At 34.3% G+C, this 144,179-nt stretch overlaps 1 long non-coding RNA gene across 1 annotated transcript; it reads left to right on the top strand.

The window, feature by feature from the left end:
- The first annotated feature begins 43,774 nt into the window (after positions 1–43,774).
- On the top strand, positions 43,775–128,800 carry LOC309630472. The gene is made up of 2 exons (XR_014245687.1): positions 43,775–52,901; positions 124,710–128,800. It is a non-coding gene; the product is annotated as an uncharacterized lncRNA (long non-coding RNA).
- The last annotated feature ends 15,379 nt before the right edge of the window (positions 128,801–144,179 follow it).

Here is a 144,179-nt window from a genome sequence, read left to right as displayed (position 1 = left end):
GGAGCACAAGCTCCAGACGCTCAGGCTCAGTAGTTGTGGCTCACGGGCCCAGTTGCTCTGCGGCATGTGGGATCTTCCCAGACCAGGGCTCGAACCCGTGTCCCCTGCATTGGCAGGCAGATTCTCAACCACTGCGCCACCAGGGAAGCCCCCAACTCTGTTTAATTTTTAATAATTTTTTCCACTGAAAGCAACTGTATAGAAACGCATGCAGATTTCAGAATTATTTAATGCATCTCTATACTGTGCCTTTGTGGGTTGGTTATTCATTTTTCATTTGACCTTTAACCTAATTTCACTATTTGGGCTATCCTGCTGTAGTATCAAGAAGCTTGTATTACCTCTCTTTGAAAAATGAGGATGTATATAATGATATATAAAATGAGAATCATTTGTTAATTTAGTTTATATCTACATATATAAATGAATATTTACACACTTATTTATAACCATAATCATATCAGAATTTGGATTTTTCTTAATTTTCTATGAGCCAAGCTATTGATCTTGACATTTAAAGAATCTCTAAAGTAGGGAGAACTTGGAACCACTTTTGTGACTAATATCTTTTGTTCATTTAGGTGATTCATGCTGGCAAATATTTCATGCTAGGCTAGAAGAATGAATTTTTTAAAAATCCATAGCTTGAAAAATTTAAATGCGGTAGTATATTTTCTAACACAAAATTTTAAAATTCTATTTAAAGGATAGTTAATGCCCAGTTTTTAAGAAACATATCTAGAAACTACACATAACACTTAACAGGACATTTATTTTTCTCCATTTTCTACACATGTATATAGAATTCTTTGTTCCACAAAAGGCTAGATTCAATCAATTTAGTACAAAGTAAAGTGTTGAGAAGCAACTCAATGTTATTCCACATGGGTTTTTAGCCCAAGGAGCTATTTTCTTCAAGGCTTGCCATTATTTGATATTTTTCTTCAACTCCTTAGTTCATTTTAATATTTTAAACATCTTTCTCAACCTTTTAATCCTCTGCCTGTCCAATATTTGTGCATCTCCAGTTTCATGTACTGTGTGAATTTTTAAAGCAAGAAAGTTGACAATAAACCCTCTGAGCATGATTCTATGTTTTGATCAAATTTCTATCTTTCAAGAACTCTTAAATTTTTGTGGAATACTTTCTCCTAAGCAACACTTGCAACTGCATTTGAATATATTATGTCAAACAACATGAGCATAAATCTTCTTAGATGAATATAATACCTCCTCTTGCCATTGCTTTTTTTCCCTTCAATTTATCTATTGAGTGTCACTCTTTGGAATAGCTAGGGGATGCTCAATAAAGCAAGAGACGTTTTGTTGTCACTATAGGAAGGAGAAACCAACAGAAAATATTCTGCAGCATGAAGACTTTAAATTCAGTTCAGCCCATGGTCTAAAGTCACTGTCCTCTAGCAGCTGTTTTTAGATATCTCCAGAGACAGGGGGCAGAAAGTGGTATGACACAACTGGGGATCTGAACTATAAATAATTAGGATACAACAGAAGTGTGAGCAACAATCCTCAATGTAATTATTAACTGTTAAAACAGAAAACAGCACTTGATGCCTACCCTTCCCACAGCCCAATCTTCAATAAAGCTGTTACACATATATGTATATCTATAGACATCTCTCTTTCTAACTATCCATCTATCTATCATGACTTTCAGAACAAATGTCATGGTCTAATAGGCCCAAGCATTTGACACCCATCTGTTTTCAGTTTCCTAACTGAAACAGGCAAAAGTCTTTATTACTAATGAGAATTGGAGAAATGTCCCACTCACTGGACACCCCAAAAAGAGAAGGTGAGAATGAAATGGTCTCTGAGGATTCAGAGCAGTCTAGGTATAGATAAATTTGGATGCTTTCTCTGGCCAGGGAATAAGAAGGACCTGCACTTAGGCTCCACTCCAATCAAATAGTCATTGCATAGCTGGAATGTGGATAAGAGAGTAACAGACAACAGCCTGATAGAAAAGAACTTAGGATGGCGGCCAGGCACAGAAAAGGAATGGAGTATGTCCCAGACTTCCAAATCAACTATGACCTGCAGTAAGCAGTTACTCCTCAAAGAAAACAGGTGTGTAGGGGAAGACCAATGGAGAATGGAATCCTCCAGGTCAGCTGCCGAAGTGTAAAAACAAACAAGAACAACAAAAACCTAATTTTTCTACTTGATTTCAGGCTTTCAGCATAAACATTACTCAAGTTCCTACCTATGTCTTTGTGGCTGTGGCTTTGACATTTTCTTGTATAAATTGTGACACTTCGATGCTACCAAAGGGAAAAAAGTCTAAATTTTCCATGTTTCAGTAGCCTAGGTTTGAAAGAAGTGAAAGAAGTCCAATCAAATAAACTACAAGTACTGATTAAGATATGCTCTACACACTTAGAGAAAACGGACTTCAGTGAAAGAGAATCTCTGTAGGAAACAGGTTAAGGATTATTTTGCATGAATTATATAAAGGCAGACTTTCATGATACAAGGGAAATGATTTAAAACATGATAATAATGAAAGAGAAATACAAAACAGGGTTGCCAGAATAGAGTGGCAACAGATACCATACTGAGTACTTTAGGGAAGCATGTTAGTTACTTAGAAAGACACTTGAATAAATTATTTCAGAACTAGGAGCAAAAGGGGAAGAAAAAGCATAAATTAGGAAATAAAACATAAATGACATGAGAAGTTTGATATATCCAATATAATTGTACTGGGCATTCTAGATATCCAGATGACAGAATAAGTCAGATAGAGAAAAGGATATAACCAAAGGTATTTGGGGAGAAAAGTTTTCTGCTCTGAAGAAGGACTTGAGAAGTGTTGCAACATCAGCGCTGATGGTGCTTCATGGCTTCTCGCTCTCGGGCTCCCTCCTGGCACCACTTATGCTCCTCAAGTCCCCTTACTACCCAGCTACATTTTATTTCTTCTATTCTACTCAATAGCAACACTGCCTGGTACAAAAACTGGGTGGTATTTGTGGGAATTAGGGAGGATACTTCTGTGAACCTTATGCTATTCTCTTTTAGCAATGTCTTTAATGTCTTAAATGAATAATGTTTGGGGTTCAACATTTTATATATTTCAGCTTTTACTTACAGTTCCTCACACCACTGGGCTGGGTAAGAAAAATCTGACTAATAGGCACCAAGGTTTTTTCAGAATTAGTGTTTCTATCTGTAATTTTGTGGGTGTTATTGTTAAAGGGCTAAGTCTGTAGGATCCAGGTCTTAATCACTTTAGCATGGATTTTTTTTTTTTTTCAGAAGAGAACTCAACATCTCCTTCTATATGCAAATAGACTATTGTTTGTCTAGCTAACTAATCCAATTGACAGCATATTTATATTCAGTCATCCCTTGGTATTCTCAGATTCTGTCTCCTCAGATTCAACCGTGAATGGTGAATATTTGAAAAAAATTCCAGAAAGTTCCAAAAGAGAAATTTGAATTTGCTGAGCACCAGCAACTATTTACATAGCGTTTATAAAGTATTAGATGTTGTAAGTAACCTAGAGATGATTTAGAATAGTTTATAAACTTCCAAAGAAATTCATAACACAGAGCATACTTAGGGATTATAATTAGAATTATCTTGGTTAATTAATCATTTTTCAGTTTGGAAATATGGTCAGATGTGTCTTTTTTAGAAACAGCATTGTGACATTTGCCGTTCAATTGCATGGATCTGTGGTATCTAACTGGATTTTCAGGCGTGACTTAAAAATTGTAATGTCTACTATTTAAAATAGCTGTTCTGACATTCCTTCAAGCATTTTTATTTAGTAGTTCAAATAATGATTAATTGCTCTTTGTATAAGGAAGGGGAAAACTTCTAGAAAGAAAATATAAAATTAAATCACACATTTGATTCATAGGTAGTTTTGTTTTATAACAAACACATCTTTACACACTCATTTACTCAGAAATGGCCACACACCACCCCCTTCATTTCTGTGTTTTCATTACTTCCTCTGATCTCACATTATGCTCTTTTTTTCTCCTAAGGACGTAGCTGCCTTCCTTCAAAGACACTACCCCCACCCCATACCAAATATCACCTTCTCCACAGAGCATTTCTGGTGCAGCTGAATCCATACAAGATTATACTAGTAAAACATCGTCACCTAACAAAAAACTAAGGTGTATCGGGAGAGAATATGGTGTAATTGCTTGGGAATTTCAGTGTGGTTGCTGATTTCTTTATGTGGTAACATGCTTCACTCCAGAACTTGTTACCAAAATATTTATTTCTTCAACTTTGAAAAAAAATTATTTAAAAACCTACCACAAACTCTAAAATTCCGGGTATGTTTTATTAATCAATAGAAGGACAACTGACAAAATCCTAATGATTTCAAGTATTTTACAAGCTTTGTAACGGTAGATCAGAACTGCATATTGAAAACTTGTTTTCAGCCCTTCAATTATCCCCTGAGGATGTAAAAATTCTTTCAATGTGGGGGAAATACGGCAGGTGAAGTTTCACTCAGTCATGAGGTAGTGTATGTTTATATCCACCTAAAGCCAGATTCAATAAGTCCGCAAATGGATAGTCATTTAAATAAGAACAATCAGTTACTGTACCTTTGATTGTTATTCTTTATGGCAACAAATTTTACAAATCTAATTTCATAAATGTACAAACTGTTTGTCTTATAAGTTAGCAACGAAACTTTTTTGTTATCAACTTCCATATAAGAGCTTTTTGAGCTTCAACATGGCAGAGGAGTGAGACGTGGAGATTGCCTCCTCCAAACAAATACATCAGAAATACATCTACATGTGGAACAACTCCTACAGAACACCTACTGAACGCTGGCAGAAGACCTCGGACTTCCCAAAAGGCAAGAAACTCCCCACGTACCTGGGTAGGGCAAAAGGAAAAAAAAAAAAAAAAAGAGACGAAAGAATAAGGACAGGACCTGCACCTTGGGGAGGGAGCTGTGAAGGAGGAAAAGTTTCCACACACTAGGAAGCCCCTTCACTGGAGGAGATGGGGGGTGGCGGAGGGAGGAAGCTTCGGAGCCACGGAGGAGAGCACAGCGACAGGGGTGCGGAGGGCAAAGCGGAGAGATTCGCGCACAGGGGATCGGTGCCGACCAGCACTCACCAGCCCGAGAGGCTTGTCTGCTCACCCGCCGGGGTAGGCGGGGGCTGGGAGCTGAGGCTCGGGCTTCGGTCGGATCCCAGGGACAGGACTGGGGTTGGCGGCGTGAACACAGCCTGAAGGGGGTTAGTGTGCCACAGCTAGCCAGGAGGGAGTCCGGGAAAAGGTCTGGACCTGCTGAAGAGACAAGAGACCATTGTTTCGGGGTGCACGAGAGGAGGGGATTCAGAGCACCACCTAAACAAGCTCCAGAGATGGGCGCGAGCCGTGACTATCACCACAGACATCAGAGATGGTCATAGACGCTAAGGTTGCTGCTGCCGCCACCAAGAAGCCTGTGTGCGAGCACAGGTCACTATCTACACCTCCCCTCCCGGGAGCCTGTGCAGCCCACCACTGCCAGGGTCCATGATCCAGGGACAGCTTCCCCAGAAGATCACATGGTTTGCCTCAGGCTGTTGCAACGTCTCGCTAGCCTCTGCCACCACAGGCTCACCCCGCATCCATACCCCTCCCTCCCCCCACCTGAGTGAGCCAGAGCCCCCAAATCAGCAGCTACTTTAACCCCATCCAGTCTAGGTGAAGAACAGATGCCCCCAGGCAACCTACACGCAGAGGCAGGGCCAAATCCAAAGCTGAACCCCAGGAGCTGTGCGAACAAAGAAGAGAAAGGGAAATCTCTCCCAGCAGCCTCAGGAGCAGTGGATTAAATCTCCACAAAAAACTTGATGTACCCAGCATCTGAGGAATACCTGAATAGACTAGGAACTATCCCAAAATTGAGGCGGTGGACTTTGGGAGCAACTATATATATAATTTTTTCTTTTTCTCTTTTTGTCAGTGTGTATGTGTATGCTTCCTTGTGTGATTTTGTCTGCATAGCTTTGCTTTTACCATTTGTCCTAGGGTTCTGTCTGTCCATTTTTTTTTTTTAATGATAGTTTTTAGCATTTGTTATCATTGGTGGATTTGTTTTTTGGTCTGGTTTCTCTGTTCTTTCTTTCTTTCTTTTTACTTTTTTTTTATTACATTTTAATTTTTTCAAGAATTACTTTTTATTTTAATAACTTTATTTTATTTACTTATTTTTCTTTCTTTCTTTCTTTTTTTCTCCCTTTTCTTCTAAGCCATGTGGCTGACAGGGTCTTGGTGCTCCAGCCAGGTATCAGGCCTGTGCCTCTGAGGTGGGAGAGCTCAGTTCAGGACATTGGTCCACCAGAGACATCCCGGCTCCATGTAATATCAAATGGTGAAAGCTCTCCCAGAGATCTCCATCTCACCGTGAAGACCCAGCTCCACTCAACGACCAGAAAGCTACAGTGCTGGGCACCCCATGCCAAACAACTAGAAAGACAGAATCACAACCCTACCCATTAGCAGAGAGGTTGCTTAGAATGATAAAAAGGTCACAGACATCCCAAAACACACCACCAGACGTGGTCCTGCCCACCAGAAAGACAAGATCCAGACTCATCAACCAGAACACAGGCACCAGTCCCCTTCACCAGGAAGCCTACACAACCCACTGAACCAACCTTAGCGACTGGGGACAGACACCAAAATCAACAGGAGCTACGAACCTGCAGCCTGTGAAAAGGAGACCCCCAAAAAAGTAAGTTAAGCAAAATGAGAAGACAGAGAAACACACAGCAGATGAAGGAGCAAGGTAAAAACCCACCAGACCAAACAAATGAAGAGGAAATAGGCAGTCTACTTGAAAAACAATTCAGAATAATGATAGTACAGATGATCCAAAATCTTGGAAACAGAATGGAGAAAATACAAGAAACGTGTAACAAGGACCTAGAAGAACTAAAGAGCAAACAAACAATGATAACACAATAAATGAAATTAAAAATTCTCTAAAAGGAATCAATAGCAAAAAAAGTGAGACAGAAAAACGGATAAGTGACCTGGAAGATAAAATAGTGAAAATAACTACAGCAGAGCAGAAAAAAGAAAAATGAATGAAAAGAATTGAGGACAGTTTCAGAGACCTCTAGGACAACATTAAACGCACAAACATTCAAAGTATAGGGGTCTCAGAAGAAGAAGAAGAGACAAAAAGAAAGGGACTGAGAAAATATTTGAACAGATTGTAGTGGAAAACTTCCCTAATATGGGAAAGGAAATAGCTAATCAAGTCCAGGAAGCACAGAGAGTCCCATACAAGATAAAGCCAAGGGGAAACACGCTAAGACACATATTAATCAAACTATCAAAAATTAAATACAAAGAAAAAATATTAAAAACAGCAAGGGAAAAGCAACAAATAACATAAAAGGGAATCCCCATAAGGTTAACAGCTGATCTTTCAGCAGAAACTCTGCATGCCAGAAGGAAGTGTCAGGACATATTTAAAGTGATGAAAGGGAAAAACCTACGACCAAGATTACTCTACCCAGCAAGGATCTCATTCAGATTCATCAGAGAAATGAAAACCTTTACAGAAAAACAAAAGCTAAGAGAATTCAGCACCACCAAACCAGCTTTACAACAAATGTTAGAGGAACTTCTTTAGGCAGGAAACACAAGAGAAGGAAAAGACCTACAATAACAAACCCAAAACAGTTAAGAAAAAGGTAATAGGAACATACATCTTGATAATTATCTTAAATGTAAATGGATTAAATGCTCGAACTAAAAGACATAGACTGGCTGAATGGATACAAAAAACAAGACCCATATATATGCTGTCTACAAGAGACCCACTTCAGACCTAGGGACACATACAGGCTAAAAATGAGGTGATGGAAAAAGATATTCCATGCATGGAAATCAAAAGAAAGCTGGAGGAGCAATTCTCATATCAGACAAAATAGAGTTTAAAATAAAGACTATTACAAGAGACAAAGAAGGACACTACATAATGATCAAGGGTTCAATCCAAAAAGAAGATATAACAATTGTAAATATTTATGCACCCAACATAGGAGCACCTCAAAACATAAGGCAACTGCTAACAGCCATAAAAGGGGAAATCAACAGTAACACAATCAGTGTAGGGGACTTTAACACCCCACTTGCACCAATGGACACATCATCCAAAATGAAAATAAACAAGAAAACACGAGCTTTAAATTATATATTAAACAAGATGGACTTAATTGATATTTATAGGACATTCCATGCAAAAACAACAGAATACACTTTCTTCTCAAGTGTTCATGGAACATTCTCTGGGACACATCATATCTTGGGTCACAAGTCAAGCCTTGGTAAATTTAAGAAAACTGAAATCATATCAAGTATGTTTTCTGACCACAACACTATGAGACTAGATATCAAATACGGGAAAAAATATATAAAAAATACAAACACATGGAGGGTAAACAATACACTACTTAATAAGCAAGAGATCACTGAAGAAATCAAAGAGGAAATCAAAAAATTCCTAGAAACAAATGACAAAACACGATGACCCAAAACCTATAAGATGCAGCAAAAGGAGTTCTAAGAGGGAAGTTTATAGCAATACAGTTCTACCTCAAGAAATATCTCAAATAAACAACCTAAACTTACATGTAAAGCAATTAGAGAATGAAGAACAGAAAAACCCCCAAAGTTAGCAGAAAGAAAGGATCATAAGGTTCAGATCACAAACAAATGAAAAAGAAATGAAGGAAACAATAGCAAATATCAATAAAGCTGAAAGCTGGTTCTTTGAGAAGGTAAACAAAATTGATAAACAATTAGCCAGACTCATCAAGAAAAAAAGGAAGAATACACAAATCAATAGAATTAGAAATGAAAAGGAGAAGTAACAACTGACACTGCAGAAACACAAAGGATCATGAGAGATTACTACAAGCAGCTATATGCCAAAACAAATTGACAACCTGGAAGAAATGAACACATTCTTAGAAAAGCACAACCTTCTGAGACTGAACCAGGAGGAAATAGAAAATATAAACAGACCAATCACCAGCACTGAAATTGAAACTGTGATTAAAAATCTTCCAACAAACAGAGGCCCAGGAGCAGATGGCTTCGCAGGTGAATTCTATCAAACATTTAGAGAAGAGCTAACACCTATGCTTCTCAAACTCTTCCAAAATATAGCAGAGGGAGGAACACTCCCAAACACATTCTACGAGGCCACCATCACCCTGATACCAAAACCAGACAAAGATGTCACAAAGAAAGAAAACTACAGGCCAATATCAATGATGAACATAGATACAAAAATCCTCAACAAAATACTAGGAAACAGAATCCAACAGCACATTAAAAGGATCATACACCATGATCAAGTGGGGCTTATCCCAGGAATGCAAGGGTACTTCAATATATGCAAATCAATCAATGTGATGCACCATATTAACAAGCTGAAGGGTAAAATCCATATGACCATCTCAATAGATGCAGAAAAAGCTTTTGACAAAATTCAACACCAATTCATGATAAAAACCCTCCAGAAAGTAGGCATAGAGGGAATTTATCTCAACATAATAAAAGCCATATATGAGAAACCCACAGCCAACATGGTTGTCAATGGTGAAAAACTGAAACCATTTCCACTAAGATTAGGAAGAAGACAAGGTTGCCCACTCTCACCACTATTATTCAACAAAGTTTTGGAACTTTTAGCCAAGCAATCAGAGAACAAAAAGATACAAATGGAATCCAAATCAGAAAACAAGACGTAAAGCTGTCACTGCTTGCAGATGAAATGTTATTATACATAGAGAATCCTAAAGATGCCACCAGCAAACTACTAGAGGTAATCAATGAATTTGGTAAAGTAGCAGGATACAAAATTAATACACAGAAATCTCTTGCATTCCTATATACTAATGATGAAATATCTGAAAGAGAATTTAAGGAAACACTCCCATTTACCACTGCAAAAAAATGAATAAAATATCTAGGAATAAACCTACTTAAGGAGACAAAAGACCTGTATGCAGAAAATTATAAGACACTGATGAAAGAAATTAAAGATGATACAAACAGATGGAGAGATATACCATGTTCTTGGATTGGAAGAATCAACATTGTGAAAATAACTCTACTACCCAAAACAATCTACGGATTCAATGCAATCCCTATCCAAATACCAATGGCATTTTTCACAGTACTAGAACAAAAAATTTCACAATTTGTATGGAAACACAAAAGACCCCGAATAACCAAAGCAATCTTGAGAAAGAAAAATGGAGCTGGAGGAATCAGGCTCCTGGACTTCAGACTATACTACAAAGCTACAGTAATCAAGAGAGTATGGTACTGGCACAAAAACAGACATATAGATCAATGGAACAAGATAGAAAGCCCAGAGATAAACTCACACACATATGGTCATCTTATTTTTGAAAAAGGAGGCAAAAATATACAATGGAGAAAAGACAGCCTCTTCAATAAGTAGTGCTGGGAAAACTGGACAGCTACATGTAAAAGAATGATATTAGAACACTCCCTAACACCATACACAAAAATAAACTCAAAATTGATTAAAGACCTAAATGTAAGGTCAGACACTATAAAACTCTTAGAGGAAAACAAAGGGAGAACATTCTATGACATAAATCACAGCAAGATCCTTTTTGACCCAGCTCCTAGAGCAATGGAAATAAAAACAAAAATAAACAAATGGGACCTAATGAAACTTCAAAGCTTTTGCACAGCAAAGAAAACCATAAGCAAGACGAAAAGACAACACTCAGAATAGGAGAAAATGTTTGCAAATGAAGCAACTGACAAAGGATTAATCTCCAAAATATACAAGCAGCTCATGCAGCTCAACATGAAAAGAACAAACAACCCAATCCCAAAATGGGCAGAAGCCCTAAATAGACATTTGTTCAAAGAAGATATACAGATAGCCAACAAACATATGAAAGAATGCTCAACATCACTAATCATTAGAGAAATGCACAACAAAACTACAATGTGGTATCACGTCACACCAGTCAGAATGGCCATCATCAAAAAATCTACAAACACTAAGTGCTGGAGGGGGTGTGGAGAAAAGGGAACCCTTTTGCACTGTTGGTGGGAATATAAATTAGTACAGCCACTATGGAGAACAGTATGGCAGTTCCTTAAAAAACTAAAAATAGAACTACCGTATGACCCAGCAATCCCACTCCTGGGCATATACACTGGGAAAACCATAATTCAAAAAGAGTCATGTACCACAATATTCATTGCAGCACTGTTTACAATCACCAGGACATGGAAGCAACCTAAGTGTCCATCGACAGATGAATGGATAGAGAATATGTGACACATATATACAATGGAATATTACTCAGCCATAAAAAGAAACAAAATTGAGTTATTTGTAGTGAGGTGGATTGACCTAGAGTCTGTCATACAGAGTGAAGTTAGTGAGAAAGAGAAAAACAAATACCGTATGCTAACACCTATATATGGAATCTAAAAAAAAAAAAAGAATTATTCTGAAGAACCTAGGTGCAGGACAGGAATAAAGATGCAGCGGTAGAGAATGGACTTTAGGGCAAGGGGAGGAGGAAGGGTAAGCTGGGATGAAGTGAGAGAGTGGCATGGACTTATATATACTACCAAATGTAAAATAGATAGCGAATGGGAAGCAGTGGCATAGCACAGGGAGATCAGCTCGGTGCTTTGTGACCACCTAGAAGGGTGGGATAGGGAGGATGGGAGGGAGACGTAAGAGGGAGGAGATATGGGGATATATGTGTATGTATAGCTGATTCGTTTTGTTATAAAGCAGAAACTAACACACCATTGTAAAGCAATTATACTCCAATAAAGATGTTAAAAAAAAATAAATTTCCGTAAGAGATGTCTTCTTACAGTCTTAGATGTATCTACTGCCACAAAGAGAAAATAAAAACTCTTACTCTTGTTTTTGCCTCTGGTTAGATTCACCTTCTACTCACAGAAAAGACCACCCACACATGGCCCTAACTGCAGAAGAGATTACAGAAGCAAAAATTTTTACGTAGGCTTTCCTAGAGCCTGTGCTTATTGGCATTGTATAATGACCTACATAACCTAACACATTCATGACTCCATCTTGGCTGTTTTTATCTTATGTCAGCTGACTCTGGGTTCCCAGAGTTTGTTTTTGACTACTGATACCTCTCTCATCTTTCTCTAGATTTCTCTATATCAATCAATCTATCTATCTATCTATCTATCTATCTATCTATCTATCTATCTATCTATCTACCTATGTATCCATCTTTCAGCTCTCTATATCTAACATTTTTCCTCAATCTTGGTTTTCAGTCTCTGATTAATATTTCCCTAGAGCAGCTTGAAACCAAATCTGTCAATCTCAATTTAAGATATTCTCTAGCTCATGCATACACTTGGCCAGTCCCTTAGTAGTTGCTCAGTGTGTCAGAGTTTTTATGAAGTCAGTGATTGACTTCTAGGCCTTTCCACTATAATTTCATGTAAACTGCTACCATATATCATAGTGCCTTGTTTATGGTGCTATAATCTTTATACATAGATTCCAATTTATTCATCCATTGTTAGTTGCTGTGCTAGTAAAAAAAAATTGCATAGGCAAAAATAAATAAATAAATTTGTGCCTTAGGGAGCCTAGATTTTAGAGTGGAGAAAAGATATATGCAAAAATATTACAAAGTGAAATGCTGCACAGTAGTACCTATGGGCTACCTAGGAAAAAATCCTGTATTATGCACTTACTAGTGAATGACTTTAAACATATTAAATTCTACACATATTTACTGACACATGATAAGAATTCAATGAATATTTATGGCTAGAGTTGTAGAAAGTCTTAACGCACAATGAACTCCCAAAACGTGGGGAAATAAGTGTATGTTAACATAATTTTTAGATTGATATATCTTTTTATTATCTTTGTCACTAACAGTTGTATTCTCAGTATGAACTATCTAGACTTTGATTTGTTGATTGCTCCTTTATTTGAAACTATCTCTCTACCTAGATTTATGGCATTTCCTCGTTCTTCTCTTATAGAGTAACATTGTTTCCTTCATATTAACTCTTGACTTATCCTCTCTAGCAATTCTTATGAATAGGATCAGATATCATTTTCCAGAATAAAATTTTAATATACTAAGGTATAAAATATCTTTCTCATAGTACTTATAATCAAACCCATAATTAATAATTTGAAATACTATCTGGAAATTTCTCTAAAATGATTTTCAGTGAAAATACAGTTTATAATTAATAGATTTTAGTTGACAATTTCATTGAAGACTTGTAACTTAAAATCAGAAAATAAAAGAGAGAAAAATACCTTGTTGAATGATCTGACATATTAAAAATACTAAGTTTACTTCTGAGTTCTTGGGAAATGCGATTACATTTAGAATTGATGTAGCCATGGCTCCATATTTATGTAGGCATGGTACTATCAAATTAGAATAGCTCATGTGTAGTTTGTAGAATAATGGTTTAATCTTTTCTTTTCCTTTTCTCTGATGAGAAAGGCAGGGTTTGGAAGGCAGTAGGGATAGAATCCACTATTAAAATCTTCTCCTCCAGCAAAAAAAAAAAAAAAAAAAAACAAGGATAAAATGAGATAAACAATGCAGTTCAACTGAAGCTAATTCTTCATTTTAATCATAAATTATTTTGAAAAATGTTCATGTAATACGGTTTAGATTCCTTCAGCTTTGAGTAAAATCACGGCCTTTTGTAGTTTTCCACCTGCAAATCTTGTGAAGATCAATAATACTCTTCTCACAGTCAAAAGTCAAAGGTCGATTTTCAGTTTTGATTCTCTATGTCTTCCACATTTAGGACACTGTTGAGTGGCACTACTGTAAACACTCTCCTTTCTTGGTTTCTATAGTGATGTTCTATCTATCATCTCTCTCCCTCTCTCTAATCTACCTATCTATCATCATTTTACCAACATCATCGGTAAGACCCAACTCAATGGTAGTAAAAATTTCACTACCTATTGAACTTTATTTCCCGGAATTCGCCAGCATTTAGAAATGTTTCTGTAATAGCAATTGCAATGTGGTTCTTAATACAATGCTGTATTGCATCTTTTTATCTAACATAATGCCTGTCACATAAAAACGTTTGTTGAAGGGATGAGTGGATAGATTGAGTCAACCAGCTTACCTTGCTCAGTGGCCCATATGACCTCATGGTTAGTCTTTTTTAATGTTTGACTTTCCGCTGAGTATTGGCAGGCAAATTGGGGAGACAGGAGAGCATGACCAGGATGTTTATCCTAGCGACCTCCGCCCTATCATAGTTTCCTTCTACCAGGGTTGCTTTGGTCTGAAGTTGTTTCTCTTAATGAAAACTAAGTCTCTCTCAGGGGTCATTTCCATAAGGTTGGGGTGAGAGATCCTAGGACATCTATATTTGTTAATCAGCCTTACCCAGAGAAAGAGTAAATTTTCTTGTACCTTTATAACAGGAGGTAATATTACAATTTAGAGCAAGGTTCCCACTGAAGTGAGGCTCCCACCTCCCACAGAGACTGGAAGATAGAGGTGCTATCTTCCTTGGTGATTACATTTCCAAGAGAGGGCTCCCAGGTCCTTGAGAAAAACTGTCCTGTGATATAAAACTGGTAAAAGTCTTTTTAAAAGATTTATTCCTCAAAGGAGCAGAGAAAGAGTTTTCAATTACCAATTTTCTAAAGTAAATGCTTTAAGGAAAAGGAGGTAATGGACTTCTGTGGTTAGGCCATCTGGATTCTGTAAAGGACCATGTGGGAGGGAGATCAGGGGCTTAGAGGCAGGAGGAAGCCTGTTTAAAGTTTAGTCAAGCTGAACTAAGGAAACTTTAAGGTCATCTTGCTGAGTATAATTTAGAAGGAAAGTACTAAAAACCCCTTAGAGAGGATGGCTCACACAAATGTGATGTACAGGCAAATGAAACAAGCTCAGTTAAGTCTGAAGCATATAATGTGAAAGCAAGTGTTTTCAGATATGAGTCCATAAAAATTACAAAGTGAAAAGTCTTACAAGTACGTTGAAATATAATCTGGTTCAGCTAATTAAAAGGTAATTTAAAACCTATTGGAGGCACAAATGTATGACATAGAAGCAAAACAAAAAAAAAAAGACAAAAATGATGCCAGAGTTGATGAGGGAACAGCATTTCATTAATAAAAGTACGAGTAAATAATGCCAAATGTGGTCACTTAGAAATAGCTTATGGAGGTAGCAATTAGAAGTCTGTCCATGGCCTTTAAGACAGAAATCTTCATAGAGTAGTGGAGAAAGAAATTAGATGTAAAGAGTTGAGAAACTAGTGAATAGAAGTAGAAAATATAGAGGAAGGCCATTTTATAGAACTTTCAAGTAATCTGGCAGTAAAGAGAAGGAAAGGTAAAACATTGTGATTCTTTACATTAAGCAAAGTTTTTAGAAATATTTCTGTATTGGTATGTATTAGGATAGTTTCCATGGCTTAACTATTTGGGATTTTTCCTCTTTACTTGTTCAGTCTACGTGCCTGGTCCAAAATTTGCTTGGTGAAGAAAAGAAAATGTCTCATCAGGCATATGTCTGACTCAGATGGATTTATCCCTACCTGATCCTCATTTGTCTGGATTAACCATCTCTAGACCCATTTGTTATATGTCTTGATCTTTGGCCTGCCTCACACCCCTGGCTTAATTGATTTGCCACAGTTAGAAAATAGTTTTCTTAGTAAGACTTTATAAATGTAAATGATTTTATGTTGAGATCTATGGTTGATGTAAACAATGTTGAAGTTATTATTATCTCTACTACCCAGTGAAGAACTTAAAGTAAAATTAATTTAGCTACAATAATATTGCCAGTTAATGTAGACTTAACGTTTAAATCCAGCAAGGCTCATGCTCTATTCTAAATCACTGTATTTAAGGTTTGAAAAAAAATAGAGTGGAGACTAAAATGCAAGTGTAAGTATTTTGGTCACCAAGAAAAGTTATATAATCTGTATAAATAGATAATTTATTATAATTTAAAATTATGTGGGATAGTCAGGTCCAATATAGATAAATATCTTATAATACAATAATAGAACAAAGAATTCAAATATTTTTAGTTTTCTTAAAGACAGAATTAATACACATTACTACCCAATTTGTCTTATTCTATTCGATCAACTTAGATTTATGTTAAACAGACTAGTAGAATATTAAATCATTGCTATCTTTTAAAAATACTTAAGAATAATGCATTCATTATTATTCAATTGATCAATAATAGCTTTAATATTACTGTTCTCCCAAGATAAATTTCTCTCTGATCACTGCCCACTATTTAATCATACTTTCAATATTAGCAATATGTTGGTCTAAATGTTTCATGTTGAGCTATTATTACACCTGTATTGTCTTTTCTCTTGCCCAGTAAGCCTGTCAAAATGCAAATTGCTTTCTCTGACCAAAACTACAGCAGGAGCTCAGCCTGGCTCCTTTTTGCACAAAACCAGCAACAGATTTGTTAACAGCTGCTCTTGGGGTCTGTACACATAATGGCAACTTCAGAACCTTGCAGGACCCACAGTTTTTCTGTCTGCAGCCCAGGAATCATTTAACAGTAGATGACACTTTTGGCAATGTATAATTAAAGAGCTTGTTTTAGCGACACTACACACTGTGAAACACATAATAAAAGAGAGGTGGGGGGAAGGTAACATGCATGAGTGTACAATTTAGATTGTGGCAGAGAATGTGAGTACAGCTGGGAGCTTGACAGTTTTGGCTGTGGTTGCTGAGATCAGATTTGGAAAAACAAATCACTATATGTTTCAACATTATCTAGGTGACGAATGAATCAATAAGCTAATTAAATATATCTTTCCTTCCTTATTCTCCTAATTGAGACTGGAGAAGATTATAAACAGGTCCACAACATGACAAACCAGAGGTCGTCATTTAATTTGGATACCAGCATCACCTTTCCAAGGTATTGATATTTGGTTTACAGGGGAATAAAATAAGGAGAATTTAAGTGACTCTGACTTGCATTATTCTGAACACATATGATGCTGCGATTCAGATTGATGGGATGTAATAGATCTTTAAAACAGGACAGCTTTGGATCAATGGGGCTAGCATATTGGGTTATATTTCTTTTACAATCAGCTTGTTAAGTGTTCTTCATCATTTGCTACTAAAAGCAAAGGCAATCCTGTAGTTTAGAAAGATGATTTAAAAAATAAATTAGAAACTGAAGAGAAGAAATGTATTCTATTCCATTCCTGACAGTTGTACATCCCATTACTCATTAATAACTTACCATGATTAAATGTGTTTTACAGTCATTGTTTTCACCATGGATGACATCCTTCTACATGTCTGTTACCATTGACTACTTTTGCTTACATCTGAAATGTATGTAAATGAAATCATACTGTATGGGCACATTTTGATCAAGCTTTTTAAAGTAACATTATATTAGTGAGATTTATCAAAGTTGTTACACATAAGTGTAGTTCATTCACTTTCATTGATGCAAGGCTTTCCATAATAATTCCTATTATTCTGTGCCATGCCATATGTGGTTAATATCGATGGACATTTTAGTTATTATAAATAATGCTGATGTAAAGATTGTTTTACATGTATTTTGATGACCATGTGTAAGCATATTGATAGATACATACGTAGAAATAGAATTTCTGCTTTACAAAATATATGTATATTTAGCCTCTCTAATATTGCCAACAATTTTCCAAAGGGGATGTACAAAGTTATACTCCCACTGTCAGTATATAAGTTTCATATCCTCCCCAAAGCTTAGAAATATTAGTATTTTGTTATATTTTAGTAATTCTAGTGAGCATAGTGTGGTATTTCATTATTGTTTTCATTTTCATTTTCCTGATAATGAATGATGTTGAGCATCTTTTCATGTTATAAATCATTTGGATGACCTTTATTAAAAGTACCTGCCCAAGTCTTTAGGCTGTTTTTTATTGGGTTGTCTATCTTGATGTTACTGATCTGAAATATTTCCTTTTGTATTCTCAATATCTTTCATATATATGTGTGTATACAGACACATGTATACATTTCTATACACTCTTCTCTCTATGGCTTTCCTTTTCTAAGTCTTAATAGTGTCTTTTGGGACTTCCCTGGTGATGCAGCAGTTATGAATCGGCCTGCCAATACAGGGGACACGGGTTTGATCCCTGGTCCGGGAAGATCCCATATGCCGTGGAGCAACTAAGCCCATGCATGATAACTACTAAGCCTGCGCTAGAGGGCCCACGAGCCACAACTGCTGAGCCCACGTGCTGCAACTACTGAGCCCTCGTGCTGCAACTACTGAAGCCCATGTGCCTAGAGCCCATGCTCCGCAACAAGAGAAGCCATCACAATGAAAATGGCAACAAAGAGTAGCCCTTGCTCACCACAACTAGAGAAAGCCCATGCACAGCAATAAAGACCCAATGCAGCCAAAAAAATAAATAATAAGTAAATAAGTAAATAGTGTCTTTTGAGAGAAACAGAATGTCTTAATTTTAATGAAATCTAACTTTTCAGTTTTTCATTTTTTTTAACATCTTTATTGGAGTATAGTTGCTTTACTATGTTGTGTTAGTTTCTGCTGTATAACAAAGTGAATCAGCTATACGTATACATATATCCCCATATCCCCTCCCTCTTGTGCCTCCTTCCCACCCTCCTTATCCCACCCCTCTAGGTGGTCACAAAACACTGAGCTGATCTCCCTGTGCTATGTGGCTGCTTCCCACTAGCTATCTATTTTACATTTGGTAGTGTGTATATGTCCATGCCACTCTCTCACTTCATCCCAGCTTACCCTTCCTCCTCCCATTGTCCTCAAGTCCATTCTCTATGTCTGCGTCTTTATTCCTGTCCTGCCCCTAGGTTCATCAGAAACTTTTTGTTTAGATTCCATATATATGTGTTAGCATATGGTATTTGTTTTTCTGACTTACTTCACTCTGTATGACAGATTCTAGGTCCATCCACCTCACTACAAATAACTCAATTTCGTTTCCTTTAATGGGTGCGTAATATTCTATTGTATATATGTGTCACTTCTTCTATATCCATTCATCTGTCGATGGACACTTGGGTTGTTTCCATGTCCTGGCTATTGTAAATAGAGCTACAATGAACATTGTGGTACACGACTCTTTTTGAATTATGGTTTTCTCAGGGTATATGCCCAGTAGTGGGGTTGCTGGGTCGTATGGTACTTCTATTTTTACTATTTTAAAGAACCTCCATACTGTTCTCCATAGTGGCTGTATCAATTTACATTCCCACCAACAGTGCAAGAGGGTTCCCTTTTCTCCACACCCTCTCCAGCATTTATTGTTTGTAGATTTTTTGATGATGGCCATTCTGACCACAGAGAGGTGATACCTCATTGTAGCTTTGATTTGCATTTCTCTAACGATTAGTGATGTTGAGCATCCTTTCATGTGTTTGTTGGCAATCTGTATATCTTCTTTGGAGAAATGTCTATTTAGGTCTTCTGACCATTTTTGGAATGGGTTGTTTGTTTTTTTGATATTGAGCTGCATGGGTTGCTTGTATATTTTGGAAATTAATCCTTTGTCAGTTACTTCATTTGCAAATATATTCTCTGATTATGAGGGTTGTCTTTTCATCTTGTTTATGGTTTCCTTTGCTGTACAAAGCTTTTAAGTTTCATTAAGTCCTATTTGTTTATTTTTGTTTTTATTTCCATTTCTCTAGGAAGTGGGTCAAAAAGGATCTTGCTGTGATTTATGTCATAGAGTGTTCTGCCTATGTTTTCCTCTAAGAGTTTTATAGTTTCTGGCCTTACATTTAGGTCTTTAATCAAGTTTCAGTTTATTTTTGTGTATAGTCTTAGGAAGTGTTCTAATTTCATTCTTTTACATGTAGCTGTCCAGTTTTCCCAGCACCACTTATTGAAGAGGCTGTCTTTTCTCCATTGTATATTCTTGCCTCCTTTAGAAAAGATAAGGTGACCATATGTGCATGAGTTTATCTCTGGACTTTCTATCCTGTTCCATTGATCTATGTTTCTGTTTTTGTGCCAGTACCATACTGTCTTGATTACTGTAGCTTTGTAGTATCGTCTGAAGTCAGGCAGCCTGATTCCTCCAGCTCCATTTTTCTTTTTCAAGATTGCTTTGGTTATTTGGGGTCTTTTGTGTTTCCATACAAATTGTGAAATTTTTTGTTCTAGTTCTGTGAAAAATACCATTGGTAGTTTGATAGGGATTGCATACAATCTGTAGATTGCTTTGGGTAGTATAGTCATTTTCACAATGTTGATTCTTCCAATCCAAGAGCATGGTATATCTCTCCATCTGATTGTATCATCTTTAATTTCTTTCATCAGTGTCTTATAGTTTTCATACAGTTCTTTTGTGTCCTTATTCCTAGGTATTTTATTCTTTTTGTTGAAATGGTAAATGGAGGTATTTTCTTAACTTCTCTTTCAGTTTTTTCATTGCTAGTGTATGGGAATACAAGAGATTTCTGTACATTAATTTGGTATCCTGCTACTTTACCAAATTCACTGATTAGCTCTAGTAGTTTTCTGACAGCATCTTTAGGATTCTTTATGTATTGTATCATGCCATCTGCAAACAGTGACAGTTTTACTTCTTCTTTCCCAGTTTGGATTCCTTTTATTTCTTTTTCTTCTCTGATTCCATGGCTAAAACTTCCAAAACTATGTTGAGTAATAGTGGTGAGAGTGGGCAACCTTGTCTTGTTCCTGAACTTAGAGGAAATGGTTTCACTTTTTTCACCATTGAGAACGATGTTGGCTGTGGGTTTGTCATATATGGCCTTTATTATGATGAGGTAGGTTCACTCTATGCCTACTTTCTGGAGAGTTTTTATCCTAAATGGGTGTTGAATTTTGTCAGAGGCTTTTTTTGCATCTATTGAGATGATCATATGGATTTTATCCTTCAGTTTGTTAATATGGTGTATAACATTGATTGATTTGTGTATATTGAGGAATCCTTGCATTCCTGGGATAATCCCCACTTGATCATGGTGTATGACCCTTTTAATGTGCTGTTGGATTCTGTTCGCTAGTTTTTTGTTGAGGATTTTTGCATCTATGCTCATCAGTGATAGTGGCCTGTAGTTTTCTTCTTTTGTAGTATCTTTGTCTGGTTTTAGTATCAGGTGATTGTGGCCTCGTAGAATGAGTTTGGGAGTGTTCCTCCCTCTGTTATATTTTGGAAGAGTTTGAGAACGATAGGTGTTAGCTCTTCTCTAAATGTTTGATAACATTCGCCTGTGACGCCATCTGGCCCAGGGCTTTTGTTTGTTGGAAGATTTGTAATCACTGTTTCAAATTCTGTGCTTGTGATTGGTCTGTTCATATTTTCTATTATTTCTTCCTAGTTCAGTCTTGGAAGGTCATGCTTTTCTAAGAATTTGTCCATTTCTTCCAGGTTGTCCATTTTATTGGCATATAGTTACTTGTAGTAATCTCTCATGATCCTTTGTATTTCTGCAGTGACAGTTGCTATTTCTCTTTCTTCATTTCAAATTCTGTTGATTTGAGTCTTCTCCCTTTTTTTCTTGTTGAGTCTTGCTAATGGTTTATCAATTTTGTTTATCTTCTCAAAGAACTAGCTTTTAGTTTTATTGATCTTTGTTATTGTTTCCTTCATTTCTTTTTCATTTATTTGTGATCTGAACCTTATGATTCCTTCTGCTAACTTTGGGGGTTTTTCTGTTCTTCTTTCTTTTATTGCTTCATGTGTAATTTTCAGTTGTTTATTTGAGATTTTTCTTGTTTCTTGAGGTAGGATTGTATTACTATAAACTTCCCTCTTAGAACTGCTTTTGTTGCACACCATAGGTTTTGGGTTGGCGTGTTTTCATCATTTGTTTCTAGCTATTTTTTGATTTCCTCTTCAATTTCTCCAGTGATCTCTTGGTTATTAAGTAGTTCATTGTTTAGCATCTATGTGCTTGTATTTTTTACAGACTTTTTCCTGTAATTGATATCTCGTCTCATAGTGTTGTGATCGGAAGAGATACTTGATATGATTTCAATTTTCTTAAATTTACCAAGGCTTGATTTGTGACCCAAGATATGATCTATCCTGGAGAATATTCCATGAGCAGTTGAGAAAAATGTGTATTCTGTTGTTTTTGGATGGAATGCCCAATAAGGTTCAATTAAGTCCATCTTGTCTAATGTGTCATTTAAAGCTTGTGTTTCCTTATTTAATTTCATTTTGTATGATCTGTCTATTGTTGAAAATGGGGTGTTAAAGTCCCCTACTATTATTGTGTTACTGTCGATTTCCCCTTTTATGGCTGTTAGCATTTGCCTTATGTTTTGAGGTGCTCCTATGTTGGGTGCATAAATATTTACAATTGTAATCTTCTTCTTGGATTGATCCTTTTTTCATTATGTAATGTCCTTCTTTGTCTATTGTAATAGTCTTTATTTTAAAGTCTATTTTGTCTGATATGACAATTGCTACTTCACCTTTCTTTTGATTTCCATTTGCATGGAATATCTTTTTCCATCCCCTCACTTTCAGTCTGTATGTGTCCCTAGGTCTGAATTGGGTCTCTTGTAGACAGCATATATACAGGTCTTGTTTTTCTATCCATTCAGCCAGTCTATGCCTTTTGATTGGAGCATTTAATCCATTTAAATTTAAGATAATTATCAATATGTACGTTCCTATACCATTTTCTTAATTGTTTGGGGTTTGTTATTGTAGGTCTTTTTCTTCTCTTGTGTTTCCTGCCTAGAGAAGTTCCTTTAGCATTTGTTGTAAAGCTGGTTTGGTGGTGCTGAATTCTCTTAGTTTTTGCTGTCTGTAAAGGTTTTAATTTCTCCATCGAATTTGAATGAGATCCTTGCTGGGTAGAATAATCTTGGTTGTAGATTTTTTCCCTTTCATCACTCTAAATATGCCCTGCCACTCCCTTCTGGCTTGCAGAGTTTCTGCTGAAAGATCAGCTGTTAACCTTTGGGGATTCCCTTACGTGTTACTTGTTGCTTTTTCCTTGCTGCTTTTAATAATTTTTCTTTGTATTCAATTTTTGATAGTTTGATTAATATGTGTCTTGGTGTGTTTCTCCTTGGATTTATCCTGTATGGATTCTCTGTGCTTCCTGGAATTGACTATTTCCTTTCCCATGTTAGGGAAGTTTTCAATTATAATCTCTTCAAATATTTTCTGTCCCTTTCTTTTTCTCTTCTTCTTCTGGGACCACTATAATTCGAATGTTGGGGTGTTTAATGTTGTCCCAGAGGTCTCTGAGACTGTTCTCAAGTCTTTTCATTCGTTTTTCTTTATTCTGCTCTGTGTCAGTTATTTCCATTATTTTATCTTCCAGGTCACTTATCCTTTCTTCTGCCTCACTTATTCTGCTATTGATTCCTTCTAGAGAATTTTAAATTTCATTTATTGTGTTGTTCATCATTGTTTATTAGCTCTTCAGTTCTTCTAGTTCCTTGTTAAGCATTTCTTGTATTTTCATTTCTATTTCCAAGATTTTGGATCATCTTTACTATCATCATTCTGAATTATTTTTCAGGTAGACTGCTTATTCACTATTCATTTGTTTGGTCTGGTGGGTCTTTACCTTGCTCCTTTATCTGTTGCATACTTCTCTGTCTTCTCATTTTGCTTAACTTACTGTTTTTGGGGTCTCCTTTTCGCAGGCTGCATGTTCATATTTCCCATTGTTTTTGGTGTCTGCCCCCAGTGTGTGAGGTTGGTTCAGTGGCTTGTGTGGTCTTCCTGGTGGAGGGGACTGGTGCCTGTGTTCTGGTGGGTGGGAGTGGATCTTGTCTTTCTGGTGGGCACCTCCACATCTGGTGGTGTGTTTTGGGGTGTCTGTGAACTTAGTATGATTTTAGGCAGCCTCTCTGCTAATGGATGGGGTTGTGTTCCTTTCTTGCTACTTGTTTGGCATAGGGTGTCCAGCACTGTAGCTTGCTGGTCATTGAGTGAAGCTGGGTCTTGATGTTGAGATGGAGATCTCTGAGAGATTTTCGCCATTTGGTATTACATGGAGCTGGGAGGTCTCTTGTGGACCAGTGTCCTGAAGTTGGCTCTCCCACCTCAGAGGCACAGCCCTGATGCCTGGCTGGAGCACCAAGAGCCTTTCATCCACATGGCTCAGAATAAAAGGGAGAAAAAATAGAAAGAAATAAAGAAAGAGGATAAAATAAAATAAAGCTATTATAATAAAAAATAAGAAAAAAAATTATTAAGAGAAAATTTATTAAGAAAATTTTTTTTTAATTTTTAAAATAAATTTATTTATTTATTATAATAAAAAATAAGAAAAAAATTATTAAGAAAAAAATTATTAAGAAAAAATTTTTAATTTTTTTAAAATAAAAAATAAAAGACTTATTAAGAAAAAAATTTTTTTAATTTTTTAAAATAAGGAAAAAATTATTAAGAAAAAAAAATTTTTTTAAGCAAAAAACATAAAAAACAAAAAAAAAAATGGACAGACCGAACCCTAGGACAAATGGTGAAAGCAACGCTATACAGACAAAATCTCACCCAGAAGCATGCACATATACACTCACAAAAAAAGGAAAAGGGGAAAAATTAATATATCCTGCTCCCAAAGTCCACCTCCTGAATTTGGGATGATTCGTTGTCTAGTCAGGTATTCAACAGGTGCAGGTACATCAAGTTGTTTGTGGAGCTTTAATCCGCTGCTTCTGAGGCTGCTGGGAGAGATTTCCCTTTCTCTTCTTTGTTTGTACAGCTCCCAGGGTTCAGCTTTGGATTTGGACCCGCCTCTGCGTGTAGGTCGCCTGAGGGCGTCTGTTCCCCGCCCAGACAGGACGGGGTTAAAGGAGCAGCTGCTTCGGGGGCTCTGGCTCACTCAGGCCAGGGGGAGGGAAGAGTACGGATGCGGGGCGAGCCTGCGGCAGCAGAGGCCGTCATGACGTTGCGCAGGCGTGACGTTGCCCCAGCGTGAGTCGTGCCGTGCATTCTCCCGGGGAAGTTGTTGCTGGATCACGGGACCCTGGCAGTGGCGGGCAGCACAGGCTCCCGGGAGGGGCGGTGTGGATAGTGACCTGTGCTCTCACACAGGCTTCTTGGTGGCGGCAGCAGCAGCCTTAGCGTCTCCTGCCCGTCTCTGGGATCCGCGCTGATAGCCACGGCTCGCACCTCTCTCTGGGGCTCGTTTAGGCGGCGCTCTGAATCCCCTCTCCTCGCGCACCAGGAAACAAAGAGGCAAGCAAAAGTCTCTTGCCTCTTCGGCAGCTGCAGACTTTTTCCTGGACTCCCTCCCGGCTAGCTGTGGTGCGCTAACCCCTTCAGGCTGTGTTCATGCAGCCAACCCCAGTCCTCTCCCTGCGATCCGACCGAAGCCCGAGTCTCCGCTCCCAGCCCCCGCCCGCCCCGGAGGGGGAGCAGACAAGCCTCTCAGGCTGGTGAGTGCTGCTCGGCGCCGAGCCTCTGTGCGGGAATCTCTCCGCTTTGCCCTCCGCACCCCTGTGGCTGCGCTCTCCTCCGTAGCTCCGAAGCTTCCCCCCTCTGCCACCCACAGTCTCTGCCCGCGAAGGGGCTCCTAGTGTGTGGAAACCTTTCCTGCTTCACAGCTCCCTCCCACTGGTGCAGGTCCCATCCCTATTCTTTTGTCTCTGTTATTTCTTTTTTCTTTTGCCCTACCCAAGTACATGGGGAGTTTCTTGCCTTTTGGGAGGTCTGACATCTTCTGCCAGCGTTCAGTGGGTGTTCTGTAGGAGCAGTTCCACGTGTAGATGTATTTCTGCTGTATCTGTGGGAAGGAAGGTGATCTCCGCGTCTTACTCTTCCGCCATCTTGCCCAGACTCCATATTTGTACTTTATATGAGGCTCTAAAAAGATTTCAAGAGACCAAAATCATAATATGGCAGTTGAAAATCAGTTCTAGAATATATCTGAGTAATTAAATTCTAACTAGTGCTACACAATGCTCAGATTAGATGAGAAAGAACTGCAAAATTATATAATTTATCATCTTAATAATATTTACAGAGCCCTATGGAGAAAAATAAGGATTTAAAAAAATTTATTTGTAATATTTACATATGTTTAATTATGTATTGAAACCATAATTATACATTATACAAATATATTTAAAATATAATACTAATTTTCCAATGATTGATTTTGATTCAAATAAATCAGGATTATGGGAAAAGTGTTAGACTTAAGTGTTAAGGTAAGATTAATAATAAATTTGAATTATTGGAAGAGCTCAAATAAATAATTAACATTTGGTGAACTGTTAATCTACCTTTCAAACTCTGTACTAAACACTTTGCATACCAAATCTTATTCAATTATTGTAAGTATTCTATGAGGTGGGTAATTTATCATCCTCATTTGAGAAAGTCACGTTTCTGATCTGCTAAGGGACTTCCAATATCACAGAGCAAATAGATGGAGAAACTAGGATTTAATGTGTTTCTGTCTGTCCTGGGAACACAGTATCTACCAACTGAGGTAAATTTTTCTTAAGAACAAGGGCACTGTTTATTTTTCTTATAGTATAAGCTCTTATTTACTATAATCTTCAGATTCTTCTTTTTAGAATTCTTAACAGTTTATAGACACTAGTAATATAAGTATCCAAATATAGAATCTGAAGTTGCTTTCAAATCGTAGAGGAGTCTGAGCCTAAGAGGCTGTAAATAATTAGATCAAACCCCCAGGAAAAAAATTCATGTTAGATTTCATGAGGTTACACATGAATTAAGAGCTGGGTCTGAATCTTTTCTCCCAAGGTTTTGTTTCCATGTTAAACACTTGGCACTAAACTCATAATCCATAAGCGTTGTTCTTCTCTTTGTTTAAGTTATGGGCTTTTATTTTTTTCTTCAGGTAAACATGCAGGCTTAAACGTCTTTTAGGAATAGAATATATCTAGCTGATATACAGTGAAGTATCCCTTTATTGTCCTTGTCATTCTTTTCCTTTGTTATTCTTTCTTCCTCTGGTTGGTTGTCCAGGAACCAAATGCAATTCTTTCTCCACTACTAAAGTATATCCATACTTTTTATTATGCAGTGCATTGCTTTCAATGGAATCAGTACTTACCTGTCACTGGGGTTGCTATTTAGATAGAGTGTTAATCCAAATCACCTCCTGACAATAAACTAATGAAAACTATTGAACTACTGTGTTTACTGTGTTTGAGAGCATATTACAAAGAGTGACTTTGTGTGTGTGATTTCTAGGAACGATGAAAGGGTAACAGGGAATGCGAGACCTTCGTATATCAGTTTCACCTGAATAAATATGGAAAGATGTAATTGACTTAACTGTCTGTACTTACTAATATTTAAAAATTGTTGGGAATAGTAGAGCTTTCAGAAATGTTTCCTATTAGAAATGCATTACTTTACATGATTACGCACAATTATTTCTGTCATGACTCTTCCATTTCCTATTGGTATAGCTTTTTCTACCTCACTATTCACTTAAAAAACAAACAAACAAACGAAATAGAGGTTTGTGGATACAATGTGGTTGAAGAGATATAAGTGCTTTGAGTTGGGACTGAATCATTTGTCACAACTTCTTTTGGAATTCGTGTCGGTTGGTTTCCTTAGGGAAACAGACTGAAAATCAGGTTTGCAAGCAAGAGGTTTAATAGGAGGTGTTTCCTCATGCCCCTCATGTGAGGAAAGGGAAGCAAGACCTGATGGACAGTAGCAACAGAGGCCTCAATCACTCATTCAGGGGGCTCCGGAACTGTAGCACTCTTCAGATTTGTCATTTTTGACACCAGGGGGCCTGGGCATTTATTTTTTAAATTAAAGTATAGTCAATTTACAGTGTTTCAGGGGTACAGCAAAGTGATTCAGTTATATATATATATATATATTTTTTCAGATTCTTTTCCATTATAGGTTATTACAAGATATTGAATATAGTTCCCTGTGCTATACAGTAGGTCCTTGTTTATTTTATATATAGTAGTGTGTATCTGTTAATCCCAAATTCCTAACTTATCCCACCCCAAGTCTTTCTCCTTTGGAAACCATAAATTGTTTTCTATGTCTGTGTCTATTTCCACTTTGTAAATAAGTTCATTTGTATCATTATTTTTAAGATATAAATGATATTGTATGATATTTGTCTTTCTCTGATTTACTTCACTTAGTATGAGAATGTCTAGGTCCACCAATGTTGCTGCAAACGGCATTATTTTGTTCTTTTTTATGGCTGAGTAATACTCCACTGTATATATGTACCACTCTTCTTTATCCATTCATCTATCGATGAACATTTAGGTTGCTTTCATATCTTGACTATTGTAAATAGTGCTGCTATGAACATTGGGGTGCATACATCTTTTCAAATTAGAATTTTTGTCTTTTTCAGATATATGGGCCTGGGCCTTTTGAAACCCTCATAAGAACTACCTTGGGATGCTGGTTGCCCTTGAAAGAGCATGTCACTGTGGAAGAGGTAGCTTCCTTTGGCTGCAGGAAATTCCTGAAGAGGACTGGGCTGTGAGTTGTCAGGTAAGGTCTCAGTTCTGAAGGAGGATCTGAATATCAGGCCTCAGGATATATGAATCTTTAAAAACCATGTTTGAAATTAATATGCTACCTACCTCTATCTATTTATATATGTTATGTTCTGAATGGGGCTTTCCATTTTTTAAAACTCAATCTTTTCTTCACAGCTTTCTTTAAGTTTCAGTATTCATTATTTTCTCTCAAAACATGTGAAAAGTGTTCTCTTATTTTGAATATATTTATATACTTTTAATCAAATAAGAGGCTAGACATGTCTGAAGGAAACAGAGTACCATATAAAATGCAAGATTAAATATATTCAAATTTAATATTAGAATAATTTCAATTTTAAAGCTTAATGATCCCTCAAATATAATATGAAATAACAAAATCATAAAAATAAAATATTCTGAAAGTGTATGTAAGCTTTCTCCCAAGTGTTCCTTGATGTTTTGACTCAAAAGTAGATGAAAAGAAATGTTGATGTACCTTTATCAACAAGAATTATATTAAATAACATTATCTAATATAAGCATTCTCTCTTCTGAGTATTAAATTTAACTGAAATTTTAACTAAGTTTTTAGGTAAATCTATTATATCACAAAAGGACATTTAAAAACCATGTGTTCATTTCCTCACATATAGCACAAGCCTGAATTCATGATTTTCAATTCTATGATGTGCTCAGAAAGAATTTTAAATGAATACTATACAGAGCAATGACTTTCAGAAAGTATTCAGAAAGGGCTCTCAGCAACTGCTAGCATTTATTGAATGCTATGTTCTAGAAACTGGGTTGTGTACTTAATGTATCTTATCTCATTTAATTCTCTGCAGGACAAGAAGGTAAGTCCATTAAGGCTGTTTTCCAGATGAGAAATCTGAGACTCAGAGTTTAATGAAGTTACCTAAGGCTACAAAGATAGTAAACAGAGAAATCAAGAAATAGATCTATCTTTATTTGGATCCAACACACAGGCTCTTTCTACTATTACCAAGCTACAGGGGTTCAACAAAATTGGTAGTCACTGAGTTGGAAGTTGAGTACTAAGCAGAATGCATAAGATAAGCAGTCAAAGTTCTTGAAACATAGTACTCAGAGACCATTTCTACCCATTTCCACAATTAATGATAACATAGACAGGAAATCAACTTAGATCTAGGGATGGTTGTTCCAAAGTTTATTATGTAGAACAGTATAATAACTATTATACACTCCCACAAAAGAGGAGAATAGGGTGGTTCCCTTCCAAAGTTTCCCAAATAACTTTGAGACATAATGGTTTAAACAAATATATATATTTTTTAAACAGGAGGATCTTAATATAATAACGTGCATTGTAAACACCCCCAAAAGAGTGGGGTATATGAATCATAACTCCAAATGCTTTTCTCCAAATAATCTTTTTCTTTTTTTTAAATTGGCCATCTCTCAGCACTCATTTCTTCAGGATACAGTTCAGTTGATTCTGTGATATTATGTTAAGTATAAATATCCACTCCAGAAGAACAAGTACACTAAAATTATAGCTACAGGATGACTATATTGTCATTATTTAGAACTACATAAACTAAAAGAACAAAATCAGACAAAAACTGTACAACAAATTAGGAAGTTGGGCTGGACTTCATTTACAAAACCTGCTTAATATACAGTCAGTTCAGTGTTAACTGAATTACTCTCTCTTTTTTCTTTTATGTTTTTCTTGTCTTACAGTTTTATTAAATAAAAACTCCACTAATAAAGAATATAGTGTTACCTTTGGCTCCTATTCTGCAATTATTTTTTAAACATCTTTATTGGAGTATAATTGCTTTACATTGTTGTGTTAGTTTCTGCTGTATAACAAAGTGAATCAGCTATACATATACATATACCCCCATATCTCCTCCCTCTTGCATCTCCCTCCCACCCACCCTATCCCACCCCTCTAGTTGGTCACAAAGCACCGAGCTGATCTCCCTGTGATATGCAGCTGCTTCCCACTAGCTATCTATTTTACATTTGGTAGTGTATATATGTCAATGCCACTCTCTCACTTCTTCCCAGCTTACCCTTCCCCCTCCCCAGATCCAAACATCCTCAATTCTTTTTCATGCCAACCCTCCCTACAACTTAAATTGTCTTCACTAAAGCAATCTACAGATTTTGTCAAGCTGGGACTTAGGAGGCATCAGGACAGGACTGATGGGGATTTGAGGGACAGAAGGGGGAACCAAGGCCTAAGTTCAGACACATAGAAATGGGCAGGAGTTTCTCAAGATAAGAGAAGCAAGCATGTGGGCAGCATAAAGGAGACAAAAGGGAAGTCACAGGCTAATTTTATAAAACTGGGCAATGAAGGGCAGGTCTAAGAAGTCAGCTGAAATAGTGGTCCATGGCACAAATTGTAATGTGGATAAGCATGTTTCTGGTACTCAGACAAAAAAAATTGGTTAAGAAAAGAAGCAAAAAAAAAGTGAAAGAACCCAGACTAATTGCATGCTCTTTGAGGTCAGGACCTAGGCACAGGGCACTAGAAACAACTTGATACCAACTCAAGGACTTTCTGAGAATGGTGGGTCTCCTAATTTCCTTCTGTCCAGAATCAGCTCCTCTGAAGTGATACCCAAATGGAGAACATTAAGCACACGAAATTGAGGGAGTCAGATGAGGGGATAAAAGCAAATGGTTACAATAGTTGTCTCTGTACCTGGAAGGATATCTTAAAGTAGGGGGGCAGGAGATGTCTAAAATGAAGAACTAAGAGGAAGAGAGGAACTCACATTATTCAAAACAATATAGTTGACCTGTGGCTGCATGTACAAAGTCAGATTCCTGTTTCTTTTTTCTATTAATTACTGAAAACTGTTCCCAAATTATTTCATATTTTGCCAGTTTAAGAAGAACCATTATCAGATTTACATGAAAGAAAATTTCATTGAAAGCATCTTCTCAATGATACAGAATTATAAACTGGGAGAGTTAATGTACTAGGTATTTCCCCATTATCCTATTTACTAAGATCACTGCAAAAAAATATGTTAACTAATAGACATAGACACTCTCTGAAAAAAATGTGAAGTTCTTATAAGCAAATATTACTTATTACTTTCAGAAGCATAGTTTTTCAATTTAAGTAGCCCCATTATGAGTCTTTTCTCTGGTCACAAATATTTCTGAGTTTCAGGATATGGCCAATGTCATGTTACATATGTTTTAAAAAGTGTATGATTTTTTTTAATAGGATAATAGTTTGGTTAAAACTTCTACTGACTATGTGCAGAGATTAAGGAAAATATCATTCATTAATTATCCTTGGGGAACAAAATTAATCTGGTGCAATAGTTTGGATATATAAGCTATATAAAGAAACAAAAAACCTTTGCCTAAATTAAAATAGAAGAGATTGTGTGCGATTGTGCACATATGCTTTTATCTACTAAAAGATTAGCCAAAAGAATCTGATTTCCTTGACGGTCTAATTTCAATGTCTTTGTTAAAAAGACTAAACCTAGTGACAATGGGAGCAGTGATCATTTCAGTGACAATGGGAAATTTGTTTATGATGGATTTTATGAAATGAATGCAAGTTTTATGGCATACTTACCTTTGAAAACACTTTTAAAGTTTTATTTGCTGTAACGCACAATTAGTTAAGATTCAAGCCAAAGTACTGCCCTTGTGCATACAGCATATGTTGTAAATGCTTCTTGGCTGACTTTGCTGAAGAAGTTTATAAAGTCGTTGCAGTATATTTTCCTTGCCAAAAGAGAAAATAAATAATACTTCTGTGCTGTTATTTCAGGGACATCATTTTAAAGTTAGTACCATTCCTAATGGAAAACCTTTTGCAATTCAACAGTGGCAACATTGAGATAAGGCTAAAAATACCAAGTGGAAAGAATAAAGATGATTTGTGAAGCATTTCAAAACATAAAAAAATGTAGTTTTGGAAATAGCTTTAGAAAATTTACCCTGTGGGGAAATGACCAGATGGTAAGAAGATGAAGAGGTATAATTAGGGAATGTCATAAGTTATTATGTGATATAGAGGTTAGATACTGTTTGCATAAATCAAGGATATATCACCTTCTAACTCAAGTCAAGCTTCAAAATGATAAGTTAACACAAGTCAAAACTAGCTTATCATTATAAATGTAGTGAAAAGGGTAAAGAAGGCAAAGTCTTTTCCTCTTTTCCTCTTTTTTCTATTGGCTATCACAAAGAAACTTCTTTGAATTCTGTTCTCTATTAGTAAACATGAGTTATTGTATATTGCATTAGTAGGTACAATGACTTTGAGCTGAGAAAAGAAGCCAAGTCCAGGCAAGTCAATCATGTTTCAAAATATACAAAAGCATGCAAAATAGGGTAGTAATATCTGCCCTATTTAATATATAGGAGATGGGTGTAGTTATAAAATCAAATGAGAATATGCGTATGAAAATGCTTTCGGTAAAGAGCTATTAAAGATAAGAGTAGTAGGATAATAACTGAGTGACTCAGACCTTGAGAAGATATATTTCCTGGATCTTAAACCAACTTTATTGAGAAATAATTCACCTATGATAAAATTCACAGATTTAAGTGACTCCAACCCAATCAAAATGTAGCATTTCTATCTTTGCAGTTGATTTTCGCACCTTTACTTCCCCACTCCAGGCTATCATTAATCTGATTTATACCACCGTAACTTTATTTTGCCTGATCTAGAATTTCATGGAAATGGAACCATACATTGCATATTCTCTTGTGTCTAGCTTTTTTTACTCAATATGATGCTGGAGAGATTCACCTATATTAATGCAATTTCAAAAGTTCATTTATTTTTATTTCTGAGTTGATTTCTACTGTATGAATGGACTACATTTTTTAAAATCCATTCTCTAGTCAAGAGATATTGTATTGTTTCCAGTTTTTTTATTTTTTTTGTTTGTTTTTTACTGTGATAAATAAAACTTTCATGAACATTCATATAGAAGTCTGTCGACAAACATATGTTTTCATTTCTCTTGGGTAAACACCTAAGAATAAAATTACTGAGTTGCCTACCTAGTAATTACTCCTGAGAAATGAAAACATATGTCCACAAAAAAAAAAAAAAAAACAAAACGAAAAGGAAAAAAATCCTCATGCAAACGTTCATAGCAGCTACTTTATTTATATTTTAAGAGTCTCCTTTGGGCTAGAGGATGAGATTGAGTATTAATGGATGAGGCACATACTCTTTTTTCCTTGTTAAGGGGTTCAGTGATTCCGTAGTCAAACACTCTATGAACTAGTTAATTCTGGGGAGAACAATGAGACTGATATGATACAGGGAGGGATTTCTACCTGTCTCTGGGGTTTTAATGTATTAACTTAGGCTCTGAGACTTGAAAAACCTGAAGTGTACCTGGAGTGGGGCTGGAAGAAGAAACAGTAAGCTACTATTATTATATCGATGTGGAGCTAGTCTAGGCATAATTATGTAATTATGTAATTATAGTGTGGCAGTGGCCGTGATAGCAGCAGCTCAGATATCAACTCTGAGTCCTGAGGCAAAAGTAAGAACACGGGTGGTGCTAGTCAGCTGAGGACAGATCTGTCCAGGACAGTGGTCATGGCATGAGGGTCGGCATTGGCACAAACAGCAAAGAGGGCCAGAATAAAGGAATCTATTCAGAGATCTATATCTTGAGAAAGTCCCAGAAATAACTTGAGAAATGACTCTTTTGTAGGATATTGATGTCTGGCAAGTAAGTAAGTATTCTAATAATGTGAATATAAAAATTACATATGTTTTATTTTGTCCTCACTGCTTCAGGACAACAGTGGAAATGGATTTTGTTTTTGTTAAATCACATATCTCATATGTTTAGGGCTTATAGTATGTGACCTTACTAACATTAGACATTAACCTAAATTAAACATTAACCTAAAACTAATTGATTTGGGGCATATTCTTATTGAATAATTCTAAGTCCATTCAGCTTTGGAAATGCTCAGAAAATTAGTGGTAAAACTCTGCTGGAATATTTCTACCATGCAGCTTGGATAACTATATGAGGTTGTACTTACCAGTTTCAAAGATTATTTCCTTGTCTCTGTGTACTCCATTACACTAATAAAAATATTGAGATTGTCCACTGATCACTGGAACTAATGTTTCTTCTGGAAAAGTCCAAAATTTTTCTCCTGTTTTTCTGGTTTTAGGGAACCTTCCCACATTTCTCAATTAAGAATTCCAGCTATAATGATTACTTATCATTTCAGTAGAATTAAAGTTAAAGTATCGCAAGACAGATATTACAGTTATACATTTTGAGTTGGTTTTAACCATGCTTTTACACCCACAAGGTAACTGAGAATAAGAAATCCATTGCCGGGTGTATCTGAACTCGCATGCTTAAATTATAGATGTAGAATGTAAAAAGAACATGGTTCCATCTCTTTTCTTTAAGTGGGTATAATTTAATTTTAATTTTGGCTTATCCCCTGTCATATAAAGCTTACCAGGCCTTAAAATGGTAGAGTCTCCTCTGTAATTACAATTGGTACATTTGAAATCACTAAACTGTAACAAAGAGCATCCTTCTAAAAGCCTCCATAGAGTATAGGTTATCACTGGCCGGGCAGGCTTACCTCCCACTCTCCTCATGAAGCCATGAATAACTAAAAAGGATCCTCTAATATGTGGCTGCTGTAACTATGTGTAGAAACGGCTGTTTTTAACTCTTTGGTTTGAGAACTGGCCAGAAATCATTACTCAAAACAAAACACCTTCTTTCCAATTGCTGCTTGCCAGGTGCAGTTTTCTGCAGTTCTTATCAAGGTCCCTCTGTGTTACATTTAAAATATGCTTAAAACTTCCTCTTTTATCCATATGTGTTCCTCTTCCACTCATGTAAGTTCCTTGAATATCAATCTTTCACCTGGTAATAAGAAAATGAATTATTAGGCCATAATTTTTTTAACTCTTCACTAGGCATCACAGATCTCCTATATTTAGTATATATCATTAGCTACTTAGCATCCTAAGTAAGGAAGTTTTCATTCTACCTCTCCGTTCCTATTGAAAGTAGATGCCCTGTCAACTCAATGTATCTGATTCATTAATTATATTTCTGAGATAATATTTGTTCCTTATTGTCCTAATTTCAGTTTTATGAGGGGATTTGAAATTTCTATTAGTACATTGAAGTTGAAGAAAAAGTCTTAGAGTTCCACATGTTACATATGGATCATACAAAGGATTTCTTGGGCATCTGGTAACTAAGAGGAGTACTCAATATCGATGTCAGATAAATTCAGATCCCTGGAGAAGAGGACATGAAAAATATATGATACTCCCAGGATTTTCCTATAGAGAGCAGTTATGTATATGTATTTGTATAGCTTTTTTTTCTAAATAAAGAAAATTAGCTAAAATATATTAGATGACTTCAGATATGCTACCAATATCACCACCTTGACAAAAATTAAGAAGACCAGACATCTTACTTACAATAAATTATTTCACATTAGGAATAAGTTGTTGTGTATGCTAATGAACTTGAAAAACTTGAGGAAAAAAAAAGAGTTCGTTAACCTTAGAATGGTGTGGAAAACTCTCCATTGTTCCATCTCAGCTTCTCTCTTCTGTTCATCTCCAGCATCACTGAAATGAGCTCTTTGCCCAGCATGGCAAACAGTGTACAATATGTGGGTGCCTGGTCCTTCTCATGGCTCCATAGATTGACAGATGAAGTTACATTGCTCTGGAATGCTGTTTCCAGTCCCATCCACCTCACATACTCTCACTCCTGACATCATTTCTCTGAAGATTCCTTTATACACTGCAGCGTAAGTGTGCTCCTTCCCTCCAATTTTTTACTTTTTTTATTTTTATTTTTATTTTTTTGCTCTTATGACTTCCTAGGCAGTAGTCTACCATATAGAACATCTCACAGAGTATGCTGTCCATTGGGCTGTCCCTCTTAGCAGACTGAAAGAATTTTTCATGCAAAGCTAGATCTTATGTGCATATTGATCTTCAATACCTCACATATTCCTGACACACTGTATATAATCAGTAATTATTTGTTAATAAATAGAATTATACCACCAAGTTGTTGGGCAGAGAAATAGAATTTAGTTTTTAAAAATTGAGGTTGTCTTCAGGGCTAGCAGTTCAAATTTATATTATTACACCAACCTTGGTTCAGACTGAAGAACTTTTTGGTAGTTTTTTTTTTTTTTTTTTGGTGTTAGTGTGATTCAAATGTTACTAAGGTATGAGCCATTTGCTTAATACTACATAGCAAGGGAATGCTGTGATCTGATCTGTGATTAAGAAACATAGCAACATTGTGAGGGAAAGAGAGAAGTGGAGAGATTAGACTCTTTACATTGGTGTTAAACTATCACAAATCTACATATCAAAGAATTTGTAATATTTGGTGCTCTTCCTCTTTCTAATAACACATGACAGAAGCTTGGTAATACTTTAAAAATATTTGTTCCTTTAGGAACCAGATGAAATGCACTGCTTTTTGACTTATCTCAATGGATCTTCATGGTGTAATATTTGAAAATCTATATTTTAAGAAAATAAATTCCAAATATAAGGTTTTAAAGAAAGCTAGAATTTTTTTACAAGTATTAGAGAATAAATAATATCAAATGGAATCAATATCTTTAAACTTACTATCTTTTACCCCAGGAATCAGTAGACACATATAGCTGAAATTTCACTTGAATGTGTTTTGGCATAATTTGATCAACTATTATAAAACCAAAAAAGTGTGATTTCCAGAATTAAACATAATAAAACATTCATAATTCAATGTTCACTCATTTTTAAAATATTTACAGAAAAATAAAGACATACCTTTGAGTGTAGCAGAGAAATTAACATCCAACTCATAATAAAGGTAGACTTTAATATAAAATTTAAAAGCACTCCTATTTTCCCCATAATTGATGTATTTGTTTTGTTTTTCAATAAGTACAAATTTGTTTGGCATATATAACAATTTAAAAATTAGAGAAAAATAGGATATTTAAGTAAACCAATAGGTTTTACCATTGTTGAACAACTTGGAAAAACACCTGGAGTATTTATGTAAGATACGATTAAAACCAATTACTCAATAATTAACCCCAAATAATTATGCCCTATTTCAAACAGAAAGAACTTCCTTCAAAACAGAGACACTGATAATAAAAGAATTGCCTTGGGTCAAATTTAGAAGAACCAGCTGAATGAGATGTTGCAGCGTTCTGTGTGTTGAACAAGTTAGCCCTAATCTGAAATCTGAAAAATGATTAATCCCAATGGTATTAAAGCATACAGAGTATAGGCATGATATGTTATAAGGAATATCTTAGACCGAAGATCAAAGACAAAATACCAAAAAAAAAAGCAAAGCACAAGGGAAATTTGCATTACTAAAATAGGTATACCATGACTAAGCCTGGAGACATGAAGAAAAGAGAGAAGATGAAAGCAGTAGCAGAAGTCCTGGAGACTGGAACAGTTACGTACCACTGGGACTTGCCTTTTCAACTCTGCACACAACATAAAAAGAAATCTTGTCTGCAGTAGATTCCACAGAGAGACCAGGAATGCTGAAAAAGTTGAGGCTTTTACTCTCTCAAAGTATTGCCACAGCTAGAAGAGGAGTGAGAAACACACACATACATAGAGATAAATATAACAAACTCATGAAAATTGGGTGAGAATTGCACTATGTTATACTTTCGACATCAAGTATTTCTGACTCCTCATCAATACTGACAACAGACTGGAATTGTAATGAAGTAGTCATAGGACATACAAAAATGGAGTTGAGCAACTATTGAGGACCTGGTTTCAGACATGTCCCTGCACCACTGAGAACTTGAAGTTTCTGTGAACTATACCAAACCCAAGGATACCGGCTGTTTTTTAAAACAACACCTGCAGTCTCTTCAATAGACGGTGCTGGGAAAACAGGACAGCTACAATGTAACAGGAGGAAATTAGAACGTTTTCTAACACCATATACAAAATAAACTCAAAATGGATTAAAGACCTAAATGTAAGACTGGAACCATAAAACTCCTAGAGGAAAACATGGCAGATCACCCTTGACATAAATCATAGCAAATTTTTTTGGGATCTGTCTCCTAAAGCAAAGGAAATAAAAACAAAAATAAACAAAGGGAACTTAATTAAACTTAAAAGCTTTTGCACAGCAAAACCACTGACAAAACCAAAAAACGACCTACTGAATGGGAAAAATATTTGCAAATGATATGACCAATAAGGGGTTAATATCCAAAATATATTAACAGCTCATACAACTCAACACCAAAAACACAAACAAACCAATTAAAAAATAGGCAGAAGACTGAATAGACATTTTTTCAAAGAAGACATACAGATGGCCAACAGCCACATGAAAAGATGCTCACTATCGTTAATCATCAGAGAAACGTAAATCAAAACCACAATGAGATATTACCTCATACCTGTCAGAATGACTATCATCAAAAAGACCACAAATAACAAATGGCGAGGATGTGGAGAAAAGGAAACCCTTCTACTCTGTTGGTGGGAATGTAAATTGATGCAGCCACTGTGGAAAACAATATGGAGGTTCCTCAAAAAACTAAGTAGAACTATCATATGACCCAGCAATTCCACTCCTGAGTATATAGCCGAAAAAACCAAAAACACTAATTTGAAAAGATACATGCACCCCAATGTTCATAACAGCATTATTTACAATTGCCAAGATATGGAAGCAACTTAAGCATCCATCAATAGATGAATGGATAAAGAAGATGTGGTATATATGTATAAAGAACTCAGGTAACTAATTGTGGCCTTTCAGTTTTTTGCCTTTATAAGCCTCCTTCATTTTGTAGTCAGGTAGAACACAATATAAGAACTTCTTGAATCTATGTCTCCCGAGCTGCCGTCCTAACATACCCCAAATAAACACCTTTTTATTTCACTCAGATCTCTGTTTCTGAAATTTTGGTTAATAATACAAAATGGCCTGACTTCAGAATGTGATTCAGATGTTCTACACTTCCCTTAGAGGTGGGTTTCATTTAAGTGTTTCAGCCAAATCAAAACTTCGGGGAAAAAAAAGGGAAGGAACAGAAACTGTTAAAATACAGGAAATGCTAATAGACTACTCTTACTTTCCTAGTTCATAACTTTTCTTGTATAAAACTAAAACAACAATGAAATGAATGATTACATTTAAAGGCTGATCAATGATATTTTTTTTCACTAAGGTTTGAAATGCTCATTTGGGACTGCCAGGGATGACAGTCTAGGGAGAATGTCAAAGTTTCTGCCCTCCTGACTTCTTACCAGAACTTGTGGGCTCATTTGCTGATCTAATCCTTAGATGTGCTGAGCTATCTCAACACTGCCATCCTGCCATTCTCTTCCTCAAAAACTCTCATTTCCTACAAAACCCCTCAAAAATACACTTTCAATTTCATTCTCTTGCTATTTCCCTAAATCTCACTAAACTGCAAACTCCTTGAGAGCATGAAATATGACTTGAGTTTGTATCCACAGGGTCTAACTTATGCCATTACATTTTAAATAATTTGATGCAAATTACATTTTAAATAAATAACTTGATGTGCCCTCCCTGAATGGATGATATATCAGTAGAGGCATAAGAATATTTCCAAAGACCTAAGGTATTTTCTGGACACACCTTGTATTTTCAAGCTTCTTGAGTTTTTATTTTGATCTCTGATTACTTTACCACCTCTAACCATTACATCTTCCCTCTATCACTGTTATCCAATATGAAAATTCTATTCAGTTTTAAGGTCAAGCTTAATAATAAATAGCACTTATTGAGGCTGTGCGATATACCTGTCATTTGCATAATTATATGTAATTCTCAATGTAAGCATGTTATTAAAAATGGAGTTTTATTATTACAATCATAGTAATCTATCTTCTATAGCAGTACATCTCAATCTATCTGGATTATAGGCCCTTTGAGACGCTCCATAGGGGAACAAAACAGTTATACATATTTTCAATGTAATTTCTTTAGGACTTATTCTTAAACAGAACGAGTCCCCTGCTTAAACAAATTTTGAGGATACACCTTTTGCCCCCAAAATCGAGAAAAAAATAATCTTACATTTGAGAAACAATTAAAGTGTAACCATTTGAAGTCAGTACACTGTGAATATATTTCATGTGAATAGCTGTTTCTTTGTTTTTGTGATTTTACTTCATTCTATTTCATTTATTTGTGGGCAATTAACTTCAGTGCCATCCTAACACTAATTTTGTATACAAATTCTGTGAAAAAAATTCAGATGCCCAGTTTCTAGATCTCAACGTTCTGCAATGTTTCAGAAGCAGCATTTCAAGTCTCAGAGTTTTGGTCCATCACTTCTCTGAAACTACTCTGGCCAAAGTTACAATACCTTTGTTACTAAAGACAAAGGACACATATTTTTTTCTCATACGGTAACTTTTGAAAGTGTATTTTACTTCTGGTTTTTACTTCTGCTCTCCAGAGTGCACAGCTCTTAGCTTATGGGGAGCAGCTACCTTAGATTTTCTCCTACACTGCTCTCACCTGCTTTCTAATCTCTTAAATATCTTGCTCATTGGTATTCCATGATAGCTCTTTTCTCTCTTTACATCCTCACCATGGCTGGCTTCATCCAGATGAGGTTTTCTGATTATTTAAATGTTTATGACTCCATCTGGTATTTATTTCAGAATGGAAATTGGCTATGTCAACATCTAAGTTTATGGAATAAAATTCTTTTCAGTACCTGTAGCACTTGTCATTAGAGTTCATATGTTAAAAAAATGGTAATTTAAATGTGTGGAAAATAGATTGCTCAAAATATAGGACAATTAGCAATCTATTAAAATAAATATAGATTTCTATCTCAGGTCATACATAAAAATAAATCTTATATGGATTGAACATTAAAATATTAGAAATTATGACTGAGTCATATAAAAATAGATAAAGCTAAGGTTAGGTTTCTTTTATAAATGGTGAAAGAAAGAAGTTTAATTTTTAAAACCTCATTAACAACCTTATTTACTTTTAGAGTAATTATTTTAAATTGGTAATTTTAAAGCACTGACACAAATAGAAGACTACTATTTAGTACTGAAACATATTTGTAAATTTGAAAATATTAAGAAGATTCATATATTTGGTGCTCTTTATTTTAACACAATCATGTCTGTCTTAATTTAATAAAATGTATTTCAGTGGCAATTATATGTTACTTTTAAGAATTTGAAGAAATATGTGATCACAACACATATAGTAAACAAGCATAATAATTGCTTTACAATAAATATCAATGATGAAAGTTTTAAAACTATTGATCTATAAATAAGATGATTATTTAATAAATACCATGCTCAATAATCATGTGCAATGCATATCTTCCCATTAAACACATTAGTGGAAAGAAATAGTCTAATATTCTACAGCAGTAAAATATTTTCAATAGTTTTGACCTTGAAAACCTTTCAAGCGACAAATTTTAGTAAGATCAATAAAGCAGACAGATAAAAGTAGAATTGCTTTTGTATCCATTCAGCCAGTTTATGTTTTTTGGTTGGAGCATTTAATCCATTTAAATTTAAGGTAATTATCAATATGCATGTTTCTATTACCATTTTCTTAATTGTTTTGGGTTTATCATTGTAGGTCTTTTCCTTCTCTTGTGTTTCCTGCCTAGAGAAGTTCCTTTAGCATTTGTTGTAAAGCTGGTTTGATGGTGCTGAATTCTCTTAGCTTTCACTTGTCTGTAAAGCTTTTAATTTCTCTGTCAAATCTGAATGAGATCCTTGCTGGGTAGAGTAATCTTGGTTGTAGGTTTTTCTCCTTCATCACTTTAAATATGTCCTGCCACTCCCTTCTGGCTTGCAGAGTTTCTGCTGAAAGATCAGCTGTTAACCTTATAGGGATTCCCTTATGTGTTATTTGTTGTTTTTCCCTTGCTGCTTTTACTATTTGTTCTTTGTATTTACTTTTTGAATAGTTTGATTAATATGTGCCTTGGTGTGTTTCTCCTTGGATTTATCCTGTATGGGACTCTCTGTGCTTCCTGGACTTGATTAACTATTTCCTTTCCCATATTAGGGAAGTTTTCAACTATAATCTCTTCAAATATTTTCTCAGTCCCTTTCTTTTTCTCTTCTTCTTCTGGGACCCCTATAATTCTAATGTTGGTGCATTTAATGTTGTCCCAGAGGTCTCTGAGACTGTCCTCAATTCTTTTCATTCTTTTTTCTTTATTCTGCTCTGCTGTAGTTATTTCCACTATTTCATCTTCCAGGTCACTTATCCATTCTTCTGCCTAAATGTAAGGCCAGACACCATCAAACTCTTAGAGGAAAACATAGGGAGAACACTCTATGACATAAATCACAGCAAGATCCTTTTTGACCCAGCTCCTAGAGAAATGGAAATAAAAACAAAAATATACAAATGGGACCTAATGAAACTTCAAAGCTTTTGCACAGCAAAGGAAACCATAAACAAGACCAAAAGACAACCCTCAGAATGGGAGAAAATATTTGCAAATGAAGCAACTGTCAAAGGATTAATCTCCAAAACATACAAGCAACCCATTCAGCTCAATATCAAAAAAACAAACAACCCAATCCAAAAATGGGCAGAAGACCTAAATAGACATTTCTCCAAAGAAGATATACAGATGGCCAACAAACACATGAAAGAATGCTCAACATCATTAATCATTAGAGAAATGCAAATCAAAACTACAATGAGATATCATCTCACACCGGTCAGATGGCCATCATGAAAAAATCTACAAACAATAAATGCTGGAGAGGGTGTGGAGAAAAGGGAACCCTCTTGCACTGTTGGTGGGAATGTAAATTGATATAGCCACTATGGAGAACAGTATGGAGGTTCCTTAAAAAATGAAAAATAGAACTACCATACGACTATTGGGCATATACCCTGAGAAAACCATAATTCAAAAAGCGTCATGCACCAAAATGTTCATTGCAGCTCTATTTACAATAGCCAGGACATGGAGCAACCTAAGTGTCCATCAACAGATGAATGGGTAAAGAAGATGTGGCACGTATATACAATGGAATATTACTCAGCCATAAAAAGGAATGAAGCTGAGTTATTTGTAGTGAGGTGGATGGACCTAGAGTCTGTCATACAGAGTGAAGTAAGTCAGAAAGAAAAAAACAAATACTGTATGCTAACACATATATATGGCATCTAAAAAGAAAAAAAGAAAAAAAATAGAAGAACCTAGGGGCAAGATGGGAATAAAGATGCAGACCTACTAGAGAATGGACTTGAGGATACGGGGAGGGGGAAGGGTAAGCTAGGACAAAGTAAGAGAGTGGCATGGACATATATACACTACCAAATGTAAAATAGATAGCTAGTGGGAAGCAGCCGCATAGCACAGGGAGATCAGCTCAGTGCTTTGTGACCACATAGAGGGGTGGGATAGGGAGGGTGGGAGAGAGGGAGATGCAAGAGGGAAGAGATACGGGGACATATGTATACGTATAACTGATTCACTTTGTTATAAAGCAGAAACTAACACACCATGGCAAAGCAATTATATTCCAATAAAGATGTTAAAAAAAAAAAAGTAGAATTGCTTTGGTTTGGGTAGGTTTTGAGGGATAGAGCCCCAGATACTTGTAATATGCAAAGCATGCTTGAGGAAACTTGAGCTCTGAGGAATGCAGTTCTACTTTGAAAACAATCATTTATACCTCAAATTCATCATTTTCTAACATTATTCTAGCAGACCATTAGTTACTTTTACATATCACACCAATAGCTTTAATGCCTGACCTCTTCTCTGTGTTTATATTTTCATTCATTAATATTAAATAAATTCTCTCTTCACTGAGAAGAATATTTCACTTTAATTAAGGAAACTGATGATTTTATAATTGCATAATGTGTACATGTAATAATTATATTTTATGACACAAAATAGCAAACAGTAATAAGGTACACTAAATACAGCATAACAGGACATATTTTAATGTTATAATTAGAAAAAAAGTAGCCCTCAAGTATAGACTTTCAATTTATGCATATCATTGTGTATGAAGCCAAGTGATGAGTATCCTTGGCATTCTCCAAAAGCCAAATGATCTTTTCAGAGATTTTTATGCTACCAACATCAACATTTTTAAAAAAGAATCTTCATTATCTTTTTACTCTAAATTCTGTCTTTTTGTGTCACCATATATATTCTACTTAGATTTGGTTTTTGTTTATGTGAGTAATTTGAATGAGTAAATTCATTAATATTAAAATTAGAGACACATATAATGTTATTTCTTACATTGTTTTCCTTATTAAATTATTTTATTTTCTAATTTTTGTTGTACTTTTTTCCAGCTTTATTGAGGTACAGTTGACAAAAGTTGTATACAATTAGGTTATACAATGTGATTTTTTAAAGGGGTTCAACATGGTTTAATATACATATACTGCATTGTGAAATGATTACCACAATCAAGTTAATTAACACATCCATCATTTCACATGGCTACCATTTGTGTGTCTGCATGTGTGTGTGTGTGTGTGTGTGTGTGTGGTGAGAACCCTTAAGATCTACTCTCTCAACAAATTTCAAGTGCACAATACAATATTATTAACTACAATCACCATGCTATACACTAGATCCCCAGAGTCGAGTCTCATTGCGAGCTGCCCCGTTCTCCTACCCTACGAGGGGCACCTCGCAGGAGTCTGAGAAATCCTTTTCCAGACTTCTAGAATGGAGACTGAAGGGTACCCGGAGATACAAAGAAACAGAAAAATCCAGGATGATGAAATATTAATTATTATTTATAACTAAATTTATATATATATAAATTATGTATTTATAACTGGAAGTTTGTAACATTTTACTAACATCTCCCCAGTTCCCCAGCCCCCAACCCCTGGAAACCACATTTCTACTCTTATTCAATGAGCTCGACTTTTTCAGATTTCACATATAAGGGAGATCATGCAGTTTTGTCTTTCTGAGAGACAAATGTAACTTTATATATGCAGGCTTAGAAATCACCAAGACCAGTCCTACAGCTTTGTAGATGAGCTCACAGAGCCTCAAATTACTTTGACATCTGCTCAAATCATACAGGTAAAAACTGAGAAAGGCTGTTAATAATCAGCTAGCTTCTTTTGCAATACTTAGAATTGGGACTTCCCTGGTGGTGCAGTGGATAAGAATTCACCTGCCAATGCAGGGGACACAGGTTCGAGCCCTGGCCCGGGAAGATCCCACATGTGGTGGAGCAACCAAGCCCGTGTGCCACAACTACTGAGCCTGTGGGCCACAAGTACTGAAGCTCTCATGCCTAGAGAAGGCCCATGCACAGCAACAAAGGCCCAATGCAGCCAAAAATAAATAAATAAATAAATCTATTAAAAAAATACTTAGAATCCTTAAAATTGCTATCATTTGGCTAAACTTCTAAAATATTGCTGGCACTATTTACAAAATATCATCTTTAGAATATAAAAAGTCACCATTGTCCTAAAATACTCTGTGTAACTTACAGCATTCAATCACCAAATATCCAGATTAACAAATTAACTTTAAATATATTAGTGTAAACTGTCATTTGAATCATGTGTTTACACTATGGAGACATAACAACAACTTGTTTCCATTCCATTGATTTTATTTCCTGCCTTAAAAATGGTTTCCTTTACTTTTTTTAAGACTGAGAGTAGAAACTTACACTCTCCATTGCTATTTGTAACCAAAACCAAAATTGTTTCTGGCTCATGGCTTAAACCCAGATTTGCCATGGATATGAAATGTATGTTTAAGTGATTTTTATGGTGTCTCTTTTTTCATGTAGTCTTTTCATCATATGATGATAAAGTCAAAAATTCAGAAATATGAAAATTAATGCTACAGATCAATAAAGTAGTATTTAGTAGGAGTCTATTGTGCATATAGGAATAGTCTGTGAACTGAGAGCTTTCAAATTCAAAACTGATATGGAGCTCACGGGCATGACATTACAAGATGGCTTATAGGATGAAAGTGAAGAAGTTGTTTAAGCTTTACAATGATTGGTCATTACAATAGGGGTTTCCAGATGGCAGGAGATTTGTTGAAAGGGATTATCTCATACTATTTTAGGACGAGAACTTAAGTTTCTTTTATGATTATCAGAGGCATTTACGAGAAAGAACCTAAGTTAATTTTCATCTATATTCATGAAGTAAGCTAGATGTAGTTCGGTTCACATGGCTTAAATGGTTCTGTCTGCTCAGGGAATTTTGAAGTCTGGTCTCCATTTTGTATTTAATTTCAACAATACTGACACCTGAAGAATAATTATTCAATAGCCATGAAAAAATTACCATAGGCTGGGTCTATTATATTTCCTGATGTTAATCAGGCACTTTGATCAATTAAATTTTCCAGGAAATTGATAAATTAATTGCCAGGAATTTGATAAATATGTGAACAGGGAGTCTGTTAAGTAACTTGGTAATTATCCCTGGTATACTATGGCAGTAGTTTGAAATAGCCTTAGACAATTTATAAGTGTCCCAAGAAATTTTCCAAATATAATGTATTCATTTGATATATTTTAAATGGTTATAATTTGTTGCATTATGTAAATAATTAGGATCCAGTTATTTATGTGGTTTTAAATTCCATTTTCTATTTTTTTATGATAGAAATTTCCCTATCACCTTGAAGGAAATTCATTAATGCAATGTTACTAGAGGACCAATAATGATTATTTATTTATAAATGATGTAGAATATACTAAGTACTTATAAAACAATAAGACCCAGTGTCTCCTAGCATGTGGCTAAATGGTAATAGTGAATGAAGTATAGTTACATGTTCTAAGTAAGAAAATAGTTATTTAATTGCCAAATAAATGATTTGAATTCTGCAAATCAAATTAATACTCCAAATAATATCTATAATCACAGAGCTAAGTATAAACTCTTCCTGCAAATAGCTTTCATGTCACCACAAAAATAGATCAAATTTAATGTAAAAGCAAACACAAAAAGAATAAAATTCAAATCAACACATTGTCATATGATAAGTGTTGTTTTGATAAAACTAATTTGCTATCCTCAACAATTATGGTATTCATTGCTGTGGCAGAAAAGCTTTGGAGTCTGCCCTCACACCAACAAGTGTTGTGTAAAAATTTAATTTTCCTATTACTTTTCACTTATTTGAGCTGCTCAGGGGTCATAGACCCCTACAAAGTAGGAAGATTCACAATTTCAACATGCATAAAGAGGGGAATTTTGCTATTATAAGGAGAATAGAAGGAGGTGCAGTGATATCACAATGAGATTTAGTTTTATTTTGATTTTCAGCAATTGACTAGACTTGGTTATGCTGACATATGCCTTAAGTCTAACGAGTAATTTGGTAAATGCTTATCACTTATATATGTACAAATATAAAATATTAAAGCAATTAGCAAACTGACAAATTATAATGATATTTACTGTCTAATTCCTAAGACTAATTTTAAAATAAACATTTTTTGTTATAAAAGCATTAAATCAGTGCCTTAAAGCAATAAACATTTAGATTGAAAATGAACATCATTGCTAGCATAAATGAATTAATAGGCAAATCAAAAATGGATATTTATCAGGGCATATGAACATAAGTGAATGAATTTAGAAACTTATTTCAACCTTTAACCTGTATGGTATGTAAAAATTCTAGCTATGTTTTAGTTATCTAAACAGTGATTTATAAAGAAAATCAGGAAATTGTGTGAAAATAAAAAAACAGAGCAGATATCCACTATAATTCAAACTTTTTTTAATATAGATAAGCTTTCCCAGTTAAAAAATGATTAGATTCTGAAAGATTGTTGATAAGATGATTTCTTCATAAACACAAATTAAAACTATATAGCAGAGGTGACATACTGTGAATATTCAAATTGATTAAATTTGCCTCTTGTTTTTTATTTTTGCTTAGTTGAAAGTTAGTAAATAGAGAACTTTGATTATATAAAGAAAGATATAGAAATTCATTCCTTGCCACACCGGTCTCACTATTTTAAAATAGTATAAAATAGTTATACTGTATTCACTAAAAGTTTTATGCATATTTATATTTATATATTTTTACATATACAAATATATGTTTATATATATTTAAATATATATAACTATATTTCCAAATTTTATAATAGAAACATTTTATAATGTTTTATAATTTTGAATTATAATTTTGAAAAATAATTTATAATTATTTATAAATTATAAAATTTATAATGTTTGAATTTTATAATTCAAAACCTTTAAAACGGAACTTAGTAATCAAGTAATATATATTAGCTTTGCTATTGTTCAACTATAAAAATTACTTTAATTTTTACCCTACTCTACTATCTCTAGCTCTTATCTGTAATGGGAAAGCACTTGCATATTACTTCTAAAGCAACACTTTTTCCAATGGTGTAAACAGCAGGTATTACCTTTAAAATCATAAAAATGAAGGTGAATCATAAAAATCTCTGTCAATTAAATTTATGCAAATTAATTATTTTAAAGAAAATCAAATAAGACTTTCAGAAATTCCATAAGTTACAATAAGATTAGCCATGCTATTCCAAAGTCTCTAAGAAACCACTCCTCTGACCAAATCCTCTATTTTTTTTGGATCTTTAAAGACTCTACTTCAGACAGTCTGTTTCTCCTTTTCATCAACTCCTTGTGTTTAAGAGACTTTAGATGGTACTCCTTCTAGTGTTTTTTCACTTGTGAAACTAGAGGATATTCAATTAGTCTTAATTGCTGGCTGTATGATTATCTGGTCAGCAAACTAGCTAATTAAGAATTGGACATTATTAAGCATTCACATATCCTAATCTGTCCATAAGAGAAAAAGAACATTTTACTTATTATGCATTAAAACTGTATCCAGATCAACCTCAGTACAAAATTTTTTTTGTATTTGGAGGTATAGACCAGTGACTTACATCTTTTAAACCTAAATTTTCAGAGTGAACAATATCTAGCTATCAGAATTATTGCAAAGTTTAAAGACATATGTGAAACTTCTTTGTCAATATCTATGTGCCATACAAAAATATTTTTTAAATATAAATAAGATGAAATCAGACATCTGTGCCCTAATTTAAAGAAATTAAATACATGAAAATCCAAACACATAAAACAGAGACTAGCAACCAAAATTTTATAACATAGCATTTTTCATTTTTTAAAGACAGTTCATATTATGAGAAAGATGAGACAAATATTTTTGTTTTGCTTTTTAAATTTTTATTTTATAGCTGTAGAAGTGACAATTCAGAGATTGTTACTTATTAAAGGTCACAGTGTACTAAGTACAGGGGCTAAGACTATGATTTAAGTGTTAGTAGCATTTCACAATTTCCTTTTACTTCACAAGGAGAGTTTACATAAATGTTAGTGTATAGGGTAACATTTAAATGAGTAAAAATAAAGTTGGAGTCAATATAAAAGAATTGCTACTCTATTTTCTTCTTACAAACCCCACCCTATCTAAAAAAAAGTAAAGAAACTTCCATGTTCAAGGAAACAAGAAAATAAATCATAACTTCAAAATGCAAACAATGAAGGAGATCTTCATTACACTGTAAAATCTATACACACAGGAGGAAAGCAAATTAGAGGCAATTCATAGCCCCCTCGTCTCTGAAACTGGCCCAGACTTATTTGATACTGTCCTGAAAAATGACAGGATTTAGGAGCATAAGGAAAACCATGGGAGGATAGAGAATGTCCCCAATGGCTCCAGTTTCATAATGCAGAACAAAAAAGAAGATAGAATTGCAAAAGTGATGTCACCTACGTATTCTGGAATTTAACCTTCTAATCCAGAGTGTGGTGAAAGCTGAGAGAAGATGAAGGAGACGATACATACAGAACAGAAGGGAAGGAGAAGATACTGCAGAGAGTAGGTGTGCAGAATAGAGTAGCAAATAAAAGAGGAAACCTCAAGAAGCAAGTTTTAAAAAGTTAAAACAATAAGCGGAGCCTGGCTGAAAGTAGGTAAGCAACAAAAAAACTAGATCAAATACCAGGGGCACCTCCAAAGTACCAAGAATGATGTGGCAGAAGAAAATATTTCACTGCCACTGAAGACACACAAATTATTCAAGGCCTAGAAATTCAAAATTTAGGCAAGGCACAGAGTTTTGTGACGAGAGTGCTACAAAAGGGCTTTTCCTCACTAGTGTCTAGTACATGGACTTCACATGCTCCAAGAGCAGCTTCATACAAGCATCATGCTCAGAGTGATTATCTGGCTGAAACAAATGCAGGGACACAGCAGGAAAAAAAGAGACATAGTTCACACTCCATGAAACCCAGGAAGTTCAGAGCACAGATCTTAAAAGGAAAATGCGCATATTTATTGCATGACATGGAGATGAAATTCAGCCTCGAGTGATGCCTGGTAATGTTGCCGGATGCTATATCAAATTTTAAAACTTCCATATAGAAAGAGTGGTAAATTCCCTTCGCTGAGCAGGAATACTGTATGTAAAGGTGGATTTATTTTTCTTCCAGATATGGAAATTTCAGTTGCTTCATTAACACTAAATATGCCAGATTTCTGAGAGAACTGAATCTAAGATTTCTCTTTTTCTCTCATGCTATCTTTCTCTGTTTTCGGTTTTTAAGATGTCTCTGAGTCTCTGCTTTGTTCTTGGGAAACAATAACATGGGCCTGGATTGTACAAAAACCAGTCCTGAGTTCTGGGAACATACTTTTGCTTTTAATAACTGCTTTAGGTGCTGGGATATGTTTGCATTTTCTCAATTTTATGTGTTTAATGTTGTGTTGATGTTATGAGTGGGACACTTGAGAAATGTGGGGTTGGTTTGATTCAAACTCAAAGGACCTGAAGAAATTGACACTTGTTTTTGTGGAAGGCAGCTGATGTTGAACTTGCTAAAGGAACCCAGACTCTCCCTGGGCATTAGGGTAGAACTTCACTTGTTGGAGATGAAAAAAAAAACAAATTGGCTAGGAAAAATATTTGGTTTATTATTCCTTCGAACTAAACCTTAATGAATTTGAACTTCCCTTGTTTCAGGTATAAAATTCAAGGAAAATACAATTATATCAGCCTTGATTACTCTTTGAGATTTGGATAGTCAGAGGGGTTCATATTATCCATACGTGGAATGTGTTACATGGCTGATTAATTGTGTGAAGTACATTTAGGCTGTCCTTTGGGCTCACATAGATTCTAGCGAATTATATCAGACATGGCTTGTATATTTTGAATGGGAAATGGAATAGACAGTAAAGTTTTGACTTAGGGAGCAGCATGGTCTTGGAGTTAACTATTTGGACCCATTACAGAGGCTTCTTTTGGTAAAAGCTAAATTGCCCACCTTGGATTCAGAAAACTCGGAAGAGTAATGGATGATTGGAACAAGCCTCATGAAGGTGATACAGTACTACCCCTTCTTTTTCCCTGAAGAGGTAGACCACTGGATTAATCATTGAAACAAATAAGAAAAGAAAAATCTGGAAAGCATTAGCCCCATCCATCACTTATATTCATGTGTCCATGAAGAAATTTCCATTCCACTGTAATTATAAAAGATTAGTAATAAGAAAGTTATTTCTGTTTTCTCAAACTTTTTTCCATTTAAAACTACAGGGTGACTTCCTAAAGAATGAAGGAGAAAAGATAATTTTAGTTTCTAACATATTTTTATGAATGTGCTTGGTGCATAAAAACATATCCACTGCTTTAAAAAATAATAATATAGAAAAAATAAATAAAATTCATGCTCCAAGCAATTTCAGCAAAATCTAAATATTTATTTTTAGGTGTGTTATTTTCTTTGTATTGATCAATTTGATATTGGACATAGATATTTCTGTTTATATCATTCGACCTGTGAAGGATTTTTAAAATTTTTTTACTGAAAGGTTAAACCAAAATTAAGCAACCATAATTTCTCTTGTGTATTAGTGGGCTTCTTACGTAGCTCTTTATTATTTTAGGTCTTAAATTGTTTAAATTGCTTAACATGCTTAACTTAAAATTTTGTAGTATATTTGTGAGTGAATATCTATCGTGAATTTTAAATATATATTTCATTTTTAACAACATTACAATATATATTTTCTAGATGATCCCTCTCAAAGAACAAGGCTCATCTCTATACAAATGGAAATCTCAGGAAAACATTTTACACAGCTCTTCACATTCTACAAGCTGTGAGAACTGAAAGCAGAGCCCTCATCTGAAAACTGGGGATTAAGAAGGATATTTAGAAGACAGCCAACAACCTTTCACTTCATTTTCAACGGACAGATAATGGACTTAATGGCCCACAGTGTTACAGGTCAGTCATATTGTCTTCTTTCACTTTTCATTCATTATTTATCAACTCAGCAAACATTTTCTAAGTGCCTACCATGGGAAGACACTGTCCTAGGAGCTGGAAACACATTACTAAGCAAAAATAGAGTCTTTCCTTGCTCTCTTGGCATTTAAAGCCTTGGAGACACTGGTGAATATCACAGACTTAATTTTTATATTCAAGGATCCTATAGTCTTGTGGTTGATAGAGGTGCAGACAAGTCATTAAAAACTGTGTGATTAGCAGTTGTGAAAAAGCATTGAAGAAGTATAGAGACACACAAACACGTTACAGTGATGTCTCTTCTAGAATGGGCTTCTTTGAGAAGGTAACATGTGAATTGAGATCTGAAGAATGACTAGCAATTGTTAATTGGAATTCGGAGGTAGTCAGCCTTGAAGAAGAAAAAAAAACCAGCTTATATAAACACACATGGCAGAAAGAAAACACGATGTTTGCTTGAAATTGTAATCAGAAGGTGTTGAGAAGATAAGAGTTCGATCTTGCAGCTTCTTACAAAAGTTAACTTCATTGGGAATGCATTAAAGAGTTTTAAGGAGAGGAGTTATATGATGTATTTTTTAAAATAAAAGATCACTCCATCCACACTGTTGAAAATAAATTGGGCTGTCAGAAGTACAGTAGGAGTAATGGAGGGAAATTGAGTAAGGGACCTATGTAACAGATGGGTGAGAAATGATGGCATCTTAGAATCAGTGGTGGTAATGGAGAAAAATATCATGAATTCAAGATATTTAGGAAAAAAGACTAGCTAGAAGTTGCTGATTGGTATAGCATGGCAAGTCCTAAAGTCTGGAATCATTTGTACATTTTCCACATTCTGAACCAAGAATTAACCAATGTTCAACTTTCTCTAATATTTCAACTCTCACTTGCTGAAAATTTTTGCATTATCTGGAGAACTAGCTGAAACAGTTTCATAAAATATGGAGTATGTTAGACTTGTACAAGTCATAAATTTGGGTCACTACCGAATTCAGTCTTCTGAACATTAATTTAACTAAAATTTCTGTTTTCTGGCTAAGAACCATGTCACCTAATTAGTCTTTCTCCATTTCTGTCCACATAAATAGACAATGTCTAACCTAACAAAAAATAGGATTTATCACTTCAGGGAAGACTTTTCCTACACACAGATAGAGAACAATAGATACCCTTCTGGGTTGTTAGTTAATCTCTCTTACAAGCTCAGTGACTCAGTCCTGCAGATAAACCTCATAGCAATAAACAGTGTTCAGAATTGCACCACAGCAGAATGATAGATTGCCACATGTCATGGATACAGAGAGTTACTCCTGAATAATTGTCCTAACCTTGGCCTACAAAGCTCTACTTTTTCTGATTCCTACCTACTTCAGTGAGCTCTGTCTTTGCTTAGTTTGCTCTTTGTGCTGTTTCTTGTACATGTCAAGTTTCTGCCTGACTTAGGCTCCCCGTACAGGCTATTCTCTCTGCTGAAAGTGCTTCTGCCAGATTCTCTGTTGCCTCTCTCCCTGCTTTATTCGAGTTTCTGCGCAATATCTCTCCTTCCTGTCTCCGATCATACTATCTTTACTGGCTTCTATTACTCAATATCCTCTTACCTTGCTTATTTTTCCTTCATAGCCTTAATTAATAGCTGGGATTACTTTGTATTTCACAACTTGTGCTTGCTTACTGTGGCAGACTGAATAATGGCAACCTCCCACTTCCTGAAGATGTTTATGTCCCAATCTCCAGAACCTATTACCTTACAGCAGAAAAGGGGCTTTGCAAAGGAGATGAAAAGATGATCCTGGATTATCCAGGTGGGCCTAAAGTAATCACAAGGGTCCTTGTTAACTGGAGGCAGGAGGCTCAGAGGAGTAGAAGAGATGGTAATGGAAGCAAGAAGCTGTAGTCATGTGAGGAAGAGGTCATGCACTAAGGAATGTAAGCAGGTTCTGGAAGTTGAAAAAGGAAAAGAAACATTCTCTTCTCGAGCCTCAAGAAGGAATACAGTTCAACTTGATTTTAGACTTCTGACCTCTAATATGAGAGTAAATTTTTGCTCTTTTAAGCCATTAAATTTGTGGTAACTTGTTATAGAAGCCATGAGGAACTAATACAGTTACTTTCTACCTTCTCCACCTGAATGTAACCTTGAAGAAATTAGGGACTTAATCTTTTTACCATTATATAATTACGTATAGAACACTGTGTGCTCAAGGTAGGTAATTAATAACGACTTCTAAAATAATCAAATTATATTAGGAAATAAAATTTATAAATACACAGAGTCTAATAGACACACAAAAATGCATACATATATACGTACACCACAAAAACCGCAAGCATATACAGTCACATATCTGAAAAATACTATACTACTCTTGGTTAATTAAATAAATGCTTATGTGTATATTTTGAAACAGTTGATTAACCATTTTTAGTTCTCACAAATGTACAAAGAATGCAGGCAAGGTAAGAAATGTTAATTTAAGTATAATAACTATACCCTAGTGCATTGGATGAACCATTGTAATCAAGGAGATGACCTTCTATATCAATGTCTGGTGCCTTCTGTTGCAATGCAGTTGGGATGAAGGTAACATGGCTGTTACAGTATAAAGTGTATATTCTTTTTTTTTATTTTTAAATTTTTAATTAAAAAAAATTTTTTATTGGGGTATAGTTGCTTTACAATGTTGTGCTAGTTTCTGTTGTACAACGAAGTGAATCAGCTATATGTATACATATATCCCCTCCCTCTTGGACCTCCCTCCCACCCCCCAACCCATCCATCTAGGTCACCACAGAGAACCGAGCTGAGCTCCCCCTGCTATACAGCAGGTTCCCACTATCTGTTTTACACATGGCAGTGCTCATACATCAGTCCCAATCTCCCAATTCATCCCACCTCATCCCCATGTCCACAGGTCCATTCCCTACATCTGCATCTCTATTCGTACCCAGCAAATAGGTTCATCTGTACCATTTTTCTAGATTCCATATACATGTGTTAATATACAATATTTGTTTTTCTCTTTCTGACTTACTTCACTCTAGGTCCATCCACGTCTCTACAAATGACCCAATTTCGTTTCTTTTTATAGCTGAGTAATAGTCCATTGTATATATGTACCACATCTTTATCCATTCATCTGTCAATGGACATTTAGGTTGTGCCCATATCCTGCCTATTGTAAACAGTGCTACAATGAACATTGGGGTGCATGTGTCTTTTTGAATTATGGTTCTCTCAGGTTATATGCCCAGTAGTGGGATTGCTGGGTCATATGGTAGTTCTATTTTTAGTTTTTTAAGGAACCTCCATACTGTTCTCCATAGTGGCTGTATCAATTTACATTCCCACCAACAGTGCAGGCGGGTTCCCTTTTCTGCATACCCTCCCCATCATTTATTGTTCGTAGATTTTTTGATGATAGCCATTGTGACCAGTGTGAGGTGATACCTCACTGTAGTTTTGATTTGCATTTCTCTAATAATTAATGATGTTGAGCATTAAAGTGTATATTCTTTCCTGAAACAAAATTGAAATAAAAAAAGCCATTTTATTGCAACTCAGCTAGGTCTTCAGCACCGTTTTTCAGCAATAGCAAGGGTTTGACTTTTAGGGAGAAACAGTGAATAAACATAATTCAGAACTGAGCAAAAAAACACATTATCTCACTATTCCTGAATTTAAAGGCTGATTTTTCAGCGCTTTGGGTGAGCAGGATTAACACTGAGCCAGCCAAGAGCTCAACAAACTACTGTAGCCTGCCCTGGCAGCCTCCTACAGTGGTATCCTGGCAACCCTGGGTATTTCATTCAAGCCAGAAGCCTTATAATAGTTCTACTTTGGTCTTAAGAGTGAGATTGTGATGCACCATTTGTTGCGAATTAAAATTAAGAGGCCATAATCAAATGTAATTCAGATGCTTATATCAATAAGTGGTTTTACCTGGCTAGTTACACACTGCAACTCCCTTTGTGCACTTGTTATATAATGAGGATAATCTTCAGGTTCTTCCTTTGTCAAATAAATTCCTTACCTACACTGATGATGCGATTTCCTAGTCCTCCAATGTATTCAGCTATCAAAATAGAATAGCGAATGTTGGAAATTTACATAGACGCTGATCAGCAGTGTTCATTTTTAGAATAGCTAGAATTCAAAATAGAGCTGCTGGGGAGCTGCAATCTGCCATTTTTATGTTTGAAAGAAAGGCCTATTCATTCAAAGAGTAGAAATGAGAAATCACAGAGTAATCATTTTCTTTAAAATTCCTGGTCAGTATAAAATTGTTATGTGTGCTTTATTTTATGGAAACAATGAACAATTAAAATCCCTTTGTATATTTAGTTATAATATTTTAAGCAAAGCTGATGCAGCTAGAACTCAGAACATTTATTTTAAACACCTAAGATATATCAAACTACAACTTATCCAGCCAATATTGCCAAGAAACTGAAATCATAGTATGGTTAATAGGCAGTTGGGGAAACATAACATAAAAATTGGATTTTGAGCCTGATTTAGCATTTGGCTTGATTTACGATATTTCCAACTTTATTCGGTTACTTCTAAAATTGAAACCTATCTCAATTTAGAAACTATCACATAACAACGAAATTACTTATCATTCTGTAACCATTTTTATATTTAGTTCTATTTATCTCTTTAGAATTAAATATTGAATTTAAATTCCCATGTAGTAAATGCTTTTCCAAATTCAATTTAAATATACACTTAAGATATGGACTCATTTTGATTTTGTGTTTTCCTATTTGATTTTTCATAAAGCACATAGACATTTATAAGTTAATTAATTAAACAGTAACCTTTTAATAGGCACATTTAAAGACATTTAACATAATTTGTTATTTAAATATGCAGGTTGATAGCCATTTCATTTTATAGCTTAATAATCAGATAAAGAGTGCTGTCAGCAGGAAAGTTTCAGGAAGAAGCTTTGAAAACTCTCCTTTGAAAAAGCAGTGGGAACACTGCCAAAATTTTTCAAAACTCATTTTTTTTTCAGAACTTTGGGAATAAACCTAAAGCTTGCAACAATCTGGGGAGTACTTAATTAAGAAAAAACAGGTAAATCTCAGTAAGGACAGTGAGATTTGTGGTGTTTTAACTTGCCTTATTCCCATCACCCTCTTCCCAGCTCCATAGTAGCATTGAAAACTAACAACTCTTTAATAACAGTGAAAACCCAGAAGTCAGTCACTTGAGGTGGCAGAAAAGGGTTGGAGCTCCCTAATAGCCCCATTCCCAGATAACTATCCTGAATTTACCTGATAGTTCCTTAAAAAATTCCACTTGTAAATCTTGTCTTTATTTGATCTGACTCAGAGCTTGCCCAGTGCAAACAGCCTCTCCCCTGAGGGTGTTTGCTGAAAACAGTCAACAATAGTTTAACATCACAATTCCACTAGGCAGCAGTATGAGTTGGGACAAATAACAAAATACTTAAAAGAAAAACCTGGAGAATAAGATGACCATACAGGGCTTTGAAAAATTCTGACATATTCTTGGAAATCTAGAACGCCACCCACATGCATAAAGCTATGTATAAACATGGCTATTCAGATGCTCACAAAAGACTGGAGAAGGCTCTAAGCTTTACCTCTAGCTGACCTCCATAAATGAAAAAGAAAGGCTCAGACATAGTTGTGAACTCCCTCTCTATGCATGGAAGACATGCCCCAATGTGCACATAGAGTCTCTCAGCAAAGATTAGAATACTTATTGATTCCAGAAATTTAAGAAAATCATATCCAATCATTAGTTGACCACTAAGCTGACAGACCAGAGACTTCAGTAGCCACAGAATAACGAATCCACAAAAGTTGTTCAGGAAAGTCATTAAACAAACAGCAGCAGCAAAAACAAAAACAACAACAACAAATGGCAACAATAACAAAAATCTTTGGTTCCTAAAGTTGCCATTTTATACTATTAAAGATGTCCAATTTTCAGCCAAAAAGTTATGAGACATGTTAAAAACAAACAAAAAGCAAGAATGTAAGGCCCATTAAAAAAAGTCAACTAAAACTGTCTCTGAGGAAACTTTACTTTTTAGACAAAGACTTTAAATCTAGTATTTTAAATACCTTCAAAGAACTAAAGGAAACTATGTCTAAAGAACTAAAGGAAAGCATGACAACAGTGTTTCACCAAATAGAGAATATCAATAAAAAGAACTTAATAAAAAAGAATAAATGGCAATTCTGTAGGTAATAAGTACATAACTGAAATGAAAACTTCACTAGAGGGGTCATGAATGTGTTTGAAATTAAGTCAATTGAGACAATTCAGTCTGAGGAACAAAAAGGAAAAAAAAATAAAGAAAAAATGAATAGAACCTCAGAGACATGTGGGATAACATAAAGAAATCAACACAATGGGATTACCAGAAAGAGAGGAGTGAAAGAAAGGGTCAGAAAGAATATCTGAAGATAATAATGTTAAAAGAATCCAAAAATTGATGAAAATATTAATCTACACATCCAAGAAACTCAGTCAACTTAAATGGGATACACTCAAAGAAATCCACATCCAGACACATTAGAATCAAACAGTTGAAAGCTGAAGCTAAGAGAAAATCTTGGAAAACAGCAAGAGAGAAATGACTCATTATGTACATGGTATCTACACTAATACTGACAGCAAATTTTTCATCAGAAACCATGGAGTCTTGAAGACATGGGGATTATATATTCAATGTACCGACAGAAAAGTACTGTCTCAACTAAGAATTCTATATCTAGTAAAACCATCTTTCAAAAAATGAAAAGGGTACTAAGTTATTCTGAGATAAACAAAAACTGAGAAAATTTATGCCAGCAAACCTGCCCTAGAATAAATATTAAATAAGTACTTCAGTCTGAAATGAAAAGACATTAGAATTAACATGAAGAAATAAAGAGCACCAGTAAAGATAACTTAGGTAAATATAAAAAATAACACAAATAAATATAAGTATTTTTCTTGTCTGTAACACTTTTTCCTCTTATCTGATTTAAAAGACTACTGTAACAACTGTAGAGAGCAATAATTATAAATCTGTCTTGATGAGTATACAATGTATAATGATTGGCAATAATAGTATGAAGGAAGGGAAGAAAATAGAGCTATATAGGAGCAAAGATTTTGTAAACTATTGCTGTTAAATTTCTATTAATCTGAACTAAATTGTTACAAATTAGGATGTAATTTGTAAAACTTGGGGCAACCAGTAAGAAGATAATTAAATATTGTAGTAAAAGAAATGACAATGAAGTTAAAATGGTATACTAGAGAATATCTACTTAACACAAAGGAAAGTAGCAGGGAATAACAGTTAAAAAAACAAAAAGAAGACAAGACAAACAGAAAACAAGTGGAAAAATGACAAATTCTTATTTTATCAGTAATTATATTAAGTGTAAATAGATGAAGCATTTCAATCAAAGAGCAAACATGATCCAACTATATGTTGGCTACAGAGGACACACCCAAGTTTCTAGAAAAGAGTTTGAAAGTAAAAGAATGAAAAAATGCATTCCACATCAGCAATAACTAAAATAACTAAAAAAGAGCAGGAGTAGACATGTTAATATTAGACAAAATATACCTAAATTCAAAGACTGATACTAGAGACAAAAACAACTTATAATAATAAAAGGGTCAGTCTATCGTGAAGCTATAATTATATACATATATTCTCATAACAATAGAATCCAAAATATAAGCAGCAAATATGGACACATTTGAAGAGAGAAATAGACATTTCAACAATAATAGCTGTACACTTCCATAAGACATCTTCAATAATGGATTAAAAAACTAGGCAGAAGAGAAACAGAAAAACAAGACTTTAACAATACTATAAGACAAGATCTAACAGATATTTAAAGAGTACACCATTCAACACAGCACAATATATATTCTTCCGACGTGCACCTGAAATTTTATCCAAGGATAGACCACATGTTAGGTCATAAAGGAAGTCTTCATAAATTTTTAAAAGATGGAAACCGCACAAAGCATCTTCTCCAACTACATTGGAATGAAAATAGAAATCAACAACAGAAGGAAATCTGGAAAATTCATGAGTATGTGGAAATTAAGCAACATGCTCCTAATTAATCAATAGGTCAAAGATGAGATCACGAGGGAAATTAGAACATATTTTGAGATGAATGGAATAAAGATACAACATATCAAAACCTATGGGATGCAGCTAAAGTAGTGCTTAGTAAGAAATCTATAACTGTAAATGTCTCCATTTAAAAAAAGGAAAGGTTGTTAATAACACAACTTTCCACCTTAAGACACTAGAATTAGAAGAGCAAACTAAACTCAAACCAGATAGAAGTAAGGAAATTAAATTGGAAATTAGCAAAACAGAGAAGTGAAAAACAATAGTGAAAATCAACAAAAAAATAATAGAATTGACAGTTCAGAAATAAAGAGAAACATTTGTGGTCAAATTATTTTTGAAAAGGGTGCCAAGACCATTGAATGATAATATAATAGTCTCTTTTTTTAAAAAAATATTTATTTATTTATTTATGGCTGTGTTGGGTCTTCGTTTCTGTGCGAGGGCTTTATGGCTGTGTTGGGTCTTCGTTTCTGTGCGAGGGCTTTCTCTAGTTGCAGCAAGTGGGGGCCACTCTTCATCACAGTGCGCGGGCCTCTCACTATCGCGGCCTCTTTTGTTGCGGAGCACAGGCTCCAGACGCGCAGGCTCACTAATTGTGGCTCATGGGCCTAGTCACTCCGCAGCATGTGGGATCTTCCCAGAGCAGGGCTCGAACCCATGTCCCCTGCATTGGCAGGCAGATTCTCAACCACTGTGCCACCAGGGAAGCCCAATAGTCTCTTAAATAAATGGTACTGAGACAACTGTATATCTACATGCAAAAGATTGAAGATTGACTGCTACTTCATACCATATACAAAAAAACAAAACAAAACAAAAACAAAAAATACAAAAACAAAATCTTCAAAATGGATCCAAGAACTAAATGTAAAAGTAAAACTGTAAAACTCCTAGAAAGAAACGTAAATCTTCAAAACCTTGGATTCGGCAATATGACACCAAAAGAAAAAGGAAAACAAGAAAAGAACACAGTTTAGTCGTTCCATAATAAATTAAAAATAGAATTGCCATATGATTCAGCCAAATCCATTCCTAAGTACATACCTAAAAGAAGTGAGAACATAGGTCCACCTAGAAAAAATACATATTTTAATGTTTATAGCAGCATTATTCACAGAAGCCAAAAAGTAGGAAAAACCCAAATTTCCATCAACTGATGAATGGAAAAACAAATATGGTATATCTATGCAATGAAATATTATTCATAAAAGGAATGAACTACCAATACATACCAAAACATGGATGAACTTTGGAAACTTTATGCTTACTGAAGGATGCCAGACACAAAAGACTACATATTATATAATTCTATTTATAAAATGTCCAGAATAGGCAAATCAATAGAGAAAATAAGTAGATAAATGGTGGTCAAGGGATGGGGAAGGTGGAATTTGTACTGACTATTAATAGGTACAAGATTTATTTTTTGGATTAATGGAAATAATCTATAATTATATATGAAAATAGTTGCACAACTTTGTCAATATACTATAAATCACTGAATTTTACACTTTGAAGTTTGAATTTTATGATGTGTGAAATCTATCTAAATTTAAAATAAACAAAAAATGCTGTGATTAAATCTTAAAAGAATTCATTTATTATTTTACAATATTAAAATTTATTTTCAAAATTGAACAATGAGAAAAAATGAAATTTAAGCTCAAAATTACCCAAAGACGATAAACTCAAGGCAATGCAACACTGATCAAGTTTTCATTTGTCTTTAGAGAGCCACTGTGCCTATTACAAAGAGAAATTTTGAAACCAGATAATATTTGTTAGGAATTATGCTTTGACACCTGTTTTGACATCTGATATTACTATTTTTTCAATTTCCTCACCTTTAAAATTAGAATCTATATTACTTCGCAGAGTTATTTTTAGATAGGACAGTATATTTAATGAGCTTAACATAATGCACAGTATAGAGGAGGTTAAAATTGGTTTCTTTTATTATCACTATTATTATTATTACTTGTTGTTTTAGTTTTACTATTTCAATATTTTAATAAATGTGCTTGACTTATTAAGTCTTTGCTTGGTGGATTAGAAATAATATTATTTAACCTTAACCATTTGTGATGGATTAGTTACATAAACCAATTGTTTGATACTTAATAATCAAGGGGGAATATGCCATGTTTTCAATTTCACTCTCAGAAAATAAAAAGGAGTGAAATGAGAAGCAATAAAATTTTTCTACTTCATATTTTAATAGAGATACTTCATACTAATAAATGAAAGTGGTTTGGGGTTCAGGATATTTTTTTTGAAGTATCCTATTAAAGTCTAATAATACTGTGTTGCATTTCTGTCCCAGAGTTTACAGAAGTGCAAAATCATAATACTTATTTGGTTCTCTATGTTAGAAGTAAGGATTTGGTACTCTGAAATAGCTGTTGGAATGTTTATCTAAATGGCAATATTTACACTGTAGCTTCAATTATTTATTACTAAGGATATGATTTTCTCAAATATCAATAATATTTTCCCCAAATAGGTTAGTCAATAAATAACGTAAAGACTGCAATAAATTCCTTCTGATTAAATAGCTTTCTTTGTACTAAGAGTATGTGTAAGCTGATTTAAGATATCACTGGTATTCTGTGGATTTTCACATGACAATATGAGATAATCTGTGCATGTATGCAGTATCTCAACTTGAAGATCATAGTACTTAAAAGGTCCATGTCAAGACTGTAGGCAGTTGATGAATCTATAAAATTGTATGCAAAATGTGGACTTGGGTATTTTTCAGAGAGGTGGTTTGTACATTTAACCAGACTATTAAAAAACTTGGCAATCAGTTTAATCCTCACATTAGTGGTACATAGTTCCCAAGTCTACAATATATATTCATAACTGTGTTTACCTATATATAAGAAGCTTACAGCAAACAACTGACAAATTTAAGTAAAATGGAAATTTTTCCTTTCTGCTTATGTAATCTGCATTTTAATTTTTAAAGACAATTAGATTCGATAATTGTTCAGATTTAATACAAATGTGTAAAACATACTATTATTGATCCTTAATTTATCCATTTGGTAATTCACACAGTTTTAGTCTTAAATAATATTCATGCATTTGGTAAGTATTTAAACTACTGTATTCATAATAAATACACTTATAACACTATACAAAATATTTATAACTTTTTATAAAGTTGTGACTTTTCAAATTTGCTATCTGCAGTCTAATGTACATTCCCAGAGGGATTGCATTAAGTAAAGCTGCGTTGCTAGAAAGTTAAGCTTATTACAGTCATCCATTTTTATTTCAAATTAAGCTATGCTGACTGCATTTATTGGGGGATTAACTCATTGCAACTCTGGCAATACCCTATGTCTGATAGGAAAACACCATGTAAAACAGAAATGATCAAAGGTCTGAAGATCTGGAGCACCCCTTTCTAATAGGGACACCTCAGTCAAACTTTCCTCAAAGACACTGAACTGTTAATGAAGCTGTGGAGGGAAAGGAAATCCAAACAGTTACAAAAGTTGCAGATACCCCCACTTCGCTGCTAAATGCTGATTCAGGTGGCTCTGCACTGCAGAGAATACCCATCTCCAATAGACATCAAAGGCAAGTCAGAATAAAATTAAAAAACACACTCTGAGGCACTTTTGATACATAAAGCTGCATGAATGTTAACAACTTTTAAAACAGAACAACTGGAGTGACATCAACAAGATGGGTAAATAAGATATTCTTTTGTATTCTCCCTCAAAAATAGCACTTTGGCATCCATCCACAGACAAAAGTACATTTGTGGGAACTGTGGGATCCAGGAAGGAGACTGTGAAACTCCAGGTTCATCCAAAAACAGGAAGACCCAGTTTGAGAAGACAGGCCTGCACCTAGGTAGCTAATTCACTCACTGAGGTCCCAACAATAGACCCAGAGACAACTACATAACCCTGAGGACTCTGCTGAAGCCCTGTTTGTCTTTGGTTCTGTCATCAGCACCATGCACAAAGGGACCCAGGAGGAGTCTTGCCCACTGATATGCTAGGTAATAGACATACATGCCTTGGTCCTGACTCTGGACCCTGAAGTGCCCATGAACTGGCTCCAGTCTCTCTTGGCCACAGTCTGGGAGCTGCTGGAGAACAATTACCATAGATGAGAGAGCCTTTGTGGAAATCCAGGAGTTCAGCAAAGAAGTTTTAGCATACCACTGATTGCAAAAACCACAAGATTGGGTGCACTGGGGAAGGTAAGAGGGGCAGTTTGACTTTACCTGTATTACCCTCTCCTAAGGTGATACCTCAGTGCAAAAAGCCATTCTCAGCCTGTGATTTCTCCTGCAGGGAAAAGTGAGAGTGTGAGTGAACACGCAGCAGGAGGCCTACTCACAAGCCACTACTGATTTCCCTAGCTGGCCCAGGGCACCCCCAGAAATCCATGCACCTCACCCACTCCTACCCCTCCCCCAGCCCCACTCCATGACTGATTCTTCGCGCACACTCTTTTTTTTTTTTTTAACATCTTATTGGAGTATAATTGCTTTACAATGGTGTGTTAGTTTCTGCTGTATTACAAAGTGAATCAGCTATATGTATACATATATCCCCATATCCCCTTCCTCTTGCGTCTCCTTCCCATCCTCCCTATCCCACCCCTCTAGGTGGTCACAAAGCACCGAGCTGATCTCCCTGTGTGCACACTCTTGACAGTGCAAGAGCAAGCTTTTGCAGATAGCTAATGAACGTGTGCAGAAATCTGGCCTGAATCTTCGGGCTTGGGAGAGAATGCCATTGGGAAAGTAAAAGAGAGGTTGTCAGCACATGGCCTGGCTATACAGGACTGAGCCAAAGCCTATAAGTTTAAGAATTCTGCCACACAGAGAGCAAAATGTGTGGAGTAGGCATATCCATAGAAGGTCTGAGAAAGCCTCAGAATCCTTAGCAGGGCTGAAGGAAGGTATTCCTCTCCCAAAGGGAAATTTCTCCCAAAGAGGTATTTCTCTCAGTTAGTAAAGCCTTAAGAAGGAACACGAAAAATCAAGAAAATACGACATCACAAAAGGATCACAGTAATCTTTCAATAACCAACCTAAGAGATATCAACAGCTGCCATTTACCCAATAAAGAATTCAAAATAGATGTAATTAGGAAACTCAATGAGCTACAAGAAAATATAGAAAGACAATTCAATGAAATCAGGAAAACAATTCATGAGCAAAATGAAAAATTTAACAAAGAGATAGAAATAATAAAGAATTGAAAGGAAATTCTGGAGCTGAAAAATACAATGAGTGAAAATTTTAAAATGCCATACAAAGCATCAATAGCAGAATGGATCAAGCAGAAGAAAAAAATCTGCATTAAAAGACAGGAACTTTGAAAGTATCCAGTCAGAGGAGAACAAAGAAGACAGAATGAAAAATAGTGAAGAGCGCCTAGGTGATCTAGGGGGTTACCATCTAAAGAAACAATCTGCAAATTATTAGAGTACTAGAAAGAAAAGAGAAGGAGAAGCATGCAGCTTCAATAATTTTTTAATGGATACACAATGTAAAACAGGTAAATTATGACATCGAAAACATAAAACAGAAAAGTAAAAGAGTAGGGTTTTTTTTATGTGATTGAAATTAAGTTGTTATTAGCAAAAAATAATTATAGCTATAAGATGTTTTATGCAAGCCTCACAATAATCACAAAGCAAACCTCTATAGTAGATACACAAAGATAAAGAGAAGGGAATCAAAGCTTGTTCTTCAGCCAGATTTTGTTTACCAGAGACTATTGCATGCACCTCCATGCTCTCAGGCATTCTTTATAAGTCAATTATTTCTGTTTTCCATTTCTTTGATTGATCTCTTAGCTTACACATAACTGGTTCCGGACCTCTATTATTGAATTTACTATTCATCATTGCTGTTCTCTTTGGAACAAGTGAAATAGTTACTGTTAAAATTATGGTTGCAATTTACCATATATAAGTTTTGTCAAAACTGGTCTTTTATAAACAATTATATTAATATAAGCACAAAGTGACATATTTCTATATGTGTTGCTTAAAACTACAAAATACTAGCAAAATGAACTCATGTGTTCCGAGAGTTCATCATAAATTAAGAAACAAAATATCAGCATATCTCAGAAATCATAGTGTACTTCTTATAGGTACACTATGAAACCCTTGGCTTTAGTTATTCACTAAACCTTTTAGATGTAATTTATTTCTCTGAGATTGTTGCCCAGAATCTTCGGCAACAGTATCGTTTTTTCTCAGTCCAAGGAGCTAATATTCCTCCTTCATTCACTAATTTATCCACTCACTGATCAATCATTTGCTGCAAACCAGGTACTATGCTTGGCCAAAGATAAACATTTGAGTAAGACCTGTGCTCTATACTTACAAAGTTCAAATTCTCTAGGGTGACAGAGAAGTGAACTTATGACAGTTTGTTAAATGCTCTTATGGAAAGAAGCTCAGGATGAGTAGCTCACCAGGAAGCATATACATTTGAATATGCAGCGTTATATAGTACTGTCACAGACATCTATTGCCATGGAACCATGACTATGGCCTTTTGGTGAGTGGGAAAATACAGGTTGGGGAGTAGCGAGTAATGTGGAACAGAATGGAATGGGTAGCTATTGTTTAATGGCTACCAAGTTTCAGTTTGCAACTTTATGGTGAATGTATTCAGATGAAAACATTTTGGAGATGGATGGTGGTAATGGTTGTTCAACAATGTGAATGTATTTAATGCCTTTAAAATTAAAATGGTAAATTTTATGTCTATTTTACCAAAAAAAAAATGACATTAATAATTTGTTTCTTAAAAAAGAGGAAAAGAGATAGATAGACTTGTTCTATGTTTTTCTATCTATATTGTATGAAGAGTTTTCCTACAGTTTCGCATTACTGGTAAGCTAAGAATTGGAAGAGCCAGGTAAGGAACAAGATACTTATGTGATACCAGGTATCTAAAGGTAATATAATTAATTAATCATTCTCATAAAATTATAAACTCTGTAAATTAAATACTTTAATTACATATTTCAATTTACTGAATCTTCAAATTCAAAACTACCTTTCATATCAAGGAAGAGTTTTAAATAATAAATCAGTAGCCCCTGAGAAGATGGTTTCTTCAAGCTCAGGTAACTGACAGACACACATACTCACAGTAGAGGATTCAGCTAATTTTAAAATGTGTAAAATTTTTACAAATTTAATACTAGCAGTTTTAATCCCAATGTTAGAAAATATGAAGTTAGATATTGTGAAGAGTATATGTGAAGAAAGATGTAAAGTAATAATATTGAAATAGTTTACTACTGTTGTTTATCACTAATAAAATTTTGACCCTATTTTCTCCTTCTAAGAAGTGTAGCCTGCATCATTTTAATACTGAAAAGTTTGTAGCCGTAGACATAGCCATAGTCTATAAGTAATTGAAAAAAGAAAAAAAAAAGAAATCATTGTAACGTGGTTTTATCATTTAACTTTGGCTAATTTTTATTCCAACTTATCAGTTTTAACATCTTGGAAGTTCTTTGGCACTCTTATTTTGGAGGCCTGTAACCTACATCATAGCAAAATACTAAAAATTCAACATCGTCTTTTAAATTTAAAAAAAATAAATGTAAAGGATCATGGCGATTTTGAAATTCATTGGACAGAAGTAATTCATTCCACGTCTGGCTGGCTGTGACTTCTTGGTAATTATTGTGCTTATTTGGGAAAACCCATTCCTAGGGCTGAAGGAGGGCACCCAAGAAAGAACAAATTTGAAAGAGGAATCTCTTCCCAGTGGTTGGAGTTCAGAACTCATTGGAGAGGGAAGGTTGCAGCCGACTGTGTAGTTGCCATGGTCAAAGCTAGGAAAAGCAGAAAGCAACACTCCAGAGAATAGGCAAGCGGCAGCCAGAAGACAGTGTCTGGCCAGGGCTGCAGGCTTGCTGCGAGAGGCCCTGCACTGTAGGTGTGTGACTTGGGCAAAGCACAACCAAAGGTCCTCACATATACATTACTGACCAGCCCTGCTGTGGCCAGAACCAAGAGAAGCCCTTCTTCCTGCAATGTCCTTCCACGCCCTCTCCTGAGAAAGTTTACCATCATGCTCACTCAAAAGGAGAAATGCTTTACAGAATTCTACCAGGATTACAGAGTAGGTATTAAAGAATGAGTTTGGAGCCAAGAGACAATACGATGATACTGTCACAGTTTTTTTCTTTAAGTATTTTGGGAGCAATCCTATTGTTCTTTCATCATGTTTCAAATATTTTTTGCAGGAAATGTAAAGTCTTTAAGTCCAGGATTAATAATTACTATTATTTAAAATGGTCCTGGCTCTGTATCTCTCCAAAGGGGAGTCTGAATCTCAAATGAAGACTTCACAGCTGCTTTTTTTCCCCTTCAGTCCTTATTAATTTTTAGGTTTTTCATATTCTATTGCAAAAGTAAAAATGATGACGTGAAAAGCAAATGGTGATACTCTTCCCACAAAGCTGGGTCTCTTCCATATCAGTTGGTTTCTTTTTACCCTTTAATTCAAGAATATTCAATAGATGTTTATCGCATGGCACTGTGCTGGGTAATGGGAGAAAATAAATATGACTTCTGCCCTCAAGGAGTTTACTACTGTAGCAGAAGCATTTCTCCTCAAGGAAGAATTCTTTCTTCAGTTTGCTTGGCTGATGTACATTTGCATTAGGTCACGGTAGTACTTGGAGATGAATATTTCAATAATGCTAAATTTTTCTATTTGTGAAAAGAGGAGGAAGATAAACATAAAGAAAAGTAGAAGGATCATGATTATGAAAAAGAGACAATTCCAATGTGATATTTTAAGACTGACCCAGACTGAGAGACAGATTTCATAATTGTCAGAGGGAAGAAATTGTAATTATCTTGAGAGGAATTGAGGAATTTTAGGATATTTTACTGCGTACATGTGTCTGTGTCTGTGTATTTTTTTTCTTCTGAAAGTCTTTAAATTTTTTGATTTTGTTAATTGTTAACATTAGTCTAAAAGTAAATATAGCTAGCTCAAGGTCACTCAGGTGTATTCCAGTTGCCCAAAGTGGAGGAAGGCATAGACAGTCTAAGTCACGTCAATAAAGATACAACAAGCAGAAGCGTGACTGTGATGATGAAGAAATATATGTGATGTTATGAGAGTAAATTGTAAGCCCTGACCTAGTTTGGACAATAAGAAAAATGTTTCCTGGATGTTTTCTTTAATTAAACTGCAATGAGATAAGGAGTAAATTAGGCAAAGCCATTGATAGGTCCGCTGATGGTATTGTCAGGGACAGAATTTGAGGTATAGGAAATGGCTAGATGGTGGTAAAAAAATTTTTCTGGATAGAAATATTTATTTGTAAATTTCTTTCCTGCATTAATTTGTGCTCTTCCATCATAAAAGCCCAGTCTCCGCAGAGGATAATTATATAATCAGTATATGGTTAGTGTAATAAGGCAGGGTCTCTCAACTGTACAGCTTTACTATTTTTCACCTTAATCTTCCTTTACATATGCAATTTATTTTCCCTAAAGTAGACATGTGCGTTAAATCTGAAAAAGTTAAAACTGGATTTCCCCCATAGCAAATTAGGTTTAAAATGCAATAACAGTCAGCTTTCCTCACCCTATATAAATATTATTTCTAATTCTTTAATTATGCTTTGTTTTTCTATATTAAATGCCGAATGTAGACTCAATTACAGGATTTAGAAAAAATGTTTTTTTAAATGACACATTATGTTTTCCACAAGTCACTCTCTGTTTAATTAACCTGCTTTATTTTCTTCAGACAATCATTATTAGATACATTTATTTAGCGAGCTAATTTTTGTTTGTTGCTTACCTGCTCAACACTAGTGGAGTAAACTACACTAAACAGGGACCCTCCTGTCTTGTTCACCACTGTGCGCCATCACTGAAAATAGTCCTGGCTCAATAAACGTTTGTTAAAAGAATGCTTCAATGAGTCATATGTTGGCAAGTATGGATACCGTGTAAAAGATTTATAGGTGTTATTATCACCCTGGCTATAAGGAGAGGTAAAAATTTCATATATATATATATATATATATATATATATACAGTATATTTTTTCTGCCCTTATGCAAAGATACAAATAATTATATTTTAAAAACTTATCTTTGCATTTAAATAACTGCTCAGTTCTTTAAAGTATTATTTGCAAACATTTAAAAGGACAAAAGCAGAAAAGGATAAAAGTAGTAAAAAATGAACACTATGAGATGCAAATACTGGTTACAAGAGAAAAAGACGGAAAACATCTCTTTCCAGTTGAGGGGAAGAAAATAAAACTTGTATTAATGAAGTGACTGGTAAATGTATTTGTCCATTCCAGTGTGTTACTTCAGAGAAGTCAAGAATACTTTCATGTTTAATCTTATGTCTGAGGAAAATCATTATACTAAGAGATTCATATAAGATAAAAATGGACAATTTCAGCTTGTGCTAGAAAATGACTTTTATTGCATTGACATGTTCCATTTATTTTTATGATTTAAAAATGGCATGAACTCAAATTTAAAACAAATCCCATGAAACAATTAGGAAAGAATTTTACTAGAAGTAATGGGAAATGTAAAATTCTGTGAAGCTCTTAAGACAAACACCAATTACTACACAAAGTTGAATAACAACCTTGCAAACCCTTTGAATTAAAAACTTTTATATGCATTCTTTTGTATTTCTCTGAATAACTTTGAGGTCAAGAAATATGGCATAACATTTGAGCAATACCTTATTTTCCCCTCATCTAATCATGAATGTAAATATATGGAGTTCTTACCTTGGTAAAGAAAAATGGAAAAGATGCTAAATTCGGAGGGATTCTGGATATTTTGTGTTTATTTTTCTGGAATTATCTTTCATATTTATTTTCTGTTTTTTATTTCTTCTTTTGAGACATTCCTAGAATATAAATTGGTAAGAGCAATTTGCGTCTTAGAAAATGCAACCTAAATACAGTTTTATTCAATCAAATGTCATTTGCAAAAAATGAATAAATTCAAGATATTGAACAAAAACTCTCAAATTCCAAACAAAAATAATGTATTAAAATTTTTCTCACTTTAGTTCATAATTAAACCCAAACAGAAATTTCCATTAATTTACCAAAGTGGCATGTCATTTTGCTATGTTTAATAAATAATCAACTTCACTTTCTAACTTGTATAATATTTAAGAAAAAAGATACAATTTCTAAACAAACTTCTTATCATAAAGAACAATTGATGGAAAATAACTTCTGTAACACTGAATATTAATAAGTTACAATAATTACTTTGCCTTAACAGCTTACCCTTCACAAGCTATGAATCAAGGCTAAAGTTTATAATATAATATCATCTAATAAATAAACTATTATATTTAGTAATATTTCAAAATATGCCTGGGATAAATAGACCTTGGAATTCCATCTCTATTTCCAGGCCACCCTATTTTAATTTAATGGGTGAATATACAAGTATTTTAGACATATACATGACTTCTCTACAAATGCATATCTGACCCTTGTTTCACATGTATCAATAGTTCCTTTCTCATTGTATCCCCTTTAGTGAGAGATCAGATTTATTAAAAAAAAAAGTTATTTAAGTTGATTCTATTTATGAAGGTAGATATTTGTACTCTAGCCAGGTAAGTGATGATAAATATATGATTTTCTTTGTGAAGGAAAACTAATAGTCGTATTTTCTGCCCCCAAATAAAGTTAACAATCATGTATTATGCATTTTGTTAAGCAGTGAGGCCTTCTTCTAACACTCATTTACTTTCTTAAATTAGGACCAGGGTTAACAGTCTGAAGCAAAAGAAAAAAGGAACTAAGGATATCCAAACACACTTACGTATTTTTACCGTCACTGTCAATTCCCTTACACTATAATATTTTCACAAATAAAAATTTGATCCAAAGTTTCAATAAGATTGTTTAATCTTTAGTATTGTGTTAACTATAAATCACTCTAGAACTTAGAACTTTGTAATAGTGATGTTTAGTCACCTAGTAATAACACTAAAAATAACATCTAATATAATGATTCTCATCAGGAGCAATTATGGTTCCCAGGGGGCATCTGGCAATGTCTGGAGACATTTTTGGTCCCTACTGAAAGTACTATTGGTATCTACTAGGTAGAAGCAAAGGATGCTGATAAACATCTCAATAGGATAGTCCCCATAACAAATAATTTTCTGCCTCAAAATGTCAATAATACCAAGATTGAGGAAGCTTGACCCAAATGTCTTGATCTGATTTTAAAATATGTCATTTTAAAGGACTAAATGGCCTTTAGATCAAGACATTCAGGTCAGCTTCCAAATTAGAAACCTTGTAGAGACAAGCTGTGTGATTGTTTTTATACTTGGCAAAACTCACACTCACATACAGGAAAATTTTCAATGTCACCAAATTGGTAAATTAAAGTGATCATTTCTGGTAAAGTATATTGGTAACAATTTTCCTAAAATAGATTATAAGGAATAGCCTAGGAGATATCTGAAAAGAACAGGCTTTCTGTGCTCTCTGAGAAAATAAAAAGAATAGCTGAAGAGAAATACATTTCCATAATTTCATCATTGTACCAGGCAATTGCATCTCAAAAACTTCGAGTGTCTGAGGCATACAGTACAAATTGAACTAAACTGAGGCAAGATATTAGGCGTTAACAGTAACTGCTTTTCCAGACACCAGAAGAGAGTTATTGGAAGTGTGCTGTAGAATATCTGGGAAACCATGGCTATATTTCTTATTGTAGATTAACACTGGAGAGCCGGAGCCAGAGGGTGTGACATATCCAATATTCGCGCTTATCCATCATACATCCCAATCTACTTCCTCTGTAACTTCCTGTACTGCAGAAATTAGAAAGCAAAGAAATGTATTCCCTGAGTTCACAGCAGCTAGGTTTCTATATGTGATTTAGATTTCTATCATCAGATGTATTCATATGAGTTCTGAATTGAAAACTGAATTAAAGTAAGGGAGAGAGAAGAAAGATCAGAGAGGGAGACAGAGAGAGAGAGAAGAGGATACAAGAGCAAGGCAACCACTTAGCAGGAGAGTAGAGTGTGTAGGTACTTTGGAGCCAACAGTTCTGGTGGTTTCTTCTTGATCTTCAGATTGCAGAGTGCAGGTAAGGTGGGCGCCAGTTTGTGCACCAACTGCCTCAATCTCAATCTCTGGTGTTGACCAAGTAAAATGTGTAAAGATTAATGTCCTGTGTGTGATCATGGTGTTATTTAAAATAAGCAAAATATGGAAACAACCTAAATGTTCCTCAAGAGTGGGTCACTTAGATAAATAAATGTACATTAATAGAATTTATTTCAATTCACCTATAAAAATAATATAGATCTGTGTTAATTGTTAAGGAAAGATGTGATGATACAAATATTCAGGCATGCATTTTTTAACAAATATTTATGGTATACCTACTGTATATTTGGGAATGTAATATATATTGACAATGACAAAATAGAAGTATTTCCACCAATTACATACATTAATATTTTGAAATTCATAAGGTATCTTTAAATGAAAAATGTTGTGAAACTGTATGAACAACAATAATCTATCATTAAAAACATACCTGGGTTTGCATATTCATAGAAAAATCATATAAGGTGATTTAGTAAATATTACCAGTGGATATTTCCAAACTGTATAGGTAAAAGCTACTACCTTATTTCACATTTTGTTTTTTTGCATCACACTTTTGTTTGTATAGGCAGAGGAAATAAATTATTTCCATTTTAAAGTGGAATGATTTAAATATTTGTGATATACTTATAACTCTCCTTTATAATACACTATTTCCTCTCAAGTTCAACTTGTCTGATATGTGAATAGATAGTCTTTATACACATGTATGTATATACCTGTTTCCTTATATGTGTGTCATATTTTATATATCTCTTACTGATGAAATTAATATAATATGCCTTCTTAAGTTGCAACAGAAATAAAAAGAATCAGGTAAATACAATTCTAAGTATGTTGTAAAAATTCCAATATGCATTTCTTCCAAATGGCTATACGTTACTGAGCATTTATAATGTGCAAGACATGGTTCTAATTACTTTAGATGAATTCCCTTAATTAATCCTCACCACAACACAATACACTAGATCCAAAACCTAGCACCTCTTTATGTAATAGGAAACTATCACTCAGAGAACCTAAGTGCCTTACCCCGTGTTTATGGCCAGTACATGATAGAGTTTGTTGACCTGAAAAAATCCCACAACGTAAGAGCTATGATTTGAGTCTATTCGGTGACTTACTGAGGACTATAGCTCAAGAGACAGCTTCTCATCTAGCTCTGAGAAACTGTTCTGAAGAGGAATGGGAGGAGCCGGGTAAATAAGAACTGTTTTGCTGGGGAAAACATGTAGTCAAGCATAGAAAGAGTGCTTACCACTAATCACAAAGAGCAGACATCCCAAGTAAATCACTTTAGTGCTTTTCTATGTATGGAAAGATACACGAATCTAGGATTGTTTAAAATTTTCCTTAGAAATGTATTTTAACTATCTAGGGGTCAGTATATCTAAAGCACATGGTACTTTCTGTTCCTCTCCATCCTGAATTCCCCGCAGACACACTGTCGGTGGGTGGGCAGCTGCAGTGGCTAATGGCTTGATCCTTATAGAACTGGAAGGGTAGGCAACATTTTTTTTTATAGGGCATAGCATTGAAAAGAGTTTTCTAGAATCTCTGAGTCCATATTCTAAGATACTATATCTTTTTTATTTACCTATTATTTTATTTTGGGTACTTCAAAATTATCTTCCAAAACATTGTTCTTTCATCCTACAAGAAATATATTCTTATAAATTCCTTACACCATTGTCGATGCTGATTAACTCAACACGATTTCAACTTCAGGCTATGTGCTAGTATAGTATAAGCCCTGACAGTTTTCTTTTCTTTTTGTAATGCAAGTGCCTGACTTAAGCTTTGATTGCCCAGGCATTCACTTCAAAGAAGCATCCACTTCAAAGACGGCTCTCTCCAATAAACATAACACCGGCCACAGGACTAGGTAAAAAGACCCAGGCCTCTTTGTTTTAAAGCTCTTGGTTGATTTTGATAACTGACCTTTGGGCCATTTGTTTTTTCCTCTTTCCATGTTTTAAATTTCCAATCTTACGTTTTAAATTCACCAATAAAGAGTGAGCTCTTGAAACACTAGGTCCCCACCGTCAACCCCAATAAAAGTAGAACCTCAGACTCATGCATTCTGTCCCTCTTTCTCTCTCTTTCTCTGTACATGTGACCACCCTATGGGGCCCCAGATGTGCCATGTAATATTCAGGACTTGTAAGTAATAAACCTTTTCTTTTTTCAAGTTTCCTGATGGTTATTTCCAAGGACGTCTTGTAATCATAAGAACCACAAGGGTGGGTCCAGCCATGACATTAGTTATCGACAGGCTGAGACCAGCACAAAACAAATATGAATATCTATATTTGTCTTCTCACAGAATGATGAAGAGGCATAAGCTTACTGTGCACATCTTCATATGTGTTGAGTTTAATGTGTTAATTCATGTTAACCTCATGATTGCAGTGAAATTCTGCTGCTTGTCATTCACAAAGCTATGTAAGCATATCTATTTTGTTCATCATCATTTCTTTCTGCCATACAAAAAATCTTTTCTTTGGAATCTCTATTTCTCCACTTTGGTGGTTAAATTTTAGAAACAAATAAAGGAGAGTATCACAATGCCCACAGAAGGTTATTATATAACTTTGTAGCAATATCTCATTGTCCTTCAAAAGACTTCTTAAGAACAGTAGATAACTATGTGACTCTGAGGGAAAAATTAACATACATCTTGAATTTGTGCAGTAAAGATTTGTCTGTCTTTTCTGTTCAACTTCTAATTAACCTTCTTGTTTCTAATTGTCTGTGCGATTCTTAGGAAGTCATATCCTTTCAAAGAAAAAGTTAATGATTGAAAGTTACCATCTTATTAGCCAAGTGACTGATGTTAGATAATTGTATTGTGAAAGATAACAGCTACAAATAAGAGCCTTCTTATTTTCACCAGCTTAGCACTCTTTCTTAATAAAACACCAAAATGTTACCTCCCAAATGTTATTATTCACACTTTGTTTTATAATTAAACACCATATAATAAAAGAACAGAGGTGACAGTAAGATATGAAGCATGCTAGTGTTAAACGTGAATGTGGTTGTATTTTTTTCCCTGAATTTGCAAAAACGCTAAATATATTAGTGCAGACCTAAGGCAAATGCAACCAGATGAACTTTAAGCATAATATATAGAAAAGTAACCTTTATGAATTCCAAAACCAACAAGAATATGTTTACTAATACAATTAATTAAATATGGTGTTCTCTGATTTCTAGACTGTGTAATTCAAATAATGTAAAAATCCACGTGCTAAACTATACATTATAATAAGCACATGGGAATCAAAATTGAAAAGGTGAAATCTCTGCCCTCAATGTAGGAAATGTGCCCTCTAACAGACGAGAGAGAGTCAATGCCATGGGCTGCACTCCTATACGCAAATTCTTTACACAAACTGTGAGTAAAGGAATATCAGAGAAGGTGTTATAAGAGCTAAACTTTATGGATCAATAGAATTTTGTCAAACCAAGAAGAAAAAAAAAAGAGATTAATTCCAGGCAGAAAAAATAGTGTAAAAGAAGCAGACATGGTGAAACTCCATGGGGCATTCACATACTAATGTGCACACCAGTGTAACTAACATGGGCAGTGCATGGCAACAAGTGCTGGAAGATCAAACTAAAGGTAGATTGGAGATACATTATGCAATTTAAATTACCAGCTCTGTTTTAGAAAGATAACTCCAGCAGCAATTGGGTGTTGTGGGAGCAGGGTAGGAACAAAGTCCAAGGATCATTTTCGAGTCTATTGCAGGAATCTAAAAGAGAGATGATGAGAGAGCCTGAGCAAGTTCCAGTGGCAGCTGAATGGGAGCAGAGGAAGATCCAGAAAGGCCTGGAGGTAAGGTCAACATCAAGGTGTTCAGCTTCATGGGGACATTTTGGAAGGAGACAGGAAAACTTCAGCTTTAAAAAATATGTGATGCTTTGAAATCTTCCATTCATTTCATTTGATAACATCTGTGTTAGACAATCAGCACCACGCCTGACTTGCAGATAAAACAACTGAAACCCTGATGTCAAGTAGTTTATCTAGTTCACAAAGAAGATGCAAATCTAAAAACAATAGCTTTCTTGACTATTATTCTGACACTCTTCGTACAATAGATTAAGTAATTTTTTATGTAACCAAGAAAAATTGTAGGAAATATTAGTTTTCCATTTGAAAATATATCTATATCTGTCTATCTACATCTACATCTATATCTGTACCTATAACTATCATCCATCTATTTATCTTTAGCATAATCCTTAAGAGTAGGAGAAATTATGATCTTAAATTCTGCAATAAATTTCTTCAAAGTAACAGTTTTATTATGTTTATATATTTTATTTTCATAGTGGGACTTCTGATTTCTTCTGTATGATTCCTTGCCCAGCCTAGACAACCATGTTCAGAAACTTCTGGAATGTCCTGACAAATATTCCATATATTCTACTTCCAGCATTAACTCCTGCCACTCTAAACTAAAATTACCTGAAGTACACCTCTCCTTCCACTTCTCATAGAGTTGTTGTCAAGCAACAAAGGACAGTTTAGACCCAGCCCACTAAACATAACATTTTATTTCAATTATATCCTTGTTACGGCTTGGAAATTCTCATGGTCATCAATCAATATTCCTAAAATAATTTTAAACCTAGAATGTAAAATGCAGTTTTTAAGCTATTACATTACTATTGTAATAATAATAATAATAAACTAGAATTTGTTGAGTATTTTCAAGTTGTCAAACTGTCATAAATGCTTTGCATGCATTATCTCATTTAACCCTCACAATGGATACATTATTATTATTATTATTATTATACAACCAGAGCCGCAGAGGTTTAGAAATATTAAACAAATATGTCAAGGTCACAGAACTATGAGCTGTCAAAACTAGAATTCAAACCCACTTCTATTTGAACTTAAAGTTAATTGTTATATTATATTGCACTAATATTATTGTCTATCAAAAGTCCTTATTCAAAGTCCCTACCATAGTGCATAGTAAAATATAGGCACTAAAACTAGCTTTGATTTAATGTCACAGTTGCTTAAGTGAGACAATAAGTTTGTTGAAATAAATACAAAGATATTGAAAACAACAATACAAGAGATTTAATAAAAGTATTATTAATTGGGAGATGCATGTACAAAAATTAACTTTTTAAACTAAAATCCAATGGGCATAATTGCTTTCCTTACTCCTCTCTACCCAAGAAGTGCTTGAAATGATATATTAGATTTTACACCTTTTTAAAGAGTAAACTCATATATGTGATGGAAAACCAGACAATAAGCAAACAGTAGATCCTCTATTTCAAGAAATTCTTGGAAAATAGAAGGTAGATGGGGTATTATCTACTAATAAGTAGCAGAGGGAACTACAAGCAAAGCCACATCATAGAATATTCTAGAGAAAGTCTCAAATGAAGGTAAATCATCAAAAGCAAGAGGGGAGGTGCAAAGACATAGGATCTTCTTTAGTATTTTTGAGATCTTTATTCTGAGAATCTGCCCATGGACAGAATGGGCAATCCTCACTCTCAAACTCTCTTAAACATGTTCTAAATAGACTGAACTATCTGCTAAGAGAGAGCTCCTGTCGTAATCATCAAGGCTGGAGATTTGCAGGAGCACAACTCCAGACCACCAAAAGGACCACTGAGGTAGAAACAAAAGGAGAAGAAACAGGGCTGACTCCAGCTTCCATCCTGAAGCAGTGTCTCTGAAGCAAGACCTCTGACATTCCAGACTCAGGCTTAAGAAAGAAAATAGAGAAAGCCCAAAACTCTTGAGCCTAAGAAGGATGGGAAATTGCCAGAGCTGGAATACAAACTAACTGCACACTCTCCCTTCTTAAAACCATGCACAGTTTTTAGCTACAATAAGAACACAGATTCACTGACAAGGAAATATCAATAATCAAAGGCAATTAGGAAAAATACAACACTGAATCAACAGATATTTAAGAAAATCAAATGTTTTGTGTGAAGACAAGAATCCCTACAAAGCACTACACCAAAGTGATTGAGTTTGAAGAAAATACATATTCAATATCTTCAATAAAAATGCACAGCTAACAAATAAAAAGCCCCTTTTAAAAAGAAATTTTAAAAAAAGAAACTAAAACAATATATTTAAAAAGAAACAAAATAAATATGACTGAATATTGTCTTAGTAAACAGGAAAGTGTAATTGAGAGTTTCTACCTGAATGCTGAGCCAAGAACAAAGTGGTAGAATTTATGAGAAAACTTAGGAAAAACGAAAAGATGAATTCACATGTTCCAAGATGTATCTTAGAGAAGTAAGTAAAAAGAGAGTACCAAAAGAGGAAACAAAAGAAAATAATAACATGGCTGAATAAATTTCCCAGTCTTCTTTAGACTGAAAGAGGGCTCACAGGGCTTTAATTAAAAATAAAGGAAAATAGAGTGACTTGCCCAAGGTCACTCTATTTTCATTATGTTACATTAGGTTACAAAATCTACTTGTTATGAATGAAATGTACATAAAATGCTTAGCACAGTGCCAGATTCATAGAATGTGTTTAATAATTAATTTTTTTTTCCTAAAGGGCTTGAAACAATGTGTGTGTTTATGTGTGTGCTCATGAGCACATGTAGTAGGTGCTGAATAAATAACACATTGATTGAACAAAAAAAAAGAAAAGAAAAGAAAACCAACAACACAATGTACTTTAACAAGACAAATTTAGGCATATTCTTGTCAAGTTTCAGAACTCCAAAAGCAAATAGAAATAAAAATAACAGCAGAAAATTTTAGGCATAAGGTTTTTTTTATCACTGCTAAAAGACAATGACAACCTGAAAGGAAATTATTTTAAACCTATCATCTTATGCCAGGAAAAACTAGCATTCCAATATAAAGACTAATTAAAGATATTCTCTGAAAATTTCTGGTAAAATTCAAAGATGATAAATTTAAGAAAACAGAAAACAAATCCAAAAAAATGTAGGATACATGACACATTGTTGAGGGAAATAAAACAAATCATAACTATATATAAATACGGTCAAAATATACATTAATAAAAATTATGAAATGATATTGTAGATAACACTACCTCAGGGCTAGATATGGGGAGAGAATAACATATAATAAGAAATTTATTAAAGCATTCTGATCTACCAGTGAAAACAGAATTTAAGACGTGCAGAAGTTATTAGAATTTACATTTACCTGAAACTAATGAGTTAATGAGCTATTTTTCCATTTTGGCCTAAACAGTAAAGAGTTTGTCACTAGAGTTATTCAATTAAATGTTTGTTATACGCATAATACCATGCAAAGCTCACAGTTTTTTGCCAAAACTTATGATTGACTTTCCTTTGGTTGGCATTACAAACTGAAATAAATGCTTCCCTGATGTTAACATGCACTAATAAATCTCTTGATTGCTTTGCCTCATGATCTCTTAATAAGCTGTTAATGTAGCACTCAGATATTTTGACTGTCTTCTGAGACAAAAGAGAAAAACAAGTAAATGATGAAAATTTTTTGCTTAAACAGTGCTTTTATTACTCTTCATCCAGTTTGTTAAAAGACATTGACATTTTCTTGAGAATGAAATTCTACAGAAAACATATCTTCTTACATTATATATATCAGATAATTTTAAAAATATGTTTTAAAAGTGATAAAAAGAGTTACAATAATTATCAGCCTGTTGGATACAATCGTATTTTAAAGCTATATTCTATAGTCTTTAATATTTAGTTTTTTGTTCTGTTAGGGATTTTGAATAGAGATGGATAGCTCAGAGGAAAGAGTCAGGTAAATACATGAGCATTGGATTTGAAAAAATCTAGGAAAATTATTGATAACAGGATACAATAGCTCCTTCTCCTCTGGGTATTTCTGCAAGATATCAAGAAACTTTAAGCAAACAATTTTATGAAGAATGTGGCTATCTTGTACCCAGTCTGTCCTTATCAATCAGATCATATAGAAATGTTCAAGTGTTTGAATGAGTAAAGAAATAAATGTTTGCCTAAATGAATTAATAAATAAATTGATTACCTGGAACACAAGAGAAAAAATAACTTACCTTTAAGTACACATATATACAATGAAATAATTATTTAGAAAAGATTCATTACATTTAATATACTAAATAGAGTACTAAATATTGGGGCAGAACATTGAATAAGGCAGAAATCACCCCTGCCTTCAAGATGTAAATATCAGAGAGAAAAATGAAACTACAAAAAGAATTGAAAAATAAGCTAAATATTAGCATAAGTGAAGACTAGTTTAGATGCAAAGAGGGAGTACAGAACCTGGAGAAATCTGAAGGATAATTATGAGTTACCAAGGATAAGAAAGATGGGGAAGGAATAGCATGTATACATAATAGGTTAGAGAAATACAACTGACCCATGAAAAACATGGGTTTAAACTTATGTGGGTCCACTCACACAAGGATTTTTTTCAATAGTAAATACTACAGTACTACACGATCCGAGGATGGTGGAATCAGTGGACGCAAAACCGCGGATACGGAAGAACTGCAGATATGGAGGGCCATAGAAGTTATGCACAAATTTTGACTGTGCGGAGGGTCAACGCCCCAACCCCCCATGTTATTCAAGTGTCAACTGTACTTCCTTTAAAGTCATCTCGGTCTTCTCAGATGCACAGGGTAATTTTCTGGACTTGTTTTTTTCTTAATACAACAACTTCTTTTTTCTTAATACAGCAACAAGTCAGGCAGGAAGTTGAATTTCTTTCTTTATGATGTGAATTTTATGTAACACAACTTTTAAAAATATTTATTCTAACATTAACCTAATTTTGACACTTCACATTATGCCTTAGATTATTGCAATAGTTTTTAATCTCATCTTAACACTCTAACATAGAACTTTTTTAGAGCATCCTTTTCTTCAGTGATTGGTATTTTCCTACAAGAGCATGCTGATCATATAACACCTGTCTTTCAGATAGTGTTAGTGATCCACACATTAACATCGTTACCATGGCAATCACAACTGCTATTAGGTGACATTAACTGACTTTTCTACTGTGTTTTTTAACCAACTTCTCCATGAAACCTCCATAACAATTACAGTAGAAAGATAAATTATTGATACTGGCATAAAAAACAGACACATAGATCAATGCAGTAGAATAGACAACATGGAAATAAACCCATGCTTAAATGGTCAATTCATCTACAGCAAAGAAGGCAATAATATACAAGGGGAAAATACAACCTCTTCAATAAATGGTACTGGGAAAACTGGACAGCTACATGCAAAAGAATCACCCTGGACTACCTTCTCACACCATATACAAAAATAAACTTAAAATGGATTAAAGACTTAAATGTAAGACCTGAAGTCATAAAACTCCTAGAAGAAAAAATAAGTTGTACCCTTTTTGACATAGGTCTTAGCAATATTTTTTTTTGGATATGTCTCCTCAGGCAATAGAAACAGAAGAAAAAATAAACAAATGGGACTACATGAAACTAAAAGGCTTTTGCACAAAGAAGGAAACAATCAACAAAACATGAAGACAACCTACTGAATGGGAGAAGATATTTGCAAATAATATATACAATGAGGGGATATACAATAATGTATATCTAAAATATACAAAGGACTCACAACTCAACAGCAAAAAAACAAACAACCTGATTTAAAAATCATCAGAGGATCTGAATAAATATTTTTCTAAATAAGAGATACAAATGATCAACAGGCACATGAAAGATGCTCAACATCGCAGGGACATGCAAATCAAAACCACAATGAGACACCTCCTCTTGTCTCAATGTCTATTATCAAAAAGACAACAAATAACAAGTGTTGGCAAGGTTATGGAAAATAAGGAACACTTGTGTACCTTTTATGGGGTTGTAAATTGGTGCAGTCACAATGGAAAACAATATGGATGTTCTCAAAAAATTAAAAATAGAACTGCCATATGATCCAGCAGTTTCACTTCAGGTATTTACCCGAAGAAAACAAAATTGCTAATTCGAAAAGATAAGTGCACTACAGTGTCCTCTGCAACATTATTTGCAATAGTCAAGTGGTGGAAGCAACCTGTGTCTATCGATAAACAAATGGATAAAGAAGATGTGGTATACTTATATTATGGAATAATACTCAGCCACTGAATAACAAATGAAATCTTTCCATTTGTGTCAATATGGATGGATCTAGAGAGTGTTATGCTAAGGGAAATAAGTCAGAGAAAGACAAATACTGCATAATGTTACTTATATGTGGAATCTGAAAAAACAAAACACTCAAACAAAACAAAATAAAACAGACTCAGATACAGAGAATAAATGAGTGGTTGCCAGAAAGGGGGGAGGGGTGAGAGGGTGGTCAAAACAGGTGAAGAGGATTAAATATAATTCTCCAGTTATATAAGAAATAAGTCATGGGGATGTAATATACAGTATAAGGAGTATGGTCAGTAATATTGTAATAACTTTGTATGGGGTTAGATGGTTACTAGAATTATCATGGTGTTCATTTCATCATGTATGCAGTGTCAAATCATTATGTAGTACACCTGAAATTAACATAATATTATAGGTTAACTATATTTCAATTTTAAAAAGCCTTTCCTTTTATGCTATAACATTTTATTTATATCTTCATTAGGATATTTATTTAATTCTCCTTTACATTACAATTAGTTCATTCATTTATTCGGTGAATATTTCACTGTTTAGTGTGTGTGTGATGCTTCCTATGTGCCCTCTACTGGCTTATAAATTCTTTTAGAATAAGTTGTATGTTCTCTTATTATTTCATCAGTGTCTAGAAAGGTATTTTCTGAGGAATACACGTAACATCCTGTTTTGTAATTTAAAAATAAGAAAATCATGTAAGTACAGTTCTGGGAGATGATTTTTTGATTTAAGAAGATTAGGTAAGAAAGTTATGTGTCTCTTATAAGAGCAAATCCTAGGTTAAGTTGTCTTCTTAAAAATATGTTCAGAAAAACATATGTTCACATATTTCTCTCTTAACCAGAGTCATCTAATGCATTATACTTAATTTTGTGTTTTGCAATTGAAGAGTCCTATTGGAAAAACAATGAAATGCATGCAAAGACATATTAACAGAATGATGAAGCTTTGGGATATTAGGTTATGGGAGAAGAGATGGAAAGTTAGAGAAATGGGATATATCTGTGGAAAATTAATCACATTGGGGAGAGGGGAGGGAGAGGACTATTATCATTAAATTTTGCATATCCATCCAGAGAGTAGATCTAGAACTAATGCAAAATATATAATGGAGAGGTAGAGTCAGATTTTAATTTAAAAGTGAGAAGATACTTGCTAAGAGATAGAGTTCTTTGGGAGTGTTCATGCAGAGACTGGATAAATGCTGAATTGGAACTCCTTAATTGGAAAGCTGTACTATAAGTAGGGCATTGAACTTGACAATTTCTAAGGCTCCTTTTCAAGTTGTGAATCAAGGATACTTCACATATCCAGTCATATTCCAATTTTCCATTTTTTCTCTATTTTAGGATTTCATTGTTTTCACTGTAGCTAGAAAGAATGGCATGTAAGTGAATATAAATATTAAACATTGGTGCTAATGGTTTAGAAAGTAAAAATATTTCTGAAGCTTAGATTTCCAGAGATTTTAAAAGTTATTTTCAATGTTTATAAGTTAACAAGTCATCAAGTGCCTACACAATGTTCATAAATTGTATAATCACTCATAAATGAAGGTCTACTTTGGTTTCACATACAACTTTCTTTTTTAAATTTATTTTTATTTTTTTTAATTGAAGTATAGTTGATTTACAATGTTGTGTTAGTTTCAGGTGTACAGCAAAGTTATTCAGCTCTATATGTGTGTGTGTATATATATGTGTATATATATATATATATATATATATACACATATATATATTCTTTTTCAGATTCTTTTCCCTTATAGGTTATTACAAAATATTGAGTACAGATCCCTGTGCTATTCAGTAGGTCCTTGTTGGTTGTCTATTTTATGTTTAGTAGTATGTATATAAGTTTGGGATTAACACATACAACTTTCTTAATAGAAGTACAATTCTATTTGTGAAGATCGAGCATATTTAACATGATTAAATGATAAAGATATGCATGGGCTCACATAATTTATGTATTTGATGATTTTTTTGGTATATCCACTCTTAACCAAAACTTTTATAATGTTCATAAAATGCCAAGAGAAGCCCTATTTTAAAAACATGATAATAAAATGATAAAATTTATTTTAGTATGACATGTGACATTAATATGTTTAATAAAGAAAATTAATATAAGGACTCAAAGAGCACAGAAAAATGCAAGCAGTAAAAGTATAATAAAGACATCTGTAAAAAAAAAGAGTTAGTGACACATGTTTCAAAAATCCAGAGAAGGAGCAATTCACCCAGTCACTCTGCTAATTACCTTGATCGTAGTAGGTCCATATAACCACCATGAGTCTCAATTTTCTCATCTCTTTAGTTAGGATATTGGTACAGATCATCTAAAAGGTCCTTCTGAACTCTAAACATATAATTTTATAAACTTCCTCATGTATTCATTATCAAATAAAGTGCATTTCAAATGCTTTGGGAAACAGGCATGCTTTCTTTTAATGAAAGGAAATATATAGTTGTGGCTTTGGGAATATTTGTCAACCCTTAAATATCTAGTTTTGGAATTACCATTTTCTTATCTTTTGTCTTTCCATTGCACACTTTTCAGTCATTTCACTCTTTATTAATACCAGATAGCTTGTGAAGAATTGGGAAACTTAAATCAGCAAACACTGCTATTATATAATCCTTTTAAAAACAGTTAAGAGAGAAAATGGATAAAAAGGAGGCCTTTGAATTAACCATGGATTGAAGAATTCTTCTCATTACAGCAGATCATCAGGACTTTGCTATTAAGACTACAAAACATCTTGGTGGGCTTCCCTGGTGGCGCAGTGGTTGAGAATCCGCCTGCCAATGCAGGGAACACGGGTTCGAGCCCTGGTCTGGGAAGATCCCACATGCCGCGGAGCAACTGGGCCCGTGAGCCACAACTACTGAGCCTGCGCGTCTGGAGCCTGTGCTCTGCAACAAGAGAGGCTGCGATGGTGAGAGGCCCGCGCACCGCGATGAAGAGTGGCCCCCACTTGCCACAACTAGAGAAAGCTCTCGCCCAGAAGCGAAGACCCAACACAGCCAAAAATAAATAAATTAATTAATTAATTAAAAAAACAAAAAAACAAACAAAAAAAACATCTTGGTGAGAATTTCATTCTCAACATCTAAGGATAATGTCAACAAATAACACTGCTGTATAACAATAATTATATAATTATTGATAGATTAAGTGATTAGAACCCTATCTAATAGAAATATTAGTATTGATCTCTAAAGATGGCCATGTATTTAAAGATTAATTGTAATTGAATCCCTGAGGCTGGAACAAAGTAATCAAATTATAAAATAATTTATTTTAAGAAAACTTGATTTTATCTGAATGTAAGATAGTATAAAATATAGAGATATGTTATATAAATATACAAATTAATTTGTGATTAATGTATTCATGAATTCAATTAATATGTATAACACAATTATATTTGAGTATAGTAGTAGAAAAACAAATAAAATATAATATTCTAACATATGCTTCCATGTAGAGAAAGCGGCAATACAAATTTTAATTATTTTTATAAAGTAAGATTTGCAATGGCAAAACATTTTATGTTCACATAAATTGAATGGCTGTTAGTTAATCACAATGAAAGAATTATAAAAATAACTGGTTTTCCAAATGGACAGTCAGAGAAATGTTTACTAATCTTTGTGTGGCATATTAACATCTAAAATATGTGTAAAAATAGAAGACACTCCTAAGTTCTTCCTTTGTTGTACAATGACCTTATAAACCAATGTCTAAACAACAACTACATAGGTCTATTTGTTCTTTTATTACTATTTAACTGAAAATTTTTTACCATGAATGGGTACTGATTTTTGCCAGATGCTTTTTTGTATTGTGGTTTTGCAAAATGTGTTTTGCATTTTCTAAAAATGGCTGCAAAAGCATTTCCCATCCCACACGCTTTCTACAGTGTGACCTTGCCAACTGGAGATTATTTCTCTAGTCCCTTGAATGTGAGCAGACTTTGGTACTGCTTTGTTTAATAAAATGTGGTGGCAATGATTCTATGATGGCTGATTCTGGAGATAGCCATTTACTGGTCAGACAGTTTCTTCTGCTTGACACTTGGGAGACAACCACCATATAAGAAGTACAACAACCCTAAAACTGCCATGCTGTGAGAAGTCAGGACACAAGGAGAGGCCCTGGAGAATCAAAGGGCAAGGGCATCTGGGTATCAGACATGTGAGTGATGATGCCATCATGGTAGTGGATTTTCTATCCTCAGCCGCCTCGGCTGAAGCCAAATGAATCAAAGAATCACCCAGCTAAGCCTTTCCTGAGTTCCTGACCCAAAGAACAGGGGCAAAAGGAAGTATTGCTTTAAGCAACTAAATACCAGAGCACCTGGTAATGTAGCAGTAAATAACCAAATATATACCTCTTGAGAGGATAATATAGACTTTTCTCTTTTTATTTAGTTAATGTGGTCAAAAACTACATTGTTTGAATTTCAAATATTGAAATAACCTTATTCCTGAAATATACCAAAGGTGGTTTGTGGGGAGATGTTTACTAAGAGGAGAAATTAAGAGTAAGGGGATTCTTCTGGTAACCATAAGTTCGTTCTCTAAGTATGAACGTTCGTTCTCTTATGGTTAGAGAGGGGAAGGGTGGGGCGTGGAGGGATAGTTAGGGAGTGTGGGGTTGACATGTACACGCTACTATATTTAAAGTGGTTAACAAACAAGGACCTAGTCTATAGCACAGGAACTCTGCTCAATATTATGTAACAATCTAAATGGGAAAAGAATTTGAAAAAGACTAGATACATGTATATGTATAACCCAATCACTTTGCTGCACAACTGAAACTAACACAACCTTGTTAATCAACTATACTGCAATATAAAATAAAAAGTTAAAAAAAAAAAAAAAAAAAGGGGATTCTCACTGAAGGTAGGCAGGTGATAAGATATCAAGGGTTGGTGGGGGGATGGGGGAATGAGGAATTTGATCAGATAACTGGGGTGATCAGATATCCAAGGTGGGGAATTCTCTTTAAACTGACTTAGCAAGATTTTTGCTACAACTGGACGATGAAAGCTCATCAAGGAAAGGGGCCAACGTCAAGGCCTAGTTGAGAAGAGGGTTCAGAAGAGTGTGACTAAAGTTTGGTTAAGGAAAGAGCTTTTTTAGGGTCTAGACTTTACAAATATGTTACAACCTTGATCATTACTCTATCTCTTTGATTTTATTATGTACAGTATTATGTTGCTTCTGTTGATATCTTTCACATTTTAACATTTTTCAAACAGAGTTGCAGCTAAACATTGAAGAGTATATTTAATGCTATAGTCTTTCTTTTCCTAAAAAAACATAACATCACAAAACATTATAGATGAATATATGTTTAGAATTAAGAAAATATGATACCTGTCCAGTTATATAACCTTCTCATTCTCCATTGAAATGTAAAATAACCCTAAGAAATTAGAAAGCTTATCACTTAATATAATACATATTTTGCTATTCAACAATATGATATTTTAAATAAATCCAAGGTCAGATTCTTCTTTCAAGTGAGAATAGTAAACACAGTAAGTAGTTAAGAATACTGTCTTTAGAGTCATAAAGACCAAGTTTGAAATCCTTCATCTGACAAGATTCCCTAAAGACATGTAAATAACCATCTTAGAATGGTTCCTCAACCATTCTTAGTATCATATATAAAGTAAAGATAATAACATGTACTTTGTAAGATTATGGTGAAATTAAACACATTTTTCCCCAAAAAATCAGCATAGTATGTAGTTGATACTAAAAATTCAATATATGTTAAATTATTAAGATCAAGCTTTGATGGCATTTTTTGACGATGTTAAAATATATGTCCTTAAACTTCTAAAGGATCATTGTAGTATAGAGGTTAAATGCTGCTTCATGTCTGTGTCTATGGGAAAAAATAGATAACATAATCTGAATCCAGAAAGAGTAGAATATACTGACAGAATGATTAAACGTTGAAAGACTAACTGACTCATCAACTCTTCCTCCGGAAACCATTTACATTAAAAGATATTCCTCTGTCTAGAAAGATTTATGTCTATACATTTTTCGAAGGATGCCTGGACCAGCACTTTGCATTTTCTTTCTGTTCAGTGTGCAATATACCTGGTATCCTCTTCTAAGTGAGGATGAGTGGGAATGAAGTAGAGGATAGATCTAGGCTGTACTCTAGATGCAGACGTTGGCTAGGATATAAAGGAGCATACAAAAAATAAATCAGTCCAAAGGAGTAAAGTCACATTCAGCAACTAGCAATTGGAAATAAGTTCTGAAGCAAGTAAGAGCTGGAAAAATCTCCTGAGGCAATGTTACAAGATCTGGATTTGGAGTAGAGAGTCTTTTATAAAATGCCAGTGGAGGAGCTCTTGGTCAGAAAGAGGGTTGTTAAGGGCCCTGAGTTAGTCAGACAAATTCAACATGTGTTAGTGTTAGCAAAAGAGTGTAAGAATTAGAACTACAAGGTATTGACAAATGTTTCACTCATCATTTAACAAGAGAGACTTTAAAGAACAAGGAACAGTTGTAAAGTTAAACTTTGTGAGTCTAGTAAGAAACATCAAGGAGATGCATTTGTGTCATAAGCAAAACATTAAGAAAGAAAAACTTGCCTGTTATTAGCTGACAAGACTGAAATTAAGAAGAAAGCATTGACCTTGCTTAAGTGTATTTACAATTTATAATAATTTATAGAAAGCTTTCTTATAAAAGAAGAGAGGTTACTTTTGTTTTGATTTTAAAATTTCAGTTGTGTACCTGAATCTCTCCATGCCTATATGTATTCTCAATTTCTAAATTAGATAAGTTAATGAAGGGGCTTCTCACTTTAACTCTACCCCTGCTGTTCATGTTAATGCAGATTCCTAACTTGCCACTTACACTGATTTAATTTAATTTAATTTTAGACAGCTTTATTAAAGTATAATTCATATACCAAAAATGGACATGGTTAATGTATACAATTTGATGAGTTTGGAGATATGCAAACACACAGGAAACCATCACCACAACATAGCCAACACCTCCAAAACTATCCTTCTGTCTCTTTGGATGTTTTTGTTTGTTTTTTGTTGTTGATTTTGTGTGGTAAGAGCTCTTAACATGACATCTACCCCTTTAACAAATTTTCAAGTGTACAATACTGAGTTGTTCACTACAGGCTTACCTCGGAGATATCTCAGGTTTAGTTCCAGACCACCGCAGAAAAGTGAATATCACAGTCAAGTGAGCCAAATAATTTTTTTTGTTTCCCAGTGCATATAAAAGTATGTTTACACTATTCTGTAGTCTGTTAAATGTGCAGTAGCATTATGCCTAAAAAAACAATGTACATACCTTTATTGAAAAATACTTTATTGTTAAACAATGCTAGCCATCTGCTGAGCCTTCAGTAAGTCATAATCCTTTTGCAACATCAGACAAAGACCACTATCACAGATCCACCACAACAAATACAATAATAACGAAATAGTTTGGAATGTTGCAAGAATTACCAAACTATGACACACACACACAAATGCTGCTGGAAAAATAACGCCAATAGACTTGCTTGAGGCAGGGTTGTCACAACCCTTCAGTTTGTAAAAAACACAGTATCTGCAAAGGGCAATAAAGTGAAGTACAATAAAACAAGGTATGCCAGTATGACATTGTTGTACAACAGATCTCTGGAATTCATTCATCTTGCATAACTGAAATTTCCTACCCATTGAACAACTCTCCATTTTCCTGCACCCCCAGGCCCTGGCAACCATCATTCTATCCTTTGTTTCTACAAGTTGAACAATTTTTAGATACCTCATATGCTGAATCATGCAGTATTTGTCCTTTTATGATTTATTTCACTTAGCATAATGTCCTTCAGTTTGACTCATGTTATTGCATATGGCAGGAATTACCTTTTTTTACAGCTGGATAATATTCCATTTTGTGTAAATACCATATTTTATTCATCAGTCAATGGAAATTTAGATTGTTTCCATATCTTGGCTATTGTAAATAATGCTGCAATGAACATGGGAATGCAAATATTGCTTCAAGATTCTGATATCAATTCTTTTGGATAAATATCCAGAAGTGGAATTGCTGGATTATGTGGTGGCTCTATTTAATTTTTTGAGAGACCTCCATCCTCTTTTCCATAGTGGCTGTACTACTTTACCTTCCACCAACAGTGTACAAGTGTTCCAGTTTCTCTGTATCTTTACCATCACTTGTTATCCTTTGTTTTTTGTTTGTTTGTTTGTTTTTTATAACAACCATCCTAACAGGTGTAAGGTTATATCCCACTGTGGTTTTGATTTGCATTTTCCTGATTAATGATGTTGAACATCTCTTCACATACCTGTTGTTCATTTGTATATCTATTCAAATTCTTTGCTCATTTTTAAATCAAGTTGTTTGATTTTTTTTTGCTATTGAGTTGTAGGAGTTTCTTACACATTTTGGATATTAGCCACTTATCAGACTTATTAATTTTAGTAGCTACATGTATCATGGTGTAGCTCCCATTACCCTCTAATGACTCCATTTTTCTATCCATCCCTCATAAGAACTTGTCTCTTTTCCTTCCTCCTATAGGATCCCTGAACATAATTTTTTCAATCAATTATGTTTTTTAAAAACCAAAGTAAGATTCATTTTTGTTTGCTTGTATGTTGTGTTTATTTTGTTTTGATTTTCCCCAGACAATTTCTGCTTTAGACATGATTACACAGAACAGCCTGAGGCAAAGATAAATAATTTCTTATGATAAAGGAGAGGGAAAATGCATGAAAACAGAATATAAATTAGTATCTCCATATTATACTGACCTTCATATTTGCTTTGGGTTCCTTTAAAGCAGAGACTACTTTGACTCAACTTAGCAAAGACTTTCCTTAGTACCTAGTAGACCCTTGTGATCTAAGAACTTAGCTCTTTCTTTACTTTCCATTTGATTATTTATGTTTCTTCTCTAGGTCCATTTCCCTCCTGCATTTGTATTATGACAAGTATATTAGATATACTCATAATACAAATTAGATGGTGAATTACATCCACATTTTCTACTCTTTTGTTCATCATAAATCTTATTGGCTTTTTTCTTTCAGTTTTTAGTGGATTCCTCAAGCTGGACTTATACTTCACTGATACAATTTTGCTCTTTTCTGCTATTTACAATATTTTCCTAAGAGATTGTTTAAACAATTTGGCAACTATAATTTTAAAAAATTTCCTATCAGAGTTTTTAACGGATTCATTGACATCTTGAACCTTGTTAAGAGTGTAAAAATAGTATTTTCAAAGCCTTTCTCCTGTTTATCAAAGTGTTTCTTTTTTTTTTTTTTTTTTTATGGCTGTGTTGGGTCTTCGTTTCTGTGCGAGGGCTTTCTCCAGTTGTGGCAAGCGGGGGCCACTCTTCATCGCGGTGCGCGGGCCTCTCACTATCGCGGCCTCTCTTGTTGCGGAGCACAGGCTCCAGACGCACAGGCTCAGTAATTGTGGCTCACGGGCCCAGTTGCTCCGTGGCATGTGGGATCTTCCCAGACCAGGGCTCGAACTTGTGTCCCCTGCATTGGCAGGCAGATTCTCAACCACTGCACCACCAGGGAAGCCCAAAGTGTTTCTTTAAGAGGTAAACTTTTATTTCTTCATGTAACTTTCCTTCTTCAGAATATTTATATATGCCTGACATTTTTCTCTTTCAGAAAAAAGTACTCATTTGTTCCTCATTATAATTAAGACTGTCCTATTAGTTTTTTTTATGAGTCCAGTTACAAAATTTAGTCTTAAGGAAAGAGGGAAGAGAAAGCATTATATTGTTTGCATTCTCATGTTGTTAACTGGGAACTGTGTTTTTCTGTGAAGCACAGAGAGAACTTCTCAGAGGAGAATGTGGCAATGGAAAGAAGAGTTACCACTATGGAGATTAATTGTGGTAGTTGGGAGTTAGCTTGGGGCAACACTCTTCCTTCCAACTGGAATACTTGGTCTTGTTGAGAGCCTGTCCCAGCAATAACAGCTTTCACAAGTCTCTCTGTGTCTCTACTGAGGTTCCTTCCTTTGCCACACAGTGAGAACGCAGAGCAGTTCCCCTCCTGGTGCTGACATTTACTCAGCATCCATCTGTCCTTGATGTTAATACATGCCTAACACTTCCCTCCTGACGCTGTCATGGCCACCCCTCAATTTCAGCACCTGACACTAATTTGAAGTATTTTTGTGTTCTTATAGAAGATTCTATTCAACTCGTCCCAGAGACTTGGTAATATTTCCCTTTATCCAGTCCTTTTTACATTTTATTTTGCAGAACAATCTAATATGTTGTGGCATTTCAATGAGAATTTTAATGGAAGGAAACCACTCAATTGTGTTGGTTCAAGTCATCAACTTGAAGTTGTGGACTTTTCTTCTATTCTGGCATAGCATGTAACATAGCATGTCACCCAAGAAAAGTAGGAAATTAGAATTTGACAGCACTTTTGAATTTCTTTATTATGTTCTGTGAAATAATAAAATGTCTGCACAGGGCTTTGACCTTTTGTAGGAAAATCCTATGTAAGTGCAAAGACCAACTCTTCCTCAAATTGAAATATTCTTTTGCATAGCTCCATAATGATTTATAAGTACCCTTATGAAAACTGTAGTGTACACCAGGATAATATAGGATAATCTTCCCACCTCATGACCCTTAATTTAATCAAATCTGCAGAGTCTGTTTTACCATGAAGGATAACATAGTCATAAGTTTCATGGAGTTAGTAAGTGGATATCTTTGGGAGACCATTATTCTGCCTGTCACAGAGACATTTTACAAAATAACTGGTTGTATCCTAAATAAATGTCAGTTTCATAAAACAAATAAAATGTGATGAATCACTCCAATTAAAGGAGACTAAAGATAGATTAAAACTAAATACAGTGCCTAATCCTTGTTTGGATTTTGGATCAGAAAAAATTGCTCTCAGATACTATTGGGATAACTGACAGGATTTGAATAATTGAACTATAACTATGTAAGTGAAAGTCCTTGTTCTGAGGAAATACACATTGAAATATTTAGAAGTAAAGGAGCATGTTGCTACAACATATTCTCAAATGAATTAACAGTAATAATAATAACAATAATAATTATAATGAGAATTATAGAGCAGATGTGGCAAAATATAAGCAATTGGTTAATCTGTTTAAGAGATACAAGAGTTCTTTGTAAGAGTCTTGCTAATTTTTCTGTACATGTGAAATTATTTCTAAATAAAACAATACTAAAGTATGCTTATAGAAGATTTCTTCCAGTATGATCTTATCAGCTAAGCTCTTCATCATCAGCACTTACATGAACAGAGTTACCCAGAAATGGTCTTCATGCTATGTCAAATGAGGATAGTAGGAAGACATAATTGAGACTCAGGAGAGAAAATACTGGAGACAAATGTTCAGTGTTGATGCCTAAAAAGAGCCTGTATTCGAGTACAATAGGATGGTAATACATAGAACTTTAAAGTCAGTGGTAAACTAAAATTTCTTTTTGAACTACATAGTATTTCAGAAGATATTTTAGTTATGGGGTAACATGATGCAAATAGTAATTAAGGCAAAAATGTGCATGATGGATTGGAAGCAAAACACTTTGGAATTTAACAGCAAAAGAAATTTACAACATGTTATAAGACTTTTCTAGCATTTTAATTTTGAGATGGTAGGGATTAAAACTGGGATATTAGCAGGTGGCCTGGGGAGGAAGAAATACAGAGTTATTGCAAAAAACAAATCAATAGGACTTAACAACAAGCAAGATAGAGCAAGATAAAGAGAAAGATGAAACTAAGGATAAGATGTATTTGATGTTTTTTAGTTTGGGTAACTAAGCAAATAATGGAAACTTTTCAGGAAAATTGGCATGTGAAAATGACTAATTCAACACTTGGCATAATTAGTCTGATTACACCAAGATAAACATTAAGAAATAACCAGTAAGAAATTGTAGTTTTAGGATTAGCTCTCAGTAGACACAAAAAGAAGTTCAGTTGTAAAATTTGGTTATGGGAAGATGTCTACTGATTCTAATATCCTACATTAACATTGGATCTAGAGTTATTTGATGTTATGGAAACATGGAAAATCTAATATAGTAAGAAGAGAAATCTATTTTAATTTAATCTATTTCCATACTCATACAGCAATAAGCTGTCAGTTTATGCACTTGTGAAGTTTCATTTCCTTTCAAGATAAAATGAATTTTGTATGTATAATTTGTCTCTAATTTTATCACATACTGTTATTTTAAAGCAATGCAACAGATCTATTTTTGTCAAGATAGCATTATAATTTTAGAACCTGTGTGAAAATTAACTTCAAAATCTATAAAATCACATTCAAATTTTGTCATGATTAATTCCTCCTTGTACTTTTCAAAAAAAACTCATTCACTCCCTCAAAATATGCAATATAAATTCTATGTTAATTGATTCTGCAAAACTGATGACTATCACTCACTACTTAACTACTCTGCAGATTTTTTTTTTTCCTTTTTACATGTCCAGGTGCTATAACCTTCTGAAGAATTCCCAATTGAAAAATCTTCCCTTTTTTTGATAGCCTCTTTTTCTATACTTCTATCTAATGCCAGTAAGCTGCATCCCATTGGATCCTATATTTGTGTACCCTTTAGAAAAATAACCCTCATTATCATAGATAATATTTATTGAGCACTTGCAATGCCCTAAATGTTGCCTGAAGTAGGTAATCATTTAAACAGATGAGGAAGCATGATATATTAGTTTCCTATTACTTCTGGAACAAACCACTTCAAACTTAGTACTTTGAAAACTGCAAATTAATGTTCTTACAGTTCTGGAAGTCAGAAGTCTATTAAAAAATAAAAATAAAAAAGGTGTTAGCTAGGGCTGTGCTCCTTCCAGAGGCTTCATGAGAGAATATACACTATATACTTCCTTGTCTGTTTCAGCTTCTAAAGGCCAGCCAGATTCCTCACCCCTTCCTCCATCTTCAAAGGGCATTATTCCAACCATTGCTTCCCTTGCCCCAACTCCTTCTTCTGCCTTTGACCTTCTTACCTCCTCCTATAAGAGTTTTCTGATTATACTGGGCCCACTCAAATCCAGGATAATTTCCTCACCTCAAAATTCTTCCTTAATCACATCTTCAAAGATGCTTTTGCCATGCAAGGTGATAGACTCAGGTTCCGGGGATTAGGAGGTGGGCATTTTGGCGAGGCCATTATTCTGTCTACCACTCACGATTCAAAGAGGTAAATATCTTTCCAATGACACTCAGCTTGTTAGGTAGCAGAGGTCAAAATAAACCCAGAATTTTCTGACTCCAAAAGCAATCCCTACACTACTATACGACGTTGCCTTCCCAGATAGCCCTTACACCTTCCATCCTTCTTAAGCCTCCTACCTACTTTAAATTCTAACATGAATACCAGGAAACACACATACTTCACATATTAAAAACTGTGGAAATGAAATCACCGTAAGGATATCTGTGTTATTCTCTCAGAAATAACATGGGCACATATTACTTCTCTTTAAGCCTTGGTAAACTTTTTATATTTAAAATTTTTCAATGCTAGACAAAGTAAAGGTTATAGAATTGCTTTATTTGATTTTGATTCTGAAAAGTAATCTCTTTGCCACATGTTCTCCTCACCCGTATTTCTATTTAAAGCCAGTGTGCTGTATCCCTTTGTATACCATACTCATGTGACAACCTTGAAAATATATTGAAAGTATATTAGCTTTTTCAGAGTGATGGGTATCCACTTTAAAGTGACTCAATGAGAAGCCTTAAAGAATTGATTTAAATACCAAAGCAAACACAATAGACAACTCTAGAACTCCAGTCCACAGTGGAGTACATCTCATTATTATAGCTGACTTCTTTGTTTTAAGGAAATTTTTTATTTTGTGATAATTTTAGATTGGCAGACAAGTTGCAAAGATGGTACAAGAATCCCCGTTGAACAAAAGCAGTGATCTGCCTCTGGTATTCAAGAAAGCATTGTACCATGTTTGTTACAGAGTGTATGCTCAACAAATGGATGAATCGATGATGAATTTGAAATGTCAACCCTCAGTTGTTCAACCCTCAGTTTAAGACTGTTTTTCAACCAGGTATGATTTTGCCCCCTAGAAGACATTTGGCATTGTTTGGAACAATGGTTTTGTCACAACTGAGAGAGGGGAGTTGATACTGCCATCTAGTGGATAGCTACTGGCATCTAGCAGGTAAAAGCCAAGACTACCGCCCAACATCCCACAATGCATAGACTACTCGCTGTCTACAAAGAATTATCTAGCCCAAGGTGTCAAAACTACCAAGGTTGAGAAACTCTATTTTAGACCAATACAGTTGTAATAAATAACAATGGATTAATGAGAATCTGTACCTTTCCAATATGTAAATGAAACAAAATCAGTGTTCAAGATAACTCCATAAATTAATATAAACACACTCAAGTGTTAGCACAAAAAACATTTATATAACAACTAGAGAGCAATGGTAATTGCACTGATGTTGAATAAAGTGGAAAACAATTCCCTTTCTGTTGTTTCAGTGTTGTGGAGAAAATCACAGATATTAAGTCAGGTTTGCCCAACATTTGATCAGAGAACTATATGTTCTCTTTTGGGAAGTGAAAATATCTTTAAAAAACTCATCAAACACTCTAATTACTCTATTCTTTGTTCTGCACAAAAATTAGCCACAGCTTCCTGCAGAAGACAAGAATGCAGATGTTGCTTTTACACTGAGCCAGATGATTTCATTAAAACCAAATTGTAAACTCAAATATATGTTTCAATCTCTTCTCTCCCTTATGACTGCAGCATTTTAAGACTTAGATTATCAACTTTGTATAAAATATAGGCCAAGAAGAAATGTGCTTGAGATATCACATTAAAGTCAGTTCGAAGAAACCATTATAATTTTTATTTTTTTTAATCTACTTTTTTTTCACGTATTATACTATTAAGTATAATTCTCAAGTGGAATTTCTAGAAGTTCTGAGAACTTTATTGAATTCAGAGAGCTCAACATGCCACTATTTTTTAAATCCCTTCCTATACCAAGAATGGTCAATTCTTTTCCTGGCAGAAATATTTACCTTTCACCATCTTACTGTGTTAGTCAGCCATGTGTATTGAGTGAATCAGTGAATTCTTTCCACTTCAGTTTTAGTATCTGTTATCACATGTCATCTAGTACATTTAGAGTTTCCCTATCTAAGTGATATAAAAGTAACTTATTGCTACAATTCGCTTTTAAACATAAAATGTTTTCCAGAATTCTCAAGTAGCTTAGTCATAAGAGGGACAGTTTGAGACACATTCACCTAGGCAATGTGTATAATATGGGCTCAAATGAATTATTTACGTACTAATAAGTAAATATCCTGTGAGGTAAGACAAATGACTTTCAAAAAATCAATATTCAAAGAAAGTTTTGCCTAAAATAATTCCTAAAAGTCTGCCCTGGACCAGTATACTTAAGCTAAGATTATACCTTATAGCATTTTAATTCTAAATAGGATTAAAAAGAAATATCGAAGAAAATGGTCATTTTAACATGAGGCTCCTAATCATAAGAACAGCAATAGAGCAATAGATTTACTTCTTTTTTAAGGCCAATATTTCATTTTATATATATACTGCATTTTCTTTATCCATGTTTCCACCAATGAACATTTAAGTTGTTTCTATTTTATCTATTGTGAATACTGCTGTAATGAACATGGGAGTGGAAATATATCTTTGAGATCCTGATTTCAATCTTTTGGATATATACCCAGGAGTGAGGTTACTGGATTATATGGTAAATCTCCTTTTAATTTTTTGAGAAACCTCCGTATTGTTTTCCAAAGTGGCCGTATCATTTTACATTCCCACCAAGAGTTCCAATTATTCCATGTCCTTGCCAACACTTAATATATTTTGTTTTTATGATAATAACCAATCTAAGAGGTGTGAGTTTATATCTCATTGTGTGTTTGATTTGCATTTCCCTGATGGTAATTTTGAGCATCTTTTCATATATCTTCATATATCTTTTCATATATTGTTATCCATTTGTATGTCTTTTTTGAAGAAATGTCTATTCAAGTCCTTGCCCATTTTTAAATTGGATTATTCGGTTTTTTTGTTTGTTTGGGTTTTTTTGGCTATTGAGTTAAAGGTGTTTCTTGTATATTTTGGATATTAACCTTTTATATGGTTTCCAAATATTTACTCCCAACCCATGGATTGCCTTTTCACTTTGATAATTGTTTCCTTTGCTGTGCAGAAGATTTTTAGTTTGATGTGGTTCCACTTGCCTATTTTTGTTTCTGTTGTCTGTGCTTTTGGTGCCATATCCAAGAAATTACTGCCAAGACCAATGTCATCAACATTTTCCCCTATGTTTTCTTCTAGAAATTTTGCAGTTTCAGGTCTTACATTTAAGTCTTAATCCACTTGTGTTTATTTTTTTGTATGTATAATTAAAGATCAGGGTCCACTTTCATTCTTTTGTGTGTGAATATCCCATTTACAGAGAATTATTCAACCTTAAAAAAGGAAAACCTGCTGTATGTGAAAACATGGATGAACCTTGAAGAAACGTTGCTAAGTGAAATAAGTCAGTCACATAAGGACAATTACTGCATGATGCCACTTGTATTAGGTATATATTATAGCTAAACACATAGAATCAGAGAATAGAATGGTGGTTGCCAGGGGCTGTGAGGAGGGGCAAATGGGGAGTTGCTATTCACCAGGTATAAAGTTTCGGTTACACATGATTAAGTTCTAGACATCTGCTATATAACATTGTGCCTACAGTTAACAATACTGTATTTTACACTTTTAAGAGGGTAAATCACATTTTAAGTGTTCTTACCACAATTAAACAAATTAGAAGCTACTACTTACTAATCATCTGCTGTGGCACAGAGCTCAGAACTTTACGGATATCATTATTACTTCATTAATATTGACAGTAATTGAAGTAGGTTTGAGCTGTTCCATTTAACTATGAGAAAACTAAGGTTCAAGGATAAGGAATTTTCCCAAACTTACAGAGCAGATAAAAGGCAATGGTGAGATATGAATACAGTTCTGTAAAATTTTAAATCAATATTATTACCAACAGACTAGCCTCCCATTTTGCATTCTTTATCTTTAAGCTTTAAGTACAAGGCTTAAAGGAGAGGAGATACAGCCTGGAAGGTTGTACTTGTCAACAAGCTAAGCTAAGACAAATCAAGAGGCTGTATTGTTCCATTTCAAAGTAATTTCCTACCCAAAATATAATTGCTCTTTTATAATTGCATTTTCTATAGGCAGTATATAAGATGGAGACTCTGAAATCATACTCCTTAGGTTCAAATCTCTTCTCTGCCACTTACAATCTTTGTGACAATCAGAAAGTTACTTAACTTCTTTGTTTCTCATATCTTTCCTTACCATGCTTGTAGTTACTGTAGCTATTAAATAAACAATGCATGTAAAATACCTAACATAACACCTTCCACTTACACAATGTTGTTCATCATATCTCAATGAAACTTGAAAAAAATAAAATTACAACCAATCTTTATCCCTTACTTTCTCCATCACATTATTCTATGAATGTGTAGTAATTTAACAATCTGTACTGTTTTCCCATGTAGCTGTTTGCTTGTTTATTGACTAGATCCAATATTAAATAAAAGGAATTCTCAAAGAAAAAAAATCTAACATAAGATGTATGCAGTTGATTGTTTTCTGTTGTTACTGTGGTTTTGTTGTTGATATTATCATTATAACTCTAGGATAGCATAGAAGGACATACAATTCCATTTAATATGGCTTGTATATGTCACTAAATATGATGCCAGAGTTACCTAGTTAATGACATTTTTCTCTGTAGTTCTCACATCTTGTCATTCTTCTCAGAAAAACATGTTTTCCATTTTCTAATATACTTCCTAGGTTATGAAGTCTAAAGCTACTAGAAGAGTTATATTTTTCTGAGAACTTGATATGCACTTTGTTTAAAAATGTGGGCAAGAAAAATATCAGAAAATGTTAACTGAAATAAATTTTCCAAGTAAACATTTGATTCCTCTTTAGTAAAATCACAGCTCTATAATACAGTTTTCAAAATTATTCCCAATGTCAGAATTGGGTGAACATGAACTCAACTACCTTTGTGCACCATTCACTTACTTACTCTTTTGGAGAGTAAGAAATATTTTTCTTATCAGGAATTAATATATACCTTAAATTGTAAACAATAATTTTTGTTTTAAATTTATTGCTATTCTAAAACCGTTTCATCTTGCATATGGCCGGCATAAATTCTAATGTATATTTCCTAAATAGAGAAAATAAAATTGACTTTTTAACTCCACTGATTTTATAATTTTAAAAGAAGTAAAATTATTAATAACCTGTAGATTATAACTAATGTGTATATTTTGTAGCTATTGATAATTATTGCTTAGAATTTATACACACAAAAACTTTAAATCAAAATGTTTTTTAGGTTTTATTATTAACTTGAGCAACTTATCCACTTTTTTTTTTTTTATCTTTATTGAAGTATAATTGCCTTACAATGGTGTGTTAGCTTCTGCTTTATAACAAAGTTAATCAGTTATACATAGACAATATGTTCCCATATCTCTTCCCTCTTGCATCTCCCTCCCTCCCAGCCTCCCCATCCCACCCCTCTAGGTGATCACAAAGCACCGAGCTGATCTCCCTGTGCTATGCGGCTGCTTCCCACTAGCTATCTATTTTACATTTGATAGTGTATATATGTCCATGACACTCTCTCACCCTGTCACATCTCACCCCACCCCCTCCCCATATCCTCAAGTCCATTCTCTAGTAGGTCTGTGTCTTTATTCCCATCTTGCCACTAGGTTCTTCATGGTCTTTTTTTTTTTTTTTTCCTTAGATTCCGTATATATGTGTTAGCATACTGTATTTGTTTTTCTCTTTCTGACTTACTTCACTCTGTATGACAGACTCTAACTCCATCCACCTTATTACAAATACCTCCATTTCATTTCTTTTTATGGCTGAGTAATATTCCATTGTATATATGTGCCACATCTTCTTTATCCATTCATCTGTCAGTGGACATTTAGGTTGCTTCCATGTCCTGGCTATTGTAAATAGAGCTGCAATGAACATTTTGGTACATGACTCTTTTTGAACTATGGTTTTCTCAGGGTATATGCCCAGTAGTGGGATTGCTGGATCGTATGGTAGTTCTATTTGTAGTTTTTTAAGGAACCTCCATACTGTTCTCCATAGTGGCTGTATCAATTTACATTCCCACCAACAGTGCAAGAGAGTTCCCTTTCCTCCACACCCTCTCCAGCATTTATTGTTTCTAGATTTTTTGATGATGGCCATTCTGACCGGTGTGAGATGATATCTCATTGTAGTTTTGATTTGCATTTCTCTAATGATTAATGATGTTGAGCATTCTTTCCTGTGTCTGTAGGCCATCTGTATATCTTCTTTGGAGAAATGTCTATTTAGGTCTTCTGCCCATTTTTGGATTGGGTTGTTCGTTTTTTTGTTATTGAGCTGCATGAGCTGCTTGTAAATCTTGGAGATTAATCCTTTGTCAGTTGCTTCATTTGCAAATATTTTCTCCCATTCTGATGGTTGTCTTTTGGTCTTGTTTATGGTTTCCTTTGCTGTGCGAAAGCTTTTAAGTTTCATTAGGTCCCATTTGTTTGTGTTCTTATTTCCATTTCTCTGGGAGCTGGGTCAAAAAGAATCTTGCTGTGATGTATGTCATAGAGTGTTCTGCCTATGTTTTCCTCTAAGAGTTTGATAGTGTCTGGTCTTACACTTAGGTCTTTAATCCATTTTGAGTTTATTTTTGTGCATGGTGTCAGGGAGTGTTCTAATTTCATACTTTTACATGTATCTGTCCAATTTTCCCAGCACCACTTATTGAAGAGGCTGACTTTTCTCCACTGTATATGCTTGCCTCCTTTATCAAAGATAAGGTGACCATATGTGCGTGGGTTTATCTCTGGGCTTTCTATCCTGTTCCATTGATCTATATTTCTGTTTTTGTGCCAGTACCAAACTGTCTTGATTACTGTAGCTTTGTAATATAGTCTGAAGTCAGGGAGCCTGATTCCCCCAGCTCCATTTTTCGTTCTCAAGATTGCTTTGGCTATTCGGGGTCTTTTTTGTTTCCATACAAATTGTGAAATTTTTTGTTCTAGTTCTGTGAAAAATGCCAGTGGTAGTTTGATAGGGATTGCATTGAATCTGTAGATTGCTTTGGGTAGTAGAGTCATAACTTATCCACTTTTAATATTATTTACCTTACCTCTTTTACAAATTTGTATAAATGTTAATCTTTAAACAAACAATAATAAAAATTTAATATTATAAAACATTCTAGAATGTCCAAAATTTATAACTATACTTACGTTTAAACTTAAACATGAATTAATAACATTTATGCAATAAGACAATATTAACTTTTTTTAATTGGCACACAGTTGATGTACAACATTATTTTAGTTTTGGGTGTACAACTTAGGGATTCAGCGCTTACATACATTATGAAATGATCACTATTATTTGTCTAGTAACGTCTGCCTCCATACAGATTTATTACAATACTGTTGACCATATTCCTTATGCTGTATATTACATCCCTGTGACTGACTTACTGTATAACTGGAAGTTTGTACCTCTGATCCCTTGACCTCTTTCACCCACACCACTACACCACCTACCTTTTGGCAACCACTGGTTTGTTCTCTATATGAGTCCATTTTCATTTTGTTTGTCTTGGTTTCTAGATTCCACATATTAGTACTAAGTAAATGTTACCTTCTCTATCCTGACATGTGACCTCAATCTGAAGTCATCTTATGGTCCCCTACATTTATGAAGGTTACACCGGTAGAAATCTTCCCACACTACCTTTTATGCTTAGTTATGAACATGTCTTAACATTCTTGCAGATTAAGTTACAAGATAGCTGAGACTATGATATATACATTCATATTCATTCTCAGTTCTTAGCATAATAGTATAATCAAGTACTCTTTCAAGCACTTTTTCAGTGAATTAACAAATTATGAACAATACACACCACTGACTTCCAGGAAAATTAGATTGAAGGAAATAACAGACACAGTGGAATTATAAGAAGACGATACTATTAATTTTATACAATGAGTAACATACTTAGCTAGTAAACTGTACAAATGTAGACAAAAATAATACTAAAACTTTAAGTGAAACTTTCAGAGTTTTTCTTTTCTCATTTCTTAATAACATGGAATCCAGAACATATAATTCAGATATATGTGATTTCTTTCTATGGTACGCTACTATGGTAAATCTATCAAATAACTAAAACCTTTCAGGAAGAGTAGAGAAACTAGTACATTTCTTGGCTAATTAGCAATCTTTAGCCAAGGTAGAATATAAACATTTTAAGTGCTTCATTTTTTTTTATGTGGTGATTCTTAGAATTTTCTCCAGACCTTAGCATTCAATGTAAAGACAATTATAATTAAAATGAAAGTACCTTACAGGGAATGTTGTACCAGTTTCTATTTTCCTTGATACTCTATAAACATATGTACCAGTATTTTATAGCCAACCAAGACTGCCTTGATCTCTCCCTTCTCTACTTATTTCTGCAATCATTGAAACTTGATTTCTATCATCATTTCGTGGAAATCACTCTAGCTCAAGTCATCCATAATCTTCTGATTATTAGTTTCAATGACAATTTTTAATGCCTCTTTAATTTGTGCCCTAATTTGATGCTGATGATTTCATGTCAAATTCTTCAGGGTTTTTTTCCCCACATTTCTGGCCACTGAATGTCACTCTCTTTTATGAGCCTTTCCTTCTTTGATCGCTTTTTAAATATGATACTCTCTAGATCTCTTAACCACTATAAACTGTGGTTTCAATTATATTCTAGAAACTGATGACTCCCCCCCCACCAATACACATCAGTGTACAAGAGTATTCTCTTATTTTCATTCCTGTGTTTCTGATTTTCTATTGCACATTTCCACTCAGGTGTATCCAAAACCCATAACACTTGACTATTTCAAAAATTATTCCGTGTGTTTTTACTAGGAGGCATGAGAAATCATCTAATGTTCACAGAAAGATAAGAAGGTCTACATGTCCTGAGACACATGATATGTAAATAAATGTTATCTCCACCTCCTCCAGGGCCAATGCATAATGCCTGAGAACTATCCTAAAACTAACTCTCCTAAATCCCTACAACTATACAGACACCAAAAGTGTAGAGCTGAAAACTCTACTTCTAAACTACTTCTAAACATCTCTCAAATCCATACCAACTGCTATAGTTCTGGACTATATCATTTCTTGCCTCAGTTATCTCACTATTTTTCTCCTTTCTTGCCCTATTCCTTTCTCCTTTTTCAGTTGTTTGCTCTGCACTAGAGTGATATTTCTAAATTGAAATCTAGTTAGTCATGCACATAAAATGTGTTAAATGGTCCCAATCATAGTCAAGATAAAATCCTAAATGACATATAATATAAAGGCCTTCATGATTTACATCCCCCGCTAATCTTTCTGCTTCTCCTTTCTGCTTTGGGCCTTATGTAACAGCCTGACTGAATTACTTTATAACAACACCTAATGAATCCTTATGTTTTTGTTCTATTGTTTCTTAGCTAATTAAGTTCCTCTCAGACTCTGCTTTCATACTGTCTCCACCTGAAAAGTTCTACTCATCTGTCAAATATGAGTTTAAGAATAATCTATCTAAAATTTTCCTGAAATCCTGATATTTCCATTATCCTTAAATCCTATTTTTACCTTACTGAGATAGTAACTTATATCATATTGTGTTTTATTGCAGCTCACTGTTTTAGCATCTCTCCCTTCACTCTCCTGTAAGCTTCTAGGATCAGTGACCATTTTAGGAAATTCAGTAAAGTTCAGTTTCTGTTGAATAATATGGACTGATACCAGTATAGGTTTGTTTAATTGAATTGTGGGCTGACTGGTGTAGAAAATTAGCGAATATACTTTGTCTTTGGGCAGAGACATACAATATATTTATCCAACCATTTTATTTTCCTTCCATTTCCCAGCTTCCTTGCATCTGAGTGATGCCTTTAAATTAATTCTGTCCAGTGGAATGTGGACACCAGCAATGTGACGTAACTACTAAAATCTCCTGCTAGGTCTGCACCTTATTCTCTCTTTGCCCATTATCAGCTAAATTCAGATTATCAAGAATTCTGAAATCTTAGAAATGGCACTGGGTGCCTGCAAAACCATAAAGTGAACAAAAAGTATTGGTGCGTCTAGAACAGTCATTAATTTATACAGAATGTGTTGCTTGAGGACTATTGACTTTTAGGGAGTTTAATATTCCTTTTTACTTTCCCCACCTCCTGAGCAGGAATTAAGTAATTAAGTCAAATCTAGCTGTATTCATTCTACAACCATGTTGCTTTAGGTGGAGCTTTATGTTCAAAGAGGATGGATTTCACTCTACCTGGTTCTGCAAGATTGGTTACTTTGTTTTGTGTGTTTGTTTTATTTCTTGTTCTTTGGACTCAGTGTCTGGTGATAGGTCTCCTTGGAATATAGATCTTATTCACGGCTGGTAGTGAAAGAAACTGGAAAACCTGCTTTCCAACCTCGCCCCTACCCCCTTAATAAATCAAGCAGAAGACAGAGGGAGACTTGGAAGAAAAAAAGTGTGGAGTGAATAGTTTAAATCATCAGTTACAGAGACATCTGCCTCCCACAAGGGGTTCACTTTTCCATGCCAATCGTGTGTTAAAGTATTCAGGATAAACTCCCTGCAGAATTTCTCCACTTGTAGCATAAACCCTGGGCCTTTGGTGGCCTTTGCAAAAGAAGTCAATTGTAAACCCAAGTGTGCTAGTCTGTCTTGTGATATGAGACAACAGTCCTATGGTAATAAATAGAGTTATTTGATATAGAGACTCTATTCTGGACATTTTCCCCATGAATCTGTGGAAGTGGTATGTAACTGGTCAGAGTCTGGTTTCTGGCCAAATATCTTTTAACACGATTAATCAGAACCTCAAAATAAAATGGATGTATTCATTAACTTTTTATTTTATCATACATGTAAATGTTAAGCTAAAGTTTTTGAACCAGTCTAATTAAAATAAGAAAGAAAAAAGAAAGCCTAGCAGCTGAAAACTGTATGTGCATACTTACCTGAAATGATTGACAACACTGCAGTTTTTTTGTTTTTTTTTATCATTCAAGTCACCACTGTTATAGAAGGACAGACTAGGAATTAAACAATGCTGTGATTTGAGAAAATATGAAAAAGAAGACTTAGGTGTTTATTGCATAACAGAGTAGAGAATATATGCTTCAGCTAACAAAAATTTTGTATGCTGAAACCTACAAATTCTGCTTAGATTTATGAGAAAAAAAGCAGAGGTCGCAAAATGAAGGTTTAACATTCTTAAGGAAAATTCCTATTCTCTCCCACTGTCCAAAAAAAAGTCAGGTGATTCAAAAGCATCCTTTATAAAATGATGTCAATATAAGCTTCCTTGTGCTGCATTGCTGGACCAATTGCATTCCACATTCTAGTTAACTCTTCGTAGTTTCTAATATTGACCTTTTGGAGACACCCTCCCCATCCTTCTTGTTGATTCTCTGTTTTCCTCACTTGTACACCATTCAAAGGACAACTCTTCACTTGGCCTGGCTTTTCCTGTAATACAGCCACTGTAAACTGTCCCACACCTCCATTTCTCTAGGTTAGACTCTTGATGATCAAAATTCTGATGACTCAAAGAAATTCCTACACTCTTTATAGGCAACCAAGATATATACATTTAATTTCTAAAAATTGTTTTTCTATACAATGGCATTTCTTCCTACTTTTTCACTATAATATTTCTTGACTTATATTTAGGGTAGAGTAAAAAAAAGTTCTGAGTATGATGAAAAAATTAGTAAACTCAAGGTTAACAATAAAATTTGTCAAGCTTCTCATTTCTTGGATCACACTATTTCTGTTCAATAGGTATATATTTAATAAATACCAGTTGCCCAGCATAGTCTTAAAGCTGAGGGGAAAAAAAGAATAAGGCACAGCCACCTGAGCTGGATTTATGCACAAATAAATACAATGTAATGTGATCTTTGCAGCAGTGAAAGTATATGTGTGTCACAGAAATAATACAGAATTTAAACTAATGCTCTCAGGAAGCTGTAACCATTAGGGAAGCATCACAAAGGAAGAGATTCCTAAGCAGAATTTTGAAAGATCAGTGGGAACGTCCAGATTTGCATTAATTAGGAATTCCATGAATAGAAATAGCATGTGTCAATATCAGCATGTGGGTGACTGTCTTTGTCTCATTTAGCATCCACTGAGTAAAATGGACTCATGAAGTATGATATTCTTCATAACTCACATATTCTATTACCAAATCTATTTTGCATTGGGACATAAAATCATTCTGTTCCCAATTATCATCAATATCATCTCCCTCACCCAAGTTCAGAAAGTTTATGTTTCTATGTGACTACATCTTTACACACAGTTTTATCCATATTGGAAGAAGAAATGATCTCTCATCTTTTTTCTCTTTTCTGTGGGCTCATTCTAGGACCCTACATAAAATATTAGAGCCATGTGGTAAGGGATGTTAAAACCCCCAAACTACAGATCAAAATTCCTCCCCCCAGTAGGGTAGGAAAATACCAGCTCTAATAGGAGATAAAATGAACAGATTCCTGGATACTATATTTGCTTCTGACTCTATAGTAAAGAATGTGCTTGAAATAAATATTGCTGATGACCTTTATATGTTTCTCTTTATTAGCCATCCAGTTATTTAATAGTTATTTAATCAATCAATTAAGAATAGGTACCAAACAACAGGGAAACAATTGTTTTAGACATTTTTTAAATGCAAGGCAAAAGATTTTGAAAGTATAATGCTATTTAAAGACCCCCAGGATACAAGCTGCATAACGCAATTTCCCTAGCCTTCTATGTAATAATCCATGCCCCAGAAAAGATTCATCTACAATATTGTATCAATATCAAAAAGTCAGTAGAAAGACCCAAAAGATTCACGATTCCTCTATAATATCTCAAATAGAAAACAATAAGCTGGTCAATGTCTATAAAAGTGAGATTATAAATCAAATTTTCCAGGAGCAAAAGGCTGCTTGGAAGCCCCCTCTCTAAAATATATTACCTCTCTTACATTAAAAAAAGCAGAATAATAATTATCCAGTAAAGAACTACAAAGTTTGAATTGCTTAGCAGCAAATTCTATCCTTGGTAGAAACTTAGAACAGGATTTATGCAAGGTCCTCTTCATTTAAATTTTTGAGTATCATTTGATGTTAAAAATAGATAAAAAATAAAATTATATAATTGTTCTTTTATAGATATGAAATATCAGACTGGGTCCTTAGAAATCATATCTAGTGAATACTCTTTGAAAAATAAAGAGAGAGTGAGAAGAGAAAAAAATATATATGTATAGCATGAATTCTCAAAGTCACATTCAAGATTAATTTAGAGTAGGAGAGTTCTGAAATAAATATTGGTGAGCACACACACAAATCTTCAAAGCTGTCTCAGTTCAGAGCATATTTTCATGAAACTGTAAATTGTCTTACATAAAAGTGATTCTTGAAATGAATGTAACTGATTCATTCACGATTGAAAGGAAATGGAAGAGCAAGAAAGTTGAAAAAGAAGCTTATTAAAGTGTGCTTATGTTAGATCCATAACATTGAATAGTTACCACATTATTTATAATCATAAAATACCTAGTTTATTGAAATCATACAATACAATAAAAATCACTTTGATTGAATAATGAGGCTTATGGAATAAAAGTCCTAAAGTATAACCATAATTTGCCATGTAAGGATAATGGTAAAGACAGAGAATACAAAATAAAAGTACACAAATGATTATTTGGATTATTTTTCAGAAAAAAACTCAACATTCTTTCCCTGTCACTATGAGTGAAGTATAATTCCTCCTTGCATTAATGTTGGGCTTGACCATGTAACTTTGGCTAGCAGGAGGCATTGATGCTGCAGCAAGCAAAGGTTTGGCTTGGATCTTATGATCTGATGGTCTATCATGGAAGGAGTATATTCCAGATAGCCGGGGCCTCAGGATAGAACAAGTAAAACAGACCATAAGCCCTGTAGTTGCTGGTTCAAGCAAGATGAGATAAATATTAAACTACCTGAATTTATATCTGCAGCCTGGAGCCTGAGACCCAGAAACTGGAATCTAGAGTCTAGTCTAAACCAACTGATTTGCAGCCAACCCTCACACCAATGAGCATGAGAATAAATGATTGCTCTTTCAACTTCAAATAATTTGTCTCTTAAGAGCTACAAAGGAAAAAAAAAAATCTAGAAAGAAAATAATGTGTTGGGATCTCATGCACAAAATCATTGTTATAATTTATTATTTTTGTACTTTTGCTCACCTTGATTGTTCCACACTTGGCAGGTGAAAAATCATCTCTGAGGATGGTTGTTCATCCATGTGTTATTTCAACAAATCTTGAATTTATGTGAACATAAAGAGAATAGCCATAGGATTCAAAATGTTATGCATAATGACCTACTATTCTTCACTGATGGGCTTTAACTTTGTAGAAAGCATTCCGTTTGGATATTTTAAAGATCTTTAGGTTTGGTACTAAAGTTTATGAATAACCGAGTTAAGAAAATACAATCTTTTAGGAATGAGTAACAAACAGAATAAAAGCATGTCAGAAATGAAAGTGTCAGTGGTTGATTTAGACATGTACAATTGACTATAAAAATCTACCATTGGTTTGTGGTTTTATTGCAATTCTGTTTTTTCAGGCTTAGTTCTGTCACATGAAACTGCTGAATATGATGGTCAGTGAGGTACCATATGAAATTCACTTTATCAAGAAACAGCATACTTTCTTCCTAAATTAATGAAAGTTTTCCAGGTTAAATATGAAGAGAGGAAATGTTGCATGGCTATCATGCAATCAAATCCAAAGAGATTTGCTTATCTTCCACACATGTTGCCTTATATTTGGAGTTACATTCTATAATTAAATCCAGAGGGAATGAATTGTAATTCTTTCTGATAACCCATCTTTCAATATTTTCACATAAATTTGGGGGATGTCTTGGTATAATAAAGCTAATTGGTCTCTGTGGGAAATACGGAAATGCATTTTGAAGCAATTTGCTTTCATTCGACTATGCGTTCTGTTTGGTATATTATTAATATGTGAAATAAAAAGTAAATATCTAAGCACATGTAAAGACATGCCTATAATTCATATAACAGATTGTGTTACATGAGGCCTGCTTAAGTTAGTTCTTTGGGACACAGATTGAACTTTTTCAGAAAAATAATGGTCTCTCCAAAGATTGGGATTCCAGGCAAGATCCAATTTATCAGAGACAGGGTTTGAACCTAAGGACACAGAAGTCAAAGTAAAAGAACTGAATTAGGTATACTTGAAGAATACTAACAAAAGGAAAGCCTGAGGTGGCATATTCATATTGGACTAAATAGACTTTAGGGGAAAAATACTGATGAAGATAAAAGTCTCTATACAATGATAAAAATATTAATTCACCAATACACTATATATATGTACATATATACTCTAAATATTTACAAGTAAATATCTAGACTTTACATATGTAAAACAAACAAAGGAACTACCAGCAACAGACATACTCACCATCACAATGAGATTTACCACACATTTATTATCTGTAGAAACAAAAATTTTTTAAATTTAAATTGGTGAGAAAATGACTTTATTAACACTTTAACCTAATAGGCATTACATTTGGCAACCACAGAATACAAATTCTTTTGAAACACATACAAATCAGTGGAAATATTAACCACATGCTGGGACAGAAAACAAATGTCAATAAATTCCAAATTTGATATTATACACAACACATTCTCTAATCAAAATAAGTCAATTAAGACAAAAATTATTATACAAAATTAGAAAAGATACATGTTAGGAATTAAGAGATATACTTCAAAATGACTCATGAATCAAAGAAATAAAACAATAGAAATTAGAAAATATTTTGAACTAAACTTTTTTAAAAACAAAATACATAAATGTGTGCACTACAGATAAAGCACCTCTTAGAGAGAATTTAAAACCTATAAATGTTTTTAAAAAATTTTTAAAGGCTGAAATGAATGTGTTAAGGAGAAAATTTAAGAACTTAGAAAAAATAAAATCTTAAATAAAAGAGAAGAAATGATATATTAAAATTAATAATATAATGTTTCAAAAAGCCATATTGGGTTACCATGGAAAAATAAAATAAAATAAAATAAAATAAAATGATAATCCTCAGGCAAGTTTGATCAAGACAGAAGGAAAGCACACACACAGACATAAAAACTAATAAGATTGGAAAATCTGACATAACTACATAGCTGAGACAAATAAGTTTAAAGGTTTTGTAAGTAACTCAAAAACTTGAAAAAATATATAATCTATAAATTACTAAGATTGGTTCCATTTTGAAGAGAAAAGCTGAGAAAAAAATGGGCTTAGAATAAAAAATAAACAAATTATAATTACTATCAGAAATTGGTTGTCTATGTGGAAAATTCAAAAAGAATATAGATAATTAGAATTAAAAAGATAATCTAACAAGGTCACTAGATTCAAGAAATCAATGTTTATAATTCAACAGCTAAAATTTCATTGAACTGATGTACACTTATTTGTGCACTTTTATGTAAGACAGTTGTAGCAAGAAAAAATTTGGTTTGTAAAAGTGTATTTCTAAACACCAACAAAAAATAGAATTATTAGAAATTTAAGCTATTTATAGTATCATTGAAAATATAGATTATCTAAGAAGAAACCTAACAAAGAAGTTCAAGATATTTTTGAAAATATTATACATTTTATTGAATTACGTTCAAGAAGACCAAATGAATATACTATGTTTATGGATTGAAAAAGTAAATATGTAAATGCAATAGTTCTTTCTAGTTCATGCATAGATTCAATGCAATTAAAAAACAACTTTTTTTGTAGAAATTTACAAAATGAACTGATACATTTATCAATACGGGAAAAGCAAAAAACCAAGAATAGTTGAAATACTCCCAAAGAAAAGGAACAATATTCGTGAACCTGCCTTACCAGATATCAAGTATCATTAAAAAGTGAAATGATTAACATAGTATTGGACCAAAGCAAGAAAAATTAATTCATGGACACAGAATAGAGATCAGTAACAGATACTTGAAAACACTTAGGAACTTGGTTAGAATTGAATTGATATTGCCGTTCACTGTGCAGTAGACAGGCTCTTTAATAACTACTGCTAGAACAATTGTTTGTCCACTTAGAAAAAGAAATCAGGCTGGACATTTCTCACATCAGAGACAAAAATAAATACCATTTTGACTACAAAATTAAATTACAGTTAATATAAAGTTTTTAGAAGACAATAGATGAATGTTTTTTATTACCTCAAGTCCAAGAAGAATTTCTTTTTAAAAATATAAAACTAAAAATTATATAGTTAATTGTTTTATATTTAAGAAATTCTGCTTATCTAAAGACAACAAGAAGAAACTGAAAAACAAGCCACAAATCAAGAAAACAGTTTCAGACATATAAGGACAGTAACATATATATATATATATATATATATATATGTACGTGTGTATCATGTATCATATATCATCTACTATATATTATAAAAAAAGAACTTCTATAAATCAACAAGAAAAAAACAAGCAACCCTATTAAAAAATAGGCAAAATCTTGCAGACAGATTATATGGGGAGGAACAAGTAATAAATATATGAAGTTTTGCCTTATCTCATTTGAAATCAGAGGAATGCAAAATAAAATCACAATAAGATCTCATTTCACACATACACAGGATAGGTAAGAATTTTAACATCTGAAAATGTCAAGTACTAGAAGATATGTAGAACAGCCAGAGGCTAATAAACTGCTGTGATAATGTAACATGGCATAGCGAGCCTAGAAAACAATTTGGCATTATCTAATAAATTTGAAGATATGCAGAACATTTAGAAATTCTACTCCTGGGACTATATCCTAAAGAAGTTCTTGCTATTTATAAGCTCCAGGAGACCTCTTCAAGAATATTGATAGCCTTACATTAGCAGACACCTGGGAAGAGCATTATAATCCATTAAGAGAAGAATGGATTAGGAGTCCCTCTCATATTCATAGGCTAGAGTACGATACAGGGTTGAAAATGAGTACATTACAGCTAATGTAAACAGCATACACTGATCTTAAAAACTTAATTATGATTGAGAAATACAAGTCACATAGCATAATTTCATCATAAACATATAAAATGGAACTACGTATAGTTTAGAAATAAAAACATAAAATTATGATGAAAAAGAAGGAAATTATAAGCACAAAATTCAGGATAATGGTTTTTAATCTGACTGAAAAAAAAAGGGACAGACAAGGCAAGGAGCAGAGGGGACTTCAAAATTATGGTAGGTGATATTTTATTTCTTAGTTTGGGTGATACTAACCAAATCATTACTTTTTATACTACTTACATTTGTGAGTCTTTCATGCCAAATGATTTTTTAAAAAAATAAAAGTTCTAATACTTTCATCTCACACCTCAAAGGATTGTCTGTCATACACCCACTTGGAGGCCATCTACTACAGAATAAAGAGGAAGATAAGTGCCCATCTTCACCAGAATTCCTTATGGCTCCCTAAAGACATATTTTTTTAATGTCTTATTGGGTTTTTATAGCATTATAGCCTTTCTTACTCTATTTCTTTGGATAATTAATTCATTCTGATTAATCTTCCTTCAAAGGTATTTTTTGATTTCTTTTCCTATTCTTTAACTCTCCTAAAGCACACAAGCTGGCATGACACACAAATGCTCTCTTGGCCCTGATCCATTTTCTTTTATTTCTGTCTGATAATTCCTTTACATTTTATTTTTCTTAGTTTCATGTACTTCCTTATAATTACCACCCTCTTTAAATATGGTTTATAAAAAAATACATGCTCAAAGCAATTCCCTATATTTTCAGTAGAGGATAGCCTTTTCAACACATCATACCAGAGAAATTGACATCTACAGGCAAAAAAAAAAAAAAAAGGATTTATATATAAAGTATAACACTATAAAAAACTTGGGGAAAAAAAAGAGGAGAGGATCTTTAAGATTTGGGGCTAGGCAAAAGGTTCTTAGTCTTGACACTAAAAGCATGATCCATAAAAAAAAAATTGATAAATTAGGCTTCATCAAAATTAAAAACTTTTGCTTCATGAAAGACCCTGTTAAGAAAATAAAATGATAAGCTACAGAGTGAGAGAAAATATTTACAACCTCATATTAAACATAGGACTAGTGTGCAGAATATATAAAAAATTCTCAATACTCAACAGTAAAAAGCAGATAACCCAGTTAAATCACGAGTAAAGATGTGTAGAGCTGTTTCACTAAAGTAGATATACAGTGTGCAAATCAACACAAGAAAAAGTAAGCAACATCATCAGCCATTAGGAAAATGAAGCTAAAACCACAAGATACTACATAACTATGAGAACGGCTAAAATTTTTTAAAGGTATAATAAAAATGACAAGACCAAGTGCTGGGGCTTCCCTGGTGGCACAGTGGTTGAGAATCCGCCTGCCAATGCACGGGACACGGGTTCCAGCCCTGGTCCAGGAAGATCCTACATGCGGGGAAGCAACTAAGCCCGTGCACCACAACTACTGAGCCTGCGTGCTGCAACTACTGAAGCCTGTGTGCCTAGAGCCCGTGCTCCACAGCAAGATAACCCAACGCAATGAGAAGCCATTGCACTGCAACAAAGAGTAGCCCCCGCTCTCTACAGCTAGAGAAAGCCTGCGTGCAGCAATGAAGACCCAACACAGCCAAAAATAAATAAATAAAATAAATCCATTAAAAAAAAAAAAAAGAATGCATCTCTCATTTTTTTAAAAAAAAAAAAGACCAAATGCTGGCAAAATTTCAGAGAAACTCGATTCTTCATACATTGCCGGCGGGAATGTGAAATGGTATAGCCACTTTGGAAAAGAGTTTGGTAGTTTCTTATAAAGAAACTAAACATGCAATTACCAAACAACCTAGCAATTGGACTCCTGGCCATTTATCCCTGAGAAATGAAGACCTATGTTCACATAAAAACATGTACATGAGCATTTAGCAGCTTTATTCCTAATAGGCAAAAGTGGAAACAATTAAGATAGCTTTCAACGAGTGAATGATTTAAAAACCATTTAACCATGGATAAACACACTGTGGTACTTCCTTATCATGCAATACTTGTTGGCCATAAAAAGGAAGACAGTATTGATACACACAACTCCCTGGATGAATTTCCAGAGAATTATGTTGAGTAAAGAAAGCTAATCCCCCAAATTATGTATTGTATGATTCCATTTACATTACAGTCTATAAATGACAAAATTACAGAAATGGAAAACAGATAGCGGCTGCCAGGATTTAAGGAAAGCATGGGGACAGGAGGGAAGTGGATGTGGCTATAAAAGGGCAACAAGAGGGATCCTTGTGGTGCTAGAAATGTTCTGGGTTTCGACTCTATCAAAATCAATACCTTGGCTGTTTTGATATTGTACTAATTTTTTGTGAGATGTTACCATTGGGGGAAATGGGATAAAGAAAACACGAGATCACTCTGTACTGTTTCTTACAACTGTATGTGAATTTACATTTACCTAAGAAAGAAAAAAAAGCTTAATTTAAAAATTAAAACACATGCTTAATGAGGGTAACTAAATTAGCACCAACAATCAAAATACGTACATGCGATATTAGAACACCTTCCTATTGAATGAATAGTTTTATCTCTTTATGCCTCTGAAGTATTAAAATATAACTCCATGGTAAAATTAAATTCATTTAATTTCATTTATTCATCATTTATCAATTACTCACTCATAATTAACAAGACATTTAACTTAACTGTAGTAAGGGACTTTGGTAAGTAATGTAGTCTAACCCCTCATTTCTAGTGGGAAATGTAAGGCAGAGCTTCTCAAATTTTAGCGGGCGTAAGAATTATCTGGAGAGATTGTTAACTCCCAGATTGCTGGGTCCCATCCACAGAAAGTCTAATTCATACGTTCGGGGCTTTGCCTGAGACTGCATTTCTGCTAAGTTTCCAAGGGTTGCTGTGATCCAGGTGTTGGACAATAGGCCATATTCGAGTAGTACTTTCCTTAAGGCCAAAGGAATTGTTTTCTTAAAGGCCACCCAATTCCCATAGCCAAGCACTATTTCCAGTCAAATTGCATTCCGTACCACCACTCTATTCCGGAATTTAGTTGTTGTTGTTTCATTGTTATTTTTAAAAGAGATATAATAAAAGAAGATTTTTTATCTCCACTGAGTGATATAACAAGCCATAAAGTAGAATTTCCACTTCTGTTGCACATGTCTCTCCATGAGCTCATCAGATTTTATGAAAAAATATCAAAAATTGAATTCACCATTTTAATTTTAGTTTAAAAAGTAGAAGCTTTTGAGGCACTGTGTAAGAAGTGTAAACTTGTCACAAGATGACTTTCAAATACAGCACGCACACAGCACCTACACAGGAGCAATCTCTTGAATACAATCACCTTTCAACGGCACAGTAGCATTGCATCAGAGACCTTATTTTTTTGAACTGTGAAAATAAAAAAGCAACATTATTTTTTGTAGCATTGCTTAGAAGTAGATTTTAAAACTCTAGATATATATACGATAACATTGCCATCTAACGTGTAATCCACAAAGAAATGTTACAGTTCATAATTAAATATGCTGTTGCTGTCCAGGTTCTGCTGTGAATCCAGAGGAAAATCTTAGGTTACTACATCTGAATAGTGCTAAGAAATAGGACACTAATTTTTTTCTGATGTGGAAAACAGTGACATAATATATCACAAATTACTGAGTTTGTTCAAACATTTTCCTTCTTTTCTGATAGAGCTAATTTTTTGTATGAGTCTTAAAACTAAATGCTCATTCTCTGTCAAACTATTTAAACACTAATTGCATTTTGTGATAGAATAAAATTCATATTTTTTAAAATTAATTAATTAATTTATTTATTTTTGGCTGCGTTGGATCTTCGTTGCTGCGCGCGGGCTTTCTCTGGTTGCAGCGAGCGGGGGCTACTCTTTGTTGCGGTGCGCGGGCTTCTCATTGCGGTGGCTTCTCTTGTTGTGGAGCCCGGGCTCTAGGCACGCCGGCTTCAGTAGTTGTGGTGCACGGGCTTTAGAGCGCAGGCTCAGTAGTTGTGGTGCACGGGCTTAGTTGCTCCGCGGCATGTGGGATCTTCCCGGACCAGTGCTCGAACCCGTGTCCCCTGCATTGACAGGCAGATTCTTACCCACTGCGCCACCAGGGAAGTCCCATATACGTTGTTTTTTAATAAATTCGAGCAATCATCAGAAATAGGGGAAGAAGGTTTACAAAGATTGCTATGGTGTAGAAGCTGCATTAAAATATGAAAGAAATGGAGATCGTGGTGAAGTACCCAGAGGCCTGGTGAAGAGCACAAGCCAGCTGACAGTTGTGGTCTGACTTCACGAAAATTGATTACAATTTCATCGTTCACAAAGTACAAATTTGAGATCCAATGATCTTTTAGGTACCTTCCTGATTTAACATTCTTAAATGTCTTTCTGAGGTGCAGTTCCTTTCCTTACTGAGGATAAAAATTGGTTCCAGTTAGGAAAGTTCTTTTCAAGTAACGCTGAACCCATAATCACATCTCCTTTCTCTGGGATTTCCCAAATGCTTTACAAGACACCCAGTTTAAATCATTTTCATTTTTCACAATCCCAAGTTTTACTAATGCCTCAAGTATCATGAAAAGACATTTCCCCCCACAATATTCTGTCCTCAGAAAGATTCACCACAACCTTAGGAAATAAACTCTTCCAAGTATTCATCTTTCTTAGTATATATTTTCAGCAACAATATAAAGATAAAAGCAGAGTATCTAAAATTGCATTGTTTTTAGGCTTGCCTAGGGTAACCTAGTAACCATCTATGGGGATGGAGATGCCCCCCACGACCACCGCTCTTGCGTTCTTGTGCCTGGACTAATACACAAGACAGATTCATAGGAGAAAAATCAATTTAATTTTGTGTGCATGAGAGGTCCTAAAATGATGCTCAAAGTGTGGCCAAAAGCAGGCAGCTTTCACATCTTTTTCTACAAAGAAACAATAAATTTGTGAAGATCTGAAAGGGCAAAGAAACAGGTTTGGATTTGTAAGGAATTTAAGCAAAGTTTGGACTTGGGTAGAAAATTAGCAAGAAGTTACACAGTTTGTTTATATCAGCTTCTTTGCCCTGAATTCTGTCTCTGGTGATGAGTGTTTTTCTACCTCCCAGGACAAGGAGGACATATTTCACATGGGAGATTTATTTTCTACTTTCAGGGAGACAAGAGAGAAGGGTCAAAGCATCCCTCTGGCATCAGCCATTTAAGTAACTTTATTATTTTTTTAGTCTTTTAATAAAATTATTTTATTTTTTAATTGAAGTACAGTTGATATATAATATATAAGTTTCAGTACAGTATAGTGATTTACAATTTTTAAAGGTTGTATTCCATTTATAGTTATTACAAAATAATTGCTATACTCCCCGTGTTATACAATATATTCTTGTAGCTTATTTTATTTATACCTAATAGTTTGTACCTCTTAATCCCCTGCCCCTATATAGACCCTTGCCCCTTCCCCACTGGTAACCACTAGTTTGTTTTCTATATATGTGAGTCTGCTTCTTTTTTGATATATCTACTAGTTTATTATATTTTTAGATTCCACATATAGGTGATGTCATACAATGTTTGTCTTTCATCTGTCTGAGTTATTTCTCTTAGCATAATGCCCTCCAAGTCCATCCATGTTGCCATAAATGGCAAAATTTCATTCTTTTCTATGGCTGAGTAGTACTACATTGTATGTATATACCATATCTTTTTTATTTTTTAAATCACAAACACTTTCAATACTAGAGACTTTTCTGGAATATATGGCCTTACTGGCATGGCTGCTTGCACTGTGAGCTGGGTCTGCTACAGGATCCATTCTAAGCCTGCAGTGTATCTCTTCTAGGTGTGGGATGTGTTATCTCCAGGACCCAAAGAGCTCACCTGGTGCTGTGCTTCCTTCATTGTGGTAAGGCATGCAAGATGCAACCATTCATCTTTGACTTTGGAGAGGATATACTAACTAGAATGCTTCTGATTGCTGGACCCCTAAAATTTGCTGATGCGGCTGGTGCCTGCATCTTCATAGGGTTTATTTTCCACCCTGTAAAACATATGTGTCTTAACACGGTCCACAGTGTACTAGTCACCTATTTCTTGTCTTGTCTAATCAGCATGATCTCACCAGCATAATAGATCTGTGAGATGGCAAGTAGTCTAGACTTCTTCAGACAACAAGAGAGTAGAAGAGTTAAAATAAACATGAGGAAAACCTATAAATGAATGATTATGTCTATTCTGTATGAATGTGAATTGTTTCTGATACCCTTTTATAATTGGAAAGGAAAAGAGTTCACTTGTCTGAATTGGATCTACTACTTGGTTAAGCCTGCAGTATGCTACAGTAATTCTCCAAGAAAGATCCACCCTGTTTCTTCAAGGGCCAAACAGGAGATTTAATTAGAGGTATGATAATGACCATCATGCTTTCATCCTTATGGGTCCTTAATGGTGTCACTAAACCCTACCATCCCCATCCCCCAGAATATGATACTGCTTTTTGTTTCTATCTTGGCTAGCAGAGGAGAAGTTTCAGAGGTTTCCACTTGGCCTGCCCTATCATGTGTCTTAATAACTCTTACCCTATAGACAAGAGAACCTGAGAAGTTCCACAGTCTTACTAATATTGTCTAGCATTCCTCAGAACCATAGCATATAAGACTTTTCTCATTTCCCATGACTCTTATAAAGAGTAGTAGGAAGAAGATTGAAGCAAGATCTACTTTCAGAATTCCTCTTGTGTAGTTAAGCTTCCAGATGTCATAATGAAGTTTAACCTTTCCTCCTCTTATAATCAAGTTATCTATTGGGGAAAAACAGGGAGCCAAAAGGGTAGTAGCTTATAGTTGTTATTGTTGTTGTTGGCTTTTCTTTTGCCACAAATACTAGTCATTAGAGTCTGTTCAGTCACCTGATCTTGGTCGTGTGTCCTGGTCCTCTCTAGAATATATTAGCCTTTTCCTAAGCATCTTTTGGTGAATCATTCATTTTCTCCCATAGGACCTGTCTTTGTTATGCTGAGATCTGACTGTAGTTATCAGTTTGAGGATTTAAACGTTACCTTGTGAAGCATCTGCCTAAAATGAGATATTTGCTTAGTCTCCAGGAAATGGATGATCTTATCTCCTCTATAACAGGGAAAGCTGCTGGCTGCTTCCATACCAAAGGGTACAGGGGAATCTAGGAATTCAAGGATTTTATATGTATCTCCCTAAACATTCCCATGACATTCTTAGGATTACACTTCTTTCCTATCAAGGCCCTAACTAAAGTTAGGTGCAGACTAAAGCATAGGACAGGAATCAGCTAACATTTTTTGTAAAGAACCAAATAATAAATATTTTCAATTTTGCAGGCCATATGGTCTCTGTTGTAACTATTCAACTCTACTATTGTAGAGTGAAAATAACCAAAAAAATACTAAACAAATGCAAACAGATGCATTTCAATACAACTTTATTTAAGGAAACAGGTCATGAGCTGTATTTGATACATGGCCATAATTTTGGACCCCTTGCATATGATTCTTGCTAGAATAATGAATACAAATTTCTTTGTATTTTTTAATGATTAAATTTTGAGCTTTATTACCAGTACAATCTCCTTCTAGAGAGAGGAAATGAGAGTCTCTATATAGACTCCCATAGAGGCTTTCTATCTCTTACAGCATGGCCTGAGTTGATAGGTCACTAATCTAAACCTCTCTTTCTCCTTCTTCAAGATGTCTTTGGTGTTTAACAAAATCCAACCCTATCTCTAATTATTATAATTATTATTGCCATCATATCTTTCAAATGCTAGAATAATTTCTTAAGATATATACCTTATTCCAGCACTCTGCAAGTGAAGAAAGTTTGAGCATTCATGATGCTTCATCAAGCTAGGATTCCACTAACAACAGGTTCCTTCTTGCCTTCGGAATGAAGAGTGATCCAATTCCAGATTTTCAACCAGAGTGCTTACTAAGTTCTCCCAGAAGCATTCAAGTTCATTCAACGACTCCCATCCCTTATTGTTGGTTTTGGGCATTAACACCTTCCCTCCCAAACCCTCCAGGCAGCTCCTGGCTCTGGCTGAACATTATTTTATGAACAGAGAACACTCTCAGGCAGGAAGATGCAGGAAGCTATTGGAGCATCTGGGAACTGTCTGCTGATAACATCCAGGTGGACTGAGTTGATATCTGCAGGGACTGACAGGGTCTCTTACAGACTTTAAGTGGAGTGATTTGGGGAAACCACTGCATGGAGGTATCATCTGAGTTGTCACTGATCCATAGAAACATAAAGAAAGAACAATAAAATAATCTTAAAAGAATATTTTATCATCATTTAATTTTTAATTATACAAAATAAATAGCAAATAAATTAAAATGCCATGGTTTGGGGTGAGTAGTTACGGTATTAACTGCTTTCGTGTAGATATCTTGGAAATCTAGTCAGGGTCAATGCCCTCCATTCAATGACCACCAGGAACACATCTGTATTTGAACAAGTTGGACATATTACTTAATGCTGTGAGGGAGAAGGCACAGCATGGAAAAGCATAGTTCATCTCAACAAGAGGGTGTTGGTAAGGACTTACGACAGGATCTGGCCCTGTGTTTGGTTAAGTTTGGGGAATATTTAAAGAAGCAGGCTTTGCTGTTGATGAGATGCTTTTGGGAAGCAGGGGTAATATATACTATGTCTGAATATCTTAATAAATCTTATCTAGGAGGACGGAAGACCAGACCAGGACGGAAACCGCAGTTGGCAGTTTTAAAGAAGTGGCAGTCATTCACTTAGCAGGGAGGGAGGAATATCTGGTACTTTGAAGCTAGGACAACGTTCATGTGTTATCTGTGTTCAGACATGACTATGGAGTGTTTTTGTCTTGATCCACCAGCCCCTAGAGAACGGCCTTGTCTGATGTTGATACTCTGTGATGTTGTTTATGTTTAATAGAAAACACCACGCCTCTCAGTACCCAGCTAGGTCATATCAATCCCAAGGCCCAGCTGATAGCAAGAGATTCTGGATGTCAGTGGATGCTTTGCTCTCTCTCAAGGGCACAAACATCGTGGTACAGATCAAAAACAGCTCTTTCAGAGTCCATTGCATTTCATGAAATCACATAAATTTTATGGAACAAAAATCATTTACAAGTGAGTATGTATTATAAATTTAAATTATTTGGATGAAAATTGGTAAATTATCCATGTATGCATTCCTAAGTGATTTCAGTTTATGATATTATTATTTTGCATTTTTAGAAAAATCCATGTATCTAGATTTATGTAAAATTATGATATTTACTTAACGCTTTCTTTAATTTTTTAGCATGATATATGTGCTTATATTCACTAGAATTTTTATGCTAGATAATTTTTAAAAGCTTTTACTTACTACTTCCCCTATAGCCCACTTATTTGTTTACAATATATATTGCTGAATTTCAGAAAAATTATTTATCCAAAATTTTTCAGAATTACCAATCTGGATACATTTTTCTGCTGCAGATTGAAGGAGCCTTCTAGAAAGTGTCTTTACTCTTGGTTCCAAAAGAGGAGAATCAATCTTATTATGAAAATTAAAATACTGCTGCATAGAAAGTAGTTTCTCACCATCTGATACTTACCTTTACTTTCAAAATAATAGATTATTTTAGCAAATTAACAGTTGCCTTTTTCTTATTCTATACCATCAAAATGTAAAGAAAAAGAAAACTTCTATTTATTTATGTATTTATTTATTTAAAAATATTCTAACCAGAAAATGAGGCCCTTAAGAACATAGAATTATTTTCTTCCTATACTTGAGTTTTAGAAGAAATTATTGACAAGTTATAATTTTTATTCTCCAAAGTTCAAATTTCTAAATGAGAGTTGATTAGAAACATAACAAATTATAAGTCCTGAATCATCAAATAAAGGATTAGTTTCTCTTTATTTTATTTACTAAATCTATTAAATACATAAGTACATTTTTGAAACATTTTAAATTTGAAATATATTTAGGAAAAAATCTGGAAAACATTCTTTTACAGACAGTTCAAACTAATAGGATTAACCAATTCCTCAATGATCCCAGTCACTTGAGATTTGACCCTACCATAGAAGAGCCAAGTCCAAGGTACAGGCTAAAAAAATAGGAAGGTGAATAGAAATCATCTATCAATTTTCTATGCTAGGTCATACTAGAGTACCACTCAGGGGAAAACTGCCTCAATATTTGTCATCAACCAGTTGATATTCATAAATATTTTATATAAATACTTTGCATCCCATCTATTAATTTTCTAGACAAATGAGGAAGGTGCATATCTGTGTGTTACTTTTGGGACAACTGTCTGGTGCTTTCCCTTTGCACTGGCTACTAAACTCAACCAGCCTTAGTAATTACCCAGGCAATGCCCCTTCTCCATCTGTCACAATAATCAGATTCAGTGCACAATAGAGATTTATTGTGAATAAAAAATAATGGTAAACAACTAACAGGAAATGTATTATAGATTATATAGAAGTATAGTTTACTGTTTCACTTAAAAATGATCAATAACAACACACAGTTGAAATGACCCTGTAAATCGCATTCTTGAGTGACCAGATGAAAAATCTTGCTCTATAGAAACCTATGCTCTCTATAAATTACAAAAGAAGTTAAAGATCTTCGTTTTACGTAAAGTTCTGGGATTAGAGGATCCTTGAAAATCCATTCTAGGTCTATCATTCCATAATTCTAACATTAAAAAATATACACTTTCGAGGAGAGAGGTTTATAAGAAGAATTCACGTCTCAGAGATGCTGCCTCCTGACAATTTTGTATACACAAATCATCACCTACTGCACAGTGGGAAGTCTTGAAGCCATGGGACAAACTTGAGAGCACAGACTTAATCCCAAATATTCTAGGAAGAATTTAGCAGGTGATTCTCCACTTTACACCCCTGAGGGATAGGGAAGACATATGTCACAACCTTCAAGCTCCTCTCAGTATAGGGAACATATTTTAGCAATTTTATTCTAGAAGTTGGTATAATTACAATTTTCAGCCTTTTTGTTGTGCTTTATAAATAGATCAGGGTAAGAGCATCATCATGTAGTTAAAAGTGATTAGCGAGATTTCTTATAATAAAATTTTGTTACCCCAACTTGACTGATTTCTCTTATTTGAGTTTCATTCTATGGTACATGGAATTTCTTTCTTTGAGAGTTTTTCTATAATCAAAAAATCTAAAAAACATGTTAAGTTGGATGAAACATTCTATGTCACCAATAATATTAATTCCAAATTATTATTTTCACTTTATTCCAAGTTTCTTCCATAATTTAAACATTTCCAAATAAATGTTTCTGATGGTAGCAATTAAAAGCAAAATAACTGATCTCAGGATATCCTTATTTACTTCTAAGAAAAGTTTTGTTTGAGCCAATATATGACATTCAGGAAGTTCATATTTTTTAAAGAAAACTTTATCAATATAAAAATGGAAGATCATCGTATTATATTTTAACTTAATACTAACTTCACAATGTTTTAAGTAAAATTATTTATGTATATATATCTTCCACTCATTAATATATGGTACATTTTTATTTTAGGTTCTACATCATCCTTCATGAGGAGTCATTAGACAAACCCAAAATAAAGGACATTCAACAAAATAATCGTCCTGGACTCTTTAAGAATATCGAGGTTATAAAAGACCGAGAAATGCTCCAGATTAAAAGAGCCCAAAGATTCATGAAAACTAAAAGCAATATGAGATCATGGATTAGATCCTAAACAGAGGGGAAAAAATGGCAATAAGGGCATTATTGAGAAAACTGGCAAAATTTTATCACAAACTATATAGATTAGATAACAGTATTATATCAATATCAGTTCTATAACAGATTTCCTGATTTACATAATTAAGTTTGTGTAAAAGAATGTCTTTATTTTTAGGAGACATGTGGAAGTATGTAGAAGTAAATTACCAGGATATCTACAACTTACCCTCAATGGTTAAAAAAATTTGATAAAAAAATATAAGGCAAATGTTAACAATTGATGCACTTGAGTAAATGGCATATAGGAGTCCTTTTTAGTATTTTTTCATTTTTGGTAAGTTTGAATTTATGATAAATTTACAAAAAAGGAATATCATTATATCCATAAAATAAATTATATTAATTTTAGATAAATATAGAGATTTAGTTTATTTACATATCAATGTATGTTTCAGGATCCTTGTAAATATTTTTCCTTTAAAGGACAGTCTTTAATCTATATCTCTATGCTGTAAGTAAACATAGATCCACTTCCATTTTAGAATGTTCAAACATCAGAAAATTTGTGACATAAGAGCAAAATAATGATGACAATCCTTATAAATTTAAGGCAGACCAAATTCTTTGGCTCTCCGAAGGATGAAACTCTAAGGTATTAAAATCAATTCTCATTAACTTCTTTATCAAACTAAAGGGGATATGGATCAAATCTTACAAGTTGTATCATCTTGATTAGAGCTCCTCTCAGTGGCTTTATTTAGAATTTCACATTATATATATATGGATAAAGACACACACACATATATATTTATGGTCCCACAAATATTTAACTTTACAAGTAGGAAGAAGATTTATTTCAATACTCTGAAAGATATCAAAGTGCAACTACTTAAGTTTCTTTTCCAAAAATGCTGAAAACAGGCTACTTAGTACAAAATATACAAATGCTTCCATTTAATCCAACATGACCACAGACGTTTCACATCAGAGATATAAAAATAAAACTTTTCATTGTTTTAAAGATAGAACTGTCATTGAAAGAGTAAAGTTGGACTGTAAAAGTTAATGAAGAAATATAGTTATACATTATTGCTTGTATTTTCTTCCTGTGTTTTCAAAGGAAGTATGTATTTAAGGGGCTGAAGTGAAAGTATTGATACAACTCATAACAACATATGCTTGTTTTCTCTTATTTCGGTAATTGATGTGAAACTAAATTTCTTATGTGTTAGCCACTCAAAAACACACAAGATAGCAATGCCAATAAAAATGTATGGAAAGATGCTGAGTTTATATTTTGAATATACAAATCTTATGTTCGAGTCAGAGAGTTTTTGACTATTTGATTTGAAATCCAGAGGAAGGTGAAGCCAAAAACGAAACAATGACACAGAATTAAATAGGATTTGAAATTTTCTCGTTTGGTAGTAGACATTTTGTGTGTGTGTGTGTGTGTGTGTGTGTGTGTGTGTGTGTGTGTGTGTGTGTTGGGGCTGGAGGTGTGCAGGCGGGGATTGGCCCAGCTTTCCTTTCTTCCCTTGGGAACAGTTTTCCCTTTCTTAGGGCGAATTATTTGAAAACCCAGCTTCTACATGTGTTTTAAATGAAAGATGGCATTGCCCTGCTTTCCTGGGCACAGTGAGTGGTAGCCGTCTGACTCAGTGTGACAGACAGCCTCCAAGTCGTCCCCCTTGATTCTCACCTCCTGGTTTCCACAGCCCAACATATTATACCAGAGTTGGTCTGCATTACCAATACAACATGCTGAAGTGATCGCACGCTACTTCCAAGATTAAATTAGGAGAGTCACTGTGAGTCTCATCTTGGTCCTCCCTTCACTCTCTCTCTCTCTTCCTCTCGCATTATTTGCTCAAGCAGAAGTCAGCTGCCATGTTTTGAGCAGCCCTATGATAATATTGCAAGGTAAGAAACAGAAGATCCATTTTGCAATGTCATTCCTGAATGCCACCTCCACGGTATCAGTATAAAGCATACGTTCACTTTTTTTGCTTAACGAAATCACACCTATTGAAATACTACTCGTTATTTTCCAAGCTCAGATCAAATGTCATCTCCATATTGAAGCCTACTTGAAGCTGTGGACATATATGGCTTAAGAATGGTGCTAATCTCTTTGATATTCTCATCACTATAGTGGACTTGTGGCAGGACTGGGGTATTATTTGATCATCTTAACTTTCACATCATGTTCAGATACCAAACGGAACCTAAGAGAGGAAGGGAGGTAATAAAAGGGAGTATTATTAAATTGTTTGCACATTCCCTATTTTTATTTCACTTTTTCTATCCATTCATACAAATGAATATATTTAAGTCTATTTCAATGCATAAACCTACTAATATGGTTATTTTGACAAAAAGCAACTAGTTATTTGCTAGTTTATTTGCTATAAAATGAAGTCTTCCTCACAATGACATTTCTGGGCACTGGGTGTATGCTACCAGTCTGGGTGGACATTCTTTTCCATTTTCACCTGCAGAAATCACATACGTTGAAACCTACCTCTCTTTCCAGCCTTAGCTTAAGTGCCACCTAGAATGTGAAGTCCCCTGAATCCATAATAACGAGACAGATCACTTTGCTTCAAGTTTGACACTTTGTTTTGTGTTATAATGAGTTCTATACCTGCATGCCTTCCCTATTTATGCGCTCCTTGAAGTCAGGAACAATCATTGTCCTCTTCATGAGTCGTATTAACAGGTAGCTAAATAAAAGTGACTTTTTATAAGAATTTCTAATGTCGGTAAAGAATTGATAGAACTAAAATGTCACCATGTTATAACCCCATCCACACTGAATTAATAAGCATTAATTAAACATTAACCATCAACATTAAAAATGGGGAAATGACCATTTTATTTCTCCTGTAATCTTGCCCAACAGACCTTTAGTCATGACAAAGGATAAAACCTGAGTCTCATTTAACCTCTGGATCCAGTTGCTAATTTTCAGAAAATACAAAAGATGAAAAATCATATTGAAATCCACTCTGAGTGTGTAGCCAGCAAAATCAAGACTGTGCAAAATTCTCTAGGTCAAATAGCTGAATCCTTCAAAAATAAATTGTAAGACATGAAAGAAGGAGATGAGGGATACATTGAATAAAAATTTTTTTAATATTAATTTTTAAAATGAACATGATTGAGCTATATTTTCTAAGAATTCACATTTGTATAATAAAACAACTTTTTAAAACAAGAAAATAATTACTATAAAAATGATAATAGTTGTTTATGGAAAGAAGGAAGGACTCATGGATATTTAGAAATGCTTCTGGAGTGGTTGGTAATAATCTGTTTCATGAGCTCGTAGTTACTTGTCTTACAATAATTCTTTAAGTTATACATTTGTTTTGTGGATTTTTCTGTCTGGGATTCATTTTATAATAATACAATTTTTACAAAAAAGAAAAAAGAACATCCATATATAAGAGATACATGCACACAGAACCCATCTCTTTCATCAAAAGTTAATTTAAAATTAAACTGTAATATTACAAATTAAATTATTGAACTGTCTACAAATGAAGGACTAAGATGAATTTTGAAATTACTTTACTTGCATCATTTTGGAGAAAAATGAAAACTAAACATTCTGAGGTTGATGGAATTAAAGCTGCTTCTTCCAGTTCTAACAGCATATTTCTGGGGGATTTGTTTCGCTAGTCTTTTGTTACAAAATTCATAATGTAGTATTCAGTATATTAATCACTAGTACACAGCTTTTCAGGGAAAAATAGGTATAGTTTTATAATTCTCTTGTATTTGCTTATGTAATATGTGTTTTAATTATATTTATTGAAATGAAATTTTGTGTCTGTTGCATCTAATAACAAAATGTTATACTTGTATTTCATATCACATGATTTTTTTAATTTCACTTTTCTAGTAATCCATTTTTACTGTATTTTAAGAGACTATTGCTCTGCAATGAATTGGAAATTAGAAAGCCTAGTCCGTCATCATAGATACTTTGAGAAGTACTGCCTTTCAACACTTTTAACTTAATTCATAGTGAATATATTTTTAAATTCAACCCACCAGATCTCATTGCTCAGTATTGCCTCTAAAATCTCAAAGTGTCCATACAGTTACATTTTCATTTTTATTATGCAAATGTACTTCACTGTTAAGTATATTAGAGTATACTTATCTAATATAATTCAATGGAATTTAGTTTAGTTCTACTAAATTCCTGCCATGTGAAACATACTGAACTAGGCAATGAAGGACAAAATGAATTATTAATAATTTGTCCCAAGGTTTAAGTAGCTTAACACTCCAATATGAAGAATAAAAAAAGTATACAAATTACTATTATATAAGTACAAATAGGATGTATTTTCCTACATTTTACCATGTAGGAAGAAATCGTATTTTGTTCAAGATATCAGGAAAAAAAATTTAACTGAAGAGGACTTTGAAAGACATTGATGGGGAGAAAACTGTTGAAAAGAACATGAGGAAAATACTTTAATATTTAATGGAGTACTTGCTTTAATAGAAACAGAGACTTAATATAAAATAACATTTGAAAGATACATTATGGAGGACTTTAAATCCTAGGGCTAAATAACTTATTTATTCTTTCAAAAATCAATTGTATTGTTAAGCAAGTTTATGTCACAGGCTATACGCTAGAAAACTGGGGGTGAGGAAGGGAGGGAGGAAAGATGAGATTAAAATCACAGAGGTAAATTACCCAAAAAATAGTGTTGAAAGATAATTACAGTCATGGTGATAAATTCTATTATACAGGGAATCATAAGTGTATGAGTATAAAGATGAAAAAAATATTCTGCTGGAAGCTTTGATTTGGGTGTTGGAGAATGAATAAGGGAAAATTAGACAAAGAATTTTTAAAAAGTATTATAGGCCAAGGGGAGATCATTCATTTATTCAACCATATAGTTACCTTTTTTTTTTTTTAATTACTTTATTTATTTATTTTTATTTTTGGCTGTGTTGGGTCTTCGTTTCTGTGCGAGGGCTTTCTCTAGTTGTGGCAGGCGGGGGCCACTCTTCATTGCGGTGCACGGGCCTCTCACTATCGCGGCCTCTCTTGTTGCGGAGCACAGGCTCCAGACGCGCAGGCTCAGTAGTTGTAGCTCACGGGCCTAGTTGCTCCGCGGCATGTGAGATCTTCCCAGACCAGGGCTTGAACCCGTGTTCCCTGCATTGGCAGGTAGATTCTCAACCACTGCGCCACCAGGGAAGCCCCAGTTACCATTTTTTGAACTCCTACTAACTGTTAGATGTTTGACACTTACCTCTTTACATATAAATGGGAATATACAGGATAAAATTTTTTGTGCCTGACTTCCTTTACTTAATATGATGTTTATGAAACTCATCTATGTTATGGTATATAGAGCTGCAGTTTATTTGTTTCCACTGATGGATGGTATTCTTTCATACGAATATACCACAATGTATTTATATATTCTACCACTGTTGGTCCTTTGGAGGTATGACTGATGCTGCAATGATAAACATTCTTGTAATGCCTTTTGTTACACATTTGCATGAGTTTCTGTTGGGTATAAACATGGGAGTGTAATTCCTGGATCAAAATTTGTGCATGGTGAAAGTTGACATTATAAGACTGTTTCCCAAACTCATATTAACTGATGCTCCTACCAGCATCAGTGGAGAGTTCTCACTGTTCCAACACCTTGCTGATATTTAGTACTGCCATTCTGCTTAATTTAAACCACTTTGACATGTGAATACTAAAATGTCATGGTGGTTTTATTTGCATTTCTCTGATTACTAATATGTGTGGGCATTGTTTATATGATTATTAACTATTTGGATTTCTTCATGGATTTGTGAAGTGGCTTTTCAAGTAATGCCATTCTTGGAAAGGGAAAAGTCTAGTGAGGAACAGATTTGACACTATGAGAAATATAATGAGATTTCTTTGAAAGACCCTAGTTTGAGTTACTAGATGTCCAGCAGAGTGTTGAATCAAAACTTGAGAGAAAAGGCAGAAATGATGCCTAAATCTTTGCGAAGATGGGGAAGAAAACGTCAACAACACAAGTGGAGAGAAGTTAGAACAGAAATATTATTTTGCATAGAGATAAGAACAAGGAACATACCACAGACAGATTCTGTGATAGAAAAATTATTAATGAGAGGTGGAATCAAGATGGCAGAGTAGGAAGATCCTGAGCTCACCTCCTCCCACGGACACATGAAAACTACATCCAGAACAACTCTCTGAGAATGACCTGAACACTAGCAGAACAGCTCTTCTACAATTCAAGACATATAGAAAAAAACACATTGAGATGGGTAGGAGGGGCAGAGACATAATCTAGTCTAGACCCACACCCCCAGCAGGTGATCCACAAGTGGAAGGGATATCACAAATTCAGAGGACCTCCTTAAGGAGTAAGGATTGGGCCCTACATTGGGCACTCCAGTCCTGGGGACCAGCAATGGTAAGATAAGTCTCCCCCCTCAACTGGTTTTGAAAACCAGTGGGGATTATGAATGAGAGGATAGGAGGTCTGTAAGAAATCAAGACTGCACTCTTAAAGTGCTTGTGAACAAACTCTAAGTCCTAGCAGAGAGGCAGCAGATTGAATAGTTCCTGGCACTCTAGATGGCCTGCTAAGACAATTGCAGCATGCCCCCCTTCCCCCACACACATACAATTCTGCTCCAGCCCCCTGCACCAAGGTGGTGTCCCTGGTGCACCTCAGGAGAAGTCCCTGCCCATGATGGGCTCCAGCCCTCTCTTCAAGGCAGCAGTTCCCAGTGCACCTCAGGAAACTCCTGGCCCACACCTGCTTTAGCTCCAGCACCCCAGCCAAAGCAACTGGGCAGTTGCAGTCTGTATAGGGAAACTCCTAACAAGGACATGCCTTTAAGACCAGGAGAGGTAACTGTTTTGACTAATTCATGGACACAAATACAGAAAGTCAAACTAAATGAGAAGGTAGAGGAATATATGTTCCAAATGAAAAAAAAATTAAAAAAAGATAAAAGCACAGAAAAATATCTAATGAAATAAAGGTAAGTTACCCGAAAGAATTCAAGGCAATGATCAAAAAAATGCTAACTGAACTCAGAAGAATGGAGAAACACAGTGGGAGTTTCAACAAAGAATTAGAAAATATTAAAAAAAAAATCAAAGCTGAAGAATATAATAACTGAAATGAAAAATACACTAGATGGAATCAACAGCAGATTAGACAATACAAAAGAACATATAAATAACCTGGACTTAAAGAGGATGAAATGCTTCCAAACTTATTCTACAAGACCAACATTACCCTCATACCAAAACCAGACAAAAGCACTACAAAAAAGAAAATTACAGGCTAATATCCATGATGAACATAGATATAAAAACCTCAACAAATTACTACTAAACCAAATTTTAAAATACATTAAAAGGATCATACACCATGATCAAGTGGGATTAATTCCAGGGATGCAAGGATGTTTCAGTAATTAGAAATCAATCCATGTGATACATCATATTAACAAAACAAAGGATATAAATCACATGATTAGCTCAATAGATGCAGAAAAAGCATTTGACAAAATTCAGTATCCATTCATGATAAAAGATTGTCAACAGAGTAGGCATAGAGGTAACATACCTCAGCATAATAAAGGCCATATATGATAAACCCACAGATAGCATCATAGTCAATAGTGAAAAGCTGAAAGCTTTTCCTCTAAGATCAGGAAAAGATAAGGATGTCCACACTCATGACTTTTATTCAAATAGTATTGGAAGTTCTAGCCACAGCAATCAGACAAAAAGGGAAACAAATTGTATCCAAATTAGAATGGAAGACATTAAATTCTCAATTTTTGCAGTGGACATGATACTATATATATATATGTGTATATACATATATGTATACATATATATGTATATACACATATATATATACACAACCCTAAAGACTCCACCAAAAAAGATTAGAACTAATAAATTAATTTAGTAAAGTTACAAAATACAAAATTAATGTGCAGAAATCTGTTGCATTTCTATACACTAATAATGAACTATTAGAAAGAGAAATCAGGAAAATAATCTCACTTAAAATTGCATCAAAATGAGTAAAATACCTAGTGATAAATTCAACCGAGATGAAAGACCTGTACTCTGAAAGCTACAAAACATTGATAAAAGAAATTGAACATGACACAAACAAATGGAAAGATATACTATGTTTATGGATCAGAAGAAATAATATTGTTAAAATGTCTATACTACCCAAAGCAATCTATAGATTCAATGCACTCCCTATCAAAATACCCATGGCATTTTTTACAGAACTAGAACAAATCTGAAGTTTGTATGGAATCACAAAAGACTCTGAATAGCCAAAGCAATCTTGAGGAAGGAGAACAGAGCTAGAAGTATCATGCTCTCTGACTTCAAACTCTACTACAAAGCAAACAAAAACACTATGGTACTGGCACCAAAGCAGTCACATAGATCAATGGAACCAAATAGAGAGCCCCAAAATAAACCCATGCATATATGAGTTCAATTAATCTATAACAAAGAAAGCAAGAATATACAGTGGGGAAAATGCAGCTTCTTCAATAAATCGTATTGGAAAAACTGGACAGCCACATATAAAAGAAAAAACTAGACCATTTTCTCACGCCTTGTAAAAAATAAATTCAAAATGGATTAAAGACTTAAATGTAAGATCTGACACCATAAAATTTCTAGAAAAAAACAGGCAGTATGTTCTTTGACATTGGTCTTAGCAATATATTTTTAGATGTGTCACCTCATGCAATACAAACAAAAACAAAAATAAATGGGACTACATCAAACTAAAAAGTCTCTGTATAGTGAAGGGAACCATCAACAAAACATAAAAGTAACCTACTGAATGGGAGAAGTTATTTGCAAATAATATGTTTAATAGGGGGTTAATATCCAAAATATATAAAGAACTCATACAAATCAATAGCACAAAAAATAAACAATTTGATTTAAAAAGGAACAGGGGACCTGAACTGGGATTTCCAAGAAGACATACAGATGACCAATAGATGCATGAAAAGATGCTCAACATTGCTAATCATCAGGGAAATGCGAATCAAAATCACAGTGAGATATCACCTCAGAGCCATGAATGGTTATGATTAAAAAGATAAGAACTATTAAGTGTTGGAGAGTATGTAGAGAAAAGGGAACCTTCATGCACTGTTGGTGAGAATTTAAATTGATACAACCACTGTGAAAAACAATAGGGAAGTTCCTCAAAAAACTAAAAGTAGAACTACCATATAATCCAGCAATTCCACTTCCTATTTATCTCAAGAAAATGAAAACACTAATTTGAAAAGATACAGGCACCTCATTGTTTATTGCAGCATTATTTATGATAGCCAAGATATGGAAGCAAACTTAGTGTCCATTGATGGATGAATGGATAAAGAAGATGTGATATATATGCATATGTATAAAAATTTCCAGTCATTATGCACACCTAAAACTAATATAATATTGTAAGAATTGTATATTCTTGCTTTGTTTGTTATAGATTAATTGAACCCATACATGCATGGGTTTATTTCTGAGCTCTCTATTCTGTTCCATTGATCTATGTGTCTGTTTTTGTGCCAATACCATACTGTTTCTATACTTCAATTTTTTAAAAAAAGAAAACTTATTGATAGAGTTAACATCAAATGACCTCTGTCTTATCAGAGAGGAAATTGTTGTGGCCTCAGCTAGTGCTGAAGTGTTTCTAGTGTTCTCCAAAACCTGCATAAACAAAATCTCTTCTCTGTTACTATATCTGTCAGAGGAAACTCAATTTCTTCTAGGTTTCTTTTTCTGAAATCTTGTAGTTCTGAGTCTCTTTCGATTACTATAAATCTAATCCTTCTCAAGGCAGAATCTCTCTACTCAGCTGCTTGTATCTGCCAGTTCCTAGATCTCTGTCAACAGCTCTATGACCTGTAAGGTTCCTGGAGCATCAAACTATTAAATAATTTCCTCCAGTGAAATAATTCTTTCCAACACAGACTGTGGAATTGCCCTATATTCAATTGCTTTTTTCATAGATTCTATGTAGTCAAACTCTTGCAAAGTCTCTCAAGCTTTAACCAGTATCCTGCAAAAGTCATTGTAAAAATGAACAATGTTAATCTTAAATTAATGAATATCTCACTTTTAGTGATATCACCTTAATCTGTTCCCCAATTACAATAAAACAGTTGATTGTAGTCCAGACAACCTCTCAAGGAAAAATATATAACTTGGAACACTCAGTTCTCTCTAAATTCCAAGTGACTCCTCGAATTTAGACTTATTGCAAACTTTTACGTATATCTGAAATAGCTGTAGGGATTTCTCTTCTCTCTGCTTTTTTCCCTCCCTCCAAACAATGTTAGGATGCAAAATTGAATTTTAAAAAAAGAGTAAGATGAAAAAATATGTATAAAACATAAAAAAGTATGTAAGCTTATGGACAAAGACCAAAAAAATATATAAAACATTTCAATTTATTTCAAGGGTAGAGTTATAAGTGAATGTTTTCTTTTGTGTACTTAGACCCCATATTAATGTACCAAAAAGTGTATAATAAAAATATATTACCTGATTTAGACCCAAGCTGGGATTTAGCTTCAATATTTTAGGTTTAGAAATATAAGATTAGGGTCACTTTTTAAAGTGGGAGACATCAAGGTGAAACTTTATTTTGGGGGACTATGTTCAGTCATCATCATCACCCCATATACCAATATAGAACTCTGGGGGAAAAGAATCTAACATCATTATCTAATTTGATAAAACCATGTTTTATTTCTGCCACCTAGTTCTTCTTGCTTTAATAATTCTACTATAGTGGATTTTTTTGTATATATAGTGGATTTTAGTTTGCCAATATAGGGAAAATAAGGAAGCACATGTTTATCCTAAATCAAATATTCCATTGGTGTATAAAACTGACTTGTGGCCTAGTGTGTGTTTCAGTGTTAATGCGGACATTTACTATAAATACAGCTTAATCCTTTCTTATTTTTTGATTTCAAAAGTAATACAAATTGAAGGTGTAATATTTTTTCCTACCTCACAAATGCATTATCTTTTCACACACTGGGGTTCATCAAATACTTTGTAGTTTTCTGTTTTGAAATATAAATGCCGTAACTGGGAATATACTATATCTTGTGGATGAGGCTTACATGCAAACACCAGAATAATCTCTTTTAGAATTAGTTAGTAGATAAGATGAACTCGTGACTATTATTTTTAAGGAAACTAATTCTTTTTTAATAGACCAATGTTTAAAATCATTTTACAAAGTCTTTGGATGAGAATTCTGTCATTCAAAATCTAAACTGTCACAGCCAACTCTTTTCATGTTTGTGCCTTTCCTTTCCTTTTTCTTCTTTACATTCCATTTATTTTACTGTTTTAAAAAAAGGTAACATTTGCTTCTGATATTGTTTTGGTACAAAACAATTTGGAAATACACACACCTAGTAGAATGGCCAAAATTTGGAACACTGACAACACCAAATGCTGACAGAGATGTAGAGCAACAGAAGCTCATTTATTGCCAGTGACAATGCAAAATAGTACAGCCATTTTTGAAGACAGTTTGGTGGTTTCTTAGAAAACTAAACATACTCTTACCACATGATCCAGCAATTGCACTCCTTGGTATTTATCAATAGGAATTGAAATTTTATGTTGACCCAAACACCTTCACAGAGATGCTTATAGCTGCTTCTTTGTAACTGTCAAAACTTGGAAGCAACAAAAATATCCTTCTAGTAGGTGTTGGATAAATATACTCTACTATATCCAGACAATGGAATATTAGTCAGCACCAAAAAGATTTCTTTATTAACTAATCAACTAAAGGTTGCTTTATCAACTAATGAAATGTATGGAGGAAGCTTAAATATATATTACTAAGTGAAAGAAGTCAATCAGCAAACTCTACACATTGTATGATTCTAACTATGTGACATTCTGGAAAAGGCAAAATTATAGTGATGCTGAAAAGAGGAGCAGTTGCCAGAGTTCAGAGTTGGGAGATGAAGATGAATTGGCAAAGCATGGAGGACATTTTAGTGTCAAAAAAATACTCTTTATAATGTCTGTCATAATGATGGATACATGTCATTATACATGTGTCCAAACCTGTAGAATGTACAACACCAAGAGTAAATTCTCATGTAAACTATGGACTTTGGGTGATAATGATGTATCAGTGTGGGCTCATCAATTGTAACAAGTGTACCATAATCATGGGGGGCGTGGATAATGGGGGAGGCTAGGCATGTGTGGGGCAAAGGGGAATATGAGAAATTTCTATACCTTCCCTTCAATTTGGCTGTGAACCTAAAACTTCTCTAACGAAGTCAATAAAAAATGAACTATGAACAGTTTATTTCCCTCAGGTATTTTGTGTACAATTTGAACAGTTATTTATGTTCTAATTGTTGTATACTATAAGAATTTTTACAGAATAATACAAAATATTCACATTACTAGTCTTTTATAAAGAGTATTTTCTCCTGCTGTTCCATGATTCTATGATTAATTTATTCTGCTCTTTTAAGGAACTGTTCCAAATGGCTTGCTGTGTTTTTCTGGAATAGAGGAAGGAAAGAAAGCTAAAGACTACAAAAGATTAGATGACTACCTCCCAAGGGATGAAGTCAGACTTCTTTTTTCATGTGATACTTGATCCTTTAATAACTCTGTCACGATGGATTCTTAATTGGGTGTCCCTGAGTGAGAGGTTCTGACTGATTTCTGCTAAAAATACTGGGTATATTTTGTACATATCCACTGATGACTTTTCTCAGTGCTATCATCAGAGTTCATGCACACATTCTTGGAAGTGAAAAATCAAATTTCTTCTGTGCATATAAATGATAATTCAGCTGGTTGATTGTAGCAGAATGAGGGAACTTGTAAAAATCCATATGACAGCACAGGCAAGGAGTGAGTGCTGACATCTGAGAATAAAATATAAAGAAAGAGCTCAACTTCAAATCTGAAAAAACTGATGAAAGCACATTAAACCTTAAAATCCATGGTTCAAAAACTACAAGAAACTGCATAGTATATTAGAATGAATTGTTTTCAGTAGTTGAAGAAAAACGAATTAAAGTATTGATAAATAAATTTATTAAGAATACAGTGGTTAAACCCAAGGTCCAAGTAGAAATTTTCCAAAATAACATTGTTCTTCAAGGTATAGATATTCAACCCAAGTATTCTTCATTCTGTAAATAGTATCACAATCCAAACAATTGTTCTAGCCCAAACACTAGACATCGTCCTGGATTTCTCTTTCAGTATATAATCCAAAAGCTTATTTTATCTGTATTATTTCCAAAATATGTATCAGATATTTCCTTTTAATTTTACCTGGTATTACATTTTTCCAAACCAGCATCTTCCGTCATCTCAACTACTGCACTAGCATCTATGAGAAAGACTGTTAGATCCACCACCTCCAAGACCTATTCTCAGTTTAGAGGAGTTGCCTTACCACAACCTGTTTTTTATGACACCTATCAGATAATTCTCACTAAATTGAGGATGAGGTGAATGGACCATGCACAGGAACCAGTAAATAGAAAAGCCTAAACCTAAGAATTAAGAACTATGTTGAAATAAGCCCTTTTCTTCTTGATGCTAGTACATGAAAAGAAGTGGAAGCATATAGATCAAAAGCCCAGTAAGATTTTGGAAAAATTCTATTGCTAAAGAAATCACATGTCTGACCTGTGAAAGTCTATGTCTGTGTAACGTTAAACCCTCTCCTGTTTATCCAAAACGGCACTAGCAGGAAGAGTCAGCAAAGTGTTGTAGACACCAAGAGCATACTCCATGATGTGTTACAGATATTGTCACAGAAAATAATGTACAAGGAAGTTTCTTCCTGAGAGCAAACTGGGAACCATGAGACATAATTTTAAAAGTTCCTTTTCCATGCATCTAAGGAACTTACTCTAATCTCAGGGCTGAGAGTTCAGCCTGAGTTTCTGCACAGCAGGTTTTTAATTTTTTTTTAATATACTTATGTATTTAATTATTTATCTTCATGATTTCTGGGATAATGCAGCAGCATTATTCAGTCTTTTTTTTAAAACATGTTTATTGGAGTATAATTGCTTTACAATGGTGTGTTAGTTTCTGCTTTATAACAAAGTGAATCAGTTATACACATACATATATCCCCATATCTCTTCCCTCTTATGTCTTCCTCCCTCCCACCCTCCCTATCCCACCCTTCTAGTAGGTCACAAAGCACTGAGCTGATCTCCCTGTGCTATGCGACTGCTTCCCACTAGCTATCTATTTTACATTTGGTAGTGTATATATGGACATATATACACTACCACTCTCTCACTTTTTCCCAGCTTACCCTTCCCCCTCCCCATATCCTCAAGTCCATTCTCTAGTAGGTCTGCGTCTTTACTCCCATCTTGCCCCTAGGTTCTTCATGACCTTTTTTTTTTTTTTTTTTAGATTCTATATATATGTGTTAGCATATGGTATTTGTTTTTCTCTTTCTGATTTACTTCACTCTGACAGACTCTAGGTCCATCCACCTCACTACAAATGACTCAATTTCATTTCTTTTTATGGCTGAGTAATATTCCATTGTATATATGTGCCACATCTTCTTTATCCATTCATCTGTCGATGGACATTTAGGGTGCTTCCATGTCCTGGCTATTGTAAATAGAGCTGCAATGAACATTTTGGTACATGACTCTTTTTGAATTATGGTTTTCTCAGGGTATATGCCCAGTAGTGGGATTGCTGGGTCGTATGGTAGTTCTATTTGTATTTTTTAAGGAACCTCCATACTGCTCTCCATAGTGGCTGTATCAATTTACATTCCCACCAACAGTGCAAGAGGGTTCCCTTTCCTCCACACCCTCTCCAGCATTTATTGTTTCTAGATTTTTTGATGATGGCCATTCTGACCGGTGTGAGATGATACCTCATTGTAGTTTTGATTTGCATTTCTCTAATGATTAGTGATGTTGAGCATCTTTTCATGTGTTTGTTGGCAATCTGTACGTATTCTTTGGAGAAAGCTTTATTCGGGTCTTCCACCCATTTTTGGATTGGGTTGTTTGTTTTCTTGATACTGAGCTGTATGAGCTGCTTGTATATTTTGGAGATTAATCCTTTGTCAGTTGCTTCATTTGCAAATATTTTCTCCTATTCTGAGGGTTGTCTTTTCTTCTTGTTTGTGGTTTCCTTGGCTGTGCAAGAGCTTTTAAGTTTCATTAGGTCCCATTTGTTTATTTTTGTTTTTATTTCCATTTCTCTAGGAGGTGGGTCAAAAAGGATCTTGCTGTGATTTATGTCATAGAGTGTTCTGCCTAAGTTTTCCTCTAAGAGTTTGATAGTGTCTGGCCTGAAATTTAGGTCTTTAATACATTTTGAGTTTATTTTTGTGTATGGTGTTAGGGAGTGTTCTAATTTCATTCTTTTACATGTAGCTGTCCAATTTTCCCAGCACCACTTATTGAAGAGGCTGTCTTTTCTCCATTGTATATTCTTGCCTCCTTTATCAAAGATAAGGTGACCATATGTGAGTGGGTTAATCTCTGAGATTTCTATCCTGTTCCATTGATCTATATTTCTTTTTTTGTGCCAGTACCATACTGTCTTGATTACTATAGCTTTGTAGTATAGTCTGAAGTCAGGGAGCCTGATTCCTCCAGCTCTGTTTTTCTTTCTCAAGATTGCTTTGGCTATTCGGGGTCTTCTGTGTTTTCATACAAATTGTGAGATTTTTTTTTGTTCTAGTTCTGTGAAAAATGCCAGTGCTAGTTTGATAGGGATTGCATTTAATTTGTAGACTTCTTTGGGTAGTAGAGTCATTTTCACAATGTTGATTCTTCCAATCCAAGAACATGGTATATCTCTCCATCTATTTGTATCATCTTTAATTTCTTTCATCAGTGTCATATAATTTTCTGCATACTGGTCTTTTGTCTCCTTAGGTAGGTTTATTCCTAGGTATTTTATTCTTTTTGTTGCAATGGTAAATGGGAGTGTTTTCTTAATTTCACTTTCAGACTTTTCATAATTCGTGTATAGGAATGCAAGAGATTTCTGTGCATTAATTTTGTATCCTGCTACTTTCCCAGATCCATTGATTAGCTCTAGTAGTTTCCTGGTAGCATCTTTAGGATTCTCTATGTATAGTATCATGTCATCTGCAAACAGTGACAGCTTTACTTCTTCTTTTCCGATTTGGATTCCTTTTATTTCTTTTTCTTCTCTGATTGCTGTGGCTAAAACTTCCAAACCTATGTTGAATAATAGTGGTGAGAATGGGCAACCTTGTCTTGTTCCTGATGTTAGTGGAAATGGTTTCAGTTATTCACCATTGAGGATGATGTTGGCTGTGGATTTGTCATATATGGCCTTTATTATGCTGAGGTAAGTTCCCTCTATGCCTACTTTCTGGAGGGTTTTTATCATAAATGGGCGTTGAATTTTGTTGAAAACTTTCTCTGCATCTATTGAGATGATCATATGGTTTTTCTCTTTTGATTTGTTAATATGGTGTATCACATTGATTGATTTGCATATATTGAAGAATCCTTGCATTCCTGGGATAAACCCCACTTGATCATGGTGTA

This window comes from Balaenoptera borealis (genome assembly GCF_965194805.1).
Source record: "Balaenoptera borealis genome assembly, chromosome: 6".
NCBI lineage: Eukaryota > Metazoa > Chordata > Mammalia > Artiodactyla > Balaenopteridae > Balaenoptera > Balaenoptera borealis.
The sequence above is the reverse complement of the archived record's forward strand: the minus strand, read 5'-3'. Positions and strand labels throughout refer to the sequence as shown.